The following is a 117,952-nucleotide window of genomic DNA, read 5'->3' on the forward strand; positions in this document are numbered from 1 at the left end:
TTGTCTAACTACATCACAAGGTGGGTTCAACTTGTCTTACTACATCACAGGGTGGGTACAACTTGTCTAACTACATCACAAGGTGGGTACAACTTGTCTAACTACATCACAAGGTGGGTACAACTTGTCTTACTACATCACAAGGTGGGTACAACTTGTCTTACTACATCACATGGTGGGTACAACTTGTCTAACTACATCACAAGGTGGGTACAACTTGTCTTACTACATCACAAGGTGGGTACCACTTATCTTACCACATCACAAGGTGGGTACAACCTGTCTTGCTACACTACAAGATAAGTAAAACCTACCTTATTATTATCCTGGTGTATTTGGTAGTGTTATTATATATTTAACACAAGCTATGTCTATTGATATATTTTACAGTTTACCATATAGCAGTAGATTTAAGAAGCTTAAAATCAGTAAAAGATTGCGTGAATGAATTCCTGGAATATAGAAGACCACTACATATTCTTATAAATAATGGTAAAGTATTTCTTTATCTATGGCAAACACGACTCAGGTATTATGTGTTGAGGAATATGAGCAGACATTTGATTAACTAATCAACGTTGATGTTTCTGGTGGGATACCCACAGTTCTGTACGCCAAGAACTTGCCATAATAAACAGTTTCATTGGCTAATCACTCACATCAACCAGAACGTGAGTTATATACCAACTCTTCCAGATCCTAGTGTAGTAACGACAAGTAAAACAAAATTTTGAACTATAAAAAATGAAACGAAATGAAATAGGATCTGTGTTTTAATCAGATTGATGGTATTAGTAATATAAATGTAAATACACAGGTCACAGTTTATTACTGAGGCTTCTGTAATATTTATCAAGTAATAAGGCGTAATTATATTCTATAGAATTGTGTATATAAACTGACTTGTATCAACACTTAGTTAATTTAATTTAAAATGGGAGTGTGGTGGCTCAGTGAGTAAGATGCTGGCTCGTTGACCTTGAGGTTCCTCATTTGATCCTGTTGTTGGCCGACATAGCTCCTCCGGATCCGATATGGTTTCAAATTTCATTTGTGCTTGGTTTCGGACAGACTGTCTGGCAAGGAACAGCATTGGCCGAGAAAATTCATCAGGATTTTCTGTCGTAGTTTCCCCTTGTCAGTGGTGCAGGATGGAGGGCCTGACAAGAACAGCTGTATAGTTATTCAGATGGGATGGAAAACCGAGGTCCTGTGTATACATTGGCCGCATGTAAAAGATCCCTTGGCAGTTGGAATTCGATATACGGGTAGACCATAATGCCAGTCTGGGAACAATTCCTCTTATAACACACTGTATGGCGTACGTTGGTCTTCATTAGCCCAGTTGGCGTAGGACATTAAACCCCATTTCATTTCATTTCATTTGGAGGTGGGGGTTGGATGGTTGAATGGTTAGCGCGTGGGCGTTGCACCATAAGGTATGTCATTGATTCATATGGTGTGATTTCGATTCCCTGGTTGTATGTGACAAGAGGTTGTGTCACCTATCCAACCTCATGGGTTTTCTCCGGGTCCTCCGGTTTCCTCCTCCAACTGCTAAAGACCCCTACGCACAAGCGAATTATTGCAATAAAATAGAACCATATGTTAGTCCCGAAATGACCTAGTTTGTGTCGAGTGGATTTAAATACCATTTCTCCCTCTCTCTCTCTCATTTCATTTGGCAAGTTGTTCATTCTGTTATTGTGTATTGTATATTTCAGCTGGTGTTATGTTAACACCATATACATTAACCACCGATGGTTTTGAAGAACAATTTCAAGTCAACTATCTGAGTCATTTTTATTTTACATCATTATTACTGGATAAACTTGAATCATCAAGTAGTCCAGATTATACTAGTCGTATAGTAAATGTTTCATCAGCAGCTCATGTGTTTGGAGGAAAGAATTTAGATAAACTGATTTCCAAGTAAGAATGGTGTGGCCATATAAAACATGTATTCTGGTTCTCAAATGACCTGTTTTTATTTCAAAAAATATAAATGATCTGATAAATGACAGATTGTAAATGTTTTACCTCAGTTGGGGGAGTTGGGTGGCGGAACAAGGAAAGTGCCTTGTTGTTTAGACAGGACAAAAATCAAAGGCCACCCCTGTACACATCAGTATGCACCAGAGATGCGATTTCGCCAGTATATTCCGGACATGTCCTATGGTATTTTCCAAAAGTCCAACCAGGAATATGCCCAATCGGACATCAAGATATGGTGAATAATATTCATCTCGATTATTGTTGATAATAGGCTGGATTGATTAGGTAATTAAGTGATCAACGTATTTATCATGTTATATCGTCTATACACCTACCTTGATTAACTACTTAATCTGCCTTGATTGGCTGACTTAATCCTTTGTCGGACAATTCATCAACCCAATCCTGAACAGAAGCCAAAGAACCCTTTTCCGTTAGTATACCGTAACTGGCTGTCAGAGAATAATTCTCGCCCACAGATAGCACATGTAACCATAGAAATGAACATAACCATATGTTAGTCTAAAACTGATGGTAGAATTATGTTCACGAGATGAGAGAGAGAGAGTTTAACGTCCACTCGGTACTAACACATAGTTCAATTTTATTTCAATAATTTGTTTGCGCGTAGGGGTTTTTAGTAGAGAAAGGAACCCGGAAAAAACTCACATGGTTAGGAAGGAAATCCTATTCTTCGTCACATACATGACAGACCTTATGATCTAAACCATTTGGACACCTACCCACCCACCCCAATCCTTAAGAACAATAGGCCAAAAACAGTTGATGATGTGTTAATATTGTATTTTTCAGATGTGATGGATTGTTTGAATATTCCCCCCATTATGCCTACACTACGTCTAAACTAGCAATAATACTAGCCACTTATAGTCTACATAAAGAGCTCAAGGGCAGTAACTCTCATATTACTGTTAATGCTGTACATCCTGGAATAGTTAACACCGGTCTCTATAGAAACGTTCACTGGTCTATTAAATGGTTGATGATTTTCCTTGCTAAACATTTATTTAAGGTGAGTTATGAAACTATACCAAACTAGTGTCCAGCCCACACTGCTTTTGTTTGGCACCAGTCCTGAACTTGTGTCTTGCCCACACTGCTTCTTTTGCACCAGTCCAAAACGACTTCATGGCACCAATCCTGAACTATTACCTAGCCCACATAGCTTCTGTGTGACACCAATCCTGAACTATTGTCTAGCCCAGATAGCTTCTGTGTGACACAAGTCATGAACTATTGTCTAGCCCACATAGCTTCTGTGTGACACCAGTCTTGAACTAATGTTTAGCCCACATAGCTCCTGTGTGACACCAGTCCTGAACTATTGTCTAGACCACATAGCTTCTGTGTGACACAAGTCATGAACTATTGTTTAGCCTACATAGCTTCTGTGTGACACCAGTCTTGAACTAATGTCTAGCCTACATAGCTTCTGTGTGACACCAATCCTGAACTAGTGTATAACCCATACTGCTTTTATATGCCACCAGTAAAAGTAGTTATTAAATTAATCATTGCTGTTCTTTCCCCCTCGCACAACCTGAAGGTCAGTATTTTCAAGTGAAATGGATTTTGATTAAATTTAGCATATACAGTCATTATCACACACCCGCACCAATCACTGTCATCTGTGAATATTTAATTAGCCTACTTCAATTTGATTGGTCATTGTTAAAGTAACTGCCATCTGTCCTTCCTAGGTGAAAGTCCTTACTCCGGAAAAGAAGAGTGGGGGGGGGGAAGCAAAACATAATCATCAGTACTGTAGTGTAGCTGGGGTGAGGGATGCGGTTCACCCCCAGGGAACACGATTTTGGGATGCGACTGAAATAAAAGTTGTTTTTCTATCAGGATGGCACAAACTCTACCGTACTAACACATCTGCATCAATCTCATTATTTATGATAAAATTTATGTACCTGGTATTTCAATTATATTTCAGACACCAAAAAATGCCAGTGATTCTGTAGTCTTTGTTGCCATAGCACCACATTTAGATGGTGTATCAGGTGGTTACTATGACAACTGTAAATCTGTCCAATCGTGTGCCTTATCATATGATCAGAGTTTACAAAAAGAATTACAGTGTCGGACTAAAGATTTGCTTCAACAGAAGACATGACATGTATTTTCTGTTTTCAAGAACTATAATTTAAGCATATTGATCATAATTCATCAAAGGGATGAGACAAGTGAATTCACTTGCAAAGTTCTTCAAGAACTATGTATCTACCACTATAAAATCATAAAGGCTGAGAGTTGAGTAGTAGTTATACACTACACTATACATGTACACTATATTAATTTTGGAATTTTGAATATTATTCACCATGTCTTGATGTACGATTGGGCATGTTCCTGGTCGGACAATTTAGGACGTTGCAAAATAGCGTCGGACATGTCCGGAATATACGGGTGAAATCCCATTTCTGACGGAGACATACAGATAGACACTGACTGTTGTTTGTTATGAGTTGCTAACAATAGAACTTAAAATAACATGAAATGGGGTTTAACGTCCTACTGTTCTGTTCCGACTGGGCTAATAAAGACGGACATACACCATACAGTGTGCTATGAGGCCATTTGACCCTGACAGCGGCACTATGGTCAACTCTTATTTCAAATTCCAACTATCAAGGGTTCTTTTACGTGCATGGCAACAGGTACACAGGACCTCGTTTTTTGTACCATCCGAACGACTACACACTGGCCTTCAGTCCTGCACAACTGACAAAATCGTGAGGAACTTTCTCGGCCAAGACCTGAGTGAGCCCGAGACCTTCTGGTTAACGAGTCAGTGTCATACTCACTGAGCCACCACAGCTCCCACAATAAGACAGAAAGCTGAATACTTTACAGGGGGATGTTGACAAATGTTGTAATAATTGATGCCTCACCCTCTGACGTCATAGGGTTAAAAGTAGGCTGTATTTTTTTTGTTTTAAAAAATAATTAAAGATATGAAAATTAAACTTCAAACAAATGGGCCTATAACATTTATCAATAAACAGATTTGGGCTTATTCGTTTATCTTTTTACAAATATATAATCTTAACCCTAAACCTACATAAGAGTGAATACTTTGCATACAAACATAATGGTTCTGGGTGACATGTATTGTATTGTAGGCCTTTACTGCCTTACGGCTTTTGGACTTCTAACACCAAGTTTTTCATAGTTTTATAACTCCTATTTCATTTCAAAGATCTATCTATTGTATGGCTTTTAGTTTTTTTAATAAATAAATAATTCAAGAAATTAAAATTGAATCTTAAAATGGGTTTTATAATAAATTTTCCAGTAAACGTATAGGAATGAACTTTTTGCATATATCAGAACTGAGGGTTTCCAGAATATATTAATTTGAATGTCGACATAAATATGTATTATACTGTAGACTTTTAAAGGCCTACTAATGCAAAGAACCTGTTAATGTTAATTAAACAGGCATTAATCAAGAGCCAAGTCTGCCTATTACAGGTCTTTCTTTAGGCCTTAAATGTTATATTATTAATTAGACATTTGTTAACATGACAAGACTATAACCAACCCTCTATGCCATCGGATAGCTCCAATTTTAAATAGATTATCGGTAGAAAGATTCGGTCATATTTTGATGATTAATTTAAAAATGGAGATGCGAGGCCAAGTCTTGGATATACCAGTATATTATAGCCATGCACATATCTTGTCAAAACTACAAACACTGATAACTTGAATAAAGTAATTTGAATAAAATTTTCAATATCTTCATTTTGCATTATCTATTTTTGAACTACATAATGTATCTTTAAAGTTTAATACTTTAGGCCAATAAAGACAAACCAAAGTTACTATAGGGGTGGGATGAGGGCTTGTTTTTTGGGAGTTTTTTTAACATATGGAGTATGGACTATGGAGATAAATTGTAATAACTTTTAGAAATGTAATACAAATAAAATGAAATGAAATGGGGTTTAACGTCCTACTGTTCTGCTTAGAATGAGCTAATAAAGACGGGCATATGCCATATGCTGTGCTATGAGGAAATTTTGGCCGGGCAGTGGCACTATGACCTATTCTTGTATCGAATTCTAACTGCGAAGGGATCTTTTACATGCACGCATAAGGGACCTCGTTTTTTTGTCCCCTTTAAAAGACTAAACAGTTGTTCTTGTCAGCTCCGCCCCCCCCCCCCCCAATCCTGCAACAATGACAAGGGAAAACCACGTCAGAAAATGACGACTAACTTTATCGGCCAATACAGGGGTCAAGATATGTAATGCAGGTGTTTTTGGTGTAGGTCTTGATTTGTTTGGGGTGGGGGTGGGGGATCATCTAATTTATTATTTTGCCGTGATAAAATTTAACTGATGTTTTCGCCAGGATCTGAATGTATTTTTACACCTTTCCTAATATTAGAAAAGCAAGATTTTATCATTGAGAATATACAAGCATTATATTTGCAATAGATATATTTAATGCACCAGCTAAATAAACTGAATCTTTGAATTTCTTGAATAAGAAAAGTCTGTCTTATTGCACTGGTAAAAAATATATAGGCCTATGATTTAGAATAACATAATGTTCCCTGTTTTGTTATAGGCCTCTGGCTTACTAATACACTGGTTTTTCATGAGGAATTATGAAATAGTTTTGAAAATTAATTTATAAAATTGTGAAATAGTTTTGAAAATTAATTTTTAATATTAGAAAATCAAGTTTAAAATTCAAATTACAAATAGCCCACCCCCACCCCCTACAAAAAGAAAAACAACAGAAACAGTTGATAATTATTTAAAATTCAATCTTTTAAAAATCTAAAACTATGAATTTACCCACAAAAATACTTAACAGCAAATATTTAAAAGTCTATAAAAACTAAGAATTCCCCCCCCCCCCCAAATACTTAACAGCAATTAAGTCAGAAAAAGAGTGACGTATGAGGGGGTCTGACGTCAAATAGTGGGTAATAGTATAGCGCATGCGCATAACACCTGGCTCCAGTGGATGGAAAAAAAGGCTTACCCGCTTAATTAGTGAACCAAATAGAATGGAAGAGACAATCGGCAAACCTCAACAGATTCCAGTACCCTACATAGATGTAGGGTACCGGAATCTGCCGAGTGAAGGAAGAGAGTGTTATATCTTATTACGTCACGGATATTTTCATTACGTCAAAATTGTTTTTCTTGGTATTTACGTCATTAAAACCAAAAAACGACCGTCAACTATCGCGAAAGAAAGAATTCCAAGAAAAATGTTAAATATTTTGGGCTACAATATCGATAAACACCTGTTTAGAATTTATTGGACTGTTATTGTCCATTTGATATCGCTTAAATTTTTCATTAGAGGCGCTCGATCGCTAATGATTTAAGCGGTATCAAATAGACAATAACAGTCCTCTAAATTCTAAACATGCAGTCGGTGTCTATCTGCTAACTCGACACAAACTAGGTTATTTCAGGACTAACATATGGTTCAGTTTACTTCAATAATTCGCTTCCCAGACAGCACACCATATTTGGCCCAGATCTGGCAACATGTGGCAAAATGATTGGGCCGGATATGGCATGCCACATGTGGGCCAGATCTGGCAGACATGGGCCAGACGTGGCCCAATCAGAGCCAGATCTGGCCCAGATTCGCTAATGCACACGCTCGCCTTGCATGGCCCAGATCTGGCACACAGCTGGCAGGCTTTGGCAAAGATATGGCATGCCACGTGTGGGCCAGAGATGCCACAATTGGCCTTTGTCTGGGCCATCACTGGCCCAAATGTGGCCTACAGATGAAATTCATACCATGCCAGATGTGGGCCAAATAGGGCAACCCGTTATTCCCTGTCCTATTCCTCCTTCGTAAACCGAGGGGCATGGCCATGGTCTAGTGGTTTAACACTTGCTTGTGAAATTAAAAGGTCGGTCTTCCGGTCAAGTGGCGTGGTTGCGAATCCCTGCTTGCATGTGACAAGGACTGAAGAAGTAGGGTAGCCTGTTCAACTTCGTCAGTTATCTCTGGGAACTATATTGAAATAGGGTTGAACCATATGTTAGTCCCAAAATGATAGTAGAAATTAAGGATATCTTGCATGCAGCACAAACAACATACATTAACAACAAAAGCAAAATCTTAAATTATAAATTTATTCATCCATATAACACAGCACAGTTGTATGGATAACAGTCACTATATTATATACACACAACGTTTCGACAAGATTTCACTGTTTGTTATAAGTATACAAATTATCCATGTCAATATCATTCTCCCCTTCTTCATTCTGCAGCTATCTCCTCCTCCTCTTCCCCGTGTTTTTGTTCTTCCCCCATTCAACCATTTTGTTTACAACATTTTTGAAATTATTTTCCATTGCATCCTTGTGGTGAAGTTATTTACCACACCTGCAATAAATGCAAAAAATGTACATAAAAAACATGTTTTTCCTTCTTTATATCAAGCATGGCCAAGGGGTCTGTCAATGCAAGTACCAAAGTATTAAGTCAAATAATTCTTATTTGCCAAGGCAAAAGAATAGTTAAATGAAGTTATTTATAATGAAATCACATAAATCTATCTAATTTAATATTATTGTAGAGAAAGTAATAAAATGTACTTATCTTTTTATCTTAACTAAGTTCTGTGAAAATAATGCACAGTTTTGTACCACTGCAATGTCTTCAGTTTCTTGTTAGTACTAAATTCTATTAAGTTGTTTTACACTGAATTTTACAATTTTAAATTCAGCCAATGATCAAACAGATTTCAAGATAGTAAACGGGCTGTCCATTATGCTTTGTTGAAAGATTTACATGGTTGACCTGCTAGCTTCAACAAATTGTATAATCTGAGTACGGAATCTGCTATAGTAATTAAAATCTAACTACTTTGTAGCATGATACCCAACACTCAGGCTGTGTTCAAATAAACTTTGTCTTTATTTCATTGACTTCTTTCAAGAATAATTTATTATTTTTGCTTTAATGATTTACATTTACTGGCTTTTGGGGGAGGGTGGGGTGAGAGAATTCCATTTATATTATATACAGTACCGGTACATTAAAAAAAATATTATTTTAAGACTTTTATATTTATTTGTAATATAGAACAAGGGAAAATTCTACTGGAAACTAGATGACATTCTGAGCCGAAATTTATTGTGTTGATATTTTGAGGCATTTGGCCAGTTGGATGTGGGCCATCTCTGGCCAAGAATTATGGCAAACTTTTCGCATAATATTATTTTTTCAAATGTTTTGAATATAAAACAAAAAATTTAAAACTGTTAAACAAACTGACAAGATATTGTTAGATACCAGTTACAAAAATAAGTTTAATTCATCAGTAGTGAGCCAATAGTTGCCAAGTGTTAGCCAGACTATGGCCCACATCTGGGAACATCTGGCTGGATGTGGGCCACATCCAGCCAGATGTTGCCGGATGTGGGCCATACTTGGGCCAAAGCTGAGTGGCTGTCTGGGTTGCGCGTAGGGGTCTTTAGCAGTGGGAGGAAACCGGCGGACCCGGAGAAAACACACGAAGTTGGACAGGCGACCCTACTCCTGGTCACGTACAACCGGGGAATCGAAACCCCGCCAGTTGACTCAATGACAGAACGTAGGATACAGCGCACACGTGCTAACCATTCGCCCCCCCCCCCCCCCCGGGTTGCAACAAGGCATTAATTTTTTGGGAAACGATGTCCTTAAAATTGACGTTGTCGTTGATGCATGGATACACGGACATTATTGGAATCTGTGTCACGTTAGCTAATGCAATCATAGTCCAAAAATACTGGAATAACAGAACCCAATTGAATCTTCATTATATATATTTCATCATAACTAAAGTAGAAGCCAGAAAGTCGACCCAAGCATTCTACTCACTTACATGTAGTTATTGTGTTCCAAACTTTCGACCAATCCGATTGACAATGATCATCGAACTTAGTCAAGGTATTGACTTCCTACCCACTGCAGATCAAATGAGCTCAACTTCGAACTCAATATTATGGAAGGGTATCGCTGCCAATATTAAATGCTCTGCTACAATGTCTTTTCCATTGATTATATGTAAAAAGTACAATGTACAAAGTCCTAATACCGGTAATGCTTAAGTCAAAATACCTCTAAGGCAAGAGTTAAATGTTAAACGTCAAATGTTAAGTGTTAAATGACAAACATTTTACATTTCTCTCATTACATTTTACATTTGCTCTCTGCCACATCCCATTTGTCCTTCACTCTTTCTACATAGCATGTTTCGCTCAGCATCAACATCAAAAAAAAGCATTTTCCCACAAAACATTTGTCATTTAACACTTAACATTTTACATTTAACTCTGACTTGCCTTAGAGGTATTTTGACTTTATCGTTACCGGTATTAGGACTTTTTGTACATTGTACTTTTTATATATAATCAATGGAAACAAAATTGTCGCAGAGCATTTAATATTCGCAGCGATACTCTTCCATACAATATATTACCATAAAACACGAAATTAAAATAATTCGTCCATTTCAATCAATGATATGATATAGTGTCCAATATTTAAGGCATAAGGGAGAAAGGGGCGTTTTAAAATCAGTACACGAGTCGTATATGTCTATGGTTTTGGGCGCCATTTGTAATGAGCAAAGAAAAACATATCCTACAACACAATTCACATGTACATTAATATGTGCTTTTAGACCCATTTTCGTATATTTTAAGGTTCCAAGAGCAGAGCCCCCCCCCCCCCCTCTACCTACGCCCTTTAGTTATCAAGCAGAATTATGACAGTTAAAATATTAGTCTGGAATTTTCGATGTGATTTAATATAATTTACCAGAACGCGATAAACAAAATGAAGCGAGAAAAATATAAAAATAATTTGTAGTTTTAGTATACATATAATATTACATGAAAAAAAAAAGAAAAATATAAAAATAATTTGTAGTTTTAGTATACATATAATATTACATGAAAAAAAAAAGAAAAATATAAAAATAATTTGTAGTTTTAGTATACATATAATATTACATGAAAAAAAAAAGAAAAATATAAAAATAATTTGTAGTTTTAGTATACATATAATATTATATGAAAAAAAAAATGTTTAAAAAATAAAAATAAATGATAAAAATGAATAACGGCACACAATACAAATATAATATACAAAATTTCTGAAACCCAATCTTTAATCTAACTGGAATCTAAATTATTAATTAGACATTAATTAACTTATCCAAACCATAATCAACTCTTAGTGTCATCGCTAGCTTGTGATATTTACTGGATTATAATCCGATCTGCTGCTCAACGCTCATTCATGATTAAATAAAAATATGGATAATCGAGTCTATGTCTTTTTTAACGTACCGTTTTCGGTAATGATGATCGAGGCTAGGCCGAAAATTCAATTGCTAAATTCTCGGTTCAGAGAGGATCAATTTGACTGAAATTTTCAGCAAATTCCCTTTACATTATCTAGTTTAACTATTATAGCGAGAACTGCCAGCTATTTATCTAATCTCCCATAATGTATCTTTAATTTACCGTTTTCAATCATTGACACTATAACCCGTTTTTTCTTATTTTTAGAAAACATATGAAAAAAAACACCATTAACATAATTTATACAAAGCAAATCCCCAAAAATATATTTGTTTTTATTTATCTATCTAAATTATTAAAAACCAACGAATAATAATATGTTTAGTGAAAATAATGTAGTTTATGGAAGGGCCATACTATATACCGGAAAACACCGGAAAACAACCGGAAAACTACCGGAAAACACCATGTTATACTGAATACCGGAAAACACCGGAAAAACACTAAATACCGGAAAACACACTAAATACCGGAAACCACCCTATATAGGTAACCCGGAGAAGGGCTATACTATCAACCGGAAACTAACCCTAACTCTAACCCTAACCCAGGCACACAGAGGACCAGGCTCCCGGTTACCTATTTAGGGTGCCAGTCTCCGGGATACCTATTTAGGGTATTTTCCGGTATTTAGTGTGTTTTCCGGTATTTAGTGTTTTTCCGGTGTTTTCCGGTATTCAGTATAAAATGGCGTTTTCCGGTTGTTTTCCGGTGTTTTCCGGTATATAGTATTGCCGTTTATGGAATGTTAAAAAACGGAAAATCAAGTCCACCGAATCCAGCACTGACACCTCCCTCATCTGTGTCTGCCAGTTTTGTTCTCCACATATGGCCGCAAGATATGTTGTAGAGCTCTTTATCTTTAGCCCTAAAAATAAACAAACATTGGAACAAAATCAAAGCAACGAATCATGAATGGAAAACAATGCGTTGAGAAATAAAATGAACTGGGGTTTAATGTCCTACTTTTCGGAACCAACCAAGCTAGGGGGGTTGGATGGCTGAATGGTTAGCGTGCGCGCGCTGTATCATAAAGTCTGTCATTGAGTCAACTGGCGTGGTTTCGAATCCCCGGTTGTACGTGGCAAGAAGTAGGGTCGCCTGTTCAACCTCGTGGGTTTTCTCCGGGTCCTCCGGTTTCCTCCCACTACTAAAGACCCCTACGCGCAAGCGAATTAATGAAATAAAATTAAACCATATGTTAGTCCCGAAATTAGTCCCAACCAAGCTAATGAAGACGGGCCTTGAGGGACATTATTAATAATAATAATAATGTACATTTGTAATTGCGCATGGATGATAATAGCTAATCCTGATAATACGTAACAAACAAATGAGTTTTGAGTTTGGATTTGAACACAGCTAATGTTTGAGAACTCTGTTATCTACAATGTAAGTTATTCCACAAACGCGGTTCGCAGACACTGAAGGCTTTATCCCCATAGAATTTCAGTTTAGCTTGCGGCAAACCAATAAGGGCTTATTTTGTGAGCGAAGTGGTCGACTCGACTTGGTTGATATGATTGAATTAGATATGTGAGGTAAGATGGGGAAAGATCATGATGACACATATAAATCAATGTTAGAATCTTGAAAGTTATCCGGGCTTCTATGGGTAACCAATGTAGTGATTTTAAGATTGGAGTTATATGAGAATAGTTTTGTGTTCTTGTTATTATTCTGGCGACGGTGTTTTGAATTTTTTGGAGTTTTGCACATAGGTTTTGGGGAATTCCAATCAAAGCACTGTTGCAGTCTCGAGAATATCAAGGAACGAACAAGCAGCTTACAGGCCTCAACTGCCAAGAGGTGTCGAATATTGCCAATACATCAAAGATGGTAATTGCACGTACGGCAAAGTTGTTCGACCTGTTTCTCCATGGTTAACGAGGAATCCAGGAACACAGATTCTTTACACATGATGAAAACTGAATGTCGGTTTCACAGATTACCACACATGAATTTGGAGTAGACCTGAGTCGTTTAGATGTCCTTACAAGCATGACTTCCGTCTTGTCATCATTAAGTTTGAGCTTACTCGCGTTCATCCACGATTTTACTGATCTAGAGCAGAGTGTTACCTGATGAAGAGACTCGTCAATTTGATTTTGATAAGCGTCACTAAGTAATTGGGTGTCATCAGCGTAGGAGTAGTGAGTGCTCCCTAAACTGTCTATTACATCACCAAGGCATTTTGTGTATAAGACAAACAACACAGGTCCGAGTACGGACCGCTGGGGCACACCACAATCAAGTTTAACAGGATTGGATTCAGAACTGTTTACGAGAATCTTTTGACTTCTATCTGACAGATATGATGATATCCAACGCAATGCTGTTCCAGATATATGAAAACATTGACGTAATCTAGTGGTCCACCGTATCAAATACTGCGGATAGATCCAAAAGGATTAAGCTCCCATCAACTATCCGCAGAAGATTATTTAACACCCGAACTATAGTTGTTTCAGTACTGTGATGAGATCGGTACGCCGAATGGAATTTATCCAATAGATTATTATTGTTAACAAAAACCTGCACTCGATTGTTAACCGCCTTTTCTATTAATTTGGAGAGAAAGGACAGATTGGACAGGGGTCTGTAATTTTTGAAGATGTTGCGATCCAGGCCAGATTTTTTTATTAGAGGTCTAACTACAGCCTGTTTAAATAATCCAAGAAAATAACCTGTTGTCAGACTGGTGTTAATAATTACTGTAATGACCGGCAGAAGAAGATCTTGGTGTTCAGTTAAAAGTTTGGTTGGTATGGGGTCTAGTAGACAAGTTGTCTTTTTGGATGTTTTTATAATCCTAACGACTTCATCTTCACTATAAGGCTCAAAATCAGTCAGATAATTATCACAAGGTGGTAGTGTCGATTTAAGAGTTTCAGTTACTGAATTGCACTGATCTAGTTGCTTCTTAGTATATCAATCTTATTTGAGAAATATTCTGCGAATGTGTTAGCAAGCTTCACGTCGTTATCTGAGTCTGTAAATATGGTTTCTGAGGAGATACCTAATATGAATAACACTGACTAGGTGTTCGTGATTCATTGGTTAGTTTTTCAATGCAGTACTTTGATTTAGCGTTTTTGACAGTTCTTAAAACCTTATACCTAGCTTCTTTGTACATTTGTCGGTGAACTTCCAATTTAGAATGACGTCATTTGCGTTCTGCACGTCTGCGTTCTTGCTTTGCCCTCGCTACATCTTCTGAGTACCATGATCTACCAGGATGAAGTAGCACCACCTTTGTAACAACTGGTGCGTGTTTATCGAGAAGAGTGATAATTGTGTTGTTAAAGGCACAACATAGTTCATCAATGTCAGAAGGAGAGTTGCATAAAAGATCTGAAGCCTTATTACGACAGGATTGTGCATTTAAGAGGGCAACATGTAGTTTTGATGTAGAGTTGGTGCTTTTTGTGTCTGTCTGTTTTGCTTATAAATTGTGTTTCTGTTTGGTAGATGCTTGATATCAGTTTTATATTTTATACCACCGCGTTTCCCACGAAAAAGTTTTAAGATACACAAAAACTTGAGATGTTCAAAAAGTTGAGTTGATAATTTAACATTTCTTGAATTATATCTGAGTAGATCATCACGAGAATAAGAACTCATCAAGTGTTTAATCCTGGGGGGTGATTAAAATGTTCACTAGTTTGAAACTAACCACTGATTGAACTGAGTAATCCTTAAAATCACAATCATTGTATTGACCAGACTGTTAAAGTAGCTAAGTCCGTAACTCAATATCATCCAAAATCTTCGACATTGAAAACACAATTTTTTTGCAATTTAAATCAGCGTTGGTGTTGTGATCGTACCTGGAAAAGATGGGCTTCTGATATCCAATATTTAAGACAAAATAAACATTTTACCATTGGTACACGAATCGTGGGTTTTCTCCGGGCCCTCCGGTTTCCTCCTACTGCTAAAAACCCCTACGCGCAAGCGAAATATGGAAATAAATTTGAACCATATGTTAGTCCCGAAATAACCTAGTTTGTGTCGAGTGGACGTTAAACCCCATTTCTCTCTCTCTCGTACCTACACCATTGACAAGGGGAAACCTCACAGCACAAAATCTCAGCCAACACCGGGATCGAACTCTAATCCTGTGTAACCCTCTGTTTATTGTATAAATGACTTTCAACCAACTTACCCAATGAAACATCCAAATATTCCTAATTCTGATACACAGTTTAACTTGGTAAATGGTACTCCAGTTTTAACTATAGAATTTAACTGGGGTTTACTATATATTCTATCCATTAAAATATAGGCACTTCTCTCCGAACATGTTGCTATACTTAATAAAAACTCTTTCATTTCTTCGCCATACAAATTGTTGCCTGCAAGGAAGAAAAATAAAACCAAAATAGTCATGTCATATATTTGATGCGATGCAAATACTGCAATACAATCGAAATAATTATATTCACGAAAAGCCCATTTATGAAAGAAAGAAGGAAGGAACGAATGAATTATAACTTTAGGAGTAGTAATATGCTTACTTGCTTTTTACCCTGTACTTGGCTGTGTGTGAGAGGGGTTGGGTGGCCGAATGGTTAGCACGTGCGTGCTGTATCATACGGCCTGTCATTGAGTCAACTGGCGTGGTTTCGAATCCCCAGTTGTACGTGACAAGGAGTAGGTAGCATATCCAGCCTCGTGGGTTATCTCCGGGTCCTCCGGTTTCCTCCCACTACTAAAGAACCCTACGCGCAAGCGAATTATTGAAATAAAATTAAACCATATGTTAGTCCCGAAATGACTTAGTTTGTGTCGAGTGGACGTTAAACCCCATTTCTCTCTCTCTCTCTCTGGCTGTGTGTGCTTTTGCTTATATCATATTTACTGATACTTTAGCACTAAATTCTAAATTATTGCTAAATTTATAATACTGAGGCCTCATTTCCCAGTTCCGTGTATAAAACTATTGTTTCGTTTAGCTATATCAGTAATTTGGGTGTATGAGTATGCTTTGTAATATTAATCATGACAATCTTCATATTACCCCCCCCCCCCTCTCTCTCCTCCACCCTCTCTCTCTCTCTCTCCTCCACCCTCTCTCTCTCCTCCACCCTCTCTCTGTCTCTCTCTCCTCCACCCCTCTCTCTCTCTCCTCCACCCCCTCTCTCTCTCTCCTCCACCCTCTCTCTCTCTCTCCACCCTCTCTCTCTCCACCCTCTCTCTCTCTCCTCCACCCTCTCTCTCTCTCCTCCACCCCCTCTCTCTCTCCTCCACCCCCTCTCTCTCTCTCCTCCACCCCCTCTCTCTCTCTCTCCTCCACCCCCTCTCTCTCTCCTCCACCCCTCTCTCTCTCTCTCCTCCACCCTCTCTCTCTCTCTCCTCCACCCCCTCTCTCTCTCTCCTCCACCCCCTCTCTCTCTCCTCCACCCTCTCTCTCTCTCTCTCTCTCTCCTCCACCCCCTCTCTCTCTCCTCCACCCTCTCTCTCTCTCTCTCCTCCACCCCCTCTCTCTCTCCTCCACCCCCTCTCTCTCTCTCTCTCTCCTCCACCCCCTCTCTCTCTCTCTCCTCCACCCCCTCTCTCTCTCCTCCACCCCTCTCTCTCTCTCTCCTCCACCCTCTCTCTCTCTCTCCTCCACCCCCTCTCTCTCTCTCCTCCACCCCCTCTCTCTCTCCTCCACCCTCTCTCTCTCTCCTCCACCCCCTCTCTCTCTCCTCCACCCCCTCTCTCTCTCTCTCTCTCCTCCACCCCCTCTCTCTCTCTCTCCTCCACCCCCCCTCTCTCTCCTCCACCCCTCTCTCTCTCTCTCCTCCACCCTCTCTCTCCTCCACCCCCTCTCTCTCTCTCCTCCACCCCCTCTCTCTCTCCTCCACCCTCTCTCTCTCTCCTCCACCCCCTCTCTCTCTCCTCCACCCCCTCTCTCTCTCTCTCTCTCCTCCACCCCCTCTCTCTCTCTCCTCCACCCTCTCTCTCTCTCTCCTCCACCCCCTCTCTCTCTCTCTCCTCCACCCCCTCTCTCTCTCCTCCACCCCTCTCTCTCTCTCTCCTCCACCCTCTCTCTCTCTCTCCTCCACCCTCTCTCTCTCTCTCCTCCACCCCCTCTCTCTCTCCTCCACCCTCTCTCTCTCTCCTCCACCCCCTCTCTCTCTCTCTCCTCCACCCTCTCTCTCTCTCCTCCACCCCTCTCTCTCTCTTCTCCACCCTCTCTCTCTCCTCCACCCTCTCTCTCTCTCTCCTCCACCCCCTCTCTCTCTCCTCCACCCTCTCTCTCTCTCTCTCCTCCACCCTCTCTCTCTCTCCTCCACCCTCTCTCTCTCTCCTCCACCCCCTCTCTCTCTCCTCCACCCTCTCTCTCTCTCCTCCACCCTCTCTCTCTCTCTCCTCCACCCTCTCTCTCTCTCCTCCACCCTCTCTCCTCCACCCTCTCTCTCTCTCTCTCCTCCACCCTCTCTCTCTCTCTCTCTCCTCCACCCTCTCTCTCTCTCTCCTCCACCCCCTCTCTCTCTCTCTCTCTCCTCCACCCTCTTTCTCTCTCCTCCACCCCCTCTCTCTCTCCTCCTCTCTCTCTTCTCCACCCCCTCTCTCTCTCCTCCACCCTCTCTCTCTCTCCTCCACCCTCTCTCTCCTCCACCCTCTCTCTCTCTTTCCTCCACCCTCTCTCTCTCTCTCTCTCTCTCTTACCTCCACCCTCTCTTTGTGGCTTTAAAACAAATTGATCAGGATTACTGACAGCCATATTTAAAGCTTTATCACCTTCTTCTCCCTATTGCACATAAAAAACAAATACAAAACAAAATGTACAATAACTCATCAATAATGTAAATAAGATTACCCGACATCACCAGGAAGGAAAGTTCTCAAAACAATTATTTATCTAAATATCATTTGTTACACCATTGGCATTATCCAGGAAAATGTCACTGAACACCTTCCATACATGAAATCGATCAAAGCATTCTTATCAGATTATGACCCACAGATGGTCGACAATGGCACTAGCTTGGCACGACTAAGTGAAGTCATTAGTCATCAAGGTAATATCCTTTGTATGGTAAAGCAATCTGTACTGAAAGCTTAACCTGGTATTTTATAATAACCAGCTGCCACTCGGCAAATCTCGACAGATTCCGGTACCCTACATCTAATCTCGGCTGTATGACAGTAAGTGATATGTGCCTACGCCCATACATTTGCGATGCGGCTACCGGTTTACTTTAAACAGGAAAACGTGTCGCTTTTACAAAAAAATCCCAGATTGCGTCTTTTGTAGAGTGTATATACCTAAATGAGCAGAGATATTGTCTCAAGACTGCTGGTTTGATCAAATTCCCTGGTAATTCCCCAAACCCAATGCCAAACGTGACGTTTGTTGATATAATACACTCTCCACAGAAATCTCCATGGGGGCAGCCATTTTTCATTCGGAACCTTTAAAATAGTTCAAATATGGCGGAAATGGTCACACAGCCGAGATTAGATGCGTAGAATCTGTCGAGGTTTGCCGAATGAACCAGCTGCAGCCTCCGGCCATAATATGAAATATAACACCTGTCCGTAGCTGATTGGTCAAAAACTATCTATCCTAAGGGGGCATAACCCATCTCAGACCGAATACTGACCAACCAGGCCACAGTGCGTGAGTGTCTTATCTGGAATTCAAGGCTGGGCATCGATCTTGCCCAGTACAATATAAGACCAGATCACACGATTGTAGTCTACGATATCACCTTAGGTGGAAGTGGACGTAAAACACCAGAAACGAACGAACGAACGATTGTAGTCAATCCAGGCCACAGACGAAGAACCTGTTAACTAAGTATTATTCAACAAGTCTTGTAGATGATACGTTTAAAAAAGAATAAAAGTACTATATGACGTTTAAACCAGTGTTGTCGTCACGAACCTGACATAAAGACCTAAAAGTGTAACATAACACATTTTGTATACTCACATGTTTTTTTATCGACAAGACTGTGGGAACAGACAATGTTCCAGGCATTTGTCTCCATGTAAATTAAATGTAAAAATCAACAGCAATTTACTTACCATATCCAATGAATATTGACCAACAAATGTAGATTGTATTAATTGTTTAATTGATATATCTGATATATATTTATCTAATATACCAGGTTTAGTTAACACTTGTTGTATTTTCTTAGCTCCTACAAGTTGGTATTGTATAGGTGGGCATTTTATACACCAGGCCTTCTCTAATTCTATTCTTATAGTCCAGATCTAAATAAATTAAATATCATTTTGTTCACCCAAGCTAATATTTGCAGAATTCTGAAGGCCCTATTTTAAATAGATTTCAGCTAAAAAGATTCCTATATTCGTAAAATGTATACAAACATACAATTAAAGGAGAATCTTGATCATGGATGATTTGTTTTTATTTCGGGTTGCGATTCTTGTAGCGATTTCAAAATTAGATAAAAAATAAAACAGTCTTCTAAAGTTGGTATAATCTAACCTAGCTTCGTTGGGTTTTTCGCGAATAGGGGACGCGGGTGCTCAATGAGCAAGGGGCTAGCTTACTAGCCTGTGGCCCGAGGTTCGATCCCGGTGTTGGCCGAGAAGGTTCCCCTGGACTTTCCGTCTTGATGACCCCTTGTCGATAATATGGTGAAATGAAATGAAATGGAGTTTAACGTCCTACTGTTCTGCTCCTAACCTGGGCTAATGAAGACGGGCATACGCCATACAGTGTGCTATGAGGGAAATTTTGCCCGGACAGCGGCACTACGGCCTACTCTTATATCGAATTCCAACTGCCAAGGGATCTTTTACGTGCACGCCAATGTGTACACGGGACCTCCGTTTTTCGTCCCATCCGAACGACTAGACAGTTTTCCTTGTCAGCCCCTCCGTCCTGCATCACTGACAAGGGAGAACCACGCCGGAAAATCTGGATGAACTTTCTCGGCCAATGCAGGGATCGAACACCCGACCTCCAGGCTAGCGAGCAGTAAGTGTAGGTGTGAACGTAAAAGAACTCTTGACAGTTGCAATTCGGTAAAAGCGTAGACCGTAGCGCCGTCGCCAGGCAAAATTTCACCCATTGCACACTGTATGGCGTATGCCCGTCTTCATTTTCGTTTTTGCGAATCGGTTTTGTCCAGTATAATCGAATGGTGCTCCGGGGTCAGTTCCCGGTAAGAGCTTACCTTGTCAGTATAATCTGTAGGTGCATACCCTACTCTATAATATACAACACCAACTTCTTCCTTTCCTCTAATAAAATAAATTTATATTACCAAAAAAATAGTATACAGTCGATTTTGCATTGTCGCATTCTTATTGCTTTGTGGGCAGGCTGCATTTTTATCGTCGCGTTTCGAATCCCCGGTTGTACGTGACAAGGAGTAGAGTCGCCTGTCCAAACTCGTGGGTTTTCTCCGGGTCCTCCGGTTTCCTCCCACTGCTAAAGACCCCTACGCGCAAGAGAATTATTGAAATAAAATTGAACCATGTGCTAGTCCCGAAAGTACCGTTCTATTACAATTTGAGGTATGCTGTATCAAATCAAAAAAGTTGAGATGAATACCATTGCCGCTGGTTTTGGCGGTGTTGGTATGCTGTATCAAATTGAAAAAGATAATTACATGAAATATTTTCGGTCTTCTGTCAGTTTTCCATCTTTTACTAGTTCCTCAAAAGTCTTTCTAATAATTTTTATATTTTTGTTCTGCTTATAGATTTCATATTCTAGAAGTCGTTGATCCATAATATTTCTTTCGTTGTGTTTTACAATGAACAAAATGACAGCCCTAGGGAAAAACAGGTATAAATGGATTGAAATGACTATTATTGCAAATCCGAATAAATATAAGTTTATTTGACAACTTTTTAAATACACGAAACATAAGAAGTTCTCGATAATCAGTATACATACCCTGTCTCGTGCACGATATACATAATTAGGTACTTGTCTGAATTAAAAGAAAACAGCGCTTTAGAAAACGCGCAATTGCGCTGTCATAAATAAATGCAGATCATATATAATATACTCAGCCAAATTAAAAACTTGACACTGATGAATTTCAACAATTTTTTTTTTCTGGTAAGTCAAATAAATGTTAATGTGTTTCTAACGATAGTAAGTAGTAAGAAGCCTTTAATTTCATAAAATTGTAAAGTCACGTGGATCACGTGACTTTTGAGCATATAAAGATGAAAAACCGGAAAAACAAGTGCAAACACAAACTCGTGAGGTCAATCAATGCAAGTTTGCTTAAACTGAACACGCACACGTAACTTGAACTGGAAAAACAAATTAAAATTGTTATTTTCATCTTTGTTAGAAAATGCCGCGCCTTTCAAATGTAGAACGTGTACGTGCTATAGGTAGGCTCTATGCTGTCAGTCTGTGGTCACTGTTGCAAGAGCCTTTAATTGTTCACGCCAGACAATAATTAATCTTAGAATGAGAGTGCTTCAAACTGGAACTATTGCCGACCGCCCAAGGGCCCCACTCCAGGAAGATCAAGCAATACGATTACGTCATCTTAGAAACAGATTTGTCACTGCAACCTCCACAAGTAGAGAGATGTTTGGTGGAAGGGTAACTGCACAAACTGTTCGAAATCGCTTGCAGGCTGCTGGTCTTCGAGCTCGGAGGCCCTATAATGGACCAATATTGACACCTCTTCATCGCCGTAACCGACTTGTGTGGGCCACAAGACACATAAGATTTACTCAAAGACAGTGGAATTCGGTTGTCTTTAGTGACGAATCTCGATTCACTTTGAGATTTGCCGATGGCAGGGCCCGAGTGTACCGCAGACGAGGTGAACGTTACGCTCAAGTATGCGTCAGAGAAGTTGGCCGATTTGGTGGCGGCAGCGTCATGGTTTGGGGTTCTTTTTGTGCACATGGACGTTCTCCTCTTGTTGTTGTCCAAGGGAACTTAAATGCTGTCCAGTACAGGGATCAGATTTTGCAACCTGTTCTTCTTCCGTTTATGAAGAGACATGGGCCTGGACTAACGTTTCAACAAGACAATGCTCGACCCCATACAGCAATTGCTACCCAGAATTTTTAAAGAAAAGCCGGTGTCCAAGTCCTGGATTGGCCGTCGCTTAGCCCCGACCTTAATCCTATTGAACACATCTGGGACGATCTGGGTCGACGTGTTCGTCAGCAAGTGAATCCACCTTCAACATGCTCTTGCTGAGCAGTGGCGACGTCTTCCTCGGGTAGTGTTTACTAATGTTCTGAGATCCATGAGAAGACGTTGTGTGGCAGTACGAGACGCTAGAGGAGGCCACAACCGTTACTAAACACTTTATTCCGATTGTTCTCCAAGTCTGTGAATTTCATTTTGGGGGGTACTGTGACATCACGAACGTTATCAATGTCAAGGACTTCCGGCGAGACGTATTCTTGCTTTCTGTTGATGTCCAGGTAGTCTGTGCACAACATAACACTAAAATAGTTGCCTTAAACCAAATATTAAAAATCTAGTCCCAAAAATCCCGAGTGTCAAGTTTTTAATTTGGCTGAGTATAATTATGCTAAATGCATATTGGTATGTTTTTTAATTTCTTACTTTGGATTTCCATACATCCCCCAGGCGTTAACAAATCCTGAAGCAAATCCATACACGGATTGGCTATCTGGTATCTGGAATTATAAATATTTATTATAACAATAAGATTATGTTTGGATAACAGAAAAGATAGATTGCTAGGCAACGAAACATTCGACAACAGCAGTTAAGTCGTCCTGGCAGTTAACAAGAGTTGTTGCATATTTTTTTCTTTTGTCGGTAATGAAACATTTATAATACACAAAAATCTGATTAAGAGTGAAGACTCATTAAAGATACATTATGGAAGATTTTTTATAAGGAGTTAGCCATTCTTGCTATAACAGTTCAAAAATAGATGATGAAAGAAGAATATATTGAAAATTTCAGTCAAATTACTTTATTCTGAACATAGTTATCAACAGTGTAATTTTTGACTAGAAATGGGATTGAATTCCATCTTCACCGATTCTTAGTATGGCCGATCGTTTGATTGACAGGCGTTAACTCCACCTACATAATCTCTGCTGTCTTTTGTCTGCTGTCATCATATCCGAATTTGTGTTTTACCTTTTTGGATTTTTATAACAATTGGACAAAATGAGTGAGAGGGTAAATTTTCATTCTTACTTGTATTTTGGGCATGCATTAAATCAGTCGAATATAGGACATAATATTATAATACAATTATGATAAATCTATAGATATACACCAGTGGCGTCGTGCCTATTGGGGAAATAAAAATATTTTTATTGATATTATTAAGACAGAAGACCTGTCCGTCTGTATTAGTCATCACACGGTCTCCAGGAATTGTATAATTTGTCATTATCTGTGTTTAGCTTATTGCACTTTAAATAGTTGTTAAGGCATTGCTCAACAGCGGCCTCGCTTCGTACACTCTATCATTTAGCCTCGGGAGTATGACGTCAACGTAACTGTTAATCTCCGCTGACGACGCCATTTAAAATTAAATCTGTCAACGAAATCCCGTTTAAATCCAAGCTGAATCCAAGCCATCCGTGGGTCTACAGAGTTGATTTTGTGCTTGTTGTGTAAATAAAGATCTAATTTATATTTTCTATGACATCTGTAGCCTAAATAAAGACTTGCAATAATCAGATTTAGCTCTTGCATAATGTATGTTTAAGTAATTATCAGAAAACATTTGATATCATGGATTTAGCCGTTCAATTTATCACAAATCATTGAAAATCAATATATTTGTTCGTCTCAAGACCTTGTATCAATCTAAAGTCAATCGAATGATCACTTGGCCTGTAGAGCATCCCCAGGATTCTTCGAAGTAATCAAGAGCCTTAACCCTGGAAGTAATTATATTATAGGTGTTTTCGTCCCATGGCCTTAAACACTGTGTGGAAATCACTAGGCTTTTTCGTATCATGGCCCTAAACACCGTGTATGAATTTAAAGTCAATCGGATATTAACTTTGTCCACAAGATATTTCAAAATGATCAAGGGCCATAACTCTAGCAGTAATTATCAAAAACCGCTGAAAATCAATAGGGTAGCCTACTTCGTCCCATGACCTTAAACACTGTGTATAAATCTAAAGTCAATCAGATATTAACTTGAGCTTCTAGAGCGTCCACAATATATTTCTAAGTGATCAAGGGTCACGACTCTGGCAGCAATCATCAGAAATCGTTGACAATCAATAGGCTTCTTGGTCGCATATAGCCTATATATTTCCAATCGGATATCAACTTTAGCTTCTAGAGCATCCAAAAGCCACGACGGGGGCGACGACAAGATACGACCACATTTCAATGTGGGCGTATAATAAAAAGGATTTGAAAACGAAAAACAATACATTAAAGACCGCTTTCAAGCAAAGCAGAGGAACTCTAGTTATACATTCATGTTACCTGGTTATATGTATATTCCACGCCAATCAGGTCCAATATATACCTTTAAATAATAAACATAAAACAATGGTTAAACAAGCCAACAGTGAGGCTGATGTCCCCCGCCGAAATAGGAAAATAATTAGAGGACACATATAAATTTATCACAAATTATCTTTTACAAAGTATTGAACAATCAAACAGTATATCTTTACTTATAGTCTAACAATCAAAGTAGGAGAGTTATTGTTTTCCAAAGTCTCGACCAATCAAATTGCGTATCGCTCTGCTTACCCTGAGCAGAAAATGCTCATTATCAAATTTAGTCAAGGTATTACTGTAATGAAACTATACACCAAGTTTCATCAATCTCACTTAATTAGAACTAAAGTTATCGTGTCCCAAAGCATCAACCAATCAAATTGCTTATCTCTGCTTACCCTAAGCGGAAAATGCTCATCTTCGAACTCCATCAAGGCATTGACCTAATCAACACATACACCAAGTTTGAACATTCTAGCTCAATTAGGAAGAGAGTTATCGTGCCCCAAAGTATCAACCAATCAAATTGCTTATCTCTGCTTACCCTAAGCGGAAAATGCTCATCTTCGAACTCCATCAAGGCATTGACCTAATAAACACATACACCAAGTTTGAACATTCTAGCTCAATTAAAAGTTATCGTGTCCCAAAGCATCAACCAATCAAATTGCTTATCTCTGCTTACCCTAAGCGGAAAATGCTCATCTTCGAACTCCATCAAGGCATTGACCTAATCAACACATACACCAAGTTTGAACATTCTAGCCCAATTAGGAAGAGAGTTATCGTGTCCCAAAGCATCAACCAATCAAATTGCTTATCTCTGCTTACCCTAAGCGGAAAATGCTCATCTTCGAACTCCATCAAGGCATTGACCTAATAAACACATACACCAAGTTTGAACATTCTAGCTCAATTAGGAAGAGAGTTATTGTGTCCCAAAAAGTGTGACGGACAGACAGACGGACGGACGGACAGACAGACGAACCCATTTTAATAGTCCCCTGCTTTCTTCGAAAGGCGGGGGACAAAAATATATACCTTTAAATGATAAACATAAAAAAATTGTTAATATAAATGCAGATTTATTCGTGTGTGTGTGTGTGTTGGGGGGGGGGGGTCTATGACAGAATGGTTAGCGCGTGCACGTTGCATCATAAGGTCTGTCAATGAGTCAACTGGTGGGTTTTCGATTCCCCGCTTATACGTGACAAGGAGTAGGGGCCCGACTCCAGGGATGCCCTTAGCAGCGCACGCTCTTTCCTAGCAACGTCATAGGTTTCTCCGTGGGGGCTAGGGGGGGGGGGCTTCCTTTTCTCGTTTTCTCTCGTATTGTCTCGGGATTTCCCCCTTTTTCCGTATTCTCGCGTACTTTCTCGGGGTTCCCTCCCTTTGCTCGGGGGGATTCCCTCTCTTTGCTGCTCGTCTTTTTCTCACCCTTTCTCTGGATTCCCTCGCCCTTTCTCTGGACTTCCCTGTTAGGCTTCCCTGTAACACCCATATCCATATAAGGCTGGATTTAAGGGAAATCCCCAACTTTGGTGATAAACCTATTAATCTAGGTTGGACTCAGGGGGTAATAGGGGGCTATATTAAACGGGGAACACATTGCATTAGCCTACATGTGTAGGAGAAGTATGGTATTAATCTATAAATAAATTGTTGGACTTAGGGGCTAAGGGGTTCCTTTCTAGGGGGTTATATTTAACGGGGAACAGCCTACATGGTGTGAGGGTGTAATCTATGAAAAGTTCTCATAAAAGTTATAAACAAAATAGAATATGCACACTCTTTCTGAATAAATTTGTGGCCCTTGGTTGGTTGGTTGACCGTTTGTGCCTATCCAAGGCGTCGTCGTCGTCCTCGCACCGCTTTCGTTTTTGAGGAAGTGAAGTGGCCGAGTCGGGTTCATACCATTTCTTCAACGTGGCAAATTAATGTCCGTAAACGGCTCGTATAGGGATGCCGGTAGTGGAGTAGATGACGGAACTGGCGTAGATGATCCGTTTACCCTGAACGCATCGGCATAAAACCAGCTGTACATATCGTCATTCATATCGGCTAGGAAAGGGTCGACGGCCATCCATCCCTCGTCGCTGTACGTGCCCTGGTCACCTGCTTCGTAGTCGGCTTCCATCGCTTCCGTCGTCTCGACTTCTACCGTCGTAGGCACATCACGTAGGAACCCGAATATTACAATCTAACGAAGAGTTCAAGATGGATGAACGCCTGAGACTACGTGAGTTACGTTGCCCCGCCTAATGGATCCGGAAGTGGAAGGCTCTCCAAAGTTCACATAAGTTCATTTGAAGAATATTTAAAACGAAAAAGATCCATCGTTGTCATCAAAAATAGGGACCAACTATGTTTTCAGCGTGCTTTAGCGGTGGCCAGGCCTTATACCAACAAGAACGACACTCTAGAGCGGGGAGCGGAAAGGACAAGAGTTATCAAACATTGTGGACACAGCAGCTGGCAGACACGAAAGACTCTTCGTTAAATTGAGAAGTTAGGAGGTGTCTACGACGCATGTCGTGGCCCCAAGACCTGGGAATACTACCAACGCATTCTGGGTCGTCATGGGTACCAGATAAATGTTCATTCTCGGCAACTCTTTGGTAAGCTCATGTTCAAAGAAACCAAGTACGTCGTAGGTGGTAATCCTAGAGTGTTACCATTATATCATCACGCAATTCACTATGACGTCATCACTTCCATGCCTGCTTTTTTTTAATGAAAATATTTTTGTGAGGCCTATCAGAAAGGCTATTATCATCCGAATCAACACGGGTGTCATGCCATGTGTCACAGTTGTCAACAGTCGGAACCCCCGTGTTTGGAAGATGCTACCCGTCGAGACTGCGTTTTCCTAACCAGGTGTGCTACGAACGTCATATTCAACCCCGGCAACCAGGTACACCAACGATCTGTCAACGATGGACAAAACGTCTACAGTACGGTAAAGAATGAGATATTTTGAGAAGACATCGGACATGGACCGAGCATTTATGTGGGGAATACGAGTACTCTGTGTGTAAGAAATGGCATCAGCGCAGAGACCATCATTGGTGTTACATTCAAAAACTCAAAAGACATCTGGATCGGCCAGAACAGTTAGCAAGACTCCAAGGTAATGATTTGACTTTTGACGTTTTGTGTTTTATGATGTCGAATGTATCCAAGATACGGGAGAACATTAGTAAACTTGTGTGTGTTGCAGTGCTGTTGTCATCTTTGCATGACATCATCGAAACTCAGTGAATACTCTGTTCCTTTCTGGAATGGTCAACGTGAATGGATATTTCGTACATTGGACGACGTGGGACAATGGTTCATACATTTATCGGCACATGGTACGATTCTCGGAGGAAGAAAACCTTGCAAGTCTACACAAGCCATAGCCGTTGCACATAATTTCAAGGGATGCGATGGTTTGCTGATGTTACAGACGATACACGACCATGCGATGGTAGGAAAGTTATGACATTGACCTTGGGTGCGGTTAAATTTGTCGTTTCGCGGAATTTTTTTACCCATGCCCTTACGAGCTTTACCCAAGACATTTGGCCTCACGGAACTGAAGAAAGGTTATTTTCCTCACTTTTTCAACAAGCCAAAACATTACGCGTACGTGAGTCCTTTCCCACCCGATGAATACGACCCTGATGGCATGAGTGTGCCTGAACGCAAAGTCTTTTACGCCTGGTACCAGCAACACAATCACGACCTACTGATTTTCAACACGAGCCGATGACTTATTGCAAGAGCGACGTGGATGTAACTTAGACGCGCCTGTGCTGCTTTCGGAGACTTGTTTTTGATGGACACGGGCCTCGATCCTTTTGTGGAAAATCTCACGTTTGCTTCAGCCTGTAATGAAGTATTTCGTACGCAATATTTGGAACCCGACACCATGACCATCGTTCCCCGAGCCTTGATGCAGGAACCCGAAACCGGAAAAGATTGGAAACAATTTCCACCCCGGCAGCAATCAAATATAGCCTTGAGATGGTTGGAATTTAGCCAGTATCAGTTAGATCGCTACGACGATAACACGGGCTACGAATTCATGGGGTCCTCGCTGCTACCCCGGTCCCATACTAGAACCATACGTGATTTGTATCAACACACCCAAGACCGCCTTCACAAATTACGTCACGTATATTGCCTATTAGAGATCAAAGTCATATGGGAATGTGAACTGAACGAAGAACGTCGTTGTAATCCTGAGATGTGAGAATCCTTTACCAGTTAAGAAGCTTAGGGATGGGGCCTTGTCCGGAGGAAGAACCAATGCCTATCAATTAATGGCCAAAGCCGAACATCCCGACCAAGAGATCCTATACGAGGACGTGGTGTCCCTTTATCCTTGGGTGTGTAAATATTGTAAATTTCCCCTCAAAGAACCAGACATCATTACACGACCCAGTCAAGCTTGGGAACAGTACCAAGGTCTCATTCAGTGTTCCGTGTTTCCATCCCGTGCTCTCGTTTCGATACATCGGTAAACTCACCTTTCCGCTGTGTCAGAGCTGTGTGGAACAGAACATGCAGAAAAGTGAGACCACGCACTACATGAACTGTACACACAAGCAGAGGGAAAGAGCCTGGGTAGGAACTTTTGTTTCGCTGGAATTAAAGAAGGTCGTGGCGATGGGTTATCAAGTCCTTGTCGTGTACGAAGTGTAGCATTGGAGAGAATGGAGCCAGTACGACAGTCAATCCAAGTCTGAAGGTTTATTTGCGGGATACATCGATCATTACTTGAAAAAGAAGATGGAAGTCTGTGGATATCCGGACGTCTGCCCCACGGACGACGTTACATCTAAGAGGTGTACGACAAGGAAGGTATTCAACTGTATTCGGCATTGGAACCGCTGGGAGAAGGTGTGTGCTACTTTGATACAGACAGTGTCATTTTCAAATACGATCGCAATCAATGGAACCCCCGGAAGGAAGCTCTTTGGGCGAATGGAAGAACGAATTGCCCGAAACATTGTCCATACGACAGTTTGTATCTGGTGGACCCAAGAATTACGCCTACCAATCCAGTAACTGGGAAATGGTGTGTAAAATCAGGGGATTTACGCTCAACTATCGGAACAGTCAACTGTTAAATTTCGACACCGTCTCGCCCAAGACAGTCACCAATCTGCACAAGATTGAACGGTCACGTGATCGACATCTAAGGTCCCGCGTGGAGGACAAAGTCTATAAAAATAGTATACAACAAATGTTTTGTGTACTTGGACAAAGACGGGCAGTCCAAAAATACTTTACCCTATGATAAATTGAGGCAGCCATGGCTGACGTATATACTTTCTGCACTGGATGTGACTACAATTACCCGAGTCAACGTTATCATTCCTGTCTGAGTTTGGGATACTCTGTTCCATCACCGGTCAGACGTTACACCCCGTAGACATGTATCTAGATCAAGCATTATATGACCACAACCACGACGATGAAGAGAAAGTATTGGGAAGTTTCATGGACGAGCCGCTACAACAGGTACAAGAATGGGAAGCAGATCCCCAGTGGGCCCCAGTGCGAAGTTGATGTAGAACACGCTGTGACACAACACCGGGCAGTGATACCGGACTTTAATCAGGAGAAAACATGAATAGAGAAGATACGCTGTTTTTAAGTGATATGTTGGAGAGAGAGAGAGAGAGAGATGTGGTTTAACGTCCACTCGACACAAACTAGGTCATTTCGGGACTAACATATGCTTTAATTGATTTCAATAATTCGCTTGCGCGTCGGGGTCTATAGCGGTGGGGGGGGGGGAAACCGGAGGACCCGGAGAAAACCCACGAGGTTGGACAGGCGACCCTACCCCTTGCCACGTACAACCGGGGAATCGAAACCACACCCCCCAAGTGATATGCTGGACAAGCTGTACCCTCTCACACGCCTTTAGAATGCCTATTAGTAAAAGAGTCAAGGTTGTCAAGTCGTCACCTGGTACGAGGAAGATCAGATCATTTGTAATGTACTGGATCGTTTGGTCAAGACGTATGGGGTGAAACAGACACAAGAAACAATGGATCACTGGTTCGCCTCCAGTTTACTACAGGACTATCACGTAACGATGACGTATTGTTTACGCTGTGTCGGTCATGCGCAACAGGCTCAACGATTTGAATGTTGTCTGATGTGACTAATGAGTGAATTATACGTCATCCATCACCTGATTTAGAGGGATATAACAACAACAAGAATATCGACACTTCATTCTGGAGAGAGCTACTCAAGTAATAAGACGTATATATTATGGAAAGTTCTTGTGCTAACAATGGATATTAGTACAATCTTCAACGAACACCCCTTTACCATGTTAGCGGACCAACGGTTGTGGAGAAAACGGTATTTGTGCAGAAATTTTTCCAAGCGTCATTGTTTGATACTCCCCTTGAAAGCATTGTCTGGGCTTATGGCGAATAGCAAGGCAGTTACAAACAGTTTCCTAATACCAATACTCGTGGGTTGGGCAATTTGGACGGGGTGATGGAACAAGTCCAAGGACCCCAATTTTTAGTCGTGGATGATTTGACACCGACACGTTAGAACGCTGGTTCACCAAGAAAAGTCATCATAGAAATGTGAGCGTAATTTACATTGTGCAAAATCTGTTTGATAAACAACAGAGGACCATCAGTTTAAATGCTCACTATGTGGTCCTCTTTAAAAATCCTCGCGATGCCTCGCAGATGGTGTCTTGGCCCGACAAATGTATCCGGGACAAGGTCAATTTATGCAAGAAGCCTTTGCCGATGCCACGAGTACCCCTCGCAGCTATTGACTGATCGATCTGAAACCCGGTACGCCCGATGAACTACGTCTTCGTACCGTATCTTACCCGAGAAAGAACCATCCCATCTCTATGCGAAAAGGGTATACAAAGGACCCTGAGATGTCCACCTTCATTTGATGTCATCATGGCTCGTGTTAAGAACACCGTTCGCCGTCATCCACCTCCCGGACTACCCCGTGCTAGATTTCCACCGCCCGCCTGGAATGGACAAAATTCATTTGGCACCACAAACAACCGAGTGCCTCCGCCAATCTAGCTCCAGATTTACGTGTATCCCCCGTGGCCGTACATGTGCCATGCCGTCATCAGATTCCAGTCACAGGCGATGACGCTCGTCGCCCAGCGCCGCGTCGCCCTCTACGTCTCGATGACGACGGTGTCGCCAGACGCCGCACAGCGCCCCGCCAACCACCACGCCAGGAATTGAAAGGAATGGGGAGCTTTATTAACCGTTTGATACAACTGTCACCCGAAATGTCTTATGGACAGGTATCGCCCAGATTGGATTGTTGAAATGGTTCGAGTTGGCTGCCGAACATTTACTGAAAGGAAATATACGACCCATGCACAAACAACACGAACGATGGGTAGAGCGAAATCGAGAGAGATTGTAACAACTGGCCCGATATCGTTTAACTATTCAACGATAAATTGAACATGATCATGAAACCCGGTGGACAGGATTTTCTCGGAGGTATCCTGCTTCGAATCTTGATCCATTGGAAAGAACGTTTACAAAAAGGTCCGACATAAACCGAGACCCGTGAAAACGAAACGACGAATCGTTCAACGCGGTGGAATTTTTTGGTGACATTGCCAAATTCGTGCAAAACACCAGACAAAGACGCCGAAGACCTAAAACAAAATGAAAATGAAATTGATCCCGGTGGATGAACCCGGTGTCACGATAACGAAACCGCATTTTTCTGTAAGCACGAATTGTGGGTATTTTAATATTAAAAGTAAATCTCTATCACATATAATTTTAAGATCGAAAATTATCAATTACACGCAGATTTTGAAATATCGGGTAAAGATTCGACTTGGCCAGATAAAATCGTTATTTGATGAAAGTTATAAACTGTAGAATGTAGACTTCTACCGATAAAAATCAGCCAGTTTCGACCCAACACCGCCAAAACCAGCGGCTATGGTATTCATCTCAACTTGTTTTAACTGTAATTTGGACGTATCTGGATCTTCATCTAACAGAAAATCGTTTCTAAATAAACCAAACCAAACCGGCTGAAATAGAAGAATTTTTAATTAAATCCCGTTCATTGAAAAGAGGGTGGAGACACGATGGCTCAGATGAGGCGGACTTACTAGCCATGGCAAGTAACAGTGCCTAGTAATTCGGATGGGGCGGAAAATCGAGGTCCCGTGTACACGTAAAAGAATCCTTTACAGCTGGAATTCAATTGCAGTCCGGGTAAAATTGTCCTAATAATTCACTTGTGTGGCGTAAGCCCGCATGCCCGTCTTCATTATCCCAGATTGTGCAGATATGTAGGACGTGAACCCCATTTCATTCTGTTACAAAATGACATGTTATGCCCCCTGCCATCTTGACATGTGAAAGTAATTTGAATATCAAATCCACCTGCCGACCCCTATAGATCTTGGTAGCATTATGTAACTTATGTAACTTTAACTTGTTGATGGCATGTCTTATCTTACTTCTTTGTCTGATAAACTATACTGAACGTTAACTGATATGAAACATGATACATTATAGCAGATGCCTAATGAGATTCCTTTGTGTGTGGAAAGGTTTATAAACCCAGATTAAGAAACAAATAGGCAGAGAGGTCCAGGCAGGACAGGAGAGCAGGCGGAGGCTAGGCGACGTCTGGTAGTTAACTCCAGGCCACGCAGGTCATGGAGTTAAGACCGGACAACGGCCAACTAATGTAAGCTAGTTATGGAGTCTTTAAGTTTTGTATATAATATGTTAGAAGAAGCAGAGAATAAAAGTATTTTAAGATGTTAAACTAGTCTTGTCATCCGAACCTGATTAAAGAACTAATACTGGTACATATTAATTGATGCCGTAGACTAGACCAACGTTTTGAAGTCCTACCACTAGATAGAAGATCACAGGCCACAGCAATTAGTATTCACAGGTAAGTCTTTTTCTGATCCTACCATGGCCACGGTTAATAACGACATTAGTGCTATGTATTATAATTTAACTGGGAAATCAGCAGTTTATCATCACGGGTCATTAAATATCATGGTGTAACTACTAAATTTAATATATTGCCTTTCAAGCTAGCAGTGGAAAATGACTAAAACAAAATTGTATATATATTGTTTGTTTTCCAATGAGTCATGTTGTTTTAAAAGATTATAGATTATAATTGTTTGTTTTTGAACACATATTTTGGCATTCAAAATCGAGAACTAAAATGTTTCGTGAAATTTTTAACTAGAATCGAGTTAACAGTATGGTAATTTGGAATTTAACCCAATAACATTCACAAAGTATTAACGTGTTTCCTCTAAGTTTGTTGTTGTTCTGTCTATATGTGTATATTACCCAAAATATTTAATGGGATTCCCGATATTTACGGGAGAGATTTTTATTTGTGATTACCCCAAAGTTTACTGGGAGAGCCCGATATTTACGGGAGAGATTTTTATTTGTAATGCCCCACGATTTGATGGGATGCCCCGAAAGTTCGGGAGAGATTTTATGTATATTCCTCAAGAGAATTTGAGCCGCGCTGAAAGTAGAAGCGAATGTGAAGTTTTGTTTTGTGTTTTGTTTGAAACTTAGAGAAATAAACCGTTTTTAATTTTGCTAAATGTTTTTAAAAAAGGTCTTATTCAAGATTTGAGAAATGTGTTCAGATCATTCCTTATTCTTTATCTTGAGATAAAACAATATGACACCCTAATTTCAATTGTATCCATGTAAATAATAATGTAAATATCGTTAGATCGTTATCTAAAGTCAGTCTGTTCCACTTGCTAATTCGATTAACTATTAATTAAGTACACTCCATGATATGATAAACAGATGATAAAACTTGGGCGGGTGACAGTTATAATACTCCTCATAGCACATGTCATAACGCACCGTTCCGGCCAGACGGTATGGAAAACGAAAAGACTACCGATCAACAACAATGGTGGCAAATAATGCCAATAATGGGGCTACACTATGCAAGGTAAATATTGACCCCGCGCCATTACCGGAACCTCGAACGGAGGAAGAGGAATTAAAAGAAGAAGGAGGAAATCATTTGTACTCCTCCCTACAGTTAGCCACCAGAATAAAGTAGAGGATAAAGAAGAGGGTAATAATTCGTACCTTTCCCTACAGATGGCTTCAAGGATGGTATTTCGCGCTTCTCGAGTGTGTGCGAACATTAAAATAGTTTACAGTGTTTTTTTTTGTTTTTTTTATAATTATAAGTAATTTAAATAACTTGCGTGTGTGGACGTTAAAGTAGTCTGTGACATATATGTATATATGTAATTTCATTGACTCGCTGGTGTGACCGATTGTGTGTGTGAACATAAGAATAGCTCTACAGTGTGTTTTTTTTTTTTGTTTATAATTATTAGTGATTCAAATAACTCGCGTGTGTGCAAAACAGAATAGTGTGCGTTATATGCGATTCCAAGAACTCGTGTGTGTGAACATTAAAATTATCTGCGACATAATGTATGAACATTCTAGTATATTTTCAACCAGTGTTTTATTCTTTGCCATTTAAATTTTTATTTTTGTTTATTTAACTTTTAATCAGTATATTGTAATTTTTCGTATTTTTGTTTATATTTTAATTAGGGTAGTTATTCTCGACTCCATTTATATTTAAGTTTGTAACTGTCTTAAAATAAGTTATTTCATATAATTCATAACTTTATTGAAAAAAAAGGGAAGGTATGTTACAAAATGACATGTTATGCCCCCTGCCATCTTGACATGTGAAAGTAATTTGAATATCAAATCCACCTGCCGACCCCTATAGATCTTGGTAGCATTATGTAACTTATGTAACTTTAACTTGTTGATGGCATGTCTTATCTTACTTCTTTGTCTGATAAACTATACTGAACGTTAACTGATATGAAACATGATACATTATAGCAGATGCCTAATGAGATTCCTTTGTGTGTGGTAAGGTTGCAGCGATACCCCGGGGATGCCGCATTATCGCGATTATTTTTTTTCAAGTGATATCGTATCGGCCAAAGTTGAATAATCGCAATCCCCGGTATTTTAGGATTTTTTGGGGCGGAGGTCGGTGCAATAAATCCAAAGTTCATTTTCACCGGTGCGGGGGCCGGATCGAATTCGAAATAATAGTTTAATTACTACTTGTAAAATTATACAATAAAAATCGGTGAGAGAAAGTTCCCGAAACACATTTTGTAAACAAAGCCGCACGCGACATCGGTGTACCGTAGCAACGGTGCGGTGAATCCCCGGTTAACAAGACTGAAAATATTATGTTTATTTCAATGTTAAGTTAGTACTGTACGTCTGGTTGTTTAACCCGCCAAAACAAAGCAACCAAGTAACTCGACTTAGTCATCCAGCCGCCTTTTTCAAGTTATGAATCCGCACTCAGGTTCATCGATATGATTTTTTAAAACATACTTTGGGTGGTTTTTAATATTTTAGAAGTAATTAGAACATATATTTAAAACCATACGACTAAACTTTAATTAATGAGATATTTACAAACTAATAAATTTGTATATTTTTTATTGTTGAAAAACATACACTAACACAGCGGTTATACCATATTCAAGACTGGTCAATCGAGTCGGTGGTTTTTCCATTTCTCGTCTTTTACTCGGTCACAGTGCGTCGGCTGCTACAGAATAGAATTTAAACTGTAATTAATGATTAAAATGTCGAACGTCCAAAAAACACCTACCGATGCTATTATACAAATAGGCCTACAACAAGTGACTGCTTATAATGATCTTGATCAAGTTGATGTCGTTGATTTGTCGGCAAAGGCAAACACATCGTCTGTTGTGTGGAATTATTTTGGGATAAAGCCAAACGATGTTGGTGGTGAGAAAAATATCATGATAAAGAGAATTATCGTGATAAAATTGATAATCGTAGACTTTTATTTATCGCGATAATTCCAAAAGCAGTTATCATGATTAATGGCGATATCAGAATTTGATATCGTTGCAACCTTAGTGTGTGGAAAGGTTTATAAACCCAGATTAAGAAACAAATAGGCAGAGAGGTCCAGGCAGGACAGGAGAGCAGGCGGAGGCTAGGCGACGTCTGGTAGTTAACTCCAGGCCACGCAGGTCATGGAGTTAAGACCGGACAACGGCCAACTAATGTAAGCTAGTTATGGAGTCTTTAAGTTTTGTATATAATATGTTAGAAGAAGCAGAGAATAAAAGTATTTTAAGATGTTAAACTAGTCTTGTCATCCGAACCTGATTAAAGAACTAATACTGGTACAATTCATTCACTTAAAAGAATGCGTATTTTTCTTGTAGGGAGTAGTTCTTACCTGAACCCTTTCATCATTCCAGACCGCCATATAAATATTCCATAGTCTCTCGGTAAATTCATCCACATCTATAATACTAAAACAATATATTTTAAAAATGACACAGGTTTGGCAAAATTTCGTTGAACTTGGGCTTGTTTCTGTATAATAAAGCATTAAACACTATTAATAACGAGTAATATTTCCGTGAGTAAACTATACGAGCTGAATGAAATGAAATTATGTTTAACGTGCCTCTTTTCTGTCCCAAAAGGGCTAATGAAGACGGACATACGCCATATAGCGTGCAGGGCGGAGGGTCTGGAAAGCAACAGTGTCTAGTCTTTCGTATGGGGCTAAAAAAACGAGGTCCCGTGTATACATTGACGTGTACCTAAAAGAACCGTTGACAGTTGCCGTTAGTACTTCGATTAACCAGGTTGGTGGAGACAATGTAGACGTTTAACACCCCTTTACATTTCATTTCGGAGTAAAAACCGAAAAAATAAATACCAAATATGAAAAGTTAAATAGTCTTACTGTTTAAATGATTCTTGTAATAATTGATGATCCATGGCAACATGGTGCATCAGACGATTAAAATGTACCATAGATTGCGTAGCTAGTTGTAAATTAGATTCAGATATTGTTGTTGGGAACAAAGTAAATGGTGCATGGACAACTTTATCTTGATCTTCTGATAAAGTACTCGGTCTCATTGATATGCCTGTAATTAATAAATCATTTCCGTTTCATATGTTCGAGCAATATACAGCCCAGTTGGCGACGGTTGCGTATATAGCTGTGAATTATATACCGATGGGTGAGAAAACCAAAAGTTTCCGACAAAGGTATTTAAGACAGATAGCCAAAATAAGCACAAATACGCTTTTTAAGTTTTATATAATCCTATATGAAATGGTGGTTATGCCTTATGATTTTTTATATTTTATTAAATGTATTGACTACTTATAGCAGTACGAACATTGCATATTCCCTGTGCTATACCAGATCGAATATAAAAAACAATAACACGTATTTGAAGATTAGTATAGACGCGTTTAAATATAATTGAAGATTCGATCTTTTTTGAGTCTCACTTAAAATCCCAACAACCAGAAGAAAACAAATCTCAGAAATTCCACGGTTCCGACAGACAGACGGACAGGAAATGTTCAGAAGAGTGTTGCATTACGAGGACCCTAAAATTAGAATTATAATATGGGTTAATAAGTATGGTGGCCGTAAACTCGATAAAGTAAATACATTTAAACCATAAAATTTCTTTATTCTGTCCACCATAGGATTTATAAGTAAACCTTAAACCTTGTACATAGCGGTATTGAAACGCGTCACCGTCCCTTTAACTTGAAACTGCAGCCATGCCGTTACCAATACTCAATAGCCGATGTCTTGTTTACCGTTAGCCTTTCACATAGACACGACGAATTGAGACCTTAAACTAGCAGCTTATACAGTTCGCCATCGACACTCAATATCCGTTAACCGTGTGACATAAGCATTGAGCATCTATAGGAAAACTTTAACGTTAATACCGTTGACAACGGTTTCAAATAGTTTGAGACCGCTGTTTACTTCGCCATCTTTCTTTTGCACGCTTCCCGCTTGCTTACATCATCCTTTTTAATAAAGAGAGTTGCCTCCCTCTAACCGTTAAACTAAAATACATAAATTGATCGGCTGCGGGCACATACCCGGTCCCTAAATTAGGAAATCAATTTACAAACTAATATTCAGTCTTAATAACTGCAGCCGTTTAAACACATTAAAAATTGTCCACGTTAAACCGTAATACCATTAAAGTCATTTAAATACTATTAAACATTAAATCACTTAAAAGTCACTTTAACACGTTAATCACCATCTTCCTTCTCAAGTAGTAGAACCAATTTAGCAATAGGTCGGCGTAGTTGAGTGGTTGACGTTCTAATTTTAGCAGCTCTAACTAGTCCTTTATTATCAGTTTCTGTTGAAACGATTCTTCCCATTATCCATTCGTTTCTAGGGAGACTGTCATCACACACAAGAACAATATCATCAATCTGGACATTACGTTGAGGATGACACCATTTATTGCGTTCCTGTAAACATATCATATACTCCTTCTTCCATCGGGTCCAAAACAGATTGGCGAGATACTGGACTCTGCGCCACCTGCGACGTAGATATAGATCTTCACGTTGAAAACATCCAGGCGGTGATAAAACAACTTGAGTCTTAGTAGTTAAGATGTGATTGGGCGTTAAGGGATCTAAATCGTCTTTATCAGAAGAAAAGAATGTAAGAGGTCTAGAGTTTAAGATTTGTTCGACCTCGCACATTAAAGTTCTAAACGATTCATCATCTAGACATCTTCCATGTTCCTTGAGGAGAAAATTGAAGACCTTTCTAATTGAGCGAATTTGGCGCTCCCAAATTCCTCCCATGTGGCTTGCGGTTGGGGGGTTGAATATCCAATCAACGTTGAAATGCAGTAATTTATTTCTAACTTTATCCTTGTCCATTTCATCTAATGCCTGACGAAGCTCCTTTTCGGCACCAATGAAGTTGGATCCATTATCACTTCGTATCTGTCTAACGGGTCCTCTTCGGGCTATGAAACGTTGAAGAGCTTGTATGAATGAATCCGTTTCCAAAGAGTTCGAAACTTCGATGTGAATACTTCTGCTAGCTAGACAAGTGAAAATAGCTCCGTAACGTTTAAGTTCACGTAGTCCATCCTTAATATAGAACGGTCCGAAATAATCTAATCCCACGTAGGTAAACGGTGGTGAGGGGTTGACTCTTTCGGCTGGCAAATCCGCCATTTTCTGTATGTTTGGTTTAGCTCGGTTGCGTCGACAGGGAACACATTTAGTTATCACCTGGCGTACTGCGGCGTTGGCTCCTATTATCCAATACTTTTCTCGTAGCGATGCTAGAACATGACCTCTTCCTGCATGAGCAAGTCGTTGATGAGCATGGCGAATGATGAGTTCTGTTAAGTGACCCTTTCTGGGAACGATTACTGGGTGCTTTAAGGATTCCGAGACGTCGGCTCTGTCTAACCGTCCACCAACGCAGAGAACACCATTATCGATAACTGGATCGAGCTTCCATAAATTTGACAAATTCTTCGTTAACAAATTTTTGCACTTAAACTGTTGGCGACGATTATTCTGATTGAAGTCTGTTGATCTAAGAACTTTAAGTTCTTCAGCGTATTGATGTTCGTGAACGTACTTAAAAATACTACTTTCTGCTTTCTCCATTTCTAATACAGTTATGGGTAAGTTTAAGGATCTGAATGAGGATTTCCTCCGTTCAGTCATAAAGGCTTCTTCTGATCTATTTAAATGATTATGATCTTTTCTGTCCTTACTCAAACGCAGTAGAATTGATTTAAACCGTAAAAATATAACAACAGCACGTTTTAATCTGTGCCAATCTGAATAGTGTTCAATAAACAACTTCACAGGATTATTATCAGAACAAGTTACGTTCGTTACACAATTAGAAACTTCATCCTTTACTTCAGGATCTGATGAGGGAATTAGTCCAGGTAACACTGGTTGTTTGATCCATTCCTCTTCTGGCTTCCATAAGAATTCGGGACCTTTAAGCCATCTGTTTGACTGTAGGAATGTTCAGCTTGTTAAACCACGTGAGGCGTCATCAGCTGGATTACTTTTAGTGTCGATATACAGCCATTGGGATGGTTCTGAGCAGTTACGAATCGTTTGAACTCTGTTCGCAACAAAGATTTTGAATCGTCGTTGGTCATTATGAATGTATCTTAAGACAGTAGTTGAGTCTGTGTGATAAAAGACAGAATCCGGTTTATCAGTCAACTCATTTAACAACAGTTGGCCAATGCGTGTTGATACTGTAGCGGCCGTTAGTTCGAGTCTCGGTATAGTAACTGTCTTTATGGGTGCGAGTCTACTTTTACCTAGTAAAAATGAACAGTGTATTCGATCGTTATTATCCTTGAGTCGAAGATAAGCAACCGCTCCATACGCTGTAGAACTTGCATCCGAAAATACATGAACTTGCTTTGATAGTATAGGTCCAAATTCAACCGGTTTAACACATCGTTGAATCTCTATCTTCTCTAAAGCCAGAAGATTATCTTTCCAGTTTAACCATTGTCGTTGATACTCCACTGGTATAGCGTCATCCCAATCAAGATCAAGGCGGCATAAATCCTGTAATATTCGTTTGGCTGTTAACGTTACCGGGGAAACAAATCCGAGTGGGTCATAGATTGACGATACCATGGATAAGATACCTCTGTGAGTTAAAGGTCTGTCCTTTAAGGTGATTGTGAAACCAAAAGTGTCCGATGAAACAACCCATTTTACGCCAAGTGCTCGTTCTACTGGTTGGTCTAAATTCAAATCCAACTCCCGAACTTCCTTAGCCCTTTCGTCCTCTGGAATAGATTCAAGAACCTCTTTATCAGAACAGATGAACTTGGTCAACCTAAATCCGCCTTTAAGGCATGCACCTTGTAACCTTCGTATTAAGTCTTTAGCGATTTCTGGAGTCTTGACACTTTTGAGGCAATCGTCTACATAAAAGTTATTACGAATAACATTTGCGACAGTTTTACCAAACTCTTCTTCTGATTCATCCGCAGTCTTCTTTAATGCGAAGTTTGAGCAGCTGGGGGATGAGGCAGCTCCAAACAGATGTACACACATACGGAACTCCTCTAAGTCGTTATCAATGTCGCCGTCCTTCCACCATAGAAGTCGTAGAAAGTCTCGATGGCGAGGTGGGACCATTACCTGATGGAACATTGATTCGATGTCTCCCATGAATGCGATACGTTCGTCCCGAAATCGAGTTAATACACCAATCAATGAGTTTGTCAGGTTTGGGCCCTGTAGTAGCTGATTATTCAAAGAGATACCTTGGTACTGCGCGCTACAATCGAACACGACTCATATCTTGTCTAATTTACGAGGGTGGTAGACCCCATGATGAGGAAGATACCACGAATGTCCTGGTTCCGGTGAGGCATTTTCAGGAACTTTCTCGATAAAACCCTTATCGATATTGTCTTGAATAAAACGTTTATAATGTTCATAATACTGAGAATCGCTTGACATCTTTTTCTTCTGCCATTCACAGCGTTTAACAGCTTGAAGTCGGTTATCTGGGAAGAGAATATGCTCTTTACGAAAAGGAAGTGGGATCTGATAGTGGCCGTTTACATTACTTATACCATCATTGACAATTTCTATAAACTTCCTGTCGTCTTGAGACAAACCATATTCTTCTGAGTTTTGATTGATCGGATCCTCGTTAAAGTCTCTTTCGAACATTTCAAGAACTGTTTGCGGTGAGAATATTTCCTTGAACCTTTCTACTTCTCTAACAGTTATGCGATTTACTGAGACTTCGTTTGTTGACAAAGATTCTTCTACGGCAACTGGCCCACACACGGTCCAACCATGAGGCAAGCGCATAGCAAATGGTCCATTTCCTTCACTAGGTTTTACTTCTAACGGCCCTAGAGCTACGGGACAATTACTACCGATGAGAAGCCCAATGTCGCATCCTTGAATAAGTTGCGGGATTTTCTTTGCTATATCTTGAAGGTGTTCCCATTTACTAACGATTTCTGGTGTAGGAACCTGTGAGAGTGTGACGGGTATTTCACCTACTGTGTACGTTTTAGGTAATTCTATTCCATTATTGCCATCGATGTCAAGCACCAACAGGTTATTTATCATTTCTGAGTCTAACATGTCTTGACCATGCATGGTGCCCAGTTGTACTTTCGTTGAGACTCCTTTGGCATTTAATTTCGTCTGGGTGTCTTTTAATAGAAAACAACCGCTGCTGCCATTATCATAAAAGGCAAGCGTAATAACCATTTTATCTTTCCACTGTAAACGTACTGGAAGGATGGGTTGTAAAATAATAGAGTTTACTGATCTGGTTACATTGCACACTGTTTTAGGAATAACATCTGATATCAAGTTAGCTGTATTTTCACTAGCCTTAGACGATTCAAGATGATTATCAACCATTTGAAGACTGAATCCATCAATATGTAAAGTTGTTGGATGTTTCTTTTGACATTTACTGCATGTGGCCCTTTGTAAACATCCCTTAGCCATGTGATTTGTTCCGAAGCAACTAAAGCAGAGTCTATTGTTTACCAAGAAAGTCTTCTTATCTTCCATTGTTTTCTTCGCAAAGGTTGGGCAATTATCTAAACCATGAGCGCCCTTACAAAGTTTACAGCTTAGTCCAACTTCTGATAACTGATTTTTGTACCCGGTCCCGTTTGAGCACCCGGAATTCGACGATACTGAACTCGTATTTGTAGCAAAGCTTTTCTGTTTGGGTATAAACGGTTTCCTACCATGTCCGTGTAAATCTTTATGCTGATAATGTGGTTTAGTAGCTTGACTGTTTGTTGAACTCGATTTCACCAAAGCGTCTTTACCGTATATGGGATCGTTTGCAGCTTCTGCAGCATCCTTTATAAAGTCTACCAGGTCAGTGAATAATGCAGTTTTCATTTCAACCTTTCGCATTCGGACAACACGTTCTCTCCATCTTGCTTGAAGACTGTATGGGAGTTTCTGTACAATGCACTGCATATTTGGTGGGTGATTCAAGACTAACATATAAGATAAACTACTCATGGCGTTTCTACACTTGATGAGAAACAGAGAAAATTTCTTTAATGCTGACGAATCTTCTTTAACTAAGGACCAATTAAGAACTTTGTCTGTGTACGATATTGAAAGCTTGTATGGGTCGCCATATTCTTGATCCAAAAGTTGTAACGCTTCTTCAAATCCTTCTTCGGGATCTAGATGTAAACATCCGTTGATTAAATGTCTAGGCTCTCCTTCTAATTGCTGTTCAAGATAATAGAGACAATCGGCACTGTTGGAGACTTTAGACCGAATCCTTGCGTTGAAGGCTTTAATGAATGGCGTGTATTCTATCGGGTCGCCTTTAAACTTATTTACTTCCGGTTGAGGTAATGTCATTGCAGCCATTAATTGTCTATGCATCAAAACCACATCGTGTTGAATATTAGAGCTTGTAGCATTCTGATTTTCGTTTGACCTTGTCTGTAACTGTGTTGAATCCAAACATTCAGTGTTTGTCGGTTGAAATTCATTGGCTGTGGGGTTAAGACGTTGACCTTGCGGTGTGGTATTCTTTGTGCAGTTAGGCAGGGTTTGCTCTCGCGGTTGACGATAAATAAGCGGTGTACTCGAGATGGGTTGATTTAAATTACTTGCACTTGTTTGTTTATCATTTACATGTATCAATGGCGGTATGGCTGTATGTGGAAGATCACTTGGTTTTACCGTACTAGAATGATCACTGTTACTTGAGGATCCGTTGACTTCTGAAAGAACAATATATTCGTTTGACAATCTGTTTACATTATCTTCATCAACGATTTCACGGAAAGCCTTCTCTCTGGCTTGAGCTTTAGCGATTTTCACTTCAAGTTCTAATTTCTGAATTTGTTGAGTTTTAGACAACATCGCCTGTTCAGTCAGCAGTTCTGCAACTTTGGCCTTTTCCCTTGCTCGGATCATAGAACTTGAATATCTTGACGAACTAGACGAATTTGAACTTTTGTGACTTTTCTTCGTGTGCCTTGATTTATTTGAACTGGTGTGTAAAGTACTATCATCATCGCTATCCCGTTCTGCTACCGTATCTTCATTATTGTTATTACGAAGTTCTATTATCAAGTCTTTACGTGAATCCATGTTGATAAACTGTCGACAATTGACTGTAGACAAACTATCAAAACACTATAGGACGTGTCATGCACTTTAATCTATGGAAAGTCACTTAATAACCATTAAACGAAACAGTTTTACAACGTTCATTCAGTCTATATGGGCGGCTATTCTATTTCAACCATTTGACAATACGTATGTATGGCGAGAAGTCAATAATTTTTACTATTTGAAACTAATATGGTGGCCGTAAACTCGATAAAGTAAATACATTTAAACCATAAAATTTCTTTATTCTGTCCACCATAGGATTTATAAGTAAACCTTAAACCTTGTACATAGCGGTATTGAAACGCGTCACCGTCCCTTTAACTTGAAACTGCAGCCATGCCGTTACCAATACTCAATAGCCGATGTCTTGTTTACCGTTAGCCTTTCACATAGACACGACGAATTGAGACCTTAAACTAGCAGCTTATACAGTTCGCCATCGACACTCAATATCCGTTAACCGTGTGACATAAGCATTGAGCATCTATAGGAAAACTTTAACGTTAATACCGTTGACAACGGTTTCAAATAGTTTGAGACCGCTGTTTACGCACAATACTGGATCTTCAATGAGTTACTTTCTATTTTTCACTCGGCAACTGGCTGCAGATTTCACTCGGCCAACTTCGGTTACTCCTCTACACCAAACCATGTTTCCAAACAGAATTATCTTTCCGTGACCCGCAAATTATATTTTTAACTGGTTTGCTTTTGGCGCAATATTCTGATGTTTAGGCTAACACTGTTTTTAACGGCGTCAGCTTCTTATATTTATTGGGCTACAAACACTAAACAGTTGTCTTTTATTTTCTGAGGAGATTTTCTGACCTGGGTAATGTAAATGAAGTTTGTTACTTTATAGTAGGCTAGTATTTGACTAAAACTGCATAAATCAAATCTTAATCATAGATGTACCGATTGTAAATAATTTTTTTTGCTGACGAAGTCTTTTCTAACTTTTGGGGTAAGACTACTAACTAAGTAGCCTACATTGAAATTAGTGCTAGTACAGTAAAAGTGGTCTTGGCGTCGGGTAATCGATATGAAAACAAGTCTACATTATAATTAGGCCTAGATATCTACCTAGTCCGACTTCATTTCAAGCATTTTATTTATACCCCTTAAGTTGTAGTAGTGACAGTTTAACTACAAGTAAGTACAACAGCAACCAACAGGGGGTCACAGTATCGTGACTCATGGACTTGTCAGGAGTATAACTTGAGCCTGAGAATGATCAATGAGATACACACAAATGGATAAGTCTGATAATCAGTTAATAAATCAGATGTAACTTGTAAATAAAGGCACTGTATGACAGTGTATGTAGGCCTACATATGATATATATTCTAAATACTAATAAATAGGCCTAGTAGTATTGTTTTATTAATATTACCTATTTATTAATTAATAGGGTTTCAGGTCAAACTCAAAGTTTCAAATGATCAAAACGCTCTATATACCAGTCAATGCGTGGGATGGCACCAAAATAAGTGCTTTTCTGTCATATTTGAGTGACGTCATGAGTCATAAGCGGTATTTTCCCTTCAGAATCGCTATACTGGCTAGGCTCTATATAGTACCAATTTTAAAACTGAATGAAATCCGCACGTTATTGTCAGCTAAGATTTATTAAAATCATAATTATATATTATAGATCTAATTTCAAATATTATACTTAACTAATAGAATCAATTAAGCTTTTACTATCTAATATGGTCGAAGCTCAGGTCCTAAAAACGCCTTTAATTTATGGTTTCTGTTATTCTTAAATAGATATTGTTAGGGCCCTCATGCTGGAGGTTCGGTCGCATGATCATTTAATGTTCGAATTCTATACAAAATTGTAAAGTCTGAAGTTAGTATCAATGTAATTTGCTTATCTGGTCAACAAAGGTCCATTTACATTGATTTTGATGGAAAATTAGATCTGAATTACATATTACATATTTAAAGTTTATATTTCTTGATTATAAAGGTAGAATTTGAAATTATTTTCTCAGTGTTTTAAATGGGTTGGGTTTTTTTTTTGATGGCTTTGACCATTAAATTGAAAAAAATCAATGAAATGGACCTTTGTTGTGGTGTGGATAGGCTTGGGTGTAGGGGTGCCGGGAGCCCAAGTAGTGTCGTTAAAAAAGTATTAACATTAGTGTTACTTTACTCTTATTTTATGAAAGTTTTTTTCGCAAGTTGATTTCCTTTATTTTTTTAATGTAGAATGGTAATGAACTGCTTTTTTCCTTTTCTTTGCTTTATTTGTTCCGTTTGAATTTGATTTATCTGTTTAGTTTTTGATTGTTTAATTATTGTTTTTGTTAATTATGTTGATTCTTTCAAACTTTGTTTTTATTTTTATACGTCCGTCGTCCACAATTTCTTGTGAACGCTCTAGAGACTAAAGTTAATATCTGATATTTACTGCCAGAGTTATAGCCCTTGATCACTTTGATAAATCTTGTGAACGCTCTAGAGGCTAAAGTTAATATCCAATGGACTCCAAATTGTTACACAGTGTGTAAGGTCATGAGACGAAGAAGCCTAATGATTTTCAGCGATATCCGATAATTACTACCAGAGTTATGGCCCTTGATCACTTTGAAAAATCTTGTGAACACTCTAGAGGCTAAAGTTAAAATCCAATTGACTTTAAATTTATACACAGTGTTTAAGGTCATGAGACAAGACACCTATTGATTTTCAGCGAGATCTGATGATTACTGCAAGAGTTATGGCATTGATATGTGAGAGACACTGCAGGTTCGGTTCCAACATCTTCCTTCTGTATCTTCATCTGACATCTTAAAGTAAAAAAAGAGAGAAATGGGGATTAACACTCACACAAAACAAACCAACATTTTTGGACTGACACCCAGGAGGTTTGACTCAATGAAAGATCTTATGAGCTTGGACCACTCAACCACCCCTAAAAACAAAAGAAGAGTAACAAGCAAACTGAACATTTCAAAATTTTGATCAATGGGACAAGACTAGATCTTAAAGCTACAATTTCATATTTGTTAAGTTATATTTTTAAAATTTATTAAAATAAAGCCTTAAAATAGATGGTATCCATACACAGTCCTACCTTGTTAAAGAATAATCCTATTAATCCTATAATTCACTATTGCCAGCTGCGAAATTGGCAAAATTATCATTTTCGAATTCCAACATTTGAAGATAGCTAATGCATGGAGGCAATAGGAAAACAAGGGAGGTAATTGTGTTATTATTTCCTGTGTCAATGATTTTTAAGGGTGGGAAATAATGCCCATAGTCGTATAGTAGTGAGTTGATAACCTATTGAGCAAAAGACATAGAAATAATTATGTTTTGACTTTCATAGAAAATATGAAATTCTGGCTTGAAGGCTAAGGCCAGGAAACACAGCCTAGGTCTTACAGTTAAGGCCGGAAGACGCAAGACTACAGTAGGTCTTAAGAGATTCAAGACTAGGTCTTAAGTGACACAAGACTAGGCCTTACAGTTGAGGCCAGAAGATACAAGACTAAGCCTTACAGTTGAGACCGGAAGACACAAGACTAGGCCTTAAGATTATGGCCGGGAGACCAGACTAGGCCTTAAGGCAACTTACCTGAATACACGATCATCATTGTCAAAAAATTCCCATTCCAACAACATATTGTTGACAAAACATGAATGTTGTAAAATATAGAAACCTTGAACTTTACGATCTACTATCCAACTGACGTCCTCAAAGACAACGATATCCTTGGCTGGTAGTGTTGATATAGGTTTTCGGGTCCATTGTAAGCGATGAAGATTCGAACAGTTATCTTCCAAAATGCAGTTGCCCTTGACACGAAAGTCGATAACATCTGTTGCTGCTTGGTCGTGTGGTTGAAGTTTACTGTGTTGGGGGAGGATGAACTCGGGGTCACAGTTCGTGAAACTTATCGGGCTTTAGAGTAAGCGTCTGCTTGGGCATCTGTTCGGTTCTCTGCTTCACCAATCATGATGAGATGACCAGCTAGATAGAGGTTACAGAAAATTTTCTCCTTTTCTATTTCTGTGTTCATGCTACGACGGTACAGACAAATGGGCGTCAATTTTACATCGTTGAAAATTCCATCCAAGACAGTAATGATGGATGCAGGATGCGTGGCACTGCTAAGTTCGTTCATTTTGACAAACTGTTCACGGAGATCAAATGCCCTAGGATTTGGTGCTGCCTTTACCAAAGTGCTCTGAACCTGTGCTTCTGCTTCTGTTATGACAGACTGTTCGACACCATCTAAGATGTTGCCATGTTCAACATTCATGGTGGTCAGTCGTTCAACCACCATATTATAACACAATGACTTAGCAGTTTTTTTGGAAACTGAAACACCTGCACCTTGTAGTATGTTGTCAATAAAGTACATTCCCTTATGATAAACTTTCCCTGATTCAGCTTTACAACTCTCTACATCATATCGACAACGGACTCGACATTTAGCCACAGAGGCCGCCAACTCCATTTTGCTGACTGAATTGGTTGAAGCATATTTAGGATTGGTTAGAATATCTTGGATCTGTTTCAAAATAGATGGTGGGGGTAACTCTGCAATTGTTTCTTTCTCCATCTTAGCAACGGTCGAGTTAAAATTCTCCAGTTTCTCCTTGATAACTTTTGGGGTCATATCATTCTGGTTCAAAATTTCAGTGACAGGAAGGGTACGATAAAGTTCCACCGCCTTCTTGAAACATGACAGTTTGATTTCTTTCTTGTTGATGCCGATAGCTCTGGCTAGGAGCACACCAAATCAAAAAATCTGGTCTAATTCCAACTTTACAACTCATCAGAGAATTCTCAAACAACTAAAATGAAATAAAATAGGATTTAATGGGAAAGAGAGGAAAATGGGCTTTATTGTTCACTCGACACTAGATCATTTCGGGACTAACATATAGTTCATTTTATTTCATTAGGGGTCTTTAGCAGTGGAAGGAAACCCTGAGGACATGGAGAAAACGCACGAGGTTGAACAGACGACCCTACTCCTTGTCACGTACAAGCGGGTAATGACGCATTAACGCTTCGACCACCCAAACTCGCCCAACTGGTCTTATGTAGATGGGCAAATAAAAGAATTTTATACGTAATACATGCTTGAATAAAAATAAAAATAAAAATAAAGCAGAATCTGTGTTTTTAATGAGATTATTGTGAAAAATATTAAACATGCATTATGCAAGAGCTAAACCTGTCAATTTCAGGTCTTTCTTTAGGCCTGAAATCTTATCTAAATTATTAATTAGACATTAATTAACTTATCCAGACCATAATAAACTCCCGATGTCAAGGCTAGCCTTCGATGTCGACTGGATTACAATTCTATATGATGCTATCGCTCATTGATAATTAAATCACAACAATAGACAATCGAGACTATTAGTTTCGAGGCTAGGCGAAACTTTCATCCGCTTAGTTTTCGGTTCATAGTGGACCAATTTGACTGACATTTTTAGCAAATTCCCTTTACATTATGTAGTTTTTAACTATTATAGTGAGAACTGCTAACTCGTTATCTTATCTCCATCTCCCATAATGTATCTTTAATAAATAAAACCTCACCATAATTTCATTGATTACTTTTTTTTCACTTCGTAAAAACATTGAAAGTCGTCGAATTTTTTCTGCTAGCGGCAATTTTGTGGCATCGATTGGTTCTGGGTTGGGTGTTTTGTGTACAGCGGCAGCAGGCAGACCTTTGTTATCAATGGGGCGTGTCTGGCAGTCTGGTAATGTTTCCCATTTCTTCTCTGTAAATAAACCATTAAAAAATGTAGTTTGTTAAAGCTGCATTTAGTAACTGTATTGAATAAACCATGACTAATATACCGGTGTATTAAATACAAGTTTTTTCACAGTTCATTTCTGACGACGTCTTGAAAAGTGTTCTCTTGTATTTATCAAGCCACAAACAAAATAAACTTCTAAATAACTTGTATTCTGAATATTGTTTAGTGCCCAGGTTCACTTTGCTCATTTCTGTTGATCAGCGGCTGGGGAGGGGGGGGGGAATAGGTTTTACATTTAGATTCAGAACGAACATGATTCTTCTACAGCCATCCTTTTTACAGTGGTTACAACTTAAACATACAGGTTTCAAGTTTAACTGACTACCATGACTAGAGAATAGAATAACGTGATTTATCAACGAATTAACAGAATTTTAAAACAAAATTAAAAGCTTTTGAGCAGTAGTACGGTAAAAATTATGTGTGTCAAAAAGATAAGCACCACCGTTTAAAATGAGGTCTGTTTGATATTTAACCATCAACAATAAACTCAGATGGTTTTTATTTGGAACCATGTAATATCCATCACAAAATACTTCCAGCATAAGTCTTGCCACTCCAAGAAGAATAGTGTCAGGTTCCTTTGGTACCATGGTACTAATCAAACAAGAGGTGTTGAGGACGTGATCCAAGTGAGAGAGGGGGGGGGGGTTGGATGGCTGAATGGTTAGCGTGCGCGCGCTGTATCATAAAGTCTGTCATTGAGTCAACTGGCGTGGTTTCGAATCCCCGGTTGTACGTGACAAGGAGTAGGGTCGCCTGTCCAACCTCGTGGGTTTCCTCCGGGTCCTCCGGTTTCCTCCCACAGCTAAAGATCCCTACGCGCAAGCGAATTATGGAAATAAAATTGAACCATATGTTAGTCGAGTGGACGTTAAACCCCATTTCTCTCTCTCTCTCCAAGTGAGAGAGGGATACACATGACGATGGTTATCACTACTCTTGTCTGTAATCCTCATCCTTTTCCTGACCAGATCATCTAATGGACTCCTATATTTTTCGAAATCCTCAATTAAAAAATATCTATTACTTAAATGACCAAATATTCCTGTCTTGTTTTACTTTAAGGTGGTCCTTAACCTTTTGTCAGTTGTATTTATTTTTATAACTTACTTGCACCACCGGCACTGTTTGCGGGAGTTCCAACACCTCCTATAGAATTCAACTCATTGTTAAAAATATAATTTGCGGGTCACGGAAAGATAACTCTGTTTGGAAACATGGTTTGGTGTAGAGGAGTAACCGAAGTTGGCCGAGTGAAATCTGCAGCCGGTTGCCGAGTGAAAAATAGAAAGTAACTCATTGAAGATCCAGTATTGTGCGCTGTGCACTTCGCCATCTTTCTTTTGCACGCTTCCCGCTTGCTTACATCATCCTTTTTAATAAAGAGAGTTGCCTCCCTCTAACCGTTAAACTAAAATACATAAATTGATCGGCTGCGGGCACAATAAGTATGGGAGGCGTATACTGCATCCCCCGATGCGCCAATAAAAATGTGTGCACCTATTTACTGATCCAGACGTGTTTGGGAGGCTTTATGAATTATCTAAGTACCAGGCGATATCTAATCAATTCCTCGTTTAATAAACGACTTTTTTTTGTCTAATTTTCAAGTTATGAGGGCTGGCTGAAAAATTCCTACCTGTGAAAGACCGAACAAATTCGATTGTTTCTATTTATTATTTTACATAGTCGCCTTCGGGGTGTACACACTTTTGCCAACGACGTTGCAAGGCCTGTATTTCCGGTCACAGCATGGTCTGGTACGAAGACAATAATAACACAACAGTTGTAGTTCTAATGTCTATGATTTATTCAATGATGAATCCCCGATTGTACGTGACAAGGAGTAGGGTCGCCTGTCCAACCTCGTGGGTTTTCTCCGGGTCCTCCGGTATCCTCCCACTGCTAAAGACCCCTATGCGCAAGCGAATTATTGAAATAAATTAAACCATATGTTAGTCCCGAAATTACCTAGTTTATGTCGAGTGGACGTTAAACCCATCTCTCTCTCTCTCTCTCTCTCTCTTTATTCAATGATACTACTTATTGATGGAAAAGTTTGTTTCACACCCAATTGATCTATCCGTTTCTCTCTCTCTCTCTCTTTATTCAATGATACTACTTATTGATGGAAAAGTTTGTTTCACACCCAATTGATCTATCCGTTTCAGGCTTAGTGTTTATTTTGGGTAATTGTGCCTAAGATTATATTAACTTTATATCATACCATTTGCCAATGCCCAGTCTATAGCTTTTAATCTGATATCTTCAAGTTCTTCCTCAGATACATCTCTAGTTACACAGGAGGCCATCTTTAATTAACTTCTAATGGAGGCAGACCACACCCACGAATTGTAGTTCGTCTATTTATAGCAATTCTCTCTCTCTCTCTTTTCTCCCCTTTTGCATGCCCATTTGTGTTGATTTTTTAGTCTAGAATGGATGAAGAGGGTTTGAATTAACATTTTCTGCCAGGTTTTGGTAAATGTTCATGATTTTGAGGCGGAAGGATAAGAGGGTTATCAGGTTAGCTACGGCGATATGTTCGGCAACTAGTTACATGTTTTTAGTATGCTTCTTCAAGTTTGTGTATCTCCAAATTTTGGTGGTCAACCTCATACAAATTTTAGTGCAAAGACATGACCATTTGTTCCTCTGTCTGTAGTGGAAAGCATCCAGCCCAACGAAAATTTGGGGAAAAGTTGGAGGTGGGCAAAGAGGCCAGAATTAACATTGAAGTCAATGGGGAAATTAATGGTGGTCTGCCTCCTATATGAAAACAACCTGACAGTGGATGAAAGGCCTAAATTTGATGATATGATCTCCAAATTGTCAGAAAATGTGATATATGGCATTTTGATAGTAAAAAATGTGAAATGGTAAAATTTCAAAAATATTTGACAAATTTGGGAGGGGAAATTTTGATTTTAGTCAAAATTTTGTGATTTTCAGTGTTTATTTACTTTTCAAAATTAGTGGAAAATATTTTAATGTATGATTTTTACTTTTTCTGCATTATAATTGTTAGACGGGAAGAAAGTATCATAATTTCACTCAATTTTGCCTAAAAATCATGATAAATTGTCTGAAATTCTTCAGATTACCCCCAATATTGCTGTCAAAATTTTAATTATTCATCTGTTGTAAAATGAACCAAAATGTCTTGCATGTCTTTATTTTCATTGTTAAATAACTTGGCAAGGATCCATGTGTTTGTCAGATATTGAAAAAGTATTCATGTGTTTGTCAAAAATTTAAAAATTAAGAAATTTAGTCTAATTATGTTCTGCTTAGGTGTGTTAGAATTTTCAAAACATGAGTGAACTGCATTTTGCTGCTGTTTTCCTCAGGCTTAACACAATTTTAATCTTTCAAAACCTGAAATTGTTGCATTTCCCTTCTCGAGAAAGTAAAATCTATGTGTTTGCAGGGAAATTTCTCTGTCTTCATTTCGTTTAGACTGGCTCACCCTCCCCACCCCACCCCTTTTCTTGAAGATGATATTTGGATATTCAATTGAACATTTGTTGACTCCAAATTAGCAGTAATCTGATTTTGTGCTTGAATTGTAACCGAGCATTTTATTTGACACAAACAAATAGTTACATATAAGATTTCAAGGATTTCTAAGACTTTTTGTTTATGGTCAAACATGTAATCCTATGACATTTCTTCCAAATGAGTCCACACCCCAAAATGGATATGTTGTAGATGTGTTTTTTGCAGCTTAATGTTTTACATTTTGAATGTAAATCTATTATTTGTGGTGATCTTTGAAAATGTGGCACTTACAGGGCAATAAAATATTAATTAATAGTCTTTTCATACCCCTTTTATGCTTTGAATTATGTCAGAACTCCCTTTTTCCATCTCATTTTGTCAGGACATTGATGTAAAGATTAAAACAACTTGCTTCCACATAATATTTACACTATGTAATTTCAAGGATACCTCTGATTGTTAAAGTATTTTAAAAACTGAAATATTCCCATTTTTAAAAAAAAAAATAGTGCTTTGCGACCTTTTTATTAGAGTGGCTGGTTGTCACCTAAATACAGCATTTATTTTACATTTATCAATCCATATTTTAATAAATAATTCATACTTCTTATAACAAACTGTGTTTATATGTATGTATATAAGCCAGGGATAGAAGAACATGGCTTTTAGCCATATTCCATCAACAGTATTACTTATGTGGACACAAGTGGGATTTGTTACCACACCAACATTTTTAGGGGGTGGGCTTACAGGTTTCACTATAGTTCCTTACAGTTACCTTCAATGCAACAAATTTGCAGCTTGTCTTCCTGTATACCGGCCAAGGTTTCTAGAAATAAATGCTTTTCATCTCAGACTTTCCCAGAAATAGGGAAATATTAGCATTTTGAGGTATACAAAGTGTCAAAAATGGACCATTTTGTAGAAAAAGGTAAAAGAAAGTCAATTTTTGAAAAATATTCCAATATTTTGAATATTTTTGATGTGACTTGTCTGAAACTCTTTAAATCTTTTCGCAGAACTCACATTTTGATAAAATTAAGAAAGAATCTTCAATTCTAGAACAAAAGGCCCATGGACCTGAGCTGCAATCCGGTATACAAAACACTACATAACTTTAAAGGGTCACCATTTCTGCAGTAATTATTTTTTTCTGATTCTGTATTATAATAATGTTGCAAAAATAAATGTGAAGCTATAAAGAAAAGAATTTTGATGATATATGAACTTATAAAACCATATAGAGGGATCTCCGTGGGATTTATCTCCCCTTGATAATAGGTGGCGCACGACAGATTGCGGGCCTGTCCTGTGGTAGCATGGCGGACTCGAAGTACGGAGGCTGGGATCTTTTGTCCTTGAAGAAAGAGCTGAAGCTAAGAGGTGCACGCCTTTCTGGCAGAAAGAAGGAATTAATTGAAAGGTTTGTGTTATTGCCGATACGCCAAGATCGGGTGGTTTTGACGTTGTGACTTTCGTTCAGGGAAGAAACCATTATGGCTACTGTTTGTTGTTGTGTCGTCTGCTAGCCTAGGCCATTAATTAATAATCTTTTATAATGGTCAGGTCATGCTGCTGATAAAACTGTGTTAATTTTGACATCCCAGAAATAAAAAAAATGGGAATAACTTTCCATAGGTATGATAATGAATAATATTTATCATGACGGGGATCAGCTCAAGCGCTCAATATTGCGATCTAGGCTAGGCCTAAGTAGTTATAATTGTAGTACTGTAGGCTAGGGCCTATAGTATTATTGCTATATAGGCTTAGGCCTAGTCGGTAGTCCGAGTCGCATATTTTTTAAATTATCATAATTATGAACGAAAATAAGACTCACTGCAATGCAGATTTGTACATATTAAGAATATTATTCCATATATCCCAGAAATAGGGAAATTCATCACTCATTATATCACATCAAATTCAGTGATCAAATCCTATGGTTAAAAGACTTTGAACTATATTAATATAGCATAGGTCTATTTGATTTAATTTTCATAACAGGGATGTCATCAAGAGCTGATTACTGTCTGGATAAGTTAATTACTGTCTAATAATTTAGATAAAAGTTCAGGCCTAAAAAAAGACCTGCAATAGGCAGATTTAGTTCTTGCATAATGTATGTTTAATTGGCTTTAAAATTATATTTTAAAATATAAATAATTCAGTAAAAAGTATGATCATGTACTGGTATATAGAAAAGTTGTCGCAAAATTTCTAGTAGCTGGCTCAATTCCGATTATCACAACAAAAAACAAACAATTATTAAGGTATCAGTGACAGTACCAAAATTTCCAACATTAACAAATGGGTGTGGCAGTTTCAAAGTTTTAAAAATTTTATATAATATAACGATAAGCAAACAACCCTATGACCACATGGTTAAAATATGTAAATGGCACAACGTGATGTTATGGATCGAATCCTGTTGGGTTGGACGTGCCAATTGCTTTTATTTTATTTTCTTGTATGCAAATGTACAACAATCAATATTTTACATTTTCATTAAATAGAAAAATGGCTTTTTAGTGACCGCTCAATTCCAATTATCACATGTCATGTTTTCATAATATTCCCTAGGTCTAACTAACCAGTCTTTTTAGGGGATGCAGTTTGTTATAGTTTACATTCTAAATATAGAAATGTTATTTACTTTAAATCTATTTCAGACTAGAAGCTTATGATCGGAATAAAGATTTTGGAAATGAAAAATTAGAAAATGAGTATTATATGACCACACCATCTCTTGAAAATTATAAAGATGTCAACAGCGGAACAAAATTTATTAAAGTAAAACTTCAAGCTGTAGAGTCCTTTCTAGAACCACTAAATAAACAAATTAATGATGATGTGATACACATTTATAAAAACAGATTTTTAAAGTATATCCGCATAGCACATAGTGATGATGTATTTTTTCGATCCGAATGTAGAGCTGAAATGAAAAAAAGTGTCTCCTATAATATTGATTTGTCAATTGATAAAGATGGGTGCGTTACAGAAAGCCAATGCGAATGTGCTGCAGGAATGGGACCAACTGCCCACTGTAAACACATTTGTGTTCTTTTGTATGCATTATATAGATTTTCTGAAACTTTTGAGTTGATAGTAGAAGAGACTTGCACACAAAAACTACAAACCTTCCATAAAAGTAAACAGTATTATGGAAGCCCCATCAAGGCTCAAAACCAACCCCTTGCTCAATCAAATCTGAATGTTAATTTCGAACCTAGACCAGACAAATACATAAACCGTTTGGGATACCCAGATTATTTTCGAAGTAATTGGGTAAGCCACCCAGCAATAAATCAGTATCCCATTTCTCAAAGTTTTTCACCAGCTAATCCCGTAGCATTAGATGTTGATCATGATTATTTACAAAAACAACTTAGTGAAAAATGGTTGGGAGGACATGAAAATTTCTAACATAACACAGTTCGAAATCGATAATATTGAAAAAAATACACGAGGACAGTCTAGTAACCCAGATTGGTTCAGAATCAGGAATTATAGATTACATTCCTCAAATTTTGGTAAAATCTGCAAAGCTACAGAAAGGACAGACTTGAGCAACCTAGCACAATCCCTTGTCAAACCTTTTCAAAGCATATTTGCTCCAGCTGTTGTCCATGGACGCAAATATGAATCAACTGCCATAAAGCTTTATGAATCCCTAACAGGAAACAAACCTTATCAATGTGGAATTTTTGTATCATCAAAATATCCCTTTTTAGCATCGTCTCCTGATGCCCTTCTAGGCAATGATACTGTCATTGAAGTTAAATGCCCGTATTCCGTAAGAGATAAACTTGCTTCAAGTGAGACTGTTCCTTATATTAAATTAAATGAAAAGTCAACTCTGGAATTGTCACAAACGCATGATTATTATTTTCAAGTGCAGGGACAAATGCTTTGTACTGCACGGAATGAGTGTCAGTTAATTGTTTACACATTTAAGGGCATTGAAATTATAACTATTGAAAGAAATCAGGATTTCATTAATGATATGGTTGTTAAACTATCCGATTACTATTGTAAATATTTTAAAAGAGCTATACTGGATCATTTCTTTTATAAAGATTATAAGAAGTACTCATTTTAATCTAATTATGTAAAATATAATTTATTCTATATACAATATAAAATTGTTAGTACATATTTATAATTTTAATATATCACTATCAATAATTAACATTGTCAGTAAGTTTTTTTGCTTTTCAATACATGTATACAGTATAATTATAAAGATATTGCCTAAATCTGCCTATTGCAGGTCTTTCTTTAGGCCTTAAATGTTATCTAATTTATTAATTAGACATTTATCAACATGACAAGATCATAATCTACTTCCAATGCCATCCGATGGCTCTGATTTTAAATAAATTAGAACGCTTTGGCCATTTAATGATTAATGAAGAAGCAAGGCAAAGTCTGACAAAACCAGTACAGTGACTACGATAATAAACAATCAATTCACACATCTTGTCAAAACTACAAACACTGATAACTTCACTTAGAATAAAGTAATTTGAATGGAATTTTCAATATATTCATTTTGTATTGTCCATGTTTAAACTATTTGTATTATTATATCAAGAACCACCAGCTATTTATCTAAATCTTACATAATGTATCTTTAATCAAATGTATTTAATTGACTGAATTTAATATGTTTACTTTCATACTAATTATTATTAAGGAAAAGAACAAAATATATTTCATTTAACCTGTACTATATTGATTACAGTTATTTTGGTCACAATACATACAAATTTGTTTTTAATGTTTCAATATTCATATTTACTATTTATTAAAGGTAGTGATCGAGTATTTAAGTATATGTATACTGTATATATAGATGTACATTTTAAAATAATCAAACAATTCACATTTACTATAACATGTACTATAACTTAAATTTGTATATAATACAGAATGATATTTATTTATGATTATTATATATTGTGAGTATTATATTCATATCTTAAAATTAAAGAGAGACATTAACTCATTATATAAAAATCTTGAAATTTGTTTGTATTTTGTATGCCTTCAAATATTATGCGTCTTTAGAAATAATACACTTACGGAAGTTGCAAAGCATGAAGCAAATATAGATAATATCACTTGCAAGCTTAGTTTCCGTACTATTAAGTGGTGACTTTAGGATTTTGAATGTTTTTGCTAGTCCTATAATACGCTCAATATGGACACGTTTACTGGAAATTTTTCTGTCGTTTATTACAGTTTTGCCACTCATCCTATTTTTCTTACAAAAAAATGTGGGTATGTTAATTCGTATGTCACGTGTAGCAAACAAATCTTGAACATTGAAACCTTTATCAGCCATTATTGAATCTTTACGATTGCACATATACATTAAATTGCTGCGCTCAACTATTTGACGATCACTGGCAGACCCCCCATATGCTGGCGACACATAAGAGATATATCCCCCAGGTGTACAACCTACTAAAACTTTAACTGTATTCCTATTTTTATATGTACTGTATGTTGACTGTTGAGCAATTGGAGGTCTTGGCTTTTTAATAGGACACTCTGTACCATCTACAATAATTCTTGTGGAGGGAAATTTAAGTTTAAAATCAGATGGGCAAAAATAATTCACTAAATCTCTTTTAGGCCAACTACAAACCTCCTTCCATTGTCTCGACATAAAATTTACCCACGTAACCCAGATATTTGTAACACTGGTTTCCGATATGTCAAACAATCTGCTTAGTTCAAAGTTGGTTTTGTATTGCCTTAATTTTACAAGTGTTAACATAAATTGATTTTCAATACTTAACAATTCAACTTGATTATATAAATAATTTAAATGGAATGCTGCTTCTCCTAAACTGTTCAATACAAAACAAAAATCTTCATAATTCGCAAGCCCTGTATAAAATAACATTGCAGCATCATCAAACATAAAACAACTGGCATACAAAATAGACTGTCGGGGCGTCTGGATAGATGAACATTCAAATGTCTTAAGAAAATCAATTTGATCATTTTCTGTAGCAATAGTAGTAGTTTCATTTTCAGCAGTTACTTCGACTTCGTTGACAAATTCATCAATATCTATCTTCATTTCATTTGTTGTTATCTTCGCATGTCTTGCAAACAAACTTTTGCTTCTACTTTCACTATTGCATTTTTTTCCTTAACTCCAAAAGAAAACACTGGGAACAGCAACAGGTTTGATCTGCTTTCGTAGAGGCTTTGTACCTGTAAAAATAATAACAAGATATTTTACTTTCAGAACACACACTTGCTCAATATAATAGAAATGAAGGAAAAATCTGTATGAATTGCCCTATTTTTTTTTATATGCCTACATTTATGGTCCCTTTCGAAATTGGCATGTATCGGAATGTAACCTCATGGATTATTGCCCCTGATTGAACGCTAAATTCATGGACTATGAAATAAAATGGGGGTTTAACATCCTACTGTTCTGCTACGGCTGGACTTATTACGACGGGCATACGCCATACAATGCACTATGAGGAATTTTTTACCAGACAGCACCGCTACAGCTTATGAAGAATTAAAAACACTATAATTATAGAAACATAGTATTTATATTGGAACATAGAAATGAAATAGGATTTATCGTCTCAATGACTAGGAAGTTTTAGAAGCCAAACCTATTTTATCTTGTGAAAAAATCATTTTAATTGAGTAAGATATAGACACTTTTTGGTATTTCCAAAGTATAACTGAAAGCGGGTCAATGGGTATAGAAGCTGTAATCAAAACAATAGTCCAATGTATCTTTAACCGTTTATTGTTCCTTTCTTACAACTCTATAGGATGTCCTTACCATAATAAACATTAGAACCGTTAAACCATTATAATACAATACTGACTATATAGGTGATAGGCCTACTACTGGCGGACGTTACACTCACCATGTTCTTTACTGATTTACCGTACTATACTAAACGCAAAAGTCTAAACACTCGTCTTCAACTGCCGTTACAATTCAGAAAACCATTACCCTTATATATCTTGCATAAACGGAGCCGAGAAATAACGGTTTTAGAACAATCAGCGACTAGTTCCTGCTCTAACTTTTTAACAAGCACATGTTTACATTGCCGCCATAACAGGAAATGAGACCACGACTTAAAACTATGGACACAGACCACACTAATGGTCTCAGACAACTTATTAACTTGCCTTATACATCATGTGTACAAAATATAAAAAGCATTGTTGCCACATCTTACATGCATAATCATTTGATAACAGTGAACAAAGGTGTAAATAATTTACTTGCCCTGCTTCGTCTCCGTGATATAATCACTTGGAAGGAAGTGCGAGTGACATACAACGCTTGTTGATGTTGGTTGCCACACACGGAACCTTGCAGTGCTGCTGTTCCTCTTTATAGCAGTCAGCCATAATTTTCGTAGTTGTTGATCTTTAGGGAAAATCACACCACCACGGTTCGAACACCCAGGAACACAACAACAGGTAGACGGCATAATATACACTTCGTTAATTAAAAAGTAAGCGTACGTAAATAAGCATCATAATGTAGGCTAAACGACGTCTGGGACCCTAGTACGTCGCGACACCTAGCGAGGGGAGATAACTGACGGAGATCCCTCATTCATGCATTTTTATGATTTAAACAAAAGAATTAAACCCACATAGTATTTAATTTGATTTCATCACATATTTGAGAATTAAATGTCAGAAAAAGAGAAGAAAAAAAAGCATTTCAAGAATAATATAGCGCCATATTCATTTAGTACCAATAAATATTCAAAGGTCTGAATTAAAGAGCACATAAAATGACCATACAAAATTGCGTGTATTTACAGCTAGTGTTTACTATATACACTATACAACAGTTTCACATTATTCTGATTAAAATTATCCGTTACATTGCTGTGTTATGTGTCAGATTACAAGTTTTCGATTACAATTACCTTAATCCGGTTTATTGGTGTTTGACGTCAAAGGGACTACACATACGGTATACACTAATCATTACCTCACCTAAAAATAAACAAACACGTTAATAAGGCAGACGATTTGAAACGAGCGGAATTGTTATAACTTATAGATTACAAACTTGTGACTGGAAAACTTTACAGTGAATTTTAAAATATCGTATGTATTATCTTTGTATTATTGCGAGTTGTGGAAATACCAGCAAGATAATGAAACATATAGAGACTTTTCTCTATACACAGCAGTATCTGGCCAATTTGTATAATTATTACGCTTCAATTAAAGATACATTATGGGAGATTAGATAACGAGTTGGCAGTTCTCACTATAATAGTTAAAAACTAGATAATGTAAAGGCAATTTGCTGAAAATTTCATTCAAATTGATCCACTATGCGACCCAAGAATTAAACGATTGAAATTTCCGCCTAGCCTTGATCATCATTACTAAAGTCGGTACGACAAAAATCATAGTCTCGATTATCCATTTCATGATTAAATTATGAATGAAATTCGAACAGCAAATCGGAACCTAATCCTATAAACATCGTAGGCTAGGGTTGACATGGAGAGTTGAATATAGTCCGGTATCTGAAGGGGGGAATCGCCACCCGAGCTGTGAATTTATGAGACCACGTTTTTCTAAACTAATGAATACATATTCCTAACCTTTCGTATAAAATACGTATATCAAAAGTTAACATAGAATGAATCAAGCTCCACTGGAATTCAACTTATTAAGTTTCTGTACTTTCGTAACTTTAGCCAGTCCGATAAACCTTTCTTTTATTTAATTCAGATTTTCTTATTCTACTGTATGGAGAAAGTGTAATATACGTGTAAAACACTAATGTATGAAACATAGTAGACCATTTTCATTTGTATTTGTTTTAAATTATACACCTGTGATTGGAAATATGCCATGCGAATAACAATTTCTCACCCATTAGAAGCATATTATCATATATGTATTCTTGGCTTACTCCAATTGTTTGTGATCATGGAGACACGGGGAATATGGCCACGACGACTGTCTTGATTATGGCATTTATAAGACAAATTCTAAATAGGACTTAAAAAATTAAAGCACCCTTAATAAGCTATGCTAATTTGTCTCGATCATTTCATATAAGATAATATTATTCTGTGGTTAAAGTAACGGTGCGTCATTTGTATTTTCTCGCTAAAATATCAAATTTCCCACAGCTTAATCCACGTTAAGTTAATTATTTAACATTTAATTGTTTTATATTATTATGGTAGAGGGGGAGGGGGGATTTAAGGAGTCGTTGAGGCGTTAACCTGCCGTGTAGATGGTAATTAAGGAATTAAGGGGGTTTAGGGTCAGGTCTGTCACTTTTGTCTTGCGGTCGTAGTTTCCATCCCTGGTGTGAGTGTATGAGGGTTGGAGATAGGGTCGCCTTCTCAACACGTTTCCTCCCACGGACTTGTTTGCGATATCACCCTCGGTGGAAGCGAATGTTTAACACCATGCACAACGACATAATATACATTCGGCCACTGTGTCGTCACTGGGGTTTGGGGGGATTCAATCTGTTTTACACAGTACTACGAAAGTATCTCTGTAAAAGATGACTGCCTTCAACACATGACGTCATATCACGCGGCCTCAATCATTGGCTCAAATGCACGTGCATTGTTTACATAAAACGTTACTGATTCGAGTAGAATGGCGCCGTTTACTCATTTTAATAGTAAAATTTTACGCTAAAATAGGAAATAATTTTTACCTATTAAAATACTTCAAACGTCTTTATTTAATTTTCTAATACATAAAAAATATATTTTAGAGTTTAATTTGTCGGAAGAAAAAAGTTAATATTTGTTGCGCATTAAGTCGCATCATATCATCCTTATCAGTGATTGTCGCGGCCTAGCGAATATTCACTGCGGATCAGTGGGGGGGGGGGGGTTAAGAGTGTTTTCGATATTTGAGCAAATCGGGTTTTTTTAGGGGAGGTTTCAATTAATTGTGAATGAATTTGAATTAAAATGCTGCAAGTGTATATAATAAACACTGGCAATAATTACATATATTTTTATTATGGTCATTTTATGTGCTATTTAAAGTACACGTATTACTATTGGAGTATTAGTTTATTCTCTAAATAAATAATATCATAATCAAACATTTTTCTATAATAAACAGAATCGTTACATTACCTTTTGATTCAAGTTAAACGTCATAAATTGTTCAATGTTAAAATGCCTTCCTTGGAAACTGAAAGATCTTACTAAGCGAGACTGCTATAGTGCGAGACCGCATGTCAGTCAATTTGATTGACAGTTCGATATACGGCCTTGAAATTATGTATAGTAGTTGTATATTACTTTTCATAAGATAAGTGATATTTGAGTGCGTGTTTTACATATATTAAGAATATTATACTACGTTCTCCAGAATAAGGAAATTCGTCGCCTAATATCACATATAGAATCCAATCGGCCTCGCTATGCAGTAATTCTTTTTCTGGTATTTGAAATATTTTAAAGTATTTCTTTGAACTAATTTTCACAATGGGACTTATCTGTAAATATTTCAAAAACTAAAATCGTGATTTTTAGAAATGGTGGGAAAATTGACGAAAAAGAAAACTGGTCATTCTATAATGAATATCTTGAAGTTATGACTCATTTAACTACTTAGGAGTATTGTTGAATTTTGATGGTAAATTTATAAAAACGCAAAAAAAACAAAACGTATCTGACCAGGACAGAAAAGCACTATTTTTCGTTTTAAAAGTATGTAATGAAAACTATTTTAACCCCGTAACAAAATTGCCAGTTTTCGACACCTACGTGAGGAGTATTTTATGGTATGGTTCGGAAGTTTGGGGCTTTCATAAAGCTGAGGATGTTGAAAAGGTACATCTGAATTTTTGCAAAAGACTTCTTCAAACACGAAATAGTACCAGTACCGTTATGATATACTATGAATTGGGTAGATATCCACTTTCTATCTTAAGAAAAATTCGAATATTCAAATATTGGTTAAAGTTAATTAACACCGACATTATAATTCCTAGACGATGTTACAATATGTGCATAAACAATGATAACTGGATAGATAATGTTAAAAAATAATTAGTTAGGCTTGGATTAGGAAATATTTGGAAAAATAATGGTCTTGAAAATCCTAAACGCACATTGTCTGTAATAAAACTTCGTTTAATTGACATCTTTAAACAAGAATGCCATGAAAAAATCATTGAATCATCAAAATGTCAAATATACAAATATATTGTAGATAAGTTTACACTCCAGTTCTATCCAACTAAATCGATAAATAAGAAATGTATACGTGAAATAACAAGAATAAGACTTTCTAGCCACAATTTAGATATCGAGAAAGGCAGGTATGTTATGAAAGATAGATTATGTATTTTGTGCAATAAACAAGATGTTGAGGACGAGTTTGATTTTATTATTATTTGTCCCAGATACGAAGACCTGCGAAATAAATTTATAAAGCAATATTATAGTAAAAACCCAAGTGTCTATAAACTAATACAACTATAACACTATAGGGTTATTTTAGGTCTTATAAGAAAAGTGTTGTATTTAATATAGAAATCTCTACCTACATGATGTGTGACGAAAACTAGGGTAATGAAGTAGCTTGCATTACTCTGCAACTATCTTAGACTAACTCACAGACATTTACGTCAGTATCCATTTCTGGAAAGTAGGGTACTATCGTCCAGTCATCTCGTGCACGGATTAGTCTAATTAAATAGAATAATGTTGACGTTAAACGGTGCCTATATGAAACACTTACCAATAAATGGTAATTGTCCCGCCCTAATAGATGACGCATTACATTTTTATACGCCCACATTTTCATGTGGACGTATATTTTCGTCGCCCCTGTCCGTCCGTATCTCTGGACGTCCGTCAGTCCGTCCACAATTGTGTGTGGACTCTCTACAGGTCACAATTCTTATCCGATTTTGACGAAACTTGAAATATAGGTTTATCCCCAACAGATCTCGGCTGCTTTCGATATTGGCATGTATCGGATCGAAACTTCATGGATTATGGCCCCTGATTGTACGAAAAATCACGTTTTTAGCTTGTGGCCCCTATAGAGGTCACAATTTTGAACCGATTTTGATGAAACTTGACATGCATGTTGACAACCCAAGTATCATGGTTCCTGTCGAGATTTGCGCTCATCGGAACGTAACTTCCTGAATTATGGCCCCTGATTATACGAAAAATCGCCTCTTTTAGCTTGTGGTCCCTTTGAAGGTCACAGTTATTATCTGATTTTAAAAATCGTTTGAATATATCACCGTAACACCATAATAAAGGTTGAGTTCAAATTTCCTGAAAATCAAACCAAAATTGTATTGTATTGCAATTTCGAAATTTGGTCAGAGAACTCCCATGCAAAGCAATGGCGGCCTCCTCGTGAGTTTGCTCACGGATCTCCCACAATGCAACAGCGAGACGCCATTTTTTTGGAATGGGTGATTCATGTATTAGAAACCTTGATTGCTAAAAGGAAGAGTGGAAATCACGCCTTTGTATTACAAGAGTTTGGAACAAAGGGGAATAAATCCTACTTGTTACATTTATTTATTAAAGTAAATGACTTTTATCAATTGTATAAATATAAGATATATGAGCTATAAATGAACATTATTGTAAAGACTATTTAATATATCTATTCATTGTAATTTGTATTATGTAAGTATTAATTATAAATATTTGTTGAATAAAGTTTATGTAATTTATTATTGAATTTGTTATTCTTTTGATTTACGTGCTTAGACTGAGACGAGCCCGAATAGCGTTGAAGGGGGAAACGCAACAGAATACTTAAAATATAGCGTTCAGGAATTTAATAGCATCGTCACAACTAAAATTAAATCAGAATGGAAAATTGAGTTGGCCAGAGCAAATACCTTTAGATTCAATTTAAACAACGACCTGGTTGTAAAGACGGAGATTAATCACCCATCGCGCAAAATTTGTGGGTTAATCACAAGATTAAGAACTAAGGATTTAATTACCGACCATAAATTTAAAGCAGTGAAGTGCGAATGTGGCGACAATTTGACCGTTAATCATGTCATCATTGCATGCAATAAATTGGAAACGAAAAGACTCCCTGTACGAAGTTTAATGGAAAATGCCAAACTTCAATATACCATCCAACATGTACCTACCCCCCCCCCCCCCCGGAATATGTCATATAAAATTTATGATGTTATCTCAAAATTCATAGAAGAATCGGGAATTAACTGTTAAGTTAGTTGCGTTAAAAGAGCTCTAGTCAATGAAAGATAACTGGTTGGTAGATCAGGTTGGCCCTTAAGCCACCTGGATGCTTTAATAATATCAGAATAGATTACCGTTAAGATAGGGAACTACATATATAGTTACAAGGAAGGAATTATTGTTGTAGGACAGTATGGCGGTTCAGTCTACTGCATGATTTAATATAATAATATACAAGGGAAAAATAATGACAAAATAAAGGAATAGGGGCCTACACAACCATTATTAACAATGACAGTGCACATCAATCAATTTAATTTAACCTGTGTTTAAAAATTAATTTATTCCTATAAATGGTTCAATTTGTCTTTGTTGCTGCTGGCTCTTCTTTTTCTTTTCAGATAACTTTTTATCTGTGGAGAGCCGTACGCAAGGAAAACTCTAATGGAATGCCTACAACTTTTAAACTTTTAAGTCTTGAACTCTTAATTAATTTTTAACAATATGGAACTTATTGGACGAACACTTTTAATATGTAAATAATCTACGGGTCCAGCTATGTGGTTTTCACTGCGAGCACTTTGCTTTTCCACATAAAGCCAGCGGAATCTTTTTCCCCACGGGGTTTTTTTCTATCCGCTCTGATGACGCCAAACATCAGTCAGTTGGACCTCCTGTTTTAACTTTATTATGACAAAGGGAGAAGATGACCCGCCCTTTCTTCTCACGACAGCGAGTTTATAAGTGTGCTTTAAGGATCTTTTGGTATCCGGGGACATTTTTTTTTAATTTGTGTTTTTAACAATTTTCAGGTGTAAATAATTTAATTAAATCAACCTGTCCATAATATACATTCATTGTATTGAACGTTAAATCTGTAATAAACAACAACAACAACAGTTTTCAGCATTTGATATCGATATCGGATGATACATATCAAGTTTACAATGGATACGTGTATTTTTTGTTCAGCTACCGTGCGTCCAAGGCAGAAAGGAATTCAATGCGAACAGTGTGGTTTTTAAATTTACTTACCATGTAATCTATTACATTAAACATTAAACATTAAAGTATTTATTAGCGCCTAAACACCAAATGAATTGTTCCAAAGGCGCGTGTTTGATTAAGAGATCAACCAATTATCCAAAGTGTAATTGGAACAAATAAGTTTTGAGTCTTTGTTTGAACATGTCAATTGATTTAGAGTTCTTCGGGTTGCTATTAGATGAGACTGAATTCCATAATTTAGGTGAAGAGAATTGGAAGGATCGTCTACTCATTTGAAGGTTGGATTTTCGGATGACAAGAAGATTTTGTATCTTCTGAACGGAGAGATGGACAATAATGTGGCTTTGAAATTAATTCTCTTATGTAATCTGGGGCCAAACCGTGTAATGCTTTGTAAGTCAACAGAGTGATGTGGTCTCGTTTCTTCGTGATAGCGATGCGCCTCGCGGCAGCGTTTTGACCGTGTTGAAGCCTTTGGATTCGATGGTCAGGAATTCCGTATAATACTGCATTATGATAGTCAAGTTTAGATATTACAAGAGACTGGACAAGAAGTTTGAGGTTATCCAAAGAGAGATATTGTTTGATTTTACTCAGTTGGTGTATTTTATAAAATGAAGATGATGATACAGCAGATATTTGAGGTTGAAATGACCGGTTTTTATCTAAGACTATTCCTATGTTCTTTACTTTAACAGATGACTCAATCTGTTCACCACCATTTGTTATGCTGCAGTCTCTGATTTGTTGGAGCTTCTGTCTTGTACCTGCGAACATCACCTCTGTTTTATCAGGATTAAGCTTATGAGAGTGGAAGGTCATCCAGTTGTGGATTTCCTTTAAACAGAGCTCGATGTTTGTCATGGATGCCTGCTGTGTGACGGGGCGATAGCTGATATATAGCTGAATGTCGTCGGCGAATATGTGAATGTTTAATCCATACTTGAGTGCTATCTTGTTCAGAGGTTTGGTGAATATAATAAACAGTACAGGACCCAAGACTGAACCTTATGGTACTCCACAAAGCAAGGTCCTGTCTGTTGAGTAACTACCATTGATGAGCACTTTCTGCTTTCTGTTGGTTAAGTATGATTTGAACCAATTAAATACTGTTCCTCTTAAACATATTTCGCTCCAAAGTGTATTGAGGAGGTCAGCTGTGCCCAAGGTATCGAACGCTGCCGACAGGTCTAAGAGTACCAGAACATTGGCTTTCCCATCCATCTCATTATATATGTATTTACACTTATATATGTATGTGTTTGTCATTTTAACTGTGTATATACACCCATTTTGTTCCTTTGTTTTAATACTATGTATGTATATTATCTAGGGAGAGGGATTTTACATAGGCTAAGCCTGTTCCCTAATCCCATTCAGACATCCTGAATAAAAATGTGGTTTATAAAAAAAAACGAATCATGCACTCCAACGAATCGAATAGACAATTTCCTTGCCAGGCCCTCCGTCCTAAACTACTGACAAGGGGAAACCACGCTTGAAAATTGTGGTGAACATTCTCGAACACCACCGGGGTTGAACCCCAGACCCTCTGCGGCTCCCGAAGTTGCGTATCAAGCAGTGGGACGATGAGCTCTATCGATTTACCATGTTCTCTGTCCATCTCTTGCAAAGTATGGGCTTATCTTGCATGGCAACAGCTTGTTAGGCTTTCGCCTTCGGTAAAAGAATATTGTTATTATTAAGATTATTCTTTTTCTTTATCGGGGGAACGCAGTGCTCAGCAACTATAAGCAATAGAGGTGTGGAGTTTGATTTTCCTCTGGGAAAATGGGTGGTGGTTAGTGCTTAAATGTAAAACGAAATTTTTATGTTTGAAATTGTTTGATTCTTTCAGTTAAATAATAGTAAGATACGATTTTATTTGTGACCTGAAATAAATTCTTTTTTTTTACACTCTGTTATTCATGGAGGGTTGTAGCTGGTAAAAGAGGTACATGTATTATCAATGTTCATAAAGAATATTGAGGAGGTATTTTTTGTATTAATATATTCAACAGCAGGAGATGAACTTATATAAGCTCTGGCTTGTTTTCGGATCCAATAAATAGGTATCTTTAGATTATGTAAAACTGATTAAATAAATACTGTTAAAAGAAAATAAACCAGCGTCGCTATCTGATATCTAGACTTACATTCATGCAAATTTTATAATGTCAATATTATGACCAATATTTAACTTACATAAAAAGCCTAAACAGACTATATCCTGCTTGGAAGTAGAACGAAACATTATACACATTTTAGCCATTGAGCCTACTTTCGGGTATTATGCCTCTTGAAAACACACCAATACAACTGGATTTGAATGAATATGATAATGTTTTCAATATTAAATCAGGGCTTAGAAACAGACACCCATTCAAATGATGTACAAAAATGTTTACCTTGAAATTTCAGTGTGCATACATACATTTTTAAAATACCGGTAGCACATTTGAAATTGGCAAAATGTTGAGACTATTTATTAAAGGAGCTAAGTCTCTAACTCAATATTCTCCATAATATTCGAAATTAAAAACACAAATTATGTTACCGTGAAAATGTGGGATCCTAATATCCAATATTTAAGAGTCGAGTACCATATCGTTTCAGGCGCAATACCCATGAACAAAGAAGAACATACCCTAAATTACAATGCGGCAGTAAATAGTATAAATGGCTGATTCACAAATGATAAAATAAAAAATAAACAAAAACAACCCATAAAACGTGAAGAATGAGCTAATTAGGCGTAAACGATTGTCGTTGAGTTTGGACTGTTCGCGTATTTCGCCGAACATAAGTAATTACATTTTGTTAAAAAAAAAACTGAATATAAATCATATTATATACATACACATTACAGTAATATGTGTTTTTACAACCATAAAATAGAGTCATATATACGCCCTTTAAGGTCTGAATTTTTATAGAGAATTTCTTTAGAATTGTAACTGCATTTTCCTACATAGTTAATGAAGTTAATAAAAACTTATATTTTTTTTATTCTTATACACGTATACGGTATATCTAATAATGTTATAAGCAAACAGTTTTTCTTACAATCTAACCAGCGTCTGCCAGGCAGGATACGCCCACATTTTGCAACAGATGGATAGAGAACAAGCTAAAAACAAACGTGATTTTTTGTACAATCAGGGGCAAAAATCCAGAAAGTTATGGCCTGAAATGTGCAAATATCAAAAGGGACTGAGATCTTTGGGATATAAAAATATGTTTTAAGTTTCATCAAAATCGGATAAAAATTGTGACCTCTAGAGGGTCCACAACCTTCGTATTACACACTTTTACACAATTTGCATACAAAGAGCGGCCATTTTGTCGGGCAGTTTCATTTCGATTTTCCCGAAATACGACTTAATCTTTATTATGGTGGAATGGTGATGTATTTAAACGGTTTTTAAAATCGGAAAAAAATTGTGACCTCTAGAGAATCCGCAAGCTAAAGATGCGATTTTTCGAACAATCAGGGGCCATAATCTAGAAAGTTAAGTTCGGGTATCCGCGAATATCAAAAGGAACCAAGATCTTAGTGTGTAATGGTGATATATTCACACGTTTTTTTAAATCGGATAAAAATTGTGACCTCTAGGGGTCCACAAGCTAAAAACGCGATTTTTCGTACAATCAGGAGCCATAATTCAGGAAGTTATGGTCCGATATGCGTGAATATCAAAAGGAACCGAGATCTGTGGGTTATAAAAATGCATTTCAAGTTTCATCAAAATCAGATGAAAATTGTGACCTCCAGAGGGTCCACAACCCTGATACGCAATATTTTGACACTATTTGCGAACGAGGGGCGGCAATTTTGTCCGTCAGTTTCGGTCCGATTTTTATGAAATTCGAACTCAACCATCCTTAGGGTGTAACGGTGATATATTCGCACGTTTTTTTTAAATCGGATAAAAATTGTGACCTCTATGGGGTCCACAAGCTAAAAACGCGATTTTTCGTACAATCAGGAGCCATAATTCAGGAAGTTATGGTCCGATATGCGTGAATATCGAAAGGAACCAATATCGTTGGGTTATAAACATGTATTGCAAGTTTCATTGAAATCGGATCATTATTGTGACCTCTTAGAGAGTCCACAACCTTGATTTACTAGATGTTTACACTATTTGCGTACTAGGGGCGGCCATTTTGTCCAACAGTTTTGGCCCGATTTTCATGAAATTCGAAGTCAACAAACATTACGGTGTAACGGTGATATATTCGAAAGTTTTTTTATAAATCGAATAATAATTGTGACCTCTAGAGGGACCACATATTTAAAACGCCCACGTGACCATTTTGGTGCGGGACTTATCGACTAAACACCGATTTGTTTAGACAACAGAGTAAAAATAACCCACGCACGTGTGTTTTATGTAAACACGCCATGTCGCTGACACTCGCGTAAAAGCGATATATAATATGTGCTATGGGTAATATTTCAATAAATTTTTTACCATTGTAAACTGTCTTTAGAGTTTCAATCTGTTTATCTTTCAAAACAAGGTTAGATACTCCTAAATTTGTTTTCGCAAACGAAACCGCCTCTGTGAAATTATGTTTCATGGGCACCGCCATATTGAATAATTACAGGACTATTTTGTGATTCGGCTTTGATTAGTTTGACATCTTTCATACACACAGCGGCTAAATAAACATATTTAATTTCATTCAATATGACAATAGAAGAGAAATAAATACTTTTAAAAATTTCTAAAAGCATACTCAGTGTTTTCGACTAAAATCATCGATGTAGGAATTAAAATGTCGGTTAATTAGCTTAGGGCCTATTCTCAGCCGGAGCTAGCTGTAGATAGGCAGCCTAAGTTTGGGATGCTTGTTACCTAGATATAATTTTTGTGGGGCACATTCATTTCTATGGAGTACCATTTGAAACACATGCATATTTTCTAATCAATCATTCAGCTGGACCTTTCCACATTCAATAATGGACTATTAGTGTACAATCTAAGATTAAACAATGTGTTGAGTATGCATGAATATTGAATAACATTAATAATAAAATATTTTACTGTAAACTTTAACTGCCAGTAGATCTTTATGCTTCTTGGCACAGCGTTTCAAGGGGTGAATTAAGAAGTAATACAAATGCTAACAATGTGTATTCATTATAAAAAAAATTGCTGAAAACCAAAAGCAGTTTCAAGGAAATTGTGATGCAGTATTTACAATATTCCATACAGACCCGAAACATTTAATCCAAATGATGTTTATGATGGTACTCCATACAAAAAGTCTGAAAGTAGTCCTTTGAAAAAAATGGAGGATATTTGAAAAATAAAAGTTTAATTATATGGACGTGGTGTGCTAAAACAAAGATAGTTTTCAAAATTTGAAGTCTTGATTGTTGTAGTGTATATATTCAGGTATCTCTGTGAGACTTTGTGATTTCCCATGTTGAGTTGTTTACCCTGTAGCTGCGCAGTGCTGAATGGTATATTTGCTTCATATTTTCCAAAGTTACAAATTCCAAAGTCATTTTTTTTTTATTTTCATCCATTTTTTATTGTTCAGTATCATCCCAGGCACGTTTAGACACCAAAATAAAGGCACTAAAGGTGTTGTGAATGTTTTTTTGAGGCCTCCCTATTTCAGGTGTTGTGAGAATTTTTGTCACTTTACCTTGCCCTTAATGCGAGATCAAGCCTTCTATTAAAGATGTGGTCCGATATGCGCGAATATCGAAAGGAACCGAGATCTGAGGGTTATAAACATATATTTCAAGTTTAAAAGAAAGAGAGAGAAATGGAGTTTAACGTCCACTCGACACAAACTAGGTCATTTCAGGACTAACATATGGTTTAATTTTATTTCAATAATTCGCTTGCGCGTAGGGGTCTTTATCAGTGGGAGGAAACCGGAGGACCCGGGGAAAACCCACGAGGTTGGACAGCCGACCCTACTCCTTGTCACGTACAACCGGGGATTCGAAACCACGCCAGTTGACTCAATGACAGGCCGTATGATACAGCACGCACGTGCTAACCATTCGGCCATCCAACCCCCCTTCAAGTTTAAGACTAAAAACGCGACCATAAACACATATATATAGCCAATAAGCAGACCGGTGGATTAGGCAGACAAAAACCGGTCTGCCTAATATTTTAACTGATGAATTCATGCTAAAAAGTGAGAAATCACATTTCTGTAGTTGGAATAGATTTTAGTTGCCTCTCACAGTAATTTTGGGTATCTGGATTTAAAGAAAGAAAATTGATAAAATTTAATTTTTACTCTTAAGTTTTGACCTGCGTATATTTATTTATCTATTATTATGGGCATTAGGCAGACAGGCTTTAACCCTAAACACTTTTCTAAAAACATATGAATGTCTATATTTTTATTTTATTTTTTCATTCAGGAAACATTTTTTTATTAATTTCGAAAATAATATTTTGTCATTTTGTTACTGTCAAAATTCTCGTTTCGACGTGAGAGGTCATTAATATTAAAACATTCACGAGTATGTTACGTCAACGTCTCAATGACGTCAATGTTTCGTTGACGTAAACGGCAGGTGTCAACCAAAGCCGTGTACAGATAGAGTTGCGACAACTCTGTGAAGCCAGAAATTCCATATGACGTCATGAAAATATGACGGCAAGTGTACAAAGACGCCATCTTGGGTCCCAAGTAATTGTACCTACTCGCTATCTATTTTATGTTCTATCATACTGTTGTATCAAAGTTGCCTGCCCCGACAGGGATGTGGATAGATATGTCATAGAATTCCGCGAAAAAGAGTCTATAGGAGATAAAACATACATTATTTAAACGAAAAGTATAGCTAAACTTACTATTATTGTTATTATACAACACAAAGCGTACATTATTGTTATATAGCCTAATTAATAAGAAAATGAAATGAAAGATACATCAGATAAAAGCGCTATTAAATATTTTAACATGCATACGCTTTTAAAAATCAGACTTTTGTGCAGGCGGGTAAAGTGAAAAATAAAAATATAAATAATAATTTGGGAGATAAAACCATTTTGCCTTCTAGCCGGAAATATAAGCGCCGGAAATTCTATGATTTTATGGCCTGGAGCCATTCCGGATTGTGTGTCATTAATTGTATTATCAATCTTTCGAAAATTAAAATTCGTTTAAATTGGCTGATGGATAAAACATTTAAAATTAGTGTAACTTAAATTCAGTGTAATTTAAATAAAAGGTGTCTAGCGCCACTCTGCTCTATGCGCGACATGTGTTTGTGGCATATGTTTCATCAATGTCATGTGATACGAGATATCGCTCCCCGAAACTTTCTGTTTGTTTGAGGTAAGACGTTATCACTCCCCGCCTATGTGTAAATAATAATATTAATTTGTCGAATATATAAACCGCACAAATTTAACACACAAACACAGGTTATTCCACAGGTAGACAGACGTTGAAGGGGCCCAGTGAAGGGGACGCAGTTAGTTTTGAGTTTGTCCGACTCCTTTGGGCATTAGCGCCCCATTTCCAATGAAAAGAATGAAGTTGTTCTGATGCTCAACCAGTATCAAAGATATAGTGTCTGAAATTTGTTACAAATTGCCTCGAGCATGTTCCACACATCTCAACATTTATCGGCTTTTTGTTCAATCTATAAAAGCATACATTTCTACAAAATGTTTTGTTTAGTCAAGTGAAACAAGAAAATTCAAAGGTTAAAAGGAAAACCTACGTACGACTCTATGAAATAAGATATTTTAATAATATGATTCTACTGAAAGGTACATACATGTATATGCAATGTAGATGATTAATATCTACATTCATGTTAAACCAACTGTGTCTATATATTTTTTAAGTGTTACGTCGAGCTGACTAAAGTATATGAATTGAATTATTGTCATAAAAACATCTATGAGTGTGTACCCAGAATTTTTTTACATCAAGTCTATTGCATCCAGGTATTTTAAGCATGTTAATAATGTATTCATTTAAGAGAAACTATGTCATTTCGCGATGAACATATCGTACAATTCATATTCATTTGACGATCGACCTCCTATTTACAAGACTATGGATTATCCTAACTACAGTGTAAACATGGTTTAGAGACTCTATCTGAACTACAGGGTACATCATGTTTTAGAGACTATAGACAGGGTAGATTATGGATTATAGACTCTATCTGAACTACAGGGTACATCTAACTAAAGGGTACACCATGGTTTTGAACCCAATATTGAATTCAGTAACCGTAAAAACTTTATTACAAGCAATATCCACAATTTTGGTTTCTATTTTGACTGTCGTTTTATATTTACACCATCTGGACCATTCACAAAGAGTTGGTTTTATTTTAAATAGAACCCAACAACCACCAAACCCATATATACGACATATTACAAGCTATACCCACCGAAAAAAAAAGACGATGAATTAAAATTCAACCATTTTGCCGGCTACTTTGAATTTCTACCTCCAAGAATTCTCTAAATTTATTTTGAAGATTATCGCTGCCCCTTTATTACCAAATTAATGTTTTGTTTTCTTTTTCTTTTTAAGTGGTATTATATTATCAAATTTGGCAGTCATTTAGAAAGAAATGCGCGCCACCAAATGAAATGGTGTGTGTCACGTTCGATTTTTTAGCACATTTCGCTTGCATAACCACTCTGTGTTTGAGGAATTTAAAAAGAAATTATTTATCCTTCCACCACTGAAAGACACCGATTACGAGATATCGCTCTCCGATAATTCCTGAAGAACGTCAAATTATATTATGTTAATCATGTCATTTTGCCATAGCCGATTTTGAGTATGATTTTGTCTGACATATTTCTCATTGAACCAAACTGCATTGATTTCTTTTGCAATTTGTTTAGGATAAATTGTAGCCCGTAAAACGTTATACCAAGAAAAAAATAAAACGTTTTGTTAAGTAAAGCTATATGACGCCATGACGTCATAGTTTGTATGGCGTCATAGTTGGGACCCAAAATGGCGCCTGTAAATGAGTTGTCGTAACTTTCCCTTTACAGGACCAAAGCCGTATAGATAAAGTTGCGACAACATTACTGTGAAGCCAGAAATTTCATATGACGTCTTGAAAATATGACATCAAGTCTACAAAGACGCCATCTTGGGTCCCAAGTATTTGTACCTACTCACTTTCTATTTTATGTCCTATCATACTGTTGTGTCGAAGTTGACTGCACCCGTCAGGGATGTAAATGGATATCTCATAGAATTCCGCGAAAAAGAGATAAAATATACATTTTTTAAACGAAAAGTATAGCTGAACAAACTGTTATTATTATTATTATTATTATTATACAACAAAAAGCGCACATTATTGTTATAAGAATATAGTCCAATTCATAAGAAAATAAAATGAAAGATCAACCAGATAAAAGCGCTATTAAATATATTTAACTTGCATACGCTTTTAAAAATCAGATTTTTTGTGAAGGCGGGTAAAGTGAAAAATTAAAATTTAAATTATATAGTAATTTGGGAGATAAAACCTTTTTGCCTTCTAGCCGGCAAAACAAATGCCTGAAATTCCATGATTTTTTGGTGTGGAGCCATTCCGGATTCGGTCATCGATCATTAATTGTATCATCAATTTTTCGAAAATAGAAATTTCTTTAAACTGACTAGATAAAACATTTAAAATCAGTGTAACTTAAAATCAGCGTAATTTAAATCAAAGGTGTCTAGCGTAACATGTGTTTCGGGCATATGTTTCATCAGTGACATGTGAGACGAGATATCGCTCTACGCAACTTCCTGGTGTCTTTTGAGTAAATGATAATATTTATCTAATATATAAACCTCACAAATTTAACAGATATAAATAATGTACATGTTATTCCACAGGTAGACATACATTAAAGAGGCCCAAGGAAGGAGACGCAGTTGCTTTAGAGTTTGTCCGACACCTTTGGGTATTTGCGCCCCATTTCCAATGAAATAATCATGTTGTTCTGATGCTCAACTAGTATCAAATATATACTCTTCAAAAAAAGTAGGGGATATTCAGAAACAATACAAAACTTCGGAAATGCACTGCTGTTTTTATTAGAGGTAACCAGTGTATGTTAATAACAGGCCAATTCCCTACACATGAATATAAACATTTCATATGGGCGGCTTACCTGACGGTCCCATTACACTCGCAAATAGATACATCGTCAAAAGTGAAAATGAACGTTTTTGATTTGTGTCTTAATAATGAGTAATTGCTCCACCAATCCTCAGGCATTCAGCAATTCGTCGTGGCATGCTCCTAATCAACCGTCCAGTCACGATTTAGGGCAATCTGACCCACTCCTCTTGCAGTGCGACGGCTAATTCTTGCAGTGTTGTCGGTTGACGTTGACGTCGACGAACACATCTCCCGATCAAATTAAACGTAAGACACTAAAGCAAAGATACGCTAAACATTAAATCTTATGCAAGAACCGACATGGAAAGCAAAGATGGATAGATTAACCAGCACGCGGCAGTTTTCATCAACCCTTCCTTCAATAGTCAAATTTGACGATGAACCCACGTGTATGGCGCTATTGCGTGTCGCATGTGCCGCTCAGTGGTTCTGTTGGGGCGATAAGTTCTTCATCTGTGAACATACTCCCAAAGCATGTCTAGTGTCCATGACTATTTATCATATTACAACCTGCATAGGTATTTGCATCTTAATTTTGAAGAGTATATCGTGCCAGAGATTTGTTATAACCAAAGCCCTATATAGGGAAAGTTACGACAACTCATTTCCAGGCGCCATTTTGGGTCCCAATTACGACGCCATAAAAGCTATGACGTCATGGCGTCATACAGGTTTACATACCAAAACGTTTTATTTTTTTCTTCCAGTATTAGGCGTTGAGGGATAACGTTTTGGCCTAAAAAAATGCAAAAGAAACCAATGCAGTTTGGTTCAGTGATTAATATATCAAACAAAATCATACTCAAAATCAGGGAATGTTTACTCGTGGGATTATAAATGATCATCACTTTTTAAATTCCTCAAACACAGAGTGGTTGTGTGGAAAAATCGAATTTGACAAACATCAATTAAAGAAATGTATTTTCCATATGGTGCCGGGCATTTCTTTTAAAATGGCTGCCGAATTTGGTAATACAATGCCATTTAATAAAAAAAACATAAATTTGGTATACTACGTAAGATACGTAAGATATGACTTATGCTTTGGCTTTTATATGGTTTTCGATGTCTCCGAATTTGAAGATAAATTTTGAAAATACAAAATGGCAGCAACAAAATGGCAGATATGAAATTAATCGTTAATTTTTCCTGTTGGATATTAGATAGTGTCTCTAAACCATAATGTACTCTGTAGTTCGATGTACCCCGTAGTTCAGATACAGCCTCCAAACCGTGTTTACACTGTAGTTTGGATGTAGTTATTAAAATAAGATGAATTTTACGATATATCAATCCCGAAATAACAAAGTTTTGTCTTAAATGAATATATTGTAAACGCGCTTTAAATACCTGGATGCGATACACTTCGTGTAGAAAATTCAAGGTACATATTATCATTGGCAATAATAAAAATCCAATTTTAGTTTTAAGTTACACACTGTTAGCCAACAATAGATGTTGTAATGACAATAAATCATAAAATTTATTCAGCTCGACGTAAGACTTAAATATAAATAGATACAGTTGGTTTAACTTGAATAGAGATTTTAATTATCTATGCTGCATAATACGCATATATCACCTTGCAGCTGAATCACATTATATATCTTTTTAGTTGGTGTTCATATCGTCTTACGTATTTGTCAACATCAAGGTGAACTTTCTCTTTTGTCCCATAAGCCTATTCAGACTTGTTACCTCGAATTTACTACCCCACCCTCGCATAGTTATGATTTTTTTTTTTTTTTTTTTTTTTTTTTGCTTCACTTGACTAAAGAAACATTTGTAGGAATGTATGCTTTTATAGATTGAACATGTGTTTGCGATATCATTTTCGGTGGAAACTGGCACTATACCTAAAGAATGATTGAACAAATAGCGGAGATGGGGTTTCAGCCAGCTGATTTAAATTATTTCTTTAAATACAGTAAAGCTTGAAATATGTCAGTTTTCACTCTTTAGAATGTTTTTGTAAATACGTTTCTATTGTAGTTTCCGTGGCGTATTCCTAATAAGCGTTAAAATCAATGATACCCTTAATCCCGGTGCTGATCAATGTTGGGTTGTGTGAAACATGCTAACAAATCTCAGGTACGATATAGGTTTGATTCTGTTTGAGAACAGCATCAGAGCAACATGATTGTTTTCATTGGAGATGTGGCGCAAATATTCAAAGGGGTCAGAAAATAACAAGTAGATTCAAAGAGCCATAGAAACCTACTTTCCGGGGATGTATGACACAATAACTGGAATTTCCTATTAAGACACGTATTTTGACATTAAACACTCGCCCCACCCCACCACTCTCTTTAATTCAACCAGTGAAGGCTACCAAACTTGTATCAATTTTAATTTAAAAAAGTATATATGCATTCCGCCGAAAATATAATAAATACATTTCAAGAGAGCATTAACTTTACTTTTCAGTATAGATATACGGAATTTAAGCCCTGCATTTTTATTTCAAATACCCCCCCCCCCACACACACACACCCTTTTCACTTTTCAAGGCAAGTAAATATAAATGTGTCAGTAAATTATTTATATATTTGAAAAGAACCATGGACTTGCTTTCTACTGATATGTAGCATGATATCTGGAATTTCGTATTAGAACCCGTAATTAGACAAAGCGAGATTAATTACGGGCCTCATCGAACTATTTCTATGACGTCACATATTTTTTACGTCAATGAAAATAATTTTCACTTTTTTGTTCTTTTTTTTTAAAAACAAAATTAATGTATAAAATTTAGATCTAAATAAAAATCAATTTTGAAAAACTAAATTATTTAACATTTTTTGTATCGCTTGAGAAAATTAATTATGAAGGTTTCATTTGACAATATATAATAGTCAGCTTCGCTCTACTCAGGCAATGCCTGTTACATATTAATAGTATGTTCATCTATACTTCTCGTTTAAAAAATGTATGTTTAATCTCCTATAGACACTTATTCGCTGGAATCTATGACATATCTATCCACATCCCTGTTTGTCGGGACATCTAACAATATAATAGGGCATATAAATATATAGTGAGTTGGTAGAGTTACTTGGGACCCAAGATGGCGTCATTTTACACTTAACGTCATATTAGCATGACGTCATATGAAATTCCTGGCTTCACAGTTGTCGCAACTTTATCTATATACGGCTTTGGTGTCAACTTGGTGTCAACCTCCTCTCTACCCGGGAACTTTCGGGACTTTTGGTTTTCATTTTTGGTTGTGGAAAATGGCACCATCGACTACAGTATGGAAAACGGATGGTAAGTAAAATTATTATTATTTCGAATACCGAAAGAATTTTAAGTAAATAAACTAAATCAAATGAGTATAATTGAGTATGGATTAGTCTTATGCGCGATTTATTTTAGCTAGAATGGTAGGCCTAGATCTAATGCCAGTGGGGCTCACTTAGACTTGAAATAACTTTAAGTTCAGATATGGACGTCACGCAGGGTTGGGTGTTAAGACCAGCACTATTCATTGTTTGTGTGTTGGATCTAGGCTACAATTTTAAAGTCGTGTTTACTTTTGGCACTTTTCTTTTGATAAATCTAACACCAGTCAGCTGAAGTTGTATTGTTTTTATTATTTATTTCCAGCTTAAAGCCTGCATCACAAAGGAAACTAGTGCTACATGTATGTAGGCCTGTCCATGAATCCAATCACTTGATAAGCAATCAGGTAGGCTTTGATCGTTCGTTTTAGCCTAATTCCTTTTAAGCTATACGATAGGCCTTCTGTAACAGAGTTGGATCAGCTGATATTCTAAATCTATTGTTTTTATTTTCAAAGACATTACAAATTATCAAATTAGATTATAATGCACTTGGGTACATTGAACCAGGGGTTAAACGTACCCCAATGACAGTGGTTCAATTCAATCTGCTACATCACAGTTTTATGATCAAAATTTTTAAAAAAATTCAAAATGGATCAAGCTCTTGTTTATCTGGATTGAAGATTAGACATATGAATTGGTTGCAAGTACAAGAATTTCCTAGGCTAAGCAGCTAACATGTATTTATGGAAAATGATAAGTGAAAGTAGTGAATTTTCACTTTTAAGCACTCTTTTGAAAAAATTATTGCCTAAAAAAATAATTGACAGCATGTTGCAACTGGACCTTTAAATAAATCAAAATTATTTCTTTCTTTCAGGCAAGAAGGAAATAATCAAGTTTATAAAAGAAAACAAACAACTTTTCGGTGCGTTGAAGTGCCTTTCAGAAACACACGTGAAATTATTTGATGAAAGAAAGACATACAGACTGAAAGCGTTAAAAGCTCTTAAAAACTAGGTAGATAAAGAGCTGGCAGTCCTCGCTATAATAGTTAAAAAATGAATGTCTTGGAAATTCAATCAACTTAGCGCCGTTAGGGCTTTTTGGAGAAGAGCGGAGTCTCAATTATCATTTTTTTAAAACCAAATCACTAACTGCCAATTGTTATTAAATCCATTGAGAATCTCGAGCATCCGATAACATCGAGAGTTAATAACGGTCTTGGGACGTTAATAAATGTCTAATTAATGATTTATATAACATTTAATGATCATAGAAATATCTGGAATAGGCAGATTTAGCTATTACATAATGCATCTTTAATATACATGTATGTGCTTTTATGGACACAATGTTTTAAATTGGACTATAATGTTAGGTGTTTAGTAGTCGAAAAGCTTGATGCTTAGGCTAAGCATAGATAAACAATTTTATTGAGTCGATGATTTGGTACACAATAAAATCAATTTTAATTGAGCCAGATTGGTAAAACTTGTGTGTATAGTTTCACTACACCAAAACCTTGATTAACTTAATTAATATGTGTCGGTTGAACACCAAAACCTTGATTAACTTAATATGTGTGGGTTGAACACCAAGCTCACTCTTGGCTTGTTTCTTCCACCTCTACCAACTTGAAAATGATATTAGATTTAAGGGCATATAGCTCTATTCTTGGGAACTTTAGCATAGACGAAGGTGGTGGGTCTAAAAGCACATTTTACTGTATATTAAGTGATTTCTATTCAGTGTTTAAAATTTTATTATAATTTTTTAATCAATTATGTTTGGTAAATATGTGAACAGTTCAAACGTTGTTCCTTGTTAATCCATTCCACACGATTTTATTATAGTTAGTTTGCAATTTGTGAATCAGGCCTTTTTAAATACTTATTGGATATTAGGCATCCAGTTTTTCACAGTAAGCTATTGACTGAAATGGAACAGTATTAAATTTTAATTCGTGTTTGTAATTTTGAATAAGGGATGTTTCTGAGTTTGAGGTTTAGCGTTTAGCTATTTTAATATGAAACTTTTGTCAGAATTAAAACAGCTGTGTTTTTTTTCCATTTTACTCTAAATTTCTCAAACATATATTAAGACTAAATGATTGATTTATAAGAACGTTTATTTTTGTTGTACATGTTTCATAGGTCATGTATTTGGATAGTTGGCATTAGTTTCAAATTTTTGAATAAATTTTATGTTTTAAAGTATAATGTTGTTTGCAAAGATTATTGTTTCTGCAAACAAGATTTAGTTTACATCTAACAACTCTTGACAGTGCCACCGATTAGCGTAGACCCAACCAAACGCTTCTTCGAGTACCCATTGATATAACTAATAAAGTAATCAACGTATATATTGATTATTGTGTTTGACCCTACATCCTTCACTGTCCTTGTACCATGCCTTTCATTCCCCATATATGTGCCTCGCTTGACCCAGTAGTGCTCCCAACAATTAGACCCTTCGAGACTGCACATACCCCCCCTGCACACCATAAGTCTAGCCTAGCAATGTTTCCATACCAACATAAGTGTTCCCTAATATACAAATTGTCCTACCTAATGATAATGTCATAGACACCGGTATAAATAATGGCTATATATATTACTCAATGTTTAAGCCCGAGACGATTAAACAATTTAAAGGGCAATATTGGTGCCAGTCATTATCACATATGTGATAGAACTGGTTAAACACGTTCCAAATATTATTTTATCACATCGATCATTGCTACAATAGAGACGTAATCAATGCTTGAACAATCGGAAGTGACGAACGCAAAAGGAAAACACTAGTTATCTCTCTATATAACTGACTGTTGATAACAGATACATGGGCGAATTTCTGCTCACTAATAATACCTTCGAAGACAAAAAGTTGTCATATGAGACTGTAAGAGCATATCTGACAATTCAAAAAAGTAATTGAATGTCATTAGATAAGAGAACACCAGCGGCTGCCAGGCAGGTTACACCCACATTTTCGAGAGATGGATAGAGAACAAGCTAAAACGAAAGTGATTTTTCCTACAATCAAGGGCCATAATTCAGAAAATTACAATTCGATATGCGCAAATATCGAAAAGAACCGAGATCTTTGGGTTATAAACTTACATTTCAAGTTTCAACAAAATCGGATAAAAATTGTGACCTCTATAGGGTCCACAACCTTGATATACCATATTTTTTACGCTATTTGAGAACGAGGTGTGGCCATTTTGTCTGTCAGTTTTGGGCATATTCTCACGAAATTCGAACTCAGCCGTCCTTATGGTGTAACGTGTTATATACTAATACGTTTTTTTTTTAAATCGGATAAAAATTATGACCTCTATAGGCTCCACAAGCTAAAAACGCGATTTTTCGTACAATCAGGGGCCATAATTCAGGAAGTTACGGTCCGATATGCGCGAATATCGAAAGGAACCAAGATCTTTGGGTTATAAACTTACATGTCAAGTTTTAAACAAAACCGGATAAAAATTGTGACCTCTATAGGGTCAACAACCTTGATATACCATATTTTTACGCTACTTGAGAACGAAGGGCGGCCATTTTGTCTGTCAGTTTTCAGCTGATTTTGACGAAATTCGAACTCAGCCGTCCTTAGGGTCCACAAGCTAAAAACGCGATTTTTCGGACAATCGGGGGCCATAATTCAGGAAGTTACGGTCCGATATGCGCGAATATCGAAAGGAACCAAGATCTTTGGGTTATAAACTTACATTTCAAGTTTCAACAAAATCGGATAAAAATTGTGACCTTTATAGGGTCCACAACCATGATATACCATATTTTTACGCTATTTGGGAAAGAAGGGCGGCCATTTTGTCTGTCAGTTTTGGACTGATTTTCACGAAATTCGAACTCAGCCGTCCTTAGGGTGTAACGGTGATATAATAATACGGTTTTTTAAATCGGATAAAAATTATGACCTTTATAGGATCCACAAGCTAAAAACGCGATTTTTCGTTCAATCAGGGGCCATAATTCAGGAAGTTACGTTCCGATATGCGCGAATATCGAAAGGAACCGAGATCTTTGGGTTATAAGCTAGAAACGTGATTTTTCGTACAATCAGGGGCCATAATCCATGAAGTTACAGTCCGATACATGCCAATATCAAAAGGAACAGAGATCTTAGGGTGATAAACATATATTTCAAGTTTCATTGAAATCGGATAAAAATTGTGACCTGTAGACTGTTCACAAACAATTGTGGACGGACGGACGTCCGGGCGGAAGGATGGACGGACAGGGTCGACGACAAAATACGCCCACATGAAAATGTGGGCGTATAACGAGAAATAGAAACAGTCCGTAAATTCACGTGTGTTTATTCATTCTATACTTATATAAACATTTTTCTTTCATGTTCTCTTATCTAGTGACAGTCAATTCTTTTTATGAATTGTCAGATATCCTTTCACAGTCTCACACAACAACTTTTGATCTTCGAAGGAATTATTAGTGAGCAAAAATTCGCCCATGTACCTGTTATCACCTGTCACTTTAGTCAGTTATATAGAGGGATAACTCGTGTTTTCCTTTGCGTTCGTCACTTCCGATTGTTGAAACATTGATTACACATCTATCGTAGCAATGATCTCTGTGATAAAATAATATTTGGAACGTCTTTAACCAGTTCTATCACATATGTGATAATGACTGGCACGTGCCTTTCAATGAAATACCTCACGTGCGTCTAATATTGTTGCATCTAGTATAAAGGTACGATTGCCAAGTTGCTCGTAAATTATGTGATGTCACATCTGTGTTTTAAGTATAAATACTAGCCTGTCCAGTGGATATCCTGTCAGCCTAATGACTTGTCTGCCTAAAGGCTATATATATGCACTGGTCTGCCTAAAGGCTATATATACTATTCAAAAAAAGTAGGGGATATTTGATTTTTAAGTGTTATTAAAGTCACCTAATGAAACTGACGGAAGAAACAAATGACAAAATGAAATGAAGTTCACATTCATCGATTTATTCCAAATGATCGTTAGACTAAGTAAGGCACAGACTGACCATTATAAGGGTAAAATGATACCCGGGGTCAAACAGCAAAGTTACCACAGCATCACAACCAAGTCAGTAACGGGTAAATCCTCCTCTGTTTGCCAAACAAGCATTGATCCGACGTGGCATACTCCTAATGAGACGTCTAAGGTCATTTTGGTCCAGATTGTCCCATTCCTGTTGCAACGCAGCAACAAGTTCTTGGACATTGGCAGGACGTTGTTGACGTTGACGTAACCTCTGTCCAAGCATGTCCCAGACATGCTCGATGGGGGAGAGGTCGGGACTCAGTGCTGGCCAAGGTAATGTGGTGATGTTCTGTTGTTGGAGGTAACCTGTAACGATCCTGGCCCTGTGACATCTTGCGTTGTCATCCTGGAAGATGAAACGGCGGCCATGACGTCGTGCGAACGGCACAACATGGACTGCCAAGATATTGTCCCGGTAGTACTGGCCTGTAACACGCCCTGCAACAACATGTAAAGCCGTTCTTCCAGCAACAGTGATGCCTCCCCACACCATAACAGAACCACCCCTAAATCGATCATGTCTGATGACGTTAACGTTTCGACGACGCCACACCCTCCTACGTCTGTCCAAAAAATCAACAGTGAACCTTGACTCATCTGAAAACATCACATTGCTCCAGCGTCGATTATCCCAGTGTTGACGATCCCTACACCAACGACGTCTTGCCTGAATGTGATGATCTCTCAAACAAGGGATCACGCGAGGACGTCGGGCGCGAAGGTGACCCCTATGCAGTCGATTCCGAATCGTCTGGCCACTCACTCTCACACCAGTGTCTGTTTGAAGACGAGCGCTGATCTGATTTGCTGTGATGACACGATTTCTCAAGGCCAAGGTACGGATAAATCGATCCTGGGCTTGAGTTGTCGCCCTTGGTCGACCTGAGCGTGGTCTGTCCTGTACAGATTGTGTATCACGGTATCTGGACCATAGCCTGCTTATGACAGACTGAGAAACATTCATCGTCCGCGCCACAACCGCCTGTGTTGTGCCGATCTGTAGCATGCCAAGGGCACGTAACCTTTCATTTTGGGTAAGCCGACGCATATCAAAATTTGTTTTCTGGTCACTAAAACAATTAAACTGATGTTTCCACCCTGGAATTCAATGCCACAATGACTGTAACATTCAAAGTCAGAGTCGTGCAAATCTTGGATTGGACCCCCATGATGATCCCAAGCATCACCTGCATTCCATGCGGTAGCTATTAGTGCGTTTGGGCGTCACATGTAACTGGAAATGTTTCTTCTGTTAGGTTCTATAGTGACTTTTTTCGTAGTCATTTGCATATTTTAGTATTATGCCCCCCAAATCAAATATCCCCTACTTTTTTTGAATAGTATATATACACTGGTCTGCCTAATATCTATATATATATATATATACTATTCAAAAAAAGTAGGGGATATTTGATTTTGGGGGCATAATACTAAAATATGCAAATGACTACGAAAAAAGTCACTATAGAACCTAACAGAAGAAACATTTCCAGTTACATGTGACGCCCAAACGCACCAATAGCTACCGCATGGAATGCAGGTGATGCTTGGGATCATCATGGGGGTCCAACCCAAGATTTGCACGACTCTGACTTTGAATGTTACAGTCATTGTGGCATTGAATTCCAGGGTGGAAACATCAGTTTAATTGTTTTAGTGACCAAAAAACAAATTTTGATATGCGTCGGCTTACCCAAAATGAAAGGTTACGTGCCCTTGGCATGCTACAGATCGGCACAACACAGGCGGTTGTGGCGCGGACGATGAATGTTTCTCAGTCTGTCATAAGCAGGCTATGGTCCAGATACCGTGATACACAATCTGTACAGGACAGACCACGCTCAGGTCGACCAAGGGCGACAACTCAAGCCCAGGATCGATTTATCCGTACCTGGAAGAACGGCTTTACATGTTGTTGCAGGGCGTGTTACAGGCCAGTACTCTACCGGGACAACATCTTGGCAGTCCATGTTGTGCCGTTCGCACGACGTCATGGCCGCCGTTTCATCTTCCAGGATGACAACGCAAGATGTCACAGGGCCAGGATCGTTACAGGTTACCTCCAACAACAGAACATCACCACATTACCTTGGCCAGCACTGAGTCCCGACCTCTCCCCCATCGAGCATGTCTGGGACATGCTTGGACAGAGGTTACGTCAACGTCAACAACGTCCTGCCAATGTCCAAAAACTTGCTGCTGCGTTGCAACAGGAATGGGACAATCTGGACCAAAATGACCTTAGACGTCTCATTAGGAGTATGCCACGTCGGATCAATGCTTGTTTGGCAAACAGAGGAGGATTTACCCGTTACTGACTTGGTTGTGATGCTGTGGTAACTTTGCTGTTTGACCCCGGGTATCATTTTACCCTTATAATGGTCAGTTTGTGCCTTACTAAATACTTAGTCTAACGATCATTTGGAATAAATCGATGAATGTGAACTTCATTTCATTTTGTCATTTGTTTCTTCGTCAGTTTCATTAGGTGACTTTAATAACACTTAAAAATCAAATATCCCCTACTTTTTTTGAATAGTATATATATATATATATTGAAATGGCCTGGGCCATTCTTGTTGTTTATTTCACTCGTTCGCTTGTTGACGTTCGTGAGCCTTTATTCTAACTATAGTAACATAGGGATGTCTTTCGTTTCTTTATGATAACGTGTGTTGTCGGTGATTATTTACAGTGATTGTAATGATAAATTTTATAGAAACTATGATTAGCATAAGTAATATTAATTGTTGAGTGATGTAAGCTATTAATCGTGTTTAATGCCATCATGTGTTGTCTAAATTTAGAGTTATTTTATACCTATAACGAGTGAAGATGGTCCTAGTATTTGGGTCCGCTGAACGACACGTCGTTTACTACATGGATTTTGATGCGTATCGTCGTTTCAATAACATTAAATGTGTCAATTAAATCTCAGTAATCTACCTTACCTTCATATTATGTTCACTATTATATCCATGAACTGCTATAATCCTGATTCATAGAGTAAATCCTTTTAACTTCCTCTCGATTTCTACGAGGGTCTGGGAAGCCGCCATTTTCGAAAACGGTTGTTAGAGCGAGGTCGATGACGGGGACACAAATACTTCTTATTTCTAGTTATTACCAATAATAAATAAATGTCTAAGAGATGATCGCTAATAAAGTGATACTTATAAAGGGTTGTTAGATTATCGTATCTAGGTTCAATTAAGTCTATTGTGCTTAGATTAAACATTACGCTCGGTTCAAGCAAGGCCTTGCTTGACTTGTTTGTGTAGAACTAGGAAATTCATACGCCGTGATCAACTTGGCAACAGGGATTGTGCTAATATTTTCGGGGCTAATCATATAATTATCCGTTAATTTACCTTTTCATCTTCATCGAAATTGGATGGAGTATGTTATTCCTCGCATAATTTGTAACGGTTGTATATAGCGATATTGAGTTCTACCTTGTTAAAATTAGTCTTTTGTATTTGAGGCGTAATGTTCGGTCATGGTAACGTCGTGGGACGTAATCGAGACGTAATCAAGGACGCATTGTTATTACATTAATTTTATTATTATTCTGTACATCAATTAGTATTCTAAGAGTTGTTTATTAGTCAGATTAGCTATATATTTGTATTGCCAACTTATTGCCTCCTCAAAGAATAGTTGTTTATTGATAATAATTACATTTCAGGTACCAGTATTGTAAAGTAGATCCTTCCTAGGCAAAATACGTCCCCTTTTTACGTGATTTGATTGGTCGAGACAGTCACGTGACACCTAAAGCGAAGGTATATAAGGCCCACAGGCTTTCCATTGTCATTCACTCATTGGCGCTTGCATGGTAAGAGTCAATAGCACTAACTCCTCCCTCCCCAATTCTTAGAACCTCGTCTTAAAGGGCACATTCCATGAATATTTTTCAAGTAAAGTAAATTTTCCCAAGTTACATGTAAAGTAAATCACAAATATATTTTCATAAATTACATAATTTCCCCGATTAAATAGCCATCATTTTTGTATACTATTCTGATCGCTAGTCCTAAATTCAAAGCCACCGGAAGGAAAGCCCAAGAAGGATCTACTAAGTTATATTTCTAAGTGTATGTTCAATAATTGATGACCAAGTGAACCTGGAATAAAGTTTCATATTGTTTTGTTACCGAAAGTCGCATCTTCCTTCTTTAGGGGCGAGACCACCCTTGCCGGGGCTGCTACAATATGCACTGGTCTGCCTAATGGCTATATATATGCACTGGTCTGCCTAATGGCTATATATATGCACTGGTCTGCCTAATGACTTTTATATTAACAAATATTAGGCAGACCACCAAAAATGTATATTTTTATTTTTGAGGATTTTTTAAAAAAAAAATTCAGATATCAATTAGACAGCCCCAAAGGTGTCATTTTTAAAATTTTCATCTCCAAAAAGTAATAAGTATGGATTTTCACAAATGTCTACCTAATGCCCAAAATATAATACGGTCTGCCTAATGCCTAAATCATATATATATATATATATATATATATATATATAAAAGCAGATGAATTAAGACTTTTAATTCAAATTAAGTAGGGCAGCTTGTAGAGCTATAATTTCATATTTCACTCTAAATGATTAGGTGCCCCCTGAACTGGATACCCTTGAGCATTACCCAAGGGATGCACACCCCTGCATACAATTACCTGGCGCAGTAAGACGTTGGCTGGAGAAAGTTCATCAGAATTTTCCAGCGTGTTCCCTCCTTGTCAGGGACACTGTATAGTCCTTTAGATGGAATGGAAAACCAAGGTCCCATGTACACATTGGCATGCACATAAAAGATCCCTTGGCAGTTGGAATTCGATATAAGAGTAGGCCGTGCAGGCAAAATTACCCTCATAGCACACTGGGTGTATGCCTGTCTTTATTAGCCCAGTTTGAGTAGGACATAGGATGTTAAACCCCATTGCATTTCATTTCATTGCATAAAATTACCTATGGTATTTGTATTTTTTTTTAATGCTAATGCTCACTCAATGGTTAGACTGAAATTATAAATAATACGGGGGTGGGGTGGGGTGGGGTGGAAATGGTCTAATGCTTGCACTTTACATAATAAGGTCTGTCATTGAGTCAAGTGGCATGGTTTCGATTCCCCACATGTACGTACATAACTAGGAGTGGGTTTTCTCTGAATCTTCTGATTTCTTATGACTGCTAAAGACCCCTACGTGCGAGCAAATTATTGAATAAAATTGAATTATATGTTAGTCCCAAAATTGAGTGAGTTTGTGTGAGTGGATGTTAAACACACCTAATACATTGTAACAAGGTAGTATTAAATATAGCTGGTACTCTATACATATAGACCATAAAAATAATACTAAATAGATTAATATCGGGATATGTTGCTAGGTAATCCATGAACACACAATCTTACCCCACCCCACCCTACCCAGCCCACTTCTATCTGTACACATGAGCAATTAATCTTACAACTCTTCCACCCCACGTTTATCTGTACACATGACCTCAAAATCTACCCCGCCTCTCTCTCCCCACCCCACACTAAACAAAATATATACACAATGTGTCAGCTCTAAAATCGTTGTGTCTAGATTCTTATAGTTGAAGAAAGATATGAAATGTTGTGAAGTTGTCTGTATGCCATTAGGTAACTGGGTGAAGTAATAGCCGTAATTATTGTAACAATGTTTTCTCTGTAACAAGTCCACCATATTTCTCTCACTTCACAGTAGTCTTCCGATTCATCTTGATATGTGGTTTTATAATAATTTTCATTATAAATATTTGATCGGTTTTAAAATGAATTAAAAATTGTGACACAATTCATACAAACAGGGGCCATAATCCTGGAAGTTATGGTCGAACAATATTATCCATTATAAATATTTTAATTGACATTTAATTTGATCTATACATTTCTCATTATAACTCTGTCATGTGATGTTACAAATTGTTTTTTTAATACCGGTATTTTACCCAGTAGGCAACATTATCACTCGTTTGACCAATTAGGTTATGATATAAACAGATTCCATACATTGCATTAACAATAAACACTATCGGATGTATATCAACAACTAACACCACCGGGTGTCAAATCAGTTATATTCCACGAAATACACGGGAAGTGTCAATCAAATGGCAATCTCGAGCGTCTGGTTATTCCAGTCTACACTGGTAGTATTTGTTGCACATGCTCTTCAGATAAGAATATGGCGTCATCGTTTGACATGACTTGTGGAATATGTCGAGCCTCGTTCTTCGAGTCCCTTGTTACAAATGGCGCTGAAACGCATTCTGGTACACGATTCGTGTACCAATGTTAAAATGTTCATTTTGTCTTAAATATTAGATATCAGAAGTCCATAATTTCACCTGTAGATCACAACATCAAAGTTGATTTAAATTGACAAATAATTCATATTTTCAATGTGGAAGACTGTGCATGATACTGAGTTAAAGACTTAGCTACTTTAACACCATCGGGTGTATGAACATTAACACCATCTGGTGTATCAACATTTAACACCATCTGGTGTAAGAGTGAAGTAATACATGGATAGTATAACCAGATAAATTAACAACACAATAAAACCTGAAACAGAAACAAAAAATTCTAGACTTAAAACAGTGAACAACAAACTGACTTCTAAACTTAAACATACATTATGCAAGAGCTAAATCTGTCTATTGCAGGTCTTTCTTTAGGCCTGAAATCTTATCTAAATTATTAATTAGACATTAATTAACTTATCCAGACCATAATCAACTCTAGATGGCAGCGCTAGCCAGCGATCTTTAGTGGATTGTAAGCCGATTTACTGCATAACTTTCCTTCTCGATTAAACGATTAAATGGATAATCGAGACTATGCTGTTTATCGTACTGACTTTAGGCTAGGCAGAAATTTCATTCGCTTCGTTCTATTTTTTAACTATTATAGTAAGAACTGCCAACTCGTTATCAAATCTCCCATAACGTATCTTTAACTAGGATTGATTTTTCAAGATGTTTCAAAACTGATTCGTTTACAAAATCCCAACCACAATCTTAATGACAGGTGATCAATTTATTTATTTGGGGAGGTTTAAAAAGGTTTGCACTTCTTAAATTCAGACTTCTGTCTATTAATTACAATCTGATTAAAACACAGATCCAATTTCGATTATTTTTTATAGTTCAAAATTTCGTTTTATTTGCCTTCACTACACTAGGATCTGGAAGAGTTGTTATATAACCCACGTTTTGGCTGAAGTGAGGGATAAGCCAATGAAACCACCTGTTACAGCAACTTCTTGACGTGCACTGCACGGAACTGTGGGTAAACTACTAGAAACGTCCAAGCTCATTGATTAATCAATGCCTGACGTCACAGGTTCAAAAGTCGCTCATATGACCCCTGACATAACCTCCCATTACAACTAGTCAGATCTTCATGTTGTAGAGGTCAACGAATGTATAAAAAAACAAAACAAAATAAAGATCTGTATTTTAATCAGATTGAATTAACTCCAACAGTCATCAAAATAACGAACACACAAACGCATGAAGCATTGCCGCCATTTTGGCTCAGCTCTAATCCTATACATGTATGCATTCAATCTGTTTGACAGAGGTATTGCGAAAAGTCTTCTTATAGCTCTGTAAAAGATTACTGCTTTTAACATGTGACGTCACATAATGGGCGTCAATCATTGGCTCAATGGCACATGCATCATTGTTTACTTATTTTTCTAATACTTAAACAACATGTTTTAGAATTTAATTTGTCGGAGGAAAAAAGTTAATATTTCTGGCTCATTAAACCACAAGGATGTCATCCTTATCATTGATAAGTGGTATGCATGGAAATGATCAGAAATCTTGTCTCAGAGCTGCTGATTTTATAAAATTATCAGGCAATCCTCACGACTTTACACCAAAATTGACGTCGACACAATTTTTGTACCCTCCTGAATTTTCAAACAAAATAACTTGTTTCTTGTTGGTCAACACATGGTCTATCTGAGCCATGAATTCAATAAAACTTGGGAGTTTATCAAAAATAGAAACTGGTTGATATAAAGATGTATATTTTACCTTGAAAGTAATCACTCTTTCCATCTTGAAATATATAATTAATAACAACCACCGAGAATATAACAGAATACATATGGACATCGTTAAATATTAACTTGAAATTCAATGGCTGAAAAAACAAATTTCAATAAAATTCACTCTTCAATAAAACTGCTCTTTATTATCTCCTGGAGGGGTTTGGATGGCCGAATGGTTAGCACGTCCGTGCTGCATCACTAGGTCTATCATTGAGTCAAATGGCACATATGGTTTCGATTCCTCGGTTGTACGTGACAAGGAGTAGGGTTGTCTGTCCAACATGTGGGTTTTCTCCGGGTCCTCTGGTTTCCTCCCACTACTGAAGACCCCTACGCGCAAGTGAATTATTGAAATAAAATTGAACCATAGGTTAGTCCCAAAATGACCTAGTTTGTTTCGAGTGGACGTAAAACCCCATTTCTCTCTCTTTATTATATCCTGATGCCTTTAATGCATCAACAAATTTCTCTTTATAATTTGGATTGTTTAAATAGATTTTTGGTTATTCTGAGACTAACATGGTGATTTTGGAGGAAGAGAGAGGTTATTTTGGGACTTATATATGTTTCAATTTTTTATTTCAATAATTCACTTGTGCCTTGAGGTTGGACAGTCGATTCTACTCCTCGTAAAGTACAAGATGGGAAATCGAAACCACGCCACATGACTCAATGACAGATCTTATGATCAAAAGCGCACCCATTCAGAGAGAGAGAGAGACTAGGAACAATAGTAAAATGGAGAACAGAACCCGAGTTCAGAAGCAATTCTCTGACTTTCAATCACAGTTTATGAGAAATATCTTTTATCCAGAAACACAAAACTTTGCATATAGATTCTTATTGATATATTTGATACATTAAAACAACAAAAGTTTTATAAAGGTCTATATTTTAGTTAAAATAAGGCGAAGAATTTGGAGTAAATTCTTAACATAAGTCTGAGAATGCTTCGTGAACTCGGGGCCTGGGCTTCACTGTGTGGAGACATTCCAGCACCCACCTCAATAACTATGTCTCTATGGGTTTTGAAAACAACCAGACATCATTGTTGTGACTTGTTCCAGAGTTCATTTGAGCTACTACTGTACACGTTTTTCCAGCTATTTTTATGTCACATGTACACCAACGGCACTTAATGTTATTGAAAGAAACACAGAAATACTTACATAAATGAGATTTATTAAAACTAATAATGGAACTTGAACTAAACACACTTGTATGGCCGTCGATCCTCCAATCTCTATACTGTAATCAATAATAAAAATATATTATACTGTAATCTAGTAGTTCGGATGGGACAAAAAACGAGATTCCGTGTACATAATTGTACATACCCTCAATATAAGAGAGGGTTGCAGTGCAGTTGTCCGAGCAAAATTTCCCTTATAGCATGCTGCATGGCGTATGCCCGTCTTCATTAGCCCAGTCGGTGCAGAAAAGTAGGACATTAGCCCAGTCGGAGCAGAACATTTAACCCTGTTTCATTTATTCTTTAATCAAATTTTGTATTTCAACTTACAATATTTCAACTTGTATTTCAACTTATTATTTGTAATAATATAAATATACTGTATTAAAATTTACCCTAAATTGACGTTATTCTGGAGCGCAAATTGAACACCATTGACAACTTCAGGTAATTCTGGTACCAAAGCTAGCATCGTCACGCCAACAAAATACTGAAATAATAAAATAGAATTGTCACGTCAACAATATACTGAATCCTTGGTATGAATGATTGAACAGGTTTAAAACTGGAAACATTGATAAGCTCCTATATAAAGGAACAAGAGGGAAACAGCTGTTTTTTTTGTTTTTTTCAATATGCTTACAATCATATTTCATGTGGCATATATAGCAGATCATGACTCGTGTTACACAATGTTTTTCTCTGGGTTATATTCCTGATTGTTTGTTTACATTTTGAGTGAAGTCTGTATCCCCACAGGCCTGGGACTAAATCGCAGTGGACGCTTATGGCTAGCCCCCAGATCCATTCAATTAATCGGATATGTACGTTTGTTTGTGATTTCTGCGTCTTGTAAATAGATTTGTTTTGTGTAATTATGTGTGGTACAGTTCCTTTGCCCTTACCAAAGTCGTTGATATATTTCGACATGAATATTGTGCACAGAACCACGATTACAGTCATACCCACTAAGAATAAAAACCTCTTTGCACAGCCATCCCAGCAGGTTGTAATGACCTAGAGGTCTAGCTTAGGCCTCTAGCTAGCCAGTCACCTCTGGCTTGCGGTTGTGGTTTCAATTCCTGGTGTACGCTTTTGTGGCTTGGAGATAGGGGCGCCTTCTCAACCTCGTGGGTTTACTCCGGGTAATCTGGTTACCTCCCAAAGGAAAGACCTGTGCACGTGCGCTTAGATAATTAAAATAACTTGTCTGCGATATCACCTTCGGTGGAAGCGGAAGTTAAACACTAAGAACAACAACAATCCCAGCAGGGTGTAACACCAATCAGATTAAAATACAGATCTATATTTCGTTTCGTTTCTTTATACTTTCGATGGCCTACACTACATGAAGATCTGACAAGTTATAGCGATAGGTCACGTCAGGGGTCAAAAGACCGACTTATGACCCTATGACATCAGACATTTGATTAACCAATCAGTATTGATGTAACTAGTGGATTACCCATAGTTCCATGAAAAAAACACGCTTAAAGCTCGCCGTAACAGACCATTTCATTGGCTTATCCCTGACACCATTCAGAACACGCGTTAAATAACAACTCTTCCAGATCCAAGTGTAGTAAAGCCAAGTAAAACGAAATTTTGAACTATAAAAACGAAACGAAATAGGATCTGTGTTTTAATCAGATTGGGTGTAACACTGGCACAATGTATTGTTGTATCACGATTTACCTTATTTACCTATTTTGTGTCAAGTCTGTGTTGATCAACTGTATATTTACCTCGGATACTCCCGTACTCTCTAACAGTGGTTGCAGATTATTTGTTACCAGATCAGCACACAGCGCAATCAACACAGCACAGAACAATAATATTAACGTACTCTTTAGTCTCGACCACTGAGCAGCATCTATAATAATAATAATATCAATCATCAGCTACAGCGTCTGAAAGTATGATCATAATAAACAGGTCCCGAGTTCACAAAGCGTTCTCAGACTTAAAGTAAATGAAATGAAATGAAATGGGGTTTAACGTCCTACTGTTATGCAGCTAACCTGGGCTAATGGAAGACGGCATACGCCATACAGTGTGCTATGAGGGAAATTTTGCCCGGGCAGCGGCACTACGGCCTACTCTTATATCGAATTCCAACTGCCAAGGGATCTTTTACGTGCACGCCAATGTGTACACGGGACCTCGGTTTTTCGTCCCATCCGCACGACTAGACAGCTGTCCTTGCCAGGCCCTCCGTCCTGCATCACTGACAAGGGGAAACCACGCCGGAAAATCTGGATGAACTTTCTCGGCCAATGCAGGGATCGAACACCCGACCTCCAGGCTAGCGAGCCAGCGTCTTACCCACTTAGCCACCGTGATCTCCAAGACTTAAAGTAGCTAAGTCTCTAACTCAATATCATCCAAAGTCTTACATGTTGAAAACACGAATTATATGTCAATTCAAATCAACATTGATGTTGTAATCTTACCAGGAAAAGGTAGGCTTCTGATATTCAATATTTAAGACAAAATAAGCATTTCACCATTGGTACATGAATCGTGTACCATTGTGCGTTTCAGTGTCATTTGCAACATTTAGTGACCAGAAAGAATGAGGCTAGACATATTCAACAACTCATGTCAAACGGTGACGCCATATCTTATCTGGAGAGCATGCGCAATAGACTGGAATAACCAGATGCTAGAAATTGGCATTTGGTTGAGACTCATGCCGTATTTCGTTGGACATAACTGATTTTGAAATTAGAGTCAAAACAGAAACAATTGAATGTAGATCAGTTTGTATACAATCAGATTACATTATTATATGTGTTGCAACCCATTTGGGTCAATTTCTAGGTCCCTAATATTAGAGATTTAGCTCCTTTAAGTAAAGAATTTACTCAACTTTAAAGGTGAGTTTTAATATCATATAAATACCTTCATGTATTGTAAAGCTGAGTTTTAATATCATATAAATACCTTCATGTATTGTAAAGGTGAGTTTTATAATCATATAAATACCTTCATGTGCTGTAGAGCTCATTTTAAGCTGTTCGTTAAAAGCATCGTAGATATGAGCTGAATGTGTTTTTAACGTGAAGACCAGACCAACTATATAGGACAGTGGTAAGACAATTGCACACGCATAAATTAACGGCTCTAAATGTTTCTTATATAATGTATCATCACCATCGATACCACTCTAAAAAAATAATGATAAAATATAAATAAAAGATCCATAAAATATGATAAAATATAAATAAAAGATCCATAAAATATGATAAAATATAAATAAATTATAAGAAATATAAATAAAACGAAATGAAATGGGGTTTAACGTACTATTGTTCTGCTCTGAATTGGGCTAATGAAGACAGGCATATGCCATACAGGGTACTATGAGGGAAATTTTGCCCGGACAAGGATCTTTTCATGCACGCCAATGTGTGAGAGAGAGAGAGAAATGGGGTTTAACGTCCACTCGACACAAACTAGGTCATTTCGGGACTAACATGATTTAATTTTATTTACATAATTCGCTTGCGCGTAGGGGTCTGTAGCAGTGGGAGGAAACCGGAGGACCCGGAGAAAACCCACGAGGTTGGACAGGCGACCCTACTCCTTGCCACGTACAACCGGGGATTCGAAACCACGCCAGTCGACTCAATGACAGACTTTATGATACAGAGCGCGCACGCTAACCATTCAGCCATCCAACCCCCCACGCCAATGTGTACACGGGACCTCGGTTTTTAGTCCCATCCGAACGACTAGACAGCTGCCCTTTGTCAGGGCCTCCGTCCTGCATCACTGACAAGGGGGAACCACGCCATAAAATCTGGATGAACTTTCCGGCCAATGCAGGGATCGAGGACCTGACCTCCAGGCTAGCGAGCCAGTGTCTTACCCACTTAGCCACCGTGGTTAAGAGCAAGTAATGTTGTTAAACTGATATATTTTAATAACTTACTGTAACTTGTCGACAATCTTCACAAATAAAACCCTGTGTGTAATTAGACGTACTGTTTCCAGGGTAACCAGTATTATTCTTTAATTCACATCTACCACATTCAAGATCTCCATATATATTACTGAACAACGTAGGAGCAAATATTCCTGCAAGTTAAATAACCATTCATAGATTATCTCCCTTTACAGATCATTGTTATTACCTCCCTTTACAGATCATGTTATAACCTCCCTTTACAGATCGTGTTATTACCTCCCTTTACAGATTGTGTCTCTGACGATGCTCAATTGTCAGTCCAGAACGTTCTGAATTGACGGAACTGCAATCATTTGACACAGAATTCAGTCCTGTCACAGTTCTGACAATGGAGGTGGAATGAGTAGAATCGTGAGGTAATTAAACACAACGAATATGTTTCATCTGTCATGGTTGGTTGAGACATTTCTTCGTGCAGTAGGCACATGCATTCTAGCCCCAAATACCCATTTTCACACGATTGTCACTATTATTGGGTTTGATAAAATTTAATTCCAGTATGTTCAATCGAGCATCACCTAAGTGACAATCATATTTAAATATGGCATGTAACTATGGTAACTAACCTATTATAGAAACAAATAGTATAGATTGTATGGCATGTAACTATGGGGCGTAACTATGGTACGTAACTAACCTATTATAGAAACAAAGAGTAGAGAAGCACTGACAGAAGCAGATCTGGGATTAAAATTCTGGGTTCTATATTTAATACCACCCACAATCATACATACACCCTGAAAACAGACGATTCATAACATATATAATAACGATTAACGGTAAGTAAAAAGTTAAAGCTCACAGCATAGACAGGTGCAAAAAGTTAGAGCTCACAGCACAGAGACATGTAAGAATGCTAAAGCTCACAGCACAGATAGGTGCAAGAAGTTTAAGCTCAGACAGATATAATTATATCACTCACACTTCTGTACATAACATATTAGCCATAATGACAGAATAATTATATTTACAAAAGAAAAGGCAACACAAAAAAGTAGTATATCATAGAACATTAGTAGATAATAGATCATTAGTAGATCATAGATCATTAGTAGATCACAGATCATTAGTAGATCATAGATTGTTAGTAGATCATAGATCATTAGTAGGTGGTAGATGGTTAGTAGATCATAGATGGATAGATCATAGATTGTTAGCAGACCATAGATCGTTACTAGATCATTATAGTAGATCATAGATCGTTAGTAGATCACAGATTGTTAGTAGATCACTGATCGTTAGTGGATCACTGATCATTAGTGGATCATAGATCGTTATAGTAGATCACAGATTGTTAGTAGATCACAAATTGTTAGTAGATCACTGATCGTTAGTAGATCACAGATTGTTACCTCGCTGATCACCTAAATATTTAAATATACTTACTGGTATAAATAAAATACTGCACAAAATAGTTCCTGAAATAACAAGACAAACAAATATAAACATACATATTTTATAAAAAAAACTCTCTAAATACAAACAAACACAAAGTGACATACAGAGGTGATGCCCTGGATCAACTCCCCACAAATTGAAGTATAGAGCCTAGTAGAGAGAGAGAGAGAGAGAGAGAGAGAAAGAGAGAGAAATGGGGTTTAATGTCCACAAACTAGGTCATTTCGGGACTAACATATGGTTCAATCTTTTTATTTCAATAATTCCTTTTCGCGTAGGTGTCTTTAGCAGTGGGAGAAAAACCGGAGGAACCAGAGAAAACCCACGAGGTTGGACAGGCGACCCTACTCCTTGTCACGTACAACAGGGGATTGCCTAGTATAGAGATATGTTAGAAAGGAAGACATTTTAAATATTTTAAAAACAGATGAAATAAACTATTCAAATTAAACAGGTCAGTCTGTACAACAGTCTACAGCGACAATTTTAATTTTCCAAAAACTTAATTTTAAGTTCACTCATTGATTATATCAATAATTCTGTTGTGCTGAGTTTTATAGCAATGGGAAGATCGAGAGAAAACGCACAAGGTTAGGCAGCTTTAGTGACTGTGATATCATCTCCTAGTGACTGTGATATCATTGCCTTAGTGATTGTGATATCATCGCCATAGTAACTGTGATATCATCACCTTGCGACTGTGATATCATCACCTTGCGACTGTGATATCATCACCGAGTGACTGTGATATCATCACCGAGTGACTGTGATATCATCACTTTGTGACTGTGATATCATCGCCATAATTACTGTGATATCATCGCTGTAGTGATATCATCGCCATAGTGACTATGATATCATGGCCATAGTGACTGTCATATTGGGCTTAAATAAAAAGAAAAAAGACTTACCTGCGAGAGAAGATTTGACTAATTCTCCATAACACTGATTATTGGTATCTTTACCTTTCTTTAAAACTATCACAAATAATATAAGCTCAACTATTGAACCAAATGTTGCGTTCAATATGGCGCCAACAGCAAAGCTACTTTGAGCAGAAATACTGAAAAATAAAGAGAAGTTTTAGTAGTTGTACATCACATCATATTCAATATAATCCCAATAATCCCAGACTCATCTAATAATCAGGAATCCCAGCACTGACCAACTTTGAGACATAATTTGTATGAGTGTTCAACGATTTATAAAAATGAAATGAAATGAAATGGGGTTTAACGTCCTACTGTTCTGCTCCTAAACTGGGCTAATGAAGACGGGCATTCGCTATACAGTGTGCTATGAGGGAAATTTTGCCCAAACAGCGGCACTACGGCTTACTCATATATCGAATTCCAACTACCAAGGGATCTTTTACGTGCACGCCAATGTGTACACAGGACCTCGGTTTTTCGCCCCATCCGAACAAATAGACAGCTGTCCTTGTCAGGCCCTCCGTCAATGATTTATAAATTTGTATGTCCTTTAAAGTAGCTAAGTCCGTAACTCAATACCCTCCAAAATCTACTACAACATAATAAGTAAATAAACTGACAGCCCAACATAATAAGTAAATAAACTGACAGCCCAACATAATAAGTAAATAAACTGACAGCCCAACATAATAAGTTAATAATTTGAGTGTACCTTGTGATTGACAGCCCAATATAATAAGTCAAAGGAATGATGGCAAGAATAGCTAAAGCACATTTCTATAATAAAAAAAAACAAAAACAAATCAGAAAGAACATAGTTAATATGTATGGTATCATGCCCCCCCCCCCTCTCTCTCTCTCTCTCTCTCTCTCTCTCAAAATATTTAATGAAAATGTGTAATCAGAGGTAACATCAGGGATGGGGTAGTGTCATATTCCCGTACCCTGAGTAGCATGGAGTGGATTGAATCCTCAACCCCGAGTAGTAATATATCATCTTTCTGGGATGGATAACCCCACCTCGAATAGCAGTATATACCTATTTTGAGATAGATTATATCCCCACCCCAAGTAGCATGCGATGGTTTATATCCCCCCCTATGTAAAACTATGTCCCCTTTTCTGGGTTGGATTATATCCCCAGTCTGGGATGGATTAAATCCCCAGTGTGGGATAGATTGTATCCCCAGTCTGGGTTGGATTACCGGTTATCCCCAGTCTGGGTTGGATTACCGGTATATCCCCAGTCTGGGTTGGATTACCGGTATATCCCCATTCTGGGTTGGCTTATATCCCCAGTGTGGATTGGCTTGTATCCCCAGTGTGGGTTGGCTTATATCCCCAGTGTGGGTTGGCTTGTATCCCCAGTCTGGGTTGGCTTATATTCCCAGTGTGGGATGGATTATATCTCCCAGCCTAGGCAGAGGTATATCCCTGACCAAGTTAGAACTACATGTATACCTTACACTGAGAAGAGTTATAAATTATAAGAATGACTCACTGTAACACCATCTGTAATTTTATTATCAGCATCAGAATATCCGAGAGCTATTGACAAAAACACAAACACTAACAAATCTGATCTTTTATAATGAAAATAAAAACTCCAATTCTCACTAATTATAATAGTATTATTTCAAAATACAATAATGGAGGATGAAAGTGTTGTGAGATATCGTATAAAGTGCTGTCAGATAACATGTCTCTTTCGGCTATTATTCTAGATATTTTTAATTGACGCGTATACTATCTTCCGGATTATGTCTACTACATCGTTAACATGGTTCATCACCTCTATTTTGCATGCAGATAGTCCATTGGCGAATTATGCTATTTTACTGAGATTTCATCTAATGGTTTGGCGGCGTAGTGCCAGGCAGGGTTAGCTTACTCTTCTGGACACCTGTTACCATTCATTGTTTGTCGTGTAACATTCCATTTGCTGATTACACTATTTTGTCTATACTGTTTTTTAGGAATTTTGTCTAATGGTTTGGATTGTTCGTATTTGGCTTTATTTTATTTTATAAAATACTGTGAGCTAATTGATATAGGGTTGTGAGGTATCTGATAAAGTGTTGTGAGATATTTGATAAAGTACTGTGAGATATTTGATAAAGTACTGTGAGCTAATTGATAAAGTGCTGTGAGATATCTGATAATGTTCTGTGATATATTTGATAATGTGTTGTGAGATATTTGATAAAGGGTTCTGAGATATTTAATAAAGTGTTGTGAGATATTCTGTGTGATATGAGATATTCTATAATGTATTGTGAGATATTTGATGTGTTGTGAGATATTTGATGTGGTGTGGGACATCTTATAATGTGGGATATTTGATAAAGTGTTATGAGATAACTGATAAAGAGCTGTGAGATACTTGATAAAGTGCCGTGAAATATTTGATAAAGTGCCGTGAAATATTTGATAATGTGTTGTGAGATATTTGATAATGTGTTGTGATATATTTGATAAAGTGTTGTGAGATATTTGATAAAGTGCTGTGAGATATTTGATTAAGTGTTGTGAGATATTTGATAAAGGATACTAACAAGGATGACATTAACACCATCAATAGTAAATTTATAATAATATACATTAACAGATTGATGTGTGTATAGTATTATTTCACTGTGTAGTCGACCAGGATCCTGCAATATTACAAAATATATATATATATATATATATATATATATATATATCTATATATCTGGTTCTTTATAAAGAGGCATTATCACAAGAAATGAAATGAGTATATTAAATCATACCAAGACATCAAACCTAATCCATAATAAATGAGAAGAAGAATTATACATACCACCTCAACAAAAGCTGTGGAATTCACCAATACTTGTTCTGGTGGTAAAAATATAATCTTTTTGATAGCTTTTAGATTCACCTGAAATATATTATACAGGTATTTTCTATGTTACACAGCATATGATACAGGTAAACAGCTAGATATATACATATATCAAACATCAACCTATAGTTACCTTATTTGCCTCCTAGCACTCTAACAGGTAAATCAACTAGCTGACCCCCAATCAAGTAAATAACCTTCTAGCTCCCTAATATGTAAATAGTCCCCTGGCTCCCTAACAGGTATATAATCTACTAGCTCCCTAATAGGTATTTAATCTTCTAGTTCCCTAACAGTTAAATAATCCCATATCTAGCTCCCTAACAGGTATATAATCTCCTATCTAATTCCCTAACAAGTAAATAACTTCCTGACTAAAATAGATATATAACCTACTGGGGCTGGAATAGATATATAACCTCCTGGGGCTTGAATAGGTATATAACCTCCTAGAGCTAGAATAGATATATAACCTCCTGGGACTCAAATAGATACATAACCTCCTAGGGTCCGAATAGCTATATAACATCCTTGGGCTCGAATAGATATATAACCTCCTGGGGCTCAAATAGATATATAACCTCCTTGGGCTTGAATAGATATATAACCTCCGAGGGTTCGAATAGCTATATAACCTCTTGGGGTTCAAATAGATATATAATCTCCTTAGGCTTGAATAGATATATAACCTCCTGGGGCTTGAATAGATATATAACCTCCTGGGGCTTGAAAAGATATATAACCTCCTGGGGCTCAAACAGATATATAACCTCCCAGGGTTTGAATAGATATATAACCTCCTGTGCTCGAATAGATATATAACCTCCTGTGCTCGAATAGATATATGACCTCCTGTATTCGAATAGATATATAACCTCCTTGGGCTCGAATAGATATATAACCTTCTTGTGCTCAAATGGATATATAACCTCCTTGGGCTTGAACAGATATATAACCTCCTTAGGCTAGCTCCCTAACAGGTATATAATCTCCTATCTAATTCCCTAACAAGTATATGACTTCCTGACTAAAATAGATACATAACCTCCTTAGGCTTATATATTTAACCTCCTGTGCTCAAATAGATATATAACCTACTTGGGCTCGAATAGATATATAACTTCCTGGGGCTCGAATAGATATATAACCTTCTGGGGCTCCAATAGATCAAATAATCGCAAGATGGTTTTAGGTGTTGATTGATTACAAGTAATAATCAACATACAAATAAATATTTACCTTTGCTGTTGGTATGGAAACGACAAACATCCAAGTAATAAAACATATAAGACCATGTGATATAACTAATATTGGTACACCTAGTATCAACCATAGGTAAGTCTGTGGACGTTTCTGCAAAATAAATAATTACCTTAAATAGCACGGAACCATTTATTCCTTTAACACATGATATATTTAAATACAGGCTACCTCTTTTCCCTGAACAAAATTACTTTAAATAATCCCTTCACACCTCATAAATACTGGCTACCCTGTTTCTCTGAATAAAATTCGAGCAAATTCATGTTTTTTTTTTACTTTTTACATTGAGCTACGAAGCTTATTTGTCAAACTACCCAACACTACTACTCCCAAGACTGCCTCAGTCACCAATTGCCCAATATCGCCTGAAACCACAGCTCCCTAGATCGCCTCAGTCACAGATTGCCCGAAACTACATGAAACTATGGCTCCCTAGACCATCTCAGTCACATATTGCCCAAAACCACACGAAACTATGTCTCCCTAGACTGCCTCAGTCACAGTTTGCCCGAAACCACATGAAACTGTGGTTCCCTAGACTGCCTCAGTCTCAGATTGCCCGAAACTACATGAAACTATGTCTCCTTAGACTGCCTCAGTCACAGTTTGCCCGAAACCACATGAAACTATGCCTCTGTCACAGATTATCCAACACCACATGAAACTGTGGCTCCCAAGATCGCCTCAGTCACAGATCGCCTCAGTCACAGATCGCCTCGCCTCAGTCACAGATCGCCTCAGTCACAGATCGCCTCAGTCTGATTAAAATACAGATCTATATTTGATTTTGTTGTTTTATACTTTCGATGACCTACTATAAGAAGATCTGACCGCTTATAGTGGAAGATCGCGTCAGAGGTCATAAGAGCAGATTTTGAACCTATGATGTCAGCCATTTGATCAACCAATCAGCATTGATGTTTCTAGTGGTTTACCCACAGTTCTTGCAACTCATGCCAAGAACTTGCTGTAACAGACCATTTCATTGGTTAATCCCTCAATCATCCAAAACGCGAGTTATATAACAACTCTTCCAGATCCTAGTGTAGTAAAGACAAGTGACACAAAATTTTGAACTATAAAAAATGAAATGAAATAGAATCTGTGTTTTTTAAATCATATGGAGATCGCCTGAAGCCACCTGAATCTACTCTGCCTCCAATTGCCTGAATCACAGAAGTCCTTAAATATTCAACTGACTCAGTCCTAGAAGGAGTCGTACTAGTTTCAGAATATACACAATCTACTCACCCAATAATTAGTGACAATTTTTTCTCGTTCTTCTGAGGCTTTGATATCGTTGACTCGCACCAAGTTTGTTCGTTCTGTCGGCTCAACGTGTCCCTCTTCAGGATTATATTCGTAACTGACATGAGCTACAGCGTGCAGAGGGATCGGGTGTATCTGTTAAATAGAGGAATTCATTTCTGAGGTGAATAATTTCATTTTCATCTGTTCAATGTTCAGGGATGTAATTATTGCCCAAATTTCTGGGGTCCACTTTGCCTGAGGGTGGGGAGGCATGTATGCCACTGTAATCCGATCTTAAGGAAATCTCCTGTACACTGAATTAAATAATATCTGGAATAGTTCCTTTAAAATTAGGGGATCATGTGGCTAAGTGGGTAAGAGGCTGGCTCGCTAGCCTGGAGGTCGGGTGTTCGATCCCTGCATTGGCCGAGAAAGTTCATCCCGATTTTCCGGCGTGGTTCCCCCTTGTCAGTGATGCAGGACGGAGGGCCTGACAAGGACAGCTGTCTAGTCGTTCGGGTGGGATGAAAAACTGAGGTCCTGTGTACACATTGGCGTGCACGTAAAAGATCCCTTGGCAGTTGGAATTCGATATAATAGTAGGCCGTAGCGCTGCTGCCCAGGCAAAATTTCCCTCATAGCACACTGTATGACATATGCCTGTCTTCATTAGCCCAGGTTAGGAGCAGAACAGTAGGACGTTAAACCCCATTTCATTTCATTTCCTTTAAAATGAGATCTAGACAATCTCTTATGCAACCTGTCACCTTGTTCTGATTACTGGGCTATTTATAGATCAGTGGTTAGAGTATAGTTACACGCAGTAATTACACCGCAAGCTATGTTAAATATGGCCCGCTGCCTGCTAAAACCGTAAACAAGCTTACAGAAAGAAAAACAGACAATCATCACACCTAAATTTAACTGAAATAGTTAGAAGCAGAGAGAGAGAGAAATGGAGTTTAATGTCAATTCGACACAAACTAGGTCATTTCGGGACTAACACATGGTTCAATTTTTTATTTCAGTAATTCACTTGTACGAGGTTCGACAGGCAACCCTACTCCTTGACACGTACAACCGGGGAATCGAAACCCCACCAGTTGACTCAATGACAGACTATGTGATACAGCGTGCACGTGCTAACCATTCGGCCATCCAACGCCCCAGTTAGAAGCAAGCAAGGGCTAGGAATTAACAAAGATCAAGTTTACCTGATGAAGAAATTTACCAAACGGCCAAAAGAAGTACTGGGCCAATCTCCAGCAGAAGATGGCATGTGGTATACCGATGTACGTGACAAACATGAGCCCCGCTACCAGTAAATATAACAGCGCAATCCACCATCCAATAAATACAGCATATAAAACATTGGCCACATTCACTGTGGTAACTGTAAATATAAATTAAACAGACATTATGCAAAAGCGAATTCTAAATCTGCCTATTGCAGGTCTTTCTTTAGGTATGAAATGTTATCTAAATTATTAATTAAATATCTATCAACATGACAAGACTATAATCAACTCTCGATGGCATCAGATTTAGAACAATTCAGCCATATTTTGATTTAATTTAAAAATGGAAGTGCGAGCCTTAGCTCGAACAACCAGTACAGTGGTTGAAATTATTGCACATGTCTTGTCAAACCTTCAAAGGCTAATATCTTCGTTCAAAATAGAGTACTTTGAATGAAATTTTCAAATTATTCATTTTACATTATCTATATTTCGAACTATTATAGCAAGGATGGCCAGCTCTTTATCTAAACCTTACAAATTGTATCTTTAATATATCCTGAAATTGTACCATGATTGTACACTGGGAATGTATCTTTAATATATATATTAAGGTAATGAATAGAGTTAAAGATACATTCCCAGTGTACAAACTGGGTGATTTGATGACATACATGTATGTTGACTAAAAACATATTCAAACTAATTAATCTATCTAGATGTTGCTTCAAAATCCTCTCAAAACTTTGATTTCGCCAAGAGATACCTATAGCTATAAATAAACTGTTGTTAAGACACCATATCTGTCACCTTACGTCATTGTGGGAGGGTCCATTTTTCAGAATGTATTTTTCATTACTTATTAATTACTGTCTATTTGCCATACATATTGAGGCCTAAGTAAATTGTTAATTAATTTCTGTCAACTTTTTCCGCCGTTTAATTGCAGTATCTTTTGTACGCTGTCGCCCCTCAATGTTCCCGAAACCGTCTAACCAGTCAAGCTGGCAGACAACTATCGGGTTACCAGTTAGTGATACCCTTACATTTTTGCTAAGTGCATGCCCCAAGGCCGTTTCTCAGGTAATCTAGTATTTTTCTAGTAAGATTGGGTGTCCATACTTTCCATATATATATATATATATATATATATATATACCAGATTCGTCATACTTTTATTGGAAATAACCACTCGATAAATACTTTCGGGACAATGCATCTTTTAAATGAATGAATGAAATGTGGTTTAACGATAATCTTTTCATATTTATGGATTTGTCACTGAGATGGTATAAATTGAGACAACTGATAACTTTTTATTTATTTATGGATATATCACTGTTTTATATTTATGTTTATGTAATCAGTGAGATCATGGTAAAAAATAAAATTAATAATAACCTTTTTTAGTTTTATATTTATCCACATCTCCGTCTGTGTACAGGTCCTGTACGATCTCAGATCGGGACGACAGGGGACGTGTTGTCACATGACTCTTCCATTTCTTAAATCCAAACTATAAAAACAATCAATACAGTCAATAGTACGGCTATCTCTCTTTAAACATTTCTGTAAATCAATATCTATTCAAATAAAATTAAATGGAGTTCAACTTTCTACTTTTTCTGCACTGACATGGTTAATGAATACAGGTATACTCCATACAGTTTGCTACATGTATGTAGTATGAGTAAAATTTTGCCTGGATAGCGGCGCTACAGCCTACTCTTATTGTCTTCCAACTGTTACAAGCACACCAAAACGTTCATGGGACCTAAGATTTTTGTACCATCAGAATGACTAGACACTGTACTTGCCAGGTCCTCTGTCCTGCACCACTGACAAGGGGAAACCACATTGGAAAATGTAAGGATCAACTCCATAATTGTAACCTCCCCAAAACTCAGGTACATGTATAGGAGGTCTTGTACACAGAAATGTTAGAAAGGACATTTTAAATAATATGTCAAAAATGTTTATTGAAATCAAGTAGGGCAGCAGGTTGTACAACATTGTTAACAGCAATAATATTTAAAAAAAACTTAATTTAATTTCATTCTTTCAATGGATGCCCACCTGGCATGGCTGCCTATGCCTCCCTGAAATGGCTGTCTCTGTCCCCTCCCCCCATTCCTGAAATGGCTGCCTCTGCCCAACTGAAATGGCTGCCTCTGCCCCCCTGAAATGGCTGCTTCTGCCCCCCCCCCTGAAATGGCTGCCTCTGCCTCCTGGAATGGCTGCTTTGGTCCTCTTGAAATGGCTCTCTCTGCCTCCCTGGAATTGCTGCTTCTGTCCCCCTGAAATTGCTGCCTCTGCCTCCCTGAAATGGCTGCCTCTGCCCCCCTGAAATGGCTGCCTCTGCCCCCCTGAAATGGCTGTCCCTGCATGCAGCCATTTTAAACATAAAACTAAAGTTTACTTTACTCACCAGGTAATTATTGGAGATTCGATGAGCTTCAATCTCATTTTCTGGCTTGTGAATAAAGATGGCAGATCCTTCGAATCCTTCAGAACGAGCGACACTGTTGTGCAATGCGTCTGTCGTTACTTCGTCCTCCCTGTTAATATTTGAATTTCGTATTCTGACTTTGGGTAAATCACAGACATCTGGCGTTGTTGCCTGTCCATCGATAGTAACACTCGTGGAAGATGATAGGCTGTTTGATTTTTCTAAGGACATCTTTGATTGGATAAATTCCAGGTGTTAAATATCAGCTCATTGTATGACTACAGGTTTGAATTCCAAATATCAATAAATTTGTCATCAATTTATTGACACTGATGGACTATAAGATAAAAAAAATAACATATATTAAACAAGGCATTGACCTAATTAACACATACACCAAGTTTGAACATTCTAGCTCAATTAGGAAGAGAGTTATCGTGCCCCAAAGTATCAACCAATCAAATTGCTTATCTCTGCTTACCCTAAGCGGAAAATGCTCATCTAATCAAATTGCTTATCTCTGCTTACCCTAAGCGGAAAATGCTCATCTTCGAACTCCATCAAGGCATTGACCTAATCAACACATACACCAAGTTTGAACATTCTAGCTCAATTAGGAAGAGAGTTATCGTGCCCCAAAGTATCAACCAATCAAATTGCTTATCTCTGCTTACCCTAAGCGGAAAATGCTCATCTAATCAAATTGCTTATCTCTGCTTACCCTAAGCGGAAAATGCTCATCTTCGAACTCCATCAAGGCATTGACCTGATCAACACATACACCAAGTTTGAACATTCTAGCTCAATTAGGAAGAGAGTTATCGTGCCCCAAAGTATCAACCAATCAAATTGCTTATCTCTGCTTACCCTAAGCGGAAAATGCTCATCTTCGAACTCCATCAAGGCATTGACCTAATAAACACATACACCAAGTTTGAACATTCTAGCTCAATTAAAAGTTATCGTGTCCCAAAGCATCAACCAATCAAATTGCTTATCTCTGCTTACCCTAAGCGGAAAATGCTCATCTTCGAACTCCATCAAGGCATTGACCTAATCAACACATACACCAAGTTTGAACATTCTAGCCCAATTAGGAAGAGAGTTATCGTGTCCCAAAGCATCAACCAATCAAATTGCTTATCTCTGCTTACCCTAAGCGGAAAATGCTCATCTTCGAACTCCATCAAGGCATTGACCTAATAAACACATACACTAAGTTTGAACATTCTAGCTCAATTAGGAAGAGAGTTATTGTGTCCCAAAAAGTGTGACGGACAGACAGACGGACAGACGGACAGACGGACGAACCCATTTTAATAGTCCCCTGCTTTCTTCGAAAGGCGGGGGACAATTAGGCCTAATGTCCGAAAGAAAAAATCAATATACGTTATACACCTACCAATAGCCTATTTAAACTGAGGGTGGGGGGTGGGCAAATGGTAATGCATATGCTTTAGATAGTTAGTTCGGTTATTGAGGGGGGGGGATAGCCGAATGGTTAGCATGGGCGCGCTGTATCATACATTCTGTCATTGAGTCAACTGGCGGGGTTTCGATTCCACAGTTGTACGTGACAAGGAGTAGGGTCGCCTGTCCATTCTCGTGGTTGTTCTCCGGGTGCTCCGGTTTCCTCCCACTGCTAAAGACCCCTATGCGCAAGCAAATTATTGAAATAAGATTGAACCATATGTCAGTCCCGAAATGACCTAGTTTGTGTCAAGTGGACGTTAAAACGCATCACTCTCTCCCTCTCAGTTATTGGGTCCAGTGGCAGTTGCCTGTCCAACCTCATGGGTTCTTCTCTTTCTTCCCACTGCTAACCCAAGTTATAGGAATAAAATGTTAATCCCACATAATGTAATTTGTGTCGAGTAGGAGTGGACATTTAAACACTACTTCTTTCTCTCTCTCTCTGTTTCTATTGAAATATTTTACCCATGAGATAAAAAAAACCCACTATTTATCAAATTATTGTCTGGAAAAAAACACTATTTATCAAATTATTGTCTGGAAAAAAAACAACTAAAACAGTTGTCAGCCAACCAATATATTCATTCAAGCAGTCTATTGAAACTTGTAAAAATACTGCCAGGCAACCAATATACGCTATAAACCTACATACAGCTTCTTGAAAGTTGGCTCTCAAGTTTTCAGGGGCACTATAACTGAACATGGGCAAGTCTGCATATCCAAACAATCCTTAGAGTAGACCATTGTGCTGCTGTCAAGGCAAAATTTCCCTCATAGCACACTGTATGATGTATGCCCGTCTTCATTAATCCAGTCTGAGAAGAACAGTAGGACACTAAACCTCATTTCATTTCATTGTGTACTCACTGGGCCAATGCAACTCCCTAAACCAAAAGAGAGAGAGAGAGAAATGGGGTTTAACGTCCACTCGACACAAACTAGGTCATTTCGGGACTAACATATGGTTTAATGTTATTTCAATAATTCGCTTGCGCGTAGGGGTCTTTAGCCAGTGGGAGGAAACCGGAGGACCTGGAGAAAACCCACTAGGTTGGACAGACGACCCTACTCCTTGTCACGTACAACCGGGGATTCGAAACCAAGCCAGTTGACTCAATGACAGGCTTTACGATACAGCGCGCGCACTATAACCATTCAGCCACCCAACCCCCCCTAAACCAAAAGAACAATTACCTGTACACAATAAGCCTATAAGATCGAGGGGGTGTCCGAACCTTCCCACTATCTAATTTAAAAACCATCCCTGCTATATTTAAGATAAGATAATATTTGATCGTGCAAGAGAACGGTACACACAATTTCTAGCAGCATACAATATTCATACAGATAGGTGTTAAAGGCCCAATACCACTCTTGTTGTAACTGAATAATATGTCCCAATCTTTATTCTGGTCAACAAATTGTACTATTTCAGAATATTTCAATTAATTGATGATACAAATTTCATCTTAACACACCTTATTTAAAAATTTTGAAAAATTCAACATAATGGTTTGAAACGTCTAACGTAAACCTTTTCAAATGAAACTTCGATTTAAAAATATTTTCGAACACTCTGGACAAGTAAAATAGGATGTAATGGATAATTTACACAACAGGTAGGACACTTAAACATCTAGTACTTAGATAGAGATATTATTTATTTTCTGGAGCTTTCAAGCCAGCAAGAGTGTTATTGTCCCTTTAAATTATCTCAGACCAATCTGATTAAAACACAGACCCTATTTCGGTTCCTTTTTTTATTTTTCACAATTTCGTTTTACTTTTTTTTGTCTTTTTGTTTTACTATATGTACACTAGGATCTGGAAGAATTGTTATATAATAACCCACGTTCTGGATGATGTGAGGATTAGCCAATGAAACGGTCTGTTACGGTGAGTTTTTGGCGTGAGGAGCACAGAACTGTGGGTAACCTACTAGAAATATTGATGCTTCCACTACAACTGTCCATATCTTCATGTAGAAGAGGTCATCGCAAGTATATAAAAAAAAGAAACAACTAAATACACCCCACAAAGTTTTTTTTTAAGTATATTGAGAATGTTTATTTTATTATAAATCTTCCTTGATCCAATAATTACAATACCTTCGAATTTTAAAAAAAGAAACTTGATTTAAATATTTTCATACTTTAAGAGGAGACGTAATCACATATTAATAATGTGCGAATATGTTCAACTCAGAACCCGGCACATTGGAAGAAGCAGAAGAATTATACAGCCCGGTTGCATTACACATTACAGTAAACGAGTGGACTTATAAACATCCCGGTTGCTTCTTCAAATTGTCAAATCATGCCTTGCTCTTTGAATTTTATATGGCATTCTACTTTTAAGACAATGGTTTAATTATTTGGATACATAAAATAGTTTTATACTCGCCTGTCATCAAAGTTGTTTGTTAAAACCTCAGTTAGGCTACCGTTCAGAAGCCATACCATTATCATGTGATCCAATGTTTTTTATCATCACGTGACATTGTTTGACCTATTTTGTGTCTGCATTAACCAGCCGTTTATGTTTGACAAAGAACGAAGTGATGGTCTTCTTTCGAGCATGCCGCAAAACTGACCAATGACGTCATTGTGGCTTGGCAGAAATGTGGTCTATACGACAGAGTAAAAATCACCAACTTGACATGCGATTTGTTATTTTTACTCTGTGCTTATACTGCAAGTCATGCAGGAACATAGAGTAAATATAACCAACTTGACATCCGATTTGATTCGATGGTCGTGCATGAGACTCGTGTGAAACGAGGCGAAATGCGCCAGTTAATAACTGGTTTCGAGAGATCTTGCATGACTAGTGCAGTAAAAAAAAAGAGATAATGTAAGAAGTTTTATTTTAAAGCGAGAATTTCAAATTTTCTAAGAAAGTCAAAACATAATTATTTCTATGTCTTTTGCTCAATAGGTTATCAAATCACTATTATACGATCATGGGCATTATTTCCCACCCTTAAAAATCTATGACACAGGAAATAACAACACAATTACATCCCCTGTTTTGCTATTGACAACATGGGGCAGCCATTTTCCAACGTTGGAATTTGAAGTTAAAACTGATATTTTTGCCAATTTCTCAGTTGGCAATAGCGAATTATAGGATGAGTAAGATTATTCTTTAACAAGGTAGGACTGTTTATGGATACCATCTATTTTAAGGCTTTATTTTAATACATTTTAAAAATATAACTTGAAAATTTGCAATTTCCGCATGATATGAGCCTTCAAGAGAAATAATGTGCTGTTTTTTTTTAGAGTTTTTTAATAATAAACGAGAGTTCAAAATTGGCTAACGGTGACAATAACGAATTAATATATCACTAGACGCGCCAGACTATAATAAAGTTACAGTAGAATATAGAACACATATATATACAAGCTTTGGATTAAAATAATTATATACTAATATCTAAAAGAAATGTTAAAATGAACATAAGAAGCGGGTGTTTAAATACAAGATGATACGAGCAAGAGCGCATGTTAACTAGAACTAGAAAAAAGAAAAATGAATGAAGAGTGCGGACAAAGATAGAAATACTGGAAGGAGAAATAACCATGGCATAGCACTAAAAAAAAAGTTGAAACCAGATACATGTAATTTTATGTCACCAGGAATGGATATGCTACACCCAAGGCTACTCAGAGAAGTCAGGAATGAATTGGCAGCCCGCTATGGCAGTATAATTTTCATTAAGCCATTAGAGACTATGAAGGTACACCAGAGGAATGGAAGACAGCACGTATCAGTGCTATATTCAAGAAAGGAAACAAGTCATTAGCCGGTAATAGACCTGTAAGCCTAACATCGATAGTTGGAAAAGTGATGGAAAGACTGGTTAGGGACCATCTCATTAAGTATTTTAATAAAAACAACCTGTTCACATCAAAACAGTATGGATTCATCGGAGGAAGGTCAACAACGCTAGAACTACTACGTGTACTAGATGAATGGACAGATGCCCTAGACAACGGTAACGATGTAGACTGTGTATACATGGACTATCAAAAGGCCTATACATGGACTATCAGAAGGCCTTTGATACTGTACCTCATAATAGATTACCAAAGAAATTATATCCAGCCAGGCTGTAGTCATAATAAATTTTAGTAGAAACCGGTCCTGATTTCTTTGACGTTTTTCTTTAAAGAATAATGTATTACGATTCTTTTGCTTTAAAGCTCTAGAAAGACTGGCATTTGTTTTTTGAATGGTAGAGTGAAGTACATATTTCTCAAAATGAAAATATGAATAACAATTTCATTCATAAACAAACTCTATTTTTTATTCATGGTAAACTTATTATAGTCTGTGATAAGGAGAATTCTGCTGTAATATGTTTAATCTCTGCAAAGTATATATTAGTGCACCACTAGAAGCATATGGAATAGGGAATGGGCTGATAGAATGGATAAGGAATTACCTAAGTGGAAGAAAACCACAGGTGTCAGTAAATGGAGAGATGTCAAAATGGCATGACGTCACATCCGGCATACCCCAGGGATCAGTATTAGGACCGATCATGTTTGTCATGTTTATTAACGACTTACCAGACACAGTAGACTCACCGTGTGCCTCTTCGCTGATGACACAAAGATATTTCACATCATACGGGAAAGAAAGGATAAAGACATACTACAAAGAGATTTGCAGAAACTCGCGGACTGGAGTAATACCTGGCTTTTGCGATTTCATCCGGAGAAGTGCAAACACATGCATATTGATAAGAAAGATCCGGAACCAGATTTCAGATATGAACTACAAGGTCGCACACTAGACAAAGTACAAGAAGAGAAGGATATAGGAGTCACCATAGATGACCAGCTGAGGTTCGATAGACATAATATTGGCAAC

The 117,952-nt window shown here is 37.5% G+C and overlaps 4 protein-coding genes across 11 annotated transcripts in view; 1 reads left to right on the plus strand and 3 right to left on the minus strand.

Moving 5' to 3' along the window:
• LOC126829419 (dehydrogenase/reductase SDR family member on chromosome X) overlaps window positions 1–5,742 on the plus strand; it is a 7,864-nt gene extending 2,122 nt beyond the window's left edge. Inside the window, exons 3-6 of one of the 2 annotated variants that reach the window (XM_050559325.2) lie at window positions 391–492; window positions 1,725–1,932; window positions 2,809–3,028; window positions 3,959–5,742. In XM_050559325.2, coding sequence (XP_050415282.1) covers window positions 391–492; window positions 1,725–1,932; window positions 2,809–3,028; window positions 3,959–4,138 — 710 coding nt within the window. In that variant the 3' untranslated portion in view covers window positions 4,139–5,742. The remainder of the gene's footprint in view (window positions 1–390; window positions 493–1,724; window positions 1,933–2,808; window positions 3,029–3,958) is intronic. The other variant, XM_050559324.2, reaches the window with a different exon arrangement.
• A 5,358-nt stretch (window positions 5,743–11,100) lies between these two features.
• Window positions 11,101–91,211, minus strand: LOC126829412 (glutathione synthetase). 7 transcript variants are annotated; one of them, XM_050559303.2, is made up of 14 exons: window positions 89,885–91,211; window positions 62,150–62,219; window positions 52,924–53,129; window positions 37,644–37,830; window positions 37,125–37,200; window positions 32,720–32,862; window positions 24,780–24,822; window positions 22,911–22,984; window positions 20,965–21,129; window positions 20,527–20,593; window positions 19,403–19,594; window positions 18,038–18,119; window positions 15,546–15,735; window positions 11,101–12,245 (listed from the first exon to the last, which is right to left on the minus strand). In XM_050559303.2, the coding sequence occupies exons 3-14, from the start codon at window positions 53,006–53,008 to the stop codon at window positions 12,116–12,118; spliced, it is 1,434 nt and encodes a 477-aa protein (XP_050415260.1). In that variant the 5' UTR covers window positions 53,009–53,129; window positions 62,150–62,219; window positions 89,885–91,211; the 3' UTR covers window positions 11,101–12,115. The 7 variants fall into 7 exon arrangements, with proteins under 7 accessions (XP_050415260.1, XP_050415262.1, XP_050415261.1 ...); XM_050559305.2 differs by lacking the exon at window positions 89,885–91,211 and adding an exon at window positions 70,986–71,053; XM_050559304.2 differs by lacking the exon at window positions 89,885–91,211 and adding an exon at window positions 64,358–64,404.
• On the minus strand, window positions 58,290–61,352 carry LOC126829417 (uncharacterized). The gene is made up of 2 exons (XM_050559318.2): window positions 61,121–61,352; window positions 58,290–60,434 (listed from the first exon to the last, which is right to left on the minus strand). Exon 2 carries the CDS (start codon window positions 60,295–60,297, stop codon window positions 59,260–59,262), a length of 1,038 nt encoding a protein of 345 aa, XP_050415275.1. The 5' UTR covers window positions 60,298–60,434; window positions 61,121–61,352; the 3' UTR covers window positions 58,290–59,259.
• A 1,598-nt stretch (window positions 91,212–92,809) lies between the features above and the next one.
• On the minus strand, window positions 92,810–100,795 carry LOC126829402 (uncharacterized; the record flags this gene model as incomplete). The annotated part of the gene is made up of 8 exons (XM_056102662.1): window positions 92,810–93,535; window positions 95,020–95,128; window positions 96,206–96,284; window positions 96,624–96,718; window positions 97,974–98,101; window positions 99,217–99,397; window positions 100,166–100,311; window positions 100,768–100,795. Coding segments are annotated over 8 exons (846 nt in total), but the record flags the coding sequence as incomplete, so codon positions are not given.
• Between the last annotated feature and the right edge of the window lie 17,157 nt (window positions 100,796–117,952).

The sequence above is a fragment of the Patella vulgata genome, chromosome 8, assembly GCF_932274485.2.
Source record: "Patella vulgata chromosome 8, xgPatVulg1.2, whole genome shotgun sequence".
In the NCBI taxonomy this organism is placed as follows: Eukaryota; Metazoa; Mollusca; class Gastropoda; family Patellidae; genus Patella; species Patella vulgata.

Bases quoted from the DNA above. Each gene is read 5' to 3' on its own strand.
- LOC126829412 (XM_050559303.2), bottom strand. From the start codon at position 53,008: ATGGCCTCCTGTGTAACTAGAGATGTATCTGAGGAAGAACTTGAAGAT. The intron at 32,863-37,124 runs GTAAGAACTACT...CTTCTATTTCAG, and splicing joins GGAATGATGAAAGGGTTCAG to CCGGTTTGGTTTGGTTTATT. The intron at 18,120-19,402 runs GTAAGTAAATTG...TATGTGCAATAG, and splicing joins GTCAATATTCATTGGATATG to GGAGAAGAAGGTGATAAAGC.
- LOC126829417 (XM_050559318.2), bottom strand. From the start codon at position 60,297: ATGAAGATAGATATTGATGAATTTGTCAACGAAGTCGAAGTAACTGCT.